The following is a 144,179-nucleotide window of genomic DNA, read 5'->3' as shown; positions in this document are numbered from 1 at the left end:
GAAATTGCTGCCACTGATCATAGCTATTGCCTGGAAGGAACAAGGAAGCTGAACAGAGGTGACACAGCCTTATGTCAGATCTTTGTCAGCTGGATGTTTGATGGCGTTTTTAACATGAATTTGCAGTCTGCACAATGATCAGTTCTCTGTGGGTAAGGGAAATGATAGCGATGAGAGACTTAATCATACAAAAACATCTCTCTTTGCATGATCTTAATTTAATGAAAAGAGTCGATCATTCATTTCCAGATACTTCTGCTACTACTGCTACTCTAAATGCACCTGGTTTTGGTGCAATCAGCAAAGCGAGAGTAATTATTTTATTCATTTTAAGTAATGAGACATCCTTTTCTCTGAAGCCGCATGTGAAGCAATGTCCGCCATCTCCTTCAAACGTGCCACATGTGCGGGCTTGAGTATTACGCTACCTAATGCTTTTCAGCTGAAAGTCTTCCAGGCAGGACGCTCTTGTGCAAGATGGCAGACCAGAACGACTTCCAGTTCACGTGAGGACTGAGTTGCAATAAGAGACTTGGGATGTACCCGGTGTCTGAATTAACTGTTTACCAGGGTTCAGTCCAAAAACTTTTTTGGCGGGGCTGCCGTACGTTATGTTTCCCATTTTTAAGAAGCGAGGACAATACGGTGAGAGATTTCGGTGAGCTAAGCTAGTAGCATCTAGTGTAGCTTTGAGTTGCTCGCTTCAAGCAGTGATGAGGAGCAGCGATAGTGGTCTGGTAAGCTGTGGTTTTTTTCAATTTTCAAACCTGTAGTATATTTTTTTCAAATTTCACGCAGCTCCATCTCATGACACACACGTCTTGAGAGACTCCCCCATACCTGAAGCTGAATTTATGAATGGTGCTCAACAGAAATTCAAGAGCCCTTGCGACAATTTTCCAAATGTATGATCCAGTGACAGGGTTCAGTCATCTGCATAGTAACCGGACGATATACCCCAGTTCCGCTTGTTAAGCTACATCGTGTCATCTGTATTTACATCATCAGAATATAACATCCAACTGACAGGTTAATTTTACCCATCACACTGCACAACGAAATGGGAGGGTGTCCAACACATGAATCAAGCTTGAAACAGACTTTGATTGAAAGTTCCCCTTGAGTATGTTGTTGGAAACATTCATTTTTACACCACCACCAAGTTGCACGTTAAAGCCAGCTAGGGTAAATTAACAATTGCAAATTCACAGCAAACATATTAAAGATGTTGCACATGTTTACATATTCTAACAGTTAATAGTAGTTTCACTTTTGGTTAAGATGTAGAATAAAGCGACAGTTGCAGCTGCTGTAGGACGGTGACAAATGATGTGTTCAAGTTCAGTCACTGAAGGTTTTCCCGCTCTTTTCACTCGTAAAAAAAAAAAAAACACAAAACCGCATATAGCCTTCCCACTTTTCTGAACAGCCCTCCCCCAGATAAATTTAGTACCGTTCCTTATCTGCGCAACAGTGAAAAGTGATGTCTCTATTGAGCTTCAGTCCAAACAGATAAGGAAAAAAAAGATACACACTTATCCTGTCAGCACACTCCAAAATCAATTCATCTGATCAGAGGGTAACAGACAGGGAGCGAATCCTGCAGCTGTAGTGATTCACACAAGCAGCAAAACGTCAAAACATGTCAAAATGTGCAAGCTGACAAACACTTGACTGCCTCCGAGTGGGAAACTTTGACTCAGTGGATGTATGCGAGTGTGCATATGCGGGGGCACGTGCATGTACGACTATCGCAGTGGGAATAACAGCCCAACAGGAGTTAATGAGGCGAGTGACTGACGGAGCAGCCTGCCTGTGTCAACAGAGTTATGGAAGACAGTCTGGTTGTGGGAGCTAACGCGTCTGAGAGAGCCCAGGTGAGGAGACAGAGCGAGCCGGGGAGCCGGCGTTGATGGGAAATGTCAAACGCCGCTCCGGAGGACGAGCCTGATTAGCACCCAGACGGCACTGCACCTTGGCGATGACCCCTGCCTCTCGCACCTCTTCCTCCACTGACACCCTGAATAACAAAAATCCACCTCCAGACGTCTTCATTCACTTCAGGAACTCCCAGAGAAAACTTCAAATAAATCAAGGACGAGTGGAATCCATTTATGGCATCTCATAAAATAGCTGCCAAACAATCAGCCGCGGGGTTCTGATACCTATTTTTATGATTTGTTTAGATGGCGTGGTTCTGGCTCTGGCTCCTGTTTGTGTCCCCGTGGGGCATTGACCTGCATTAAAACTGCTTTGATGTCTGATGACTAACAGACAGACAGACAGACAATAAAACGAGGCAAACCAATAGATGTGTCTATGTCTATGTCAGATAGATAGATAGATAGATAGATAGATAGATAGATAGATAGATAGATAGATAGATGCAACATCACAGACTTGTGCCATCACTCTTGGGTGTGTCTATTTACCAAACAGACACCTCTTACCACACCGCTTATAGTAACCACATGAAAGGGGATAACTGTCTTTCTCGACTTGGGTTGGGCATATGAAAATATATTCCTTTGGCTTGGTAGATTATGGCATGTGTTGGAGGATTTAACATACCTGGGAGACACCTGGGATGTTGTGTTAATCCGCGCCGGATGGTGTGAATTACTTGATCTATTTTGGATTGTGTAACTCATTTCCCCATTAAATGTGAGTTCTGAATCAAGGGTTTAAGGATAGACGGTGTTGTGTGCTGTGCAAGTTGTAAAAAAAAAACAAACAAAAAAAAACATCGCTTGAGGCAAATTGGGATTTGCAATGTAAGGCTATACAGATAAAACTGACTACGCCCATCACCAGCTAGCAAGAGGATGTTGGGTCTTGTGTGGTAAATCAAACCTGTTACCCCCAGGTTATGGATACAGAACATCATGGAAGATCCTCACATCAAACCTGCAACATTAGGGTCAACGAGTCCTCTCCAAACTGAACCACAGAACACTGATTGTCCACGCTCGCTTGAACAATGATGCCCACCACCATTTTTCTGTGTCTTCCGTGACAAAGTTAGGAAACGATGGCGGTCAAAAACCGTGTTGACTGTCGGTTGATAACAGGAAAGAAACAACATCGGTCTCAGCAAGAGGGTGAGAGGATGATGGCAGAATTTTTCATCTTTGGGTTTTACCTCTGTTTTGGTCTCCACCTCCTAACTCCTGGATTTTCTGGCTCTTGAGCAACTTTGACTGTGTGCCATTTGATTTCAGGCAGGTATCATACAGTGGGTTTATCGGACCTTTGTCTCCGCAAACATTTTGCCTGTTGTGGCTGGAAACAAAGCTGATAAGAGCAGTGAGAAAGAAACAAAACAGTACATTTGCAGGCTGTAAAACCAAAACAGTGAGCTGAAAGGTGCTAAAAAGCTCAAACTAGCTAAGACGAGTTATCCCTTTCACAGTTTTACACACTTGATTCATTGATTTGAAAATACTGTGACAAAGTGCAGCTTTAAGGTGTAGTGCGTTTCTTAGCCACAGTCGTATCCTGATACATAAGAAATGACATAATCGTCCTCTTTCTCCCTGTTTGTCCCGTCACACGTGTTCAAATGGGAGGCGGTTACATTCTTTCATGTTCCACCAGGGTTCACACAGTCCAAATAGCCGACTGCTTCTCTTTCTAGATGCGCCTGTGTACAGCTCGGTAAGCTGGGACTAATCCCGTCCTGCCACTGCAAATAAAACCCCCAAGAACTAAATACGTCTCAACAATACAAACAAGAACCTGGAACGGCTGCTTTAGGTGGGATACGTGGGGAAGAAGGGGCTGCGCGGGCATGTCGGAACAAGCCCCTAACGTCATATTTCTTTGTGCTATCAGAGAAGGTCAGACTTTATAGTGGGCCCAGCACTTGTCCCATCTGTTGATTTATATTCTAGAAAAGGTGTAAGAGGTGAAAGTACAAGCAGGTCTGTGTCTGGCAGCCCTCGGTTGTGAGTGAACTTCTCCCCACTTCCTGTCTGCAGGTGGGAAACTCCTCATCCTTTATCTTTACTGCCTCAGAGAAAGGCTCCTCCGTCAGAAGAACAGGGAGGAGTTTACGTTTTTTTTTTTTCTTTTTCCCCGACTGTGCTACTGCAGGGTGGAGAGGTTTATAAAAGGCTTAGATCACAGGTGAGGGGATCACAGAGGAGCCTGTGCAGGTGTTTGAGGAGTGCACTGAAGGCAGTTTTAGTACCGTGTACATATGAGCATAATATCATATCGTACATTATCTTGCAGCTTTGTGACGACGTGTTCTATCTGCAGATCAAAAGCACAGGAAACAGGACCTGCTCAGAGCGGGGATGATGGTTCCACCTCGCAGTCGAGCCAATCTCACAGAGATTATCTCACTCAAGGCTCTTATTATTTAATAGTGGCACAGATTGATTATTGTTTAGCGCTGCTCAAATTGATGTTTATGCTCTGTTCTTGCACAAAAGGTGTTTTCCCACCCGAGGTCTTCTTTTGTTTCCCGAATAACCTCACCTCATGCCATTTCTCGTCAGGAAGCTCCACGTTGCGCTCGTGTTTTAGGATATTTTTCAGTTGCTACGTGGATTCGTTGCTGTTTTTGCCTCGTTTTCAAGTGTCTTGGTTCAGTTTAGACCCTCTAATCTCACCAAACTATCAGAGGCCGACTTCCACCGCAGAGTTTTTTGGGAAGGTCGGGGCCGGTGTGAGACTTCGCCACATCGTCCGCTTGCGTAGCTCCCTGAAAAGTGACAGGGCGGTGTGTAAAAGCTCACCCACTCGCCACATTGTTGAGTACGCTGCCGAAAAGACTGGAGCTCGGCGCGCAAAAATGTGTTGAATTTACTGGCCTGGATGCTTTTTTTCTTCAAATACTGAAAGTCACAGAGAGAGAAGCCTTTGACTTGAGGGAGGTTTTCATGTGAGCGCTTGATCGTCGCTTTTCATAATCGCGAGAACAATTACCTGCATAAAAGAAGGAAAAACTCATTTGTATTCAGCTCGTCCGCTGGTCGTGTCCCTGCCTGGCTGGCTGTCTGGGTCGGGGAACACTGAAACAACGTGCATTGTGACGTATAGCGAGCAGATAAAGGAAGCAACACCGCAGACAGGCTGATCGAAGGTGTCTTGAAGCTAACTAGCCTTGCTTTGGTCGTGACCTTTCGGAGGTCTTTACGTCCTTTGATGTGGAACGAGAAGCACCTCATTTTCCTCCCGAAATCTCATAAAAATGACAAAGGTTTTACTCTAAATTCTTACCAACACGTCTGTTTTCCGTCTTATCTTGTTGTACTCTGTACCTTAAACTTTCAGCTGTGCAAGCCATAAAACATGATGTGTCCGTCTTCCACCAGGAATAATCATGGTCACACAACAAATGAATTAATGTTCTGTAAAAAATAATCCCCAAAATGTGAACTTCTTAGGCAATAGATTGCATTTTCAAAAGTTGCACAGGGTCACGCAAGTAATTTAAGTCAAAAAGTAGCAATTAAAACTGAAAATCACCTAAGCGGGCATTGTAAGGCTTTCACACGACAGCAATGAATAATAATAATGTGAAGATCAGCGTCGCTCTGATCCCTAAACTATGTTAAGAGCCTTATTTTGCATTGAAAAGACATTCAAGGCACTAATATAAAAGTAGGGAGTGAATAAAAGCGGAGGTAATGGAGGTGGATCGATCTGCAGAAAGAAGTTTGCATAAAATCATCTTCTGATAGTCCTGACATTGTTGAAAAGGTGGTTGTTAACAGCTCCGAGACAGACTTTTAGAGAGGCGACTGGCGCGGCGCTTAGAGCACTTAAAGAGCAGCGAGTGCATCAAAGAGGGAGAAAAGAAATAAGAGTGAAAAAGGAGAAAGTGAACAACTTTAATGAGGGTATGATCAGTGTGCTGCCGCCGTTCTTGTCGCGTAGAGCGCAAGGGAAGCTGGCAGGGCTGGAATATGGACTTCTCTCCCCTGCTGCTCACCATAATTTACTCCCATCAGAGCACCTTAGCTCGCTTCTGCACCTATACATCTATGAACCTGAAGGAGGGAAAGAGAAAAAGTGGAGGCAAGGTGGAAAAAAGACTCTTATAAAGGCAGAAGAATACATAAAGGCTTCATGTTTTATCACCTTGTCATATATAGAAATACCAAATGGAGTTAATGTTATGTTAATATGAACGTTAGATTTTTCTAGTTTCTCAGAGTGAGCTCTTGTTTTTCCTCCTCAGTGTGCAGATCAGCGTGTGTGAGAGGATCAACAGATGATTTGGGGGCCAATAGGGGGCACTGGGGGCCTAATCCACAACTTTTTAGAAGCAAGCAGTAGTTTCAAGCTGCACTCGCAGGCCTGTCCTTCTGCTTCCCTCCACTATCACACCCAGAACCTTTGTTAACTGGTAGTAAAAGTGAGAGGGGATGAAAACTTCACGACTCTTGTGTCATTTGCGGAGATTAATCTGGGGCGAGGCGGGCCTCGCGCAATCAATCTTCTGCGCTTGGTGAGACCGCGGACACGGCTGCCGCTGTCTGAACCATCATCAACGAGTCAGTGATGTCTAATCAGGGCTTGATTGGCACCCTGGGTAGAAACGGCCTGTAAATCAATCAGATGTGAAGTGCGCGTTTCAAGGGCTCAGTCGGCTCGCTGCTGTTTTGCTTCTATCATGCATTAACACTGTTCCCTTTCCCTGCATATTTATACATGTTTTAAAGGAATCTGCTCATTGTATTCCCCCCTTTTAAGCAACTTTGAGAAGCTTTCCCGCTAATTATAACTCCTCTGCTTGTGAATTATGATAAAGCGCATTGTTGTCACCAATTATCCTGCACAGAGAGACTGACCTGCTCTCCTCCTCTACCTCATGAGCTGCGGTTACCAATGGAAACAGTGCAAGGCTAACATTTACCTTCACTCCTTTGTGTGATGTATTGCAGTAAAAAAAGAAAAAAAAAAGAAAAAGATGAACAAAGCACAGTAGCATAATGTGTGTGTGTGTGTGTGTGTGTGTGTGTGTGTGTGTGTGTGTGTGTGTGTGAGCAAGAGACTGAACTTTCCCAACAAATGTACTTTGCGAGTCTGGCGGTGACAAAGATAAATTAGCCAAAGAAAGAGCGGGGGACGCTTCAACAGCAACCGACCCTCCGACACCAATTAGCAGATTGATTACGCGCCTGAGAGAAGCGGACGCTTGTCAATCAGCGCCACACAAGGGGAGCGACAGGAAGGAGCTGGCGTGGATGTACCTGGAATGTTAAAGGAACAAGAGGCTGTTCCAGGGGAGCTATACAGAGGCACTGATCCATAGGACTGTGTAGCGCTCAACACCGACACACTGAAACAGCAAAAGGTGCAAATACCACTATGCCACATGGAAGCTGGAATACCTTCACAGGCCTGCAAACTTAAATACCTGTATAACTGGAGGCACAGAGGCCTGCATCCTGCTTCCTGCACTGTGTGATCTGAGTGGATTACTGCAAACAGTTATTGTGCAAAAGGAGATTATTTGCACACATGTATGTTCTTGTTCTGCTCATGCACCACACACACACACACACACACACACACAGGCGTGTACATCCCCACGCTATCCATCAACTCCTGAGGGGCTGGGCAGCGCTGTCCTCTGGATGGTGACAGTCCTGTTCGCCTTCATTTAGCAAGGACACACCAGCAAGGACATAAAGTAAATAAACGGCAGTCTTCTAAATTTAGTGCTGCCTGACAGGACGCAGAAGCCCGAAGAAGAAGAGAGAGTTCGTTTAAACTCGGATGGAAGAAAATGACAAGTGATGCTGCTCTTGTCTTTTAGCGGAAATATCAAGTAACGTGGCGGCCCGATTTGATATATGACCTCTCATATGCAAAAACACACACAGGCAAGTCAACAGTTAAAGTCCAGACAGCTCAATCGTCTTCAATGGGGCAGTTAAACTTGGAGAAGATAAGGGCACAATTAGATTTGGCTGAAGGAGGAAAGACCATTAGGTCCTGATTCTCTGCCTCCCCCTCAGAATATATGGTCCACAGTCACTCTTAAAAGGATGAGACGATGACATCACCTCCATATTCAGAATACCTACTGCATGAAAGAATGAAAAAAAGGAGAGGAAACAGAAACCAATTTGTTAGATTAAACATTTCTCATGCAGCCGCATGATTTAGAAGGTCTGCTGACCGCAGTCGCACAAGGTTTTACCTCCCCTAAGACACAGCATTCTGTCAATCTGGCCCAGCCAGAATTTCTAATTATAGGCTGCAGACGCAAGAAGGTCAAAAGCTTATTAAAAGTCAAGATTAAAATTCCCAATGCATATTATAAGCTACCTCCTCCCCTGACTAGCAATTATTTGCTAACTCATGCCAGTACAGTGAGCAATATTTCTCAGGGGGAACGAGTTACGTGTGAGGTGAAAGTGTGTGTGTCTGCGGGGGGATGATAGTGTTATAAATTATAGCTGCTGACATCCGGTTGCACCTTTGTACCTCCTACTCTCTCCTGGTGAGAGAAATTACAGCGTATGTTAATCGTGTTATGAGTCAAGGGAAAACTGACAAAATCTTGAAAAATACTTCAAGTCTTGATTTGAAGTTTAAACATTCAAAGCACTTAAATCGACAAATTTTAACTGTTTTTCTAGGACTTTAAAATAAGAATGACTAATCACGCAACAATTGCTAAAAGGCTTCATCAGATCTGTGTGGGTGTAGTTTGACTGACATTGTTGGCAACATCCCTGCAACATTAATCATTCGCGATTGTTGCATGCAAATACACGACATCGCTGCTTGCCAATGAAGCCATGCCTTATTCAACCAATGAGGAAATGAAAAAAATCACAAATATAAGAATCTATGACATGAAAATAACAAAAATAAACATTTCTCACGTAGGATCCCATCGCTCACAGTGAGAGGCTGACTGACAATATTATGGGCCTTTAAATTATAATTCTGGTTTATTCAGTTTTTTTTAAGGGAAAAGTTTGTTATCTATTAATCTCACGCTGATGTCGGGTGAAAATTCGTCGTCTTTCTGGAGCTTCACGGCAAAGTAATAATTTCAACATTTTACCAAACAACTGAAGAAGATGAAGAATGTAAAACAAATCAACCAAAATAGAAAACATAAAATGGCTCCATACAGCTTGTCCGGCATAATCCAAGTCTCTGGAGGCCCTGTGACCTCCTTATGAAAGATGTTATTTAAACCCTCGACACGTGGTCCAGCTCCTGCACCCAGTTCAGACAGACTGGGCTAATGCTTTTAGCTTGGGCTAATGCCAATGTACTTCAGTTGTTTAGGAGGATTCTACAGTCTTGTTTTGCTGTGAAGCCTCAGAAATGTTTTGTGGACTAGTAACACATGACGGAATTTTCATTTTTGGTGAACTTTTCCTCTGACATGGTCTGTAAAAGGTTCAACACAGAATCAACATAAATAATTAAACTGTTGAAACTATAAAAAAAAGCGATCCAAGTTGTAATAAGCCTGAATTATCTTCATTTTCCAGTCCTACAAGGATCTGCGATATGACACAGCATGTACACCTGACAACAGCCGTGATGGAGAATATATTTTAGATGTATTTTGTTCTAAATCTTGAGCGTAAAGTTTGTGCGGCAAAACAAAACTTGAAGCAAGAGGCATTTTGATTCTAGGCAAAAGGAAAAGTCATATAAAAACCTTCTTACAAATACAAATCATGATAAATGAACGTTAAAATCAGGTGATCTTCTTCATGTCATGGCTGTGTTAACACAGTTTCAGTGGCCTTTGCTTGTAGATTGTCTGAAAGTGTAGCCCTGGAGTAGCATGTTTTCGCACCATGGAGGCAGCCTCGCTGTGTCAAGCGGGGTCATCACAATAAACATCTTTTTCTCCTTCTTACTCAGAGAGACTGCTTTACTCACCGTCTTTAAAGAACACCCCCAAAAGATGTGTGGACAGACGCCTCAGTGGACCAGCTAAGCTGTTGCTAGCAGACATGGTGTGTTATGAACCAAGGCCGTCTCAGTCAACAGGATCGATCTAGCTCAGGGGAAAAAAAAAAAGCCTCTCCCTCTTCTTTTTTTCCCCTTCTTCTCTGGAAAGCTTCCAGCGACGTCTAATCACCTCGCTGCTCCGGTATGGATCCGAGCTCACCTTCCATTACGGCGTTATGGAGCCTGAATCGTAATTGAAAAATTGATTACAGAATAATGACATGACACTTGTTTAATCAACTCACTCCGAGCCAAGCAAATAAACTTACACGTGCACATGCACACACTTTCTAGTGTGTGTGTGTGTGTGTGTGTGTGTGGATAATGAAAGCTGCTAGGTGAAAAGCACTTTATGAAATGAATGGCTGAAACACTGCAGACCATAGTTATTATCGGTCCAGGCTGGAGGCTGAGGCTCCTGTGAAGACCGGGATGCAGCTGAGAGTAATCTCTAACTGGATTTAATTGCAAGATGGAGAGAACGGGTGGGGGATGATTGGGGGGGATTGCCATATTTATGAAAGTAAACATGATACCTCGCTTCCATGCTGCCTCTTCACATGTGGTTTCCCAATCTCAGGTCATCTTCCCTGCATCTGCACCTCATGAAGGCAACTGCAGGGGAATAAAGTATTAATTATGGCTGTGTGGTTGAATGGTGTCTGGGGGTATCAGCGTGGCAGCACATTTTAAGTTTTGCCCTTCATAATTCCTGTATGTTGGAGCTCAGACGCAGGACCGGGCATGCTTACAGTGTGATGCATTCAGGGTCTAAAGAAAAAAAAACATGAAGCAAGCCATACATCTGTATTCATGTATTCACAATACAACAATGACCCTCTCTGTGGCTCTAAGAGGGAACAACACCGGCTATGTGACATCCACACGGTGATCAATTTACTCTGCCAGACAAACATGCTGCTGTCATCATCTCTGCATCATGTATTGGCCGTGCGCTGTGATGAAAAAAGGTCACTTGATATTTTTTCGCGGTCGTCCACCTGCAGAACTCCGAGGGGAAAAAACCCCTGCAGTGTTTCCATTATGGTAATTTTCAAGTCTCGGTTTTTGTTTTCAAAATTTCCGGAAAGAACTTATCATCTGCACACTTAACCATACATTGGATCACCTTGTTTTTATTTTTAATTCTAATCTCCTTTTGATGTGTTCGGAGACGGAGCTTAATGCACAGGTATCAGTAGGAATTACAGGAGGGCTCCTGCATACTGTCACCCACACTTTCTTGTGGCTTACTAAGTAGAGCTGGCTGCTGTCGAAGATGAAGGGCCACTGTGAAGTTTTACATAGATGATCATGCCTGATTTTTTTTTATGTTCTCTGCTCCAACCTTTGAACACAGGATATGTGTTTCCAAGTCGAGTAATTAACTCGGGGCACGGCCATTTTCATCCACAGTCTGTCTGAGCGCTTCGGCGGAAAGTTACCAAATAATGAAAATGAAGGATCAATACTTTGCAATATTACATTCCCGCTTGCATTATTCTAAATGTGTGTGTGTGTGTGTGTGTGTGACTCAGTTGCAGTGATTACTTAAATTGTGTAATGAGGTCATCGAAGCAAACTTAATTCCAGCCAAGTTCTAAAACCGTTTTTTTTTTCTTTCGCTCGGCTCATAATTCAGAAATGCCTCGGTTGAACCCGTTGCTCTGCCTTCGCCAAAGAGTAAAGTATATTAAGGATTATAAATTGCAGAAATAATAAATGACAAAGCACTTTTTGCAATGGAGTAAGTCTGAGTGTGAGACTGTGTGTGTGTGTGTGTGTGTGTGTGTGTGTGTGTGTGTGTGTGTGTGTGCGCGCGTGCGTGTGTGTGTGTTTGTTTGTGTGTGACATTTTGTCCTGAGAATCCACTTTTTGTTGTTATTTAATATCTTGTCTGCCTCGTAGCAGTAAAGTGATCTGAGTCAGGGCATTGTGTAGAGTCATGGGCTGGAAGATGTACTCAGATATTTTACTGAATTAAAAGCAATGATACCACAATATAAAAATACTCCATTACTAGTAAAAGCCTTGCATTTCAAAGCTTACTGACGTCAGTATATCAGGGAAATTTCATGTAAAAGTAATGTAATTCAGATAAAGCAACTCATATGTAGCATTGTAGATGCTATTTGTGGAGATAGTATTAAGTTTCTTGTTGAAGCAATGTGTAAAATATTCCCTGAATCTTAGTTTAAAACGTCCCAAAAATGTACTAACTATCACCAACAGTGTTGAGGATAAGCACACGTCCCTCGTAAAAAACACTCTTCATTCAAATTCAACATAAATGAAATAAAACTCTCCAAAAGTGTTGATTGAAATAATGTGATATTGTGTCCATGCTGCTTCATGATGATTACACCTCTCCTGTATGCATCTGCCGGTTCTTGTCCATGAAGTCATAGTCCTGGTTAGAGCTGTTGTAAATCACCTCTGTACTATTTCCCTCATCTAAAACTCTCACCATCAGTCTCAATCTCATCAATCTCTCTGTTCAGTTTCAGTCTGGTGTCCAGCCATGGATGGCCGGTTGACATCATTCACGGACTGTGTGGGTGGAATTCAACAGGCAAACTCCACTGCTAACTGAGCAACTTGTTAACGGTAGCTAGCACAGCAGCTAATTGCTGCAGCCAAAGATAGCTACAGCAAAGTATAGCTAGTCCAGTATAATGAGTAGCGGTAGCAGTAGCAGTGCTGTCCCATATATAGGAGCTACTTTCAATTCTTTACAAGTCTTATAAATGATACCTTTAAATACAGTTAGCTAACATGGCTCACTGCATCCTTACATTGAGGTTGGGCCCCATCAAAGGTTCGCAAGATGAATCTGAGAGGTTGTGAGAAGATCAATGAGGTAGGACTGGAGAAAAAAACAAAGTTCTGATATATAAAATGTACAATCTTGATCTGAAAATCAGTTACAGCTGTCAGACAAATGTAGTGTAGAGTAAAAAGTACAATATTTCCATCTGTAATGTAGTGTAGTACCACAAAGTTACATGTATGTAAAATATCTGCATATATCTCCTTGTCTGACACGCTATTAGATAAAACATACCCTTAACAATAACACAATGCTTAACGTTAGCCATAGCAGAAGTGGACTTACCCAAACACGTTGTCACACAGCACCTATATTAAATCTCCCAACATGAGCGCCTCAACTCAGAGAAATGGAGATACAGTATGAGCGCTCTGTTTCCACCAGTGTTGATCAAAGGCTTCGCTCTGCACTGTGCGCTTCACTTAAAAGTAATAAATTTGTCAGGAGGAGAAGCAGACGACATCACAGTCGGCGTCAATTTATCAGAGCGTGACGGATGAAGTTATGCCTCCGGTTGTGTGAGCTGTCAGGTGAGCTACAAACATGCATTAGCTGAAGCTTACCTGCTGCTATAATACGTACGTACGATATGGAATGAGATGTTCAGCTGTAAACGTAGTTGTCAGTTCCGCTGACGCTTACAGGACGTCAAGGACGAGACAAGACGTGGGCTTGTTAGCTGGTTGTTTGCTAGCTTGCTAACAACAAGAAATCAAGATTATGTTTGGAGAGATAGTTTTTATGATTTAGTGTACGCACTACACATTAGGAAACAAAATAGGTAAATTAAAGTTAAGAAAACATCAGACCAGTCATCAAGATGCCTTTATGATATTATGTATCTCCAAAAAAATTATTTTTTGGAGTATTTTAGTCTTAGTTTCTTGCCAACGTACAGCTAAAGTCTTTACAGTTGGTACAATGGCTGTTTTGAGAAAATAAACAGATAAGACCAACTGAGTTCAAAAACTAAAATCCATCAAGAAATTCCCTCAAACGTTTTAACTATGAAACCAACACATAAAATGTCCTTTTTTTGTTTGTTTGTTTTAATAAATAACGGGTAGGTTTCTGCTTCCTACAGATACGTTCATGACAAGGTAAGTTCAATATCAACATTTTCATCAACATCAATGCTTCTACATCATTTTGATAAGATGCGTTTCACATCAATAGTATACAACATACACAGTATAATTTGTGGGACAGAGGGTGCCTGTGCAGCTGCAGAGTCTCCGGCTGCCGTCGCTGTTTCAGCTCCAGCGTTGCCTTCAGCGTCGGTGCAGCCTGAGCATCTCTGCCTCGCTGGCAGCCAGAGGTATCAATGATGTAATGCTCATCCAGAAACGAATACAGATATATGATATTACATCATCGGTACTGAACCTGGGTAGAGAGCACACACACACACACACACAAGCACACACACACACACGTGCGTACTGTACACAACCGCACACACACCCACCCACACACACATTTAGGATAATTAAGCTTTTGCTGCTCAGCCTCCATTGTTGACATTCAGCAGCCTTTCAGAACTTTTGAATGTGGTGCTAATTTGGCAACGACGGTGCCTTTTTATCATTTAGCAGATGCTTTTCAATCATGTGTGATGCTGTGGGGGAAAATGACTATCTCAGGATAGTCTAGAGGGGTTTGGTAAGTTGGTGGAATTTTGGGGGGGGGGGATGAGGAAGCTTTCAATGTGTCTACACTCAGGGTGGGAATGACAAGACCAGGGTGCAGGAAGGAGCAATTATATCCCCTGAAGAGTTGTTTGACAGTTTTATAGTGCAACATCTATTTTCTCGATCCTCCATATCGACATCTGTCTGGGGAAAAGAGTGCCATTAGTTCCTCTAAAACACATCTCAATAATTAATGTTATGCTTTGGAAAATCAGTGAATATGGTGGATAGAAATGTTGTAGTTGGGCCATTGTTTTCACACTGGTCTGAAGAAAGTATCAACCTCTATTTTCATAACACGCTCACGGGTATTAGACGTCCTTGACATGTTCTCTCATGTTCAAAACGAGGCACTGACAAACATAAATGCTACTTATGACATGTGTAAATCATTTTAAACGCTCTCAGCGATCAGATATCAGAGTGAGCTTATAATTAGATATCCTGAAGTGTGTTATTTTAACCTGACAACAAACAGAGCAAGATCAATAACTGGAGGATAAGATTTCCCCAATTACAAGACATTTCAAGTATCGTATCTGCAATAAAATATTAACAAAGTTAACCATTTGAGGGCTCATGCGCGCATATATATTTTTGTGTGCGTATAAATCATGTTGTTTGCGAGGCGTGTTCTCTCCTCAGACGTAGGCCTGAGCTTCCTTCACGCTTATCTTTTTCTGGTCCACGGCTGGAGACGGAAATGAAGCACCTCAGCGCAGCCATATGTCGCTTGGTTACACAAGTGATAAGGATGAATTTTCCGGTTATTGGATCCAGGACAGCAAATATTTACCTCTGCCTGCTAAAGAGCCTGCCAAAGTACAATTACACTCCATAACTTCCAAGCAATTGCCTCTAACAATATATAGTGACTCACTGTCTGAGCATCATAAAGCTGTATGCTCTCAAGAAGATGGGATTAAAATCAATACCAATTTTCTTACTCCATTTTTTGAAACAGTAACAGTTGCCTGCATTTAAAATATATCGGTTTATGTATATATATGTGTTTATGGTGCAAGTTCTTCTTAAATTTAAGGAGTTTTTTTCTTATTCTGTCAGTTTGTCTATAAAGTTAAGTTGGCCGAAGTAGAGAGCTGCTGTCCATTTTAACTCAGGCAGTGAGTTCTAACATTTTAACTGCAGACACAAGCTGTAAATTAAGCTGTGATATCATCAGTCAGATCAGTGAGGCAGACGGCATCTCCTCGCCCTGTTCGAAGCGCCTCGGGTCACGCACTCTCCGCCAAGTAGCTTCACCGTAAGCTTAACCGTCTGTGGCAGTTGCATTCTGCTTGTAAATCACGACGTATAGCATGATGTGCCTACAGTTTATTTGAGGTGTAATTAATTAGCACATTGGGATTTTGGGATCGATAAGACATTCCTGTGAGATTTGTCAGAGCCTGCAACGTACAAGAGTTTAATTCCAGCATATTGTGGTGAGATTCTGTCAATCAGACGCTGGAAAGGAGGAGGAGGCAAAATTTCTTTCACCATAAAAACCTGTTAAACTCAATATGAAATGCAAAAATATAATGGATGTTGCTGTGTTGGCTATAAACAGCTTCTTGTTAGATATATGTATTTGTTTTCAACTTAACCAACATCACAGAAAATAAAACACATTTTAAAAGCTCACAGCAATGTCGCTTTCCAGAAATCATGACCCGGTTACTGAAGATAAGAAGGAAGCATGCATCACCACCAAGCTAGCTATTGTTATAACTTTGCCAAGGAGGACGCTGTTAGTGTTTACATCCAACACCGTCGTGAACATGAACCTTTCCTCCATGAGCAGATGCACGTTTATCTTCTGCTCCGTCGTACGATGTAGATCAGACCAGATGAGGAAAAAACATGTATTTTTGATTTGGGGGGAGTGGGCTGTCCCTTGAAGAGGTAATCACAAACTATAAGACCTGAATCTGTTTGTGGACCATTCACAGCAATAAGTGATCAAAACAAGGTTATCCCTAATTATAAAATCTTTTCTTTGTTGTACCCACAACTAAACTGCATTCTTTACTTACAGAAGTCGGCTTGTTGGCAGCTTAAATGTGCAATCAAGCTGAATTTTCACTACGTTGGCACGACATTTGCAGAGGGAATAACTTTGCTGTGTAATTTTGAATGCAGTTCAAGCTTCTAAAGATTGACTAGAGCTACTTTGTAGATGCACTGTTGTAGTATTGGATAAGAACGGCCTAATTTTATGGATTCAAGACGATGGAAATGTCGCCTGTGCCCAATTTATAACATGATGTTGAGCTGTGGGGATTTTTGACGAGTGAAAGTGCAGCCATTGTTTTGTTCCTCGCTGGATTCGTCGTGGATCAAGAACTTCCCACATGAAGCCAGTGGCAAAATTAATAAAATAAGGTTTTAATTATTACATTTTCATGACATCACCAGTAGCTGCCTGCATTGCGGGGACCGGATTCATGATGCTTAATCACAGTTACATCCTGGGTGTAAGTCATCAGCTACCCTGCCTCTTGCATCAAAGTTCGTCGAGTTGTGTGTCCTGACGCGGCCATTGTACTCAGAGTTCTCATAAATCCGTTTAATCCAAAAGTCGGCCACTAATTGGACGTTTATTGAACCAAAGTTGGCCAATTCTAGCCGCTGTGCTTAAAAATCCCCACAACCGCCGCTGCAAGCTGACATCATCAGCAATCATATCGTGTTCCGAGTTGCCTAAATCACACGTCTTGCCTGCTATCACATTTAGTAAAATAGAAAGTTACTGCTGAGTCACTGTCTGTAGGATCAAGTAGTATAAACAGGAAGATGTACTTAATAATGTGGCCACAGTGTATACATGCAAGTCTTTTATGACTCATTCATTTTCCCACGGTACGCATTTTTATACTACATTGTCCTGACGAATAAACGTCCCTATTTAAATAGGCATCGATGTATTGCGGCTTTTGTAACCAGTGAGAGTTGTTGTTGCCTCTCCCAATTACGTGTGAGTGTCATCGCTATTTAGCTGAATACCCTGTAATATTATTTCTTCTCACCGTGAATTAGGGACTACGAAAATTACAGGCTGGAGGTCTGCCTCACAGTTTTATGAACTTTAAGTGCTGATATTGATGGAAGGGTAATGGTAGTCCTCTGCCCCGAGTGTAAATAGTATCTAAGGTGATTACTCTTTTATCACGTGTGGAAAAGGTGGAGAAGCACTTAAACCGAGAGATAAAAACGTGACATCCAACACGGGAAGGCCTCAGACTGAGAAACGCTGGTTTTGTTTCGTTTTGATGGTTCAAGTTTTGGTTTATGATGTTGAAATATATATATATATATTTAATATCTAAAATCTGATTTAACAGAATGACACAACGTGACAATTGAGGTGCTGTTTTGTAGCACTTTAGACTTCTACTTAACCACATTTAAGAGGAAAATATCGTACTTTAAACAAACATATGACAGGTTCATCAAAAGTGGTGCATTATTTAAAGGTGCACTATGTGGTTTTGGGGAAGGACGAAGAGAATAATCTTAAATGAGTGAAAAAACTGAATAAACAAACTGACCGTGAGGGACGACACAACTTCGTACTGTTTTACTTTCTAGCTTCAAACTGAAGCCTCTGAAGCAACAAAATTGTTGGTTAAAAATGTATCAAATGTGAACCATTTTATTAACATATTTATGTGTAACGTGCACATCATGTGTAAAACTTATAATAACTAGATTTCTGTTACTCACTCACCTTCACTGGAAAGCCAATTTCCTTATATTTTGCCAAGCGACTGCAGATAAAAATAAGTCAATTTGGGCTCATTTTGGCACATTTACATTTTAATTGAATTTTGAATAATCATCTGTGTGTGCGTATGTGTGTGTGTGTGTGTGTGTGTGTGTGTGTGTGTGTGTGTGTAATAGAAAATAGAATGTGTCAAACTATATTTTGTTCAACTCTTCATCTGCAGGTGATATGTTTTGACTGGTGGCTGCAGAAGATGTTGAACATTTACATTTTAATTGCTGTTTATTGGAATACATTGAAAAAAAAAAATCCAATATATTCATGAGTCCTGGATGACAAACAACCTACAAAGTGTAACTCCGGTGTGGTGTTCTGTGTCCTCCTCTGAATGCTGCTCGGTTGAATGTGCGATCTAAAGATCTGGCAGAGGTCCACGATCTGTTCGGCATCGCTCCACAGCTGAGGACTCGCCGTCACACAGGAGCACAACACAATCTGAAAGTTGTTCTCCTTTGCTACATCTCCAATCAATCTGCCTGGCAGCTCCTCTGTTCACGGTTAAGCAGCTGTTAAATTATTTTGGTTAATTCGTATCTGGAGGCTGTCGTTACGCACAACTCCCTAAAAGGCTCTCTTGACACCCATGTCGAAGGGTTAAGATTTTTTTGATTCTCATCAGTGAGCCGTTCCCCCCCCCTCCTTCCCTCCTTCCCTCCTCCTCCTCCTCCTCCTCCCCCCAGCCTCCCTCTTGCATTCGGCCTGCTCTCTCTGGGAAGCTGAACATATAGCTGATATCTTTCAATCAAGAGCTCTCCTGTCCTTGCAATCACAGTGTCATTGTTCGACTCATGTTGTGGAAAGCTCTTTTGACAGAGCGCTGTGATGAATCACCTGGCTAAGGCTTTTGGAAAAGACGCCTTCAGATCCCATCGCCCTCTTTTTCATAGAGTTGGGGAAAAAAAACAACATTCAATTCATTTCTCCTGCTCTTTCATGTCTCCTGCCGTCTTTTCTCGCGTCGTACACACAGTGTTTTAAAAGTTATTCACTGCAAACCCTCCTCTTTTCTTCTCGCTGGGCTTCGCAAAGCAAATATCTGGCGGGTTTAGTTCATAAAGGAAGCGCTTTTACTTGCTTAAGGTGCTGACGGCAAGGCACACTCTGTTATGTTGGAGGCTTAGAAAAACAAAACTTCGCAGGGTAAGTCTCAGCCGCCAAATTAAGTGGCAGAGGCTTCTAATTCTTCCCCCCGTTCGCCCTGTGGAAAAACGAATCCCCTCACTCTTTTGTCCGGCAAGCTGAAGCAATGTGGAGAAACTTGTGCCCCCTTTTTCTAAGTTTGTCATGAAATTCTGCAGTTTCTTTTTCCCCTCCTCTTATATCAACTCCTAAAAGTGAAAAGAGGGACAAATATAAACTTGCAGGAGCAGCGTGTGCGCACATGATCGGGTCCGGGGTGAGTGTTTTTCAAAAGGCTGAACACATCATAGGAGAAACCGACTGTGGGAGAAGAGCAAATGACACTCCCTCAAACCAGGCAAAGAGAGTGATTTAGAGCACCTGTGTTTCACTACAGCAGAGCACAATGCGCTTTCAAAGCCTGTCAATGATCACTCATTCACCTACTATTAAAAAAATGCTGTCACGCTTAAATCATGACGGGCTATAGATTAGCATTTCCCCGTGATTAGAAAGCATCTCGCCAGGGTTTGTTACCTGTGTCAACTCTCTAACAAGAAGGGTTGGGTAAGAAAAGGTGAAGGATGCGATGCGTGGCAGCCAAAGGAAATTTATAGATCCAGACGTCTGCCAGCTGTGCAGCAATCACTCCGCCCAATCCTCCAAATGCAGACATAACAAGCTTCCTGAGTGATGGGATACAAACTGTTGGACTGGCCTCCAAAAGCTTAACCTTAACCAAACACTGCGAACTTCAATGACACACAGATCAAACCATATAAACACTGATGTATTTATACATCCAGAAATTCCTGACCGCACCAAACACTGAAGCGATCTGCCAAACACCTCGGGGCACGACTTTTTATGCGCTACAGAGCAATTAAAACACCTTATTGAAGCTGTATACAATGTGGGGAAATTTCAGCGTGGTCCATGATTAATGTTGTTGTTGTGAGAGTGCCGCTCGACACAATGCAAAAGTGGATATTAAACAAATGTCAGTTCGTGAGAGTTTTTTAAGGTCGGAAGTTTTCTTAAGACCGAGTTTACAAAACCTTTCTTAAGTGTTTTTGAAAGAGCCTCTTCCCATTTCTTGCAGCCTAAGATGCCTTCAATGCGGGGCGTGTTTCAACATTTCAGCGAGAGGCGCTGCTATTTTCCTCGCGATTATTTTTTAACTTCTTTCACGGCGATATTGAATGAGGGCGATCCGTACAATTATGAGCCACAGAGGCTTCAGCAATGTGAAGTTCCGAGACCTGGACAAACCCTTTTGCTGTCTGCAGCGGGGAGGCCTGACACCTGGGCAAACACAGCAGCCCGATGATCTGTCATCAGCTATGGAAACCAGCACCAACCTGGTCGCTTTTGTCAGCGCACAAAAGAAAATGCCTCAAATTAATTTAGCACTCGGCATTCATCTTCTGTTGGGGCTTAAGACCTCATCTAAGCTTGCGAAACAGCAAGGGGCTCATGGGGCTTCATGTAAGAATTTTGGCTCATAGGTGAAGCCAAACGCTGTTAAGACGTGACATGTTGACTGTTTCATGAAGTATGTGTATCCTGTTAATTCAGACAGTTGGTAATACCTGGGATCTACGAAGCCCTCAGATGTACTTCTGTGTGTACCCTCCTCCTCTGATCTCTTTTACTCAGCCTCTCCTCCACAATACCAGACCTCTTGAGGACGTACAAGATAATTGTCCCTCAGCCTCCTCTCTCGCAGAGACGACTTCAAACAGAGCAGCCTAAGATTATGTCGAGTTTTTCGCGGCGACGACTTCTGAGGCCCTCAGTGATGACGTGTTGAGTTTTGCGGCGGCCCTCCTGGTGACGCAGACCTGGAGTAAGTATTCGCAGTGTCTGGAATGCAAATGAGTAATATCGAAGGAAATATGTACGTCGCAACAAATGAAATGGTTGATTCACCTAATTTACAAGCCAAGTAAATTAGCTACAACCCAATCCCCCAGAAGTTTGTTTCCCACGGTTCAGTTTTCTATTTTATATTGTGAGAACGCTGTGCCTATGATCTGATTAGGTTTAGGCACAAACACCATTTGGTTAGGGTTAGTAAAACATCATGGTTTGGTTTAAAATATCTTCTTTTGAGTTGCCTCAAACACAACCGGAGATTAAGCATTAGTTAAATGTGTGTTAAAGGTACCATACTTTGTGAATAACAGCGAGTGGGCCGGTCAGTATTTCAGCATTCGATTGTAGCTAGAAAACACAGGATCAAAGTATCTGTTCAACCCCAAATCTTAGCAATTACTTTTATATATTACAATTTATATACAGCATATACAAAACCTTTAACTAATGGCTTTAACTAGGTTGTTTTGTTGCCTATACCTCACCACATGCAGGACACAGACTGTGTCAAAGTCCTGCATCCAGCTTGACCACCTCCGTATGACTCGCATAAAGTAAAAAAAAGACACACATGGGAGCCAATTAACATTTCCTACAAAACATATAAGGCAAAATATGGCCCTTTTGTCTTTTTGAATATGTTCACTGGAACACAATAAACAATGATGACAATAGAATTTCATCTGGAGTTACATTTCCGGCAGTTATTTGTTCTATTAAAAGACATTTTTGGAGACAAGCTCGAGTCTGTGAAAAAAGGACTTACTTGTGGCTGAAGAAATAATTCCTATGAAAGCTGTTGAGGGTATTTTTGGTGGATTATCCAGAGCGGCAGGGACACTTTTGCTATAAAAAAGATCCTGATGATGATTTCTTTAAATCTCATTTGTCAATACCATGAGCACCACAAATTCCAGAAATCTCAGAGGGCTGATATCTCAAAACCTCAGCAAATAGAGCCGTAACTGTAAGAATGGCTCGATCCTGCCGGGGGTAAGGGATAAAATATGGTGTGGTTTTTTTTTTTGCTGAATTAGGTGAACTGACAATAAACAGTGTCACGCCGAGTGTATCAATTAACATGTGCTGCATTCTCCTAATTTCATGCTTCGAGTATTTAGCTGCACATCAACCACAGCTATGAATACATACATTTATTGCAGGTATGACTGCTATAGATTGCCACAAAGCGCCGCACAAAAGGACTAACCTGAGTGCCATTTCCATGGTAACACCATGTGGCTTGGCTGCAATCAGTGCAGCGTAGCTACGGCTGTCACACAAAGCCATTCAGACAGTCAAAACGACGAGAGACCTTGAGAGTAAGACGGAAGGAGAGCCAGTGTGACAGGCCCTTTTCTTTCTGAGCGGTGCATTATAAGGCACACTGCTCAGACTTGATCACACACCAGAGGAACTCGTCTTAAGCTCTTTAAACTAGCCAGTAATCCACCAATATGTGCAATGTGACATGAATCTTTTGGCTGGAAAGGAGGGCATGCTACTGCATCGCATTCAGGTCACCTAATTCCTTGTCAGTATTATCCATCCCACATCCATGTTATTATTCTTAACAATACTTGCTTTCAGATCAAGCACTTAAAAGGGAGTTAGTGTATCATCTGGATTTACTTGAATGGCAGGAGAATTTGGCAAACACATCAACATGCAATGCCAGATACAACTGGAATAATATTTTCACAGTGACACATTTATCTTAATTTTTTTTTTTTAATGTTTGTTGCATAACACACTGCTGCCACTGAACTTAAAGATGAAATGTTGAGTCAGAATTGTCGGCCAGTGATCCGTGAACACTTAATCTTTGTGGAGCAACAGGCTGCTGTGCGCTGGACCTCCTCGTTTGCAACTGAACTCACAAAAATAGATTCTGATCCGCAGCTAAGCATTAAGTCCGAAGTGGTGAAAATATTTAAAAATTGAATTCCTTAACCCTAAAGTCATCTAAAAAACTAAAAAAAGGTCTAATAGAGCACATGTTAATTGTATTGACTGGTCGGGTTTGGCATCTTATTTGGTTATTTTACTTAGATAATGGCTTAACTCGGGATTAAATAGGAGATAAACATTAAAACTTGTGTTTCAGTCCTCTTAAAACGGGTCGTAAGGATTCACTTTACACTTTTGGTCACATGTGCTCCATTTAATTGGATTAAAACACACAGAGTGTAATAAAAGTATCGACGTCTGTCTAAAACAAGAAACAGACATCTCTAAAGACTGTGTGACACACAGTGACGTCTGTCGTACTAGCAACCATTTTACAGCCAAACTACCAAAAGTAACTTGATTAATGCTATGTTTGAAAGAAAATGGCCACTTACGATGAGCTTCAGCTAATCATATATAAATGTATACATACATTTCAATTAACATAGAATTTTTTACATCTTTCAGTTGTATGTATGGAATGAGATCTGCAAAAACATTAACATTTGCAGTTTCATTCCTGTTGTAAATGGTGATAAAGTATTCACATTACACTTGTGATTACATGCAGTCCATAGATGGTGTCAGCATCCGTCTGATACAAGAATCACAGTGAAATTATATAAAGTGTCGATTCACAGTGGGCATTGTAGTAATAGCCGCTGTTTTATACTCCCTAAAATCATTTGGTTACTGCAATATTTTAAAAAGTGGGCATATACTGTAAGCTTCAGCTGACTTTTGCTTGAATGTCGAATTGAATATATTATTTCTTTTCAAAAAAAAGGTATTGATTAGGATCTGACAAAAGAAGAAAAAAAAACTTCTCACTGACAATCAGCGTCCACAGTGAAAAGAGTTGTGGTATGTATCAATGTTAAATACAATTTAACTACCATTTTACTTTATTTTATTTGGAAAAAAAATGCTTTGATAAAGAGCTCAAAAATTCCCAGTTTACAAATCCTTCCCAGGTTTCACTGGATGTAGCAGGAGGATGAACAATATACTTTGTCAGCCCACCAGTCTCATGGCTGGCTTCCCTGCAGGTTTCCTTTCAGCGACAGGTTAGCCACCAGGGCAGATTAAGCCTTCTCCCCTCCCCAATCATCCAGTAATACCAGCAGGCTGTATAAAGCCCATGTTGGGTTTTGCCTGTTGAATGGTGGCTTATGGCAGCTAAAGACCTCTAGAGGGGGAATCCTGAGGGGATTACTCTCACGTTCTCCATGAAGTGGGAAATCAAAACAGTCTTGAGCGTCTGGGGATGATCTCAAACATCCAGCATTCCCCCACACGCACGCACACACTCAAAGCCACCACACACACACACGCACACACACATCCACGCTCATTTGCAAACATGCACACTTACACAGTCGCACAAACACACACGCACACGTAAACTTTAGGCATTTTAGACACTCCCATCCTTCTTACCCATTGACACCCAGGGTTTTTTTGATACCCAAGTAATAGACATCTAACAAGGGCCAACTCAACTCTGAGAGGATTAGTGTAAGTCGGACTGATAATGAAATCATGGGCTGAGTAGCTCTTGGGAGGATTTTATACAAAAGGGGCCTGAATTACTTTGTCTTTTCTTTTTCAGATCCTTTATTCTCTATGGTGAGAACATTAAGAACAGTATGAATTCTGCAATGCATGTCACCCTGTGGCCCCCCGTCCCTCTGTGCAGGGAACCCAAACATTTCCACCGTCCATAAAGAAACTGCTTAGCCCGCTCTCATCAGCAGCGGAACACATCGTCATGGCATTAATCTGCTGTAAGGCCTGCATCCTCTTTCAGCACAAGAATTTTGACTAGGATTACACAGACGATCAGCGCACTATCGCATAAATAGATTATTGCGCAAACTAGGTACAAAAAAGTGAGCCGTGCTATGGTGAGTAGTCAAGTGTCATCATGAATTTTCTAAATTATCATAGAAACATAATAATCCAGTCTGCGTTTCCCTTTTCAGTCCTTTGGTAGAGTTATCGCTCAGTAACTTTATGATCATAAAACACTTGAGCTGTTCGAGGTTTCCTGAATTGATTGTAGGATGACATTTCAGGGGCAACGAAACATTTGTTAAACAAGATTTCTGTCTTTATCAAATCATCTTTGGTACGACTATAAAAGGAATTCATCATTTTTGAATCAAAACAGATGTTTTTCTTAAACAGGAACTCATCAAAAAAGCTGAACTTTTCCTCTGGCATTAAAGAATCTAGAATATCTAGATAATTGATGTATATAAAGGATACAGTCATGGTATTCCTCATGTTGAAAAATACAAAAATGGTTTATCCTGCCATTATAAGTAAATAATAATAACTAAAAATCCAACCATACGAAAAAATAAGTTTTTTATTTTCAGAATTACAGTTACCTGTTTTTATGTTTTCCTTTCACTGCTTGTTTTACCCGACCTTGACTTTTCCTTCTACCTGCACTGATTTGTACAACAAAGAGGGAATATTGAAAGAATCAGTCTTTAATGTGCACTGTTTTATTTCTTAAGAACTTATGTTTGTTATATTCAGTCATACCATAGAAAATGTGTCATGTCATACTATATCACGTTATGTTCTGACATGATATATTATATTATATCATGTCACAATATGTCATGTGATAGCATGTTATGTCCATTATGTCCCGTCACTGAATGTCATGTTACACCGTAAAATGTCCCGTCATGGAACATAAGTTGTCAGTTTTATGTATTTTGTCTTGTCGTATGAAATTTCATGTCACATCGTGATGTGATGTTGTATTAAGTTACGTCACAGAATGTCGGGTTATTTCAATTAAGCGTTGACACGCTGTGCGTTGCGAGCTCTCACTATGTCATGTGGTGGACTGTTATGTAATCTCATTTTACTTTTTGTCACATCATGGAATGTCACATAACACTTGGAATACCGTGGAACGTCTTGTTTTGTCAACTCATGTCATGGTGTCTCGGAATATTCTGTCCAATTTATCATGTTATGTCATGTTATGATACATTAAGCTACACAACAATACGTGTTATTATGTCTCCTTGTATTGTTTTTACAGAATGTTGTGTCGTGTTAATGCATGTCATGTCATGCCATGTTATATTATCAGACACTGTCATTCTGTGTTGTGCGCAGAAGTAGAAGGAACATATGTATTCAGACACTTCATTAGACGCCAAACTTCCTACAGTGAAACGCCATTCAAGGACCTGTCCACCCACACCGTCACATCATCAAAGGAGGATTTTCAGTGTTAGGAAGTTATCTTTTAGCATTTACAATTGGAGTGAGTCATGCACAAACGCCCTCTCAATTCGCTTTGAGGCAACACAACCATAAACAGCTGTTACTTGTGAAAAGAAGGTTACATTTTTGTTTGGCAAACACCGTGAGACATTTGTCAGTGATGTGGGTTCTTTAGTTCTGGTCAAAGAATAAAGATTTCCTTGAAGTGTCGTGTCACAATCCCAGTGAAACTGACCTGTAGCTTATGCACAAAAAAGCTTGGGGAGAAATGTAGGTCAAAAGCTAATTATGTGGTCTGGCAAGTGGGGCTTATATCGAGATATTTCACAAGGACTACCACAGATCTGCCTGCACTTGCTTGCTCAAGACATGTACCATGTGATCAGTTAGGCTATTATTTGTTTGGGTATGGGATACAGTCACACCTTCACCTCATGAACTTAATGGTCTTCAAAAGCCAAAGTCCAAATGTCAGCACAAGCTGTCATGATGCTTTTGTCGACTTAAATCAAAGGGAGAATACAACGACGATCATATTTGTCAAACCCATCCCTCTTGGAGGGTCTCACAGAAGAGCAGTAATTTAGGGATCAGGAAGGGTGAGCCACCTGTTGAAAGACAGAGGGTAAAAAAGGTACAGGCCTTCCCAGCATGCCTCTGTTCACAGCCAGGAAGTACAGTTTCAGGACTTAAGGTTGCATTCCACAAGTTGCCTCGACTGTGATCTCACAGGAATGCTGCTCTCAAAGTGTGTGAGATTAATATTTAACACAACATCGGTTAAAATGCTGAACAGCGCCCGTGGTTTGTATGGCTGTGTTTTCCTAAGAGCTCTGCTGCCACCGTTATCAGGTTCTCGTTCATAACAAAGTATTTATGGGCTGTGTCAAGTGATTGATGCACAGGTGGGTGTGTTGTTGTTGTCCCAGAGTGCACGCTGACTCTTAAGGGCAGAGGGAATACTTTGCACTATGCAATCGCTGTATTTTTATCTGTTGTTTGACAGATAACAATATTGTAAAGAAATTCATGACACAATCAAAATGGCTTGAACAAAAACGAACAGAGAAGAATATTCTTATTATAAATATCATCAATGTAACCCAACATGTTTGTAGTTATCTTAAAATACAACTTTAGCACACTGGCAACTTAAAATGTATTCAACTAATGATACGTTCTACTTAACATGTCTATTATAGCTTCTGTCAAGATGCATGTTAATAAAGAAAGGTACCATGAGACATGTAAAAATATACATGTAAACATTCTAGACGGAGCTGAATGTCTTGAGTTGAGTGAGCTAATAATAGAGTTGTTAATGCACGCCACTTGAAACTTTGCCCACCAAAGAAACTGCAGTCCAAACAACAAAATGTAGCATTTTATTCAAGTAAAACTGAATAAGCATGTTTTCTTTGAGAGGCAAAATTTCATGCCTGGAAGGTCCACAGTCCTTCTATATGATTTTACTGGAATCTTTACTCATGCATGCACCAATATTGTTCATTCTACCATGACAGACAGTTTAAGACATCCACCACAAGGTGCCATTTACACAAATCAGAAGCAACCTGGGCCCTTGTCAGATCCAGCCTGGTCATTGAGATATGAACAATGTGACGGGGCAAATGGCGTAGGCTGAGACTGCAGACGTGGTAGAGAGAGAGGGGAAACTTCAGCTATAATGAAGACGCATGATGTGTCTCCTCTCGGTCTGCTGTAGGTCGGTCAGAGCGTCGTTCTTTGGTCCTCCTCAAAGTTGGTATGGTGTCCAAATATAGAGGGAATGATCTAGACTGGATACATCTCAACAAATTAGACCAAAAGCATATAACTTTTTATACAATTAATAATTTAGATAATAAGCCTGATGTAAAATGTAATAATATAGGAATTTAATGTGCCTAATAGAACACATACAGGTCAGATACGACACTTTGTACGTAGAAGAAGATGGTTGTTTTTTCTTTACAACCTGCCTAAAACAGTGATGTTGTCAGCCTGCAGTATATATCACAGTTCATATGCATCGACCATCCAAAAAATACCAAAAAATGTATACACTGTTGCAGCATTATTTAATGAAGAACCACACTGACTCTGTCATTGCAGGGTTTCAAGATGTGACATCTATCCTCTTCATCTTCAATCTCTCTGTGTTGATTATTTTGGTTGGGTATTTACGCACCGTATCTTCACATCCTCCGCTTGATTTCTGTTCAATATTCATGAGTGACACAAACAGGCCCTTAACAGGAAGCTGTGTCAGCTGCACAATAACATTAGACTGTACACATCCTGCTGTTAGAAGTGCGTCTCATCACAATGTCATGTAAAAAAAAAAAAAAAATACAAAACTCGTGTGACATAAAATAATCAATGAAAATATGTGTATTCAGTTTAACTCTAAAAAGAGGGAAGGAAACTAAAAAAGCAGCTTGTAGGTAAAGAATGTGGAGAGTCTCAAGAAATAGAAAAAAAAAACTGTTGGTCAAACATAACTCCCTCAGAGCGATCATTGCACTGATTGGGTGACAAAGATGAAAAAGGCCTTTTCAATAACTCGGACTAATGTTGTGCCTTTGCTCAGACCGGCTGTTGCCCTGGGTGCGTGTGAAATGCTTGGCGTGGACAAAGTAAACCACGGCCGGTGCCCATGCTCCATTGTCCTCAAAGCCTCCTAAAGAGGTCTCTTCACAGGTCCAGCAAACACACTCTCCAGACTCTTGGCATATCTCTGAAGATCCTCCTTTTGTGCGAGGAAACACATTACTCTCTCAAGGAGAGGAACAGGGGAAACAAGGCAGCACTAGTGAAAAGGCTTAAGTATCTCACCCCCCACCCAAGACCGCCTCTTCTCCTTGCCAGATGATAATTGGGACTGAAACACTTTTTTTGGTCCAAGCCTAATTCAGTGAGTAAATTGCAACATGGGAAAAACATGAATGGGGCCCAAGCTGTGTGGTGACTCAGCCACAGAGACGCTAAGAGTCGCTCTTTGTGGCCGTCTACAAAAGGGAAATGTTCTGTTAATCAGCATTGTTATATAAGTAAGTGTGCTTTCCTTCAAAACTATGTGATTGAATGCTCCGCCTGAGGGGGTGAATGAAAAATATTGATAGTGAGGGATGAGCGTGAGCACCGCAAATATTACACGAGCAGAGTGTTGGGAAAGTAAACTCACAGTTGTAACATCTGTCCGTCCGGTTCGTCCCTGTCGTTTTTTGTTTAGAGAGAAAGTCAACAGAAGGTTAGTTCGACTGCATCGATCGGTCACTTCTCACAGCGGTGTAATTCCTTGCAGTTGGCATGGAAAACAACCCACAATGCTGACCTGACCAGCTTATGCTGAATTGTTTCCCTCTGCCTGTATGAACAAAAAAATGCAAAGCAGATTAAAATTCAACGAGGAATGCAAAAAATGCCTCTCTGCAAGGATCAGCAACGGTCTAAACTATGCTTCACGAATGTTTACTTCACTGGCACCCAGACAGGGTCGGCTACCGAACGGATGCACTGCAGACACAGGACTGTAGGCACGAGTAGGTCACAATGAGCTGGACGGCAAGTTGTAGAATTAGTTTAGGCAGAGGTCTGACTTGCTCATAAACTGAAACACAAAAAGACTCAGCCTTGTGTTGAGAGCACAAACCAAAATCCCTGTCCAGAGAAAACATATTCATACAAGTCTCTGTTTGTAAAAGGATGCCATCACCTTTAAATATCTCTGGATACTAAACATGACTGATACACAAGTATTGGAGTTCTTGCCAACAGTTTATGATGTTCCTGAAATTATGATTTCCCACTGAACCTGCTGGAGGTTGATACAAATGGATTTTTAATGGCCGATGTAATTATGATGGTCTGGAGCAGGAAAAAGCCAATAATTAATTGGCCGATGTTTACCCACGTCCAACTCCCATGAAAGGAACATCAACACTGTTGGCTCAGAAACTGGATAATTCTTGAGCTGAACATCTAAGTCAAAGTGTATTCGTATACGTACATATATCTTGTGTTTGTATAAGTGTATATGTATGTAAAAGCTCTTTTTTTTCAATTTCTATTATTTGGTGAAAACATAACCTCTTTGACGGATGTAATAAACACATTTGAAGAAGCTGGATCACTGACATCAAATACCTGAATGAATATATATAAATCAGTGATTAACATCCACGTGTGACTAGCTGAGGCCACGCTAGAGCCAAATCCTGTCATGTTTGGTGTTTTAAACATCCTATCAATGCCTTTTAATGGCCATTAGTTGGTCAATTGCTCTATTCTACGTACATTTCAGTAAAATATAACTTAAGAAGACCAGATAAAATGTATGTTTGGAACACAATACAACACAGATATAGCTAATCTGAAGGTGCTATTAGCTGGTTAGCTCCATTAGCTGTGCAGCTCGTTTTCCAGACTGGGAGCTTGAGGCAACACCACCAGCACATGAGATCTGGACCGGGACCCGGGATATCACTGCAACACAGTACATACATTCATAATGTCTACATATGCAATGCACATACTGTTGATAATTACGTGGCTTTTTCAATAATTTCAACTAGAATTCCATTGTGTGTGTGTGTGGGTGTGTGTCTGTACAGTCTGCTGCTATGAAATGAGGCCAAATAAATATCACGCAGAGGAAATTATGAATGAAACAGCCTCCTTCCAGTAGCTGCTAACCCCCATAACATCGGGCAGGTCCTGCTCATACCAGGAAATGGGTGGAAAATAAGAACATGAATATACAAAAGTACAGCTTCAGGCAATCTCAAGTGATAATTTTCCAAATTGCTAGTCTCCTCTTGCTACTGTCTCACTGTACAAGTTCAAATCCCTCACTCAGACAGACGACTCTCTCATTACCGCTCTCCCCATACATATGATGTGAGCAGGTAAATAGCAGCAGTAGTAGTGGCGAGCTGAACGTGCGTCGGAGCTAAGCGGCGCTGTGTAAAAATAATGCAAAAAGAGGTGGTCTCGCAGCATGAAGAGGAGTCCGACTATTTGTTTGGGCAGGCTGCAGGGTGACTATGTGTGAAACATGGCTTCAAATCAGCAATTCAGCCAAGCCAAAACGCACATTATCCGATTAGAATCCTACCTGGAGAACTTCGCTATGCATTCGATTGCGTAAATTCGTGTTTATGTTTTGTAAGTTGCGTGACAGAGTACATTAGCAGAACACAATGTTCCTGCCGCTTCAGCACGGGGATCCTGGGAACGTGCTCTGCGTTTCCTGGTGTATTCTGTATATGCACCGCCCGCAATTGGTGGCAAACCCGGGGACATAAAGGATGATAATCTCCTTGGAATTCCACTGCATTTTCTTATAGAGACGAGGGGAGTGATGGACAGTGGGGTTGAAAGGTCAACGGGACCAGTTTGCTGAGGCCCATCTGTCGGCTCCTGCTCTGTTTACGCACCATCTCAGGAGTGAAAGGCGAGCGTCTCAAGAGCTATCCTGTTCTCATAACACCACGGCGCTTCATATTGGTGGAAGGAGACACAGAGGGGAGCTTGTGGTGGTCTGTGCCCGGCTACCCGCAGTGTTTCCCCCCCTTTCCTATTCATCGTCTGGTCGTCCGACGAGGCCTGCAGACAAAACCTAAGCGACAGAAGAGGCTGCGACTGAAAAGGAACCTTCACTTCGAGGGATTCAGTGTTTTTTTTCAGCTTTGATGCAGCAGATTTCAAGACAATTTTTAGCAGATGAATGCTGGAAATACATAAAAGTGTGTTTTCATGTCAAAACAGGGATATTTATAGACCCGCTTTAAGTGACACATCTATAGAAACCTGTGACAGAGCGATAAAAATAAAGATGAAACAACACAGACACCAAGAAACATGTTGGTGAGCGCGCTTCTCTTTCCAAAGGCGAATAGTGTCATTACAAATATCACTGTCAAAATGGGATTAACGCTGTAAAATCTAACGCGGCCGTTGCAATTAGAGAGCAGGCTTCCCATTAGCTTCATATCAACATGTTTATCAGTGTGTTTCTGTTTTTCTTTGCACCATATCAAAGTAAAGCTGCGTTCGTCTTTCCAACTCAGAAAAGAAAAAAGATTTCATGCCTTTAAAATGACACATTCACACCTGGAGGCTTGCCGGGGCTGAGATGCTCTAAGTGAGTGGTTCATACCTGCCATTTTGACTCGACACTGAGTCGTTTCATTCACAAAATCTATGATTATACGCTTTAATAACACCGTGCCGCGGGATGAGAGAAACGGCGGCTGACTGAATATCAAATGGTGATATATACAAAATGAGATGGTTATCCCAGCCATTTGAAACTACGATACTGTATTTAGAGTGCATTTTGCCTTAACTTGTAAAAATTACAGCCCTGGCTATGTATTTAAGGGGAGCTGACTACAGTCGGAAGGCAATATATGAACAGCGCATGACCACATTAAACAGCACTTTAATATTCTGACTTCAAAGTGGCAGAGTGAAAGCACCAGGAGCAACCACCGACAGCAAAAACAATAATTTCATACATCATTATAAATATTAGTTAAAATTCGAATCTGCTTTTTCAGTGGGATTTTATTGTGTTTACCTTGTGTAATGAGAGGTTTGGATGATGAATGTGTTAGGAACAGCCATTTTCCTGAAAGTGGTTGGATTAAGATATTTTTCTTCATATTGTAATAGGCAGAATGTAGGTCAAGTCAGTTTTGAAAGGGAATATTATGTTCATTACAATAAAGAGGTTTTTTCTGCTGTGCTGTTGTTAATTAGATGAGAAGACTGATGCCACAGTCATATCTGTCTATTTCATTTAAGACTACAGCTAGCTGCAAATTAGCTTAGCATAAAGTCAGGAAAACAGGGACACACCTCACTTTAATTGAATTTTTTTAAATTTTTAGACGGGCTGGTAGGTAGGGCTTTCTCCCTGTTACCACTCTTTCTGCTAAGCTAACCTCCGCGTGTCAATAGACTTATATACCAAACAAATTTGAGGGTGGTGTCAATCTTTGCATGTAACCCTCGCAGAGGAATAAACAATGAGCGTATCTCAATATTTTAACCATTTCCGTAAAGTTTGAAATCTGAAATCTGAGAAACCAGAATCTGAGTTTTCTTGATTTTAGGTAGTCATTGACAGAACCGCCCCATCGCAAGGATAAATGTTGGCGACATACAACGCTGCAAACCACCAAAATGATGGCATTTGACATCTGTGAAGTTATGATTATGCTCTTGTTTGGAGCACTCACCTGGGCCTGTTCAATGAAATTGTCTTGTGAAAAATACACGGTTCTCGGCTGCAGATTGTCTCTGCTGCTTGCAGAAAATACCTGTTTTGTGTTGCCCCTGGCTGGAAAATGTCTCATTGATAATATACAGTGGTTTCAAATTACATTATACCATGTACTCCTCCCCCTAACGTGAAAGTCAGCTCTTGTACATGTAATCTGAACATGATATGACACGTTTTGTAGAAATGTTGATATCAGATATACAAAATCTGCAATAGACATATCGCTGGTTTGCAGAAATGAACAATACCAACATTTTATTTTGGTGACCGGGCTGCAACTAGAAAAATGCTTTTTCACCGCCATACTTTCCCAGGGACGGCAATAAAAGTGCTAATTTTATAAAGACTGGATTGAAAGAGTTGACTGTTTTGCATTATGAGAAGACCATTCAAACGTGAAAATACATTGTCAAACAAAACAAGAAGGGAGCATTTTAAAAGATTGTTAGAGTCTAAGTGCTTCTATTAAGTCAATTATTTTGAAAATTAGGCTTACATGAGCCAAACCACACGTTTCAAATATTATTTTTAATATGGAAAAGGATGTAATTACAAAACAGCCCTGTGAGCAATGTTCATTACATTAATCACAGGAGATTAAACTGAGGTAACATCAGTCAAGCCGTTCAGTGGCATGAACCCTCCGAAAAGGAAACAATGAGGCTAAATCTTTAGAGGTAACTTTACTCTGTGTTAGAAGTGCGTAAGCTAGGGAAATTCCTATTGTTGGCAGATGTACCAGCAGGCCTCGAAAAAGTCCTTTAAGGCATCTACCTGTGCAAGTCTTGGCTACACGAGACACAGCCCCAGGAGCTCAGACAACAAACCAAATACACAGAAAAAGTCATTACACAGGTGAGAGAAGAGGCATTGCATGTGAAAAATATGCACCATTATGTCACCTTAATTTTATGCCATTCAGTAAGTAGCTAGTATGAAATAATGATGTGACAAATAGGAACATCAAAGTTCTTGTGAAACATTTTGACTTGCTTTGTGTAGGCAGACCGGAGCGTGCCCGCACAAGCCTGCGTGAACATTTAATAAATCTTACATTGAAGGAGGAAAACCCTTAACAGATTGATTTACTGCTGACAGCTTTATGACAAAATTACTATTGTTGCACTCGGAGCACTCATCATTAGTTAAATCAATGGTAAGGCATGATCATTTATGCTGTACCGCACTTCTAGTGTCTCTGTCAGCCCTTTCATTTGGTCCCAGTCCATCAGCAGTCCCCAGCAGTACAACACCAGGCTCTCCTAATAGCCAGAAGTTATGACAGTAGCTGTCATGTGACACCTTTTAGCCTTAAGTATCACTTTATGTCAAGTCAAGATCAAATTTGTAGGGGAATTGTCACATATTATATTTTTTTAAACTACCAATGTTTCACAAATCGGGTTCAGTTTTGTGTCTACTTCTGTTGGTTGTTTAAAATATTTCATTTCGCTGAAGCCCAAATTAGCCAAGCTGGTTTACAGTGACTTTAGCCCAAATGCTAGTTAGCTTACTGGCTAATCTTTGATGCATTTGACAGTGGTTTATTTGCTTGGATTTCAGAGCATTCTTTATGAATTATTATGTGCTGCAGGAAAAAGTCCTCGAAACCCGAATAAAAAACTTCCAGGTTCCTCGTCTCGAAGTTGGTTTTCCATTAAATGCCTTAACCATGGTTAAGAGATTTTCATATTTTGTTCTACCTAATGAAATATGCAACTAAAGTGTCAAATAAAAGGCAGTTGCTAAAAAGTAGCTAAATGATACTGCAGAAGTTTTAGCCATCCAACCTGGTAAATATTAGCATTTATTTTTTCTGTAATAAATTTCTCAAACAAAGTGAATTACTTAAATTACTCATTAGCTGCTAAAAGCTTCGCTACGTTCATCAGCTAGCTGCTGACTTTGTTGTTTGGTGCTGCCAGGTTAGCTTATGTTGGGTTCTTCAGAGCTTTCTCATGGAAAACAGACATCTGAACCCTGAACCACAACAGAAAAATAAACATTGATGAGCTGAAAGGTGCTAAAACGTTTATTACATCTGAGGGAAACTGTGGCGGCTGAATGATAATTGTTAGTGGGTTTGTTGCTACAAGCAAGGCCTCTGTCTCTCACATTACACAAAGTCATTTGATCTTTTTGCTAACAGAAAGAATAAAAGAAAGATTAATTACAACTTTAAAAATGTTGAATAAGGCTCTTTTGATATTACATTTTGAGCATAATGATAGCTGGCCAGGTGGAAATCCATTGTGCTGGTTTCCTGCCTTAAACTTCAGCACGTGTACCTGAAGTATACCGACGGCCTTTTGATGCAAATGAAGTGGAAAAACACCCCAAACAATACCAACTTGTCTGAGTGAAATGATTAGGCTAAATCACATTTGTTTGGCTAAAGCAGCTTAGGGCGAGAAGCATGCAACAGCATAATAACACGGTGACTGGTGAGGAGCTTAAGAAATACCAAAAGTCTGACAAAACAACAAACAGTTCAGGTCCAACGGCCTCATTATGTCTGTGTTTCAGTTCGTGCTCTTTATAATTCACGGAAAGTTCCAAATGTGAATGTTCGGCGGTGGCCATCACACTGTATTTGTTTTTTATAAGTGAATGCACCTGCACCATGCATCAGAAATGTGATTTTAATGAGATATCCCATAATGGCATGAAGGATTTTATATTTTTCCACCACTGTAATGACGCCCGAGGGCCCAGATGATAACTCTGAGTAAATCATAGAGGTAATTAGCACGCAGTCTTTCCTCCTCAACATGAGTTGACTCGATGTTTGGTGGGAGAAATCACCTTGCGCCTTTACATCTCTACTGCCACTGATGTAAAGTCTTATCGCCGACAATTCCTGAGTTTTGACTCCTTCTTGTGAGCGCTCGCTGCAGCTATGAATCTCACTCGACACATACCCCTGTCAAGCCGGGGCAATCTAATATGCCCTCAGCCTCGGGTCAGCCCCTTCCTTCAGCGGCAGCCGCGCAGCTCCAGCAGTTAGTAACTTCATCTCGTTCACGTCGTCTCTCACAAAAGGTGTGTCTGTTTACAAAACCCCGGCAAACGCGACACTTACCGTGTCGGCGGGTACAAAGCCTCAGTCGAGTGATCTGGGCTGGGCAGTGAAAGATGAAAGCTCAGACTGGAGCTGGTGCTCTGGAGCACGTGTCTGGATGATGCTCTCAGCGGCCTGCAGACGGACAGGTGGAGGAGGGAAGAGTGCAGGAGATGAGGACAGCGAGGATGGGGGGGGTTAAGCCCCGGCCAAGTTTGGGGCCAACTTCGTTTCTGTTTGATACACTTTGATATGTGCACTCCACCTGAGCCCAGACTGTGAGTGTGAGGGGCGATGAGCAGGGACTTGTCAGACGCTTTATGGGATGCGCCGTTTGTTTATTAATCACTAGGTTCTGTGATGTGTCTCTCATCACCCCAACAGGTATAATTAAGCTTTAAAGGGCATGGGAGGCTTGATGTGTCTGCAGTTCATTTTGTTTTATCTCCTTGTTCCTTTTGAAGTCACTGCCGCGTGGGTAAGGCGTGAGTGTACACTGCAGAGCTTGTGTGCGTGTGTGTGCGCGTATAGAGGGTGAGCGCGTGTGCGTAAATCTTTGTATGGTCAGAAAGCGCCTCAATAAAGAGTTTGGCTGTGGTTCCCATGTTGCATGACGTCCAAAATCCCTGCTTACACGCCAGCTTGTTTGGCCCGACATGTCTTGATTAGCCTCGGTGGATCCAGTCGTTCTGGCGGAGTGACAGTTCAAAGGTTGTCGGTTTCTGATGGCCAGGTATTGTGCTGCTTGTATGACATCTTGGGTTCCCAGCAAGGCAGCTGCGGCGGCCTGTTTTTCAGCACGAGGACGTGACAGATGTTCGAGGGGGAAATAAACACAGAGCCGCTGAGGAACATGACTGACGCGGCGCCATTGACCCTATCGAGAGGTCAAGCCAATTGGAATATACATAAGAGAAATGTTTGAATTTCACGAGTTCTTCCCCACTTCATCTCTCGTAAAATTGATCCGTGGTGTCATATGAGATATGTTGAGTGGGACTATACGTAGGAATGTAAACAAGGCTACCCTTGATCTTCAGTTTCAGCCCTCTCCTCTTCAGAAAGATCCTCTTCTTCCACATTCTAACAAAATAACTTTGTGAATTGTAACTGAAATATCCAGTTTGATGGGCCAACGAAGGCTTATCAAAACACCCTCTCTAACTGTAAGTAGGCCAAACCATTGTCCATGCCTTCTGCCTGATTCTGTTCCATGTGATTCTCTGTCAGGAGCAGGCAGAGGTGTGAAAAGACGAGAAGCTCACCTGTTGACTTTGGCAGTGCATGAGACTGAGCAGGCAAACCGCCAGTAGCCTGTCACTTCTCCCCTGCTGGATCCCTCCGGTTGTGTCCCCTCACATGCGAGTGAATCGATGCAAGTCACACAGAAATGTTACGTGGCACCGCACTTAACATGATGAGCGTGGGTCAGGGGAGCGTTTCTGGATCAGAGCCGACGTAAATGTATGTACTTCTCTGACATAAATGACATGTCATGGAAAAAACGATTGTGTCACTTGGGGAAGTTTTTATTTTGGTTTATCAACGGCTGAATAAACGGAATATTTATTCCAGCGCTCACATATCCAACATTCCCATCCCCCGCCAGCTTACAAGCTGTCTCTCAAAGTCTTCACCTGAGTGCACCACGGCAAATGCAATTAAGTGGTGACAGTCAAACTTCAAGCTTACAAGTTACAAATTCATTTTGGGCCTCAGGGAAAAACACTCATTAATGGAAGGAAATCTTAATAGATGGTTAGTTGATTGAGGTATGGGGTTTACATTATCAGTCGAGAGGTGTTTGATATTTCCTTTCAAATGGTTCCATTCATAAATAAACATTCATGAGATGACTGGAGGAATAGATTTCGACGAGACAAGACAATGGAAACAAAAACATCTGCGGCTGCACCTTTGGCACATTGAGTAACAGGTAAATAAGTGTTGCTACTTTACCTTTCAACACACACTAAAATTACAACAAGAAACCAAGAGACTGCGCTCGTTTGGCAGAATCTCACCGCGCTTTGAAGTATGCGAGCGATGGTGAATGACTTGCCCTCTGAATGGTGAAGCAACATGTGTCTTTTAGATGGCAGAGATTTGAAGTTTTCTCAATGATTGGCTTTGTTTTTGATGATCAAATGTTTGGGGTTGTTCCCCTGGAGCAGATGTTTCACGGCTTAATACTGAATGCTGTGCTTGAGATAGGCCGAATGAGATGTAGAGAAAGATCCCAATAAACAAGGGTTACAGTAAACAAACCACTGATGTTGTGATTACGTGGTCACCATCCCCAGAATGCCTTTATGTTTGATTATCCTTAAGTTACATAACATAGAAGTAAAGAAGTTTTTTCGCTTCAATTTCATCCTTTTCTGGTGCTGATCTTGAGTTACATTCATTCATACAAATACCTCCCACCATCTGGGTTGCTGTTGCTTAAATACACACAATGTAAAAATTGGCCTGTTGAACTGATACTCATAACAAACGGGGGCAGCATGTTACCAGAATAACCGCTAACTGCTGCTAATTGTAACTGCTGTTAACTAGTTAGCTTAGTTAGCCATGCAGCTAGGGGCCTGGAAGTGTTGGGTTTACATAGCTAGCACAGAAGTTTTGGACCAGGATGGGCTAAGGCTAGCTAGTTAGCATGCTAACTTCAATATGATAATTATTATTTTTTTTTAATCTAATAAATCTTACATGTTGTAGCTTTAAACCATCATTGCATGATTTATTGTTTTTCCGAAATGTTCCTGGAGTCGTGTCACAGCTGTCCATAACCTGGAGCACCTCATTGCTGTTTATTGTGAAACATCATACTCCATACTGACACTTTTAGATTGCATTGCACAACATATTAAGAACCCATACTGTACGATCATTATGTAGTCTGGGACACTTAACATGTCTCTTCAACATGATCCTGAAAATATGTCATATCATAATTTATGTGGAAGCAAAATGCAGAAAAATGTCAATATGAAGATTTTTTTCTTATTATTGTTGTTCTCTTGAAGCTGTCTTAAATTGTCTGCTTTGACGGGCTAAATATGGCCCTTGTCACCATGTTCCCGCCCCTCATCACCTAAATATGGACTCATCCGTTGTAGTACATGTAGGGTAGGAGGAGGAGACAGCGGGGTCCTGTGCAGACGCGGAAAGTCCCCAATTATGTGGTAATTCTAGAGAGTGGTTGTGATATTTTTTCTTATTGCCCAAAGAACTTGGCATTTATGAGACTCACCACAAACACATTCCCCACAGCAGAGGCAAACTTCAGCCCCTCTGCACTCGCTCAATCAGATGAAAAAGCAGCTGGTGCTGATTTATGGTGGAGTTTAGAAGCAAGTCTCCAGCAGCCCTGCTTATTTAATTCAGGTGCTCATTTTAAAAAAAAAGAAAAAAGAAAAAAAGAAAGAAATAAGTTAATTACGTTCACAGTAGCTCTTCTTTGAGGAGGCTGATGAATATGTGTGTAATTCTCCACACTCATGACAAACACTGCTCTGTGTTCTCAGTCCAAGGATGACTTTTTAATGTGTTGATCACAGAAACATCATCAAAAAGTGTTTTCTGGAAATTACATCAGACGTGTCTAACGTCAAGTTTTTCAATCAAGCGCCTGTTATTTAACAGAAATGCTGCCACACATCAAGCCCATAACACCCTACAAAGGTCAGTCGACTGCACTCTAAACTGACTGTGCTTAAAAGGTATGATTTGACTCGACTGGGAGTGCATTGTATGTAATCAGCATGGAGTCAAAATGTAAGGATGAAAGCGAATGTGTAGAAGTTGCAATGCCTCTCAGACGCAGCGGGGGTGGCTGGATTTTCAGTGCTCATGCCTTCGCAGGGCACAATTTATGGCCATTATGGTGGTCTATTTCTAGCTATAGTGATGGATTCTGCTCAATTATTGTCCATTATGGAGAAAGATGGCCGCACCACCATGCCAGAAGTTATTGGTTCCCGCTGCAGTGACATTACACTGAAATCATCGCTGCGAGCTCAGCTCAGCCAAAAGTAACCCAAACTGAAATTCTGTTGTTCTGTGACAGATTAATGCAGTCATTTAACCTTTCATGCTCATTATCCCTTAATATACTAGACTATACTCTATGAGCAGCTCCTTAAAGAGGTGATTTTCTCCATCTCTGATTCTTTCATTTGTACAGTTTTTAGAGGCCCTGTGTTATTTTATATATATTAAAAAAAACAAAAAAAAAACTACAATTCGGGATAAATCCAAAATAAGTGTAAATCGTAGCAACATTGTGTCCACTTGCATTAGTTGTAGGGATCTGAGATTTAGTCTGGGGTTGCCAAATGTAATACGACAGGCTTTCCTTTACCGTTCAAAGTGAACTGTCTGTATACTGTATATCTAACCTCTTTCATTGCTTGTCCAAGCGTGCAAGCTAAGAGCTAAGTTAGGAAAAGGTTTATTTCAGGATGAAATGATACACAAGTTTGAATTGAAGAAGTGCATATAAGAAATAAATGGTCGGCACATAACATTTGTAACAAGTATAAACCTTATATGTGGTCACCAATTAGTTCGAAGCCTCAAAATTTAATATTACAGCGTCGCCATCTTGTTTTTTTTGGTTGATTGGATCTGATTGAGAACTGGAGGACACAACATCGTAGCAACTTGTCAACGACTACCATAAGGCATACCCTGCTCTATTTTACTGTTAACATGACCATAATTTACCAAATGAACAACTTGCTGTATTGAAGAAGACTTGAAACTGGTGACCGAAACTGTAAACCATTTACTGAGGGAAGAACGAGTGAGAAGTAGGGTCATTTTCCAGTGCACCAGTTGGTTGCGGTCCTGTTACTGCTCAGACCACCGAGCCAAAAGGGTCGGACCTATTACTTCCAGAGCCACATCTGTGCAACCAGCACACATTTTCCTACAAGCTGGTGTTTGAATTATGTCGAAGGAATGAACAGTGTGGAAGAAGAGTGAGTTAAATACAAGGCTTTTAGAATTTAGAAGCTCCTATCTATTCGGCCACTCTGCCTCATACACACCAGTGTACGAATAAATCTAAAAATGTCTCAAATCTTCATGAAAATGTAACCTGTGATTGTGTAGAAAGTGTGATAAATATGAAAATGTTGAATCATCATGAGAAAGTTCAAGTTGTTGTGAACGTTTCAAAGTTCGAATGGAGTTTCTATGTGAATATATGAAGGAGTGGGAAGACTTTGTAGATGAGTCAGTTTGAAGTTAGATTGAGCTTCAAAGATTGGGATTTGAAAGTTGAATGATACTTTGCATGTAGACAAAATGGTAAATATTTCAAAGTTTGAATGGAGTTTAGTCTCCAGCATTCACAACCAATTTGGGACTCAGTGTTTCATAAATTACAGATAATTAAAAGTGGTGAATCTACCATTGTTGGCGTCATTAACTTCATTATGTGCTGCGTGACAGCAGAGGGTTGGTGTAGCAACATTAGCCAAGGGAGGTTTGGTTAGGCAAGTGTCTCGGCTTTAGATTCATTTTGTCGTAACTTTTGCTTCCCAAAAGAAGTGTATTTTTGGGCCATATGCTGTCTGCACAAAAATGCTAATTATCTAGCCATTTTCATACACTGGTGCTGACCCATACACTACACTGTATCCAATAAGTAAACCCTCCGTAGCCATTCTCCTACTTTTAATATGTTTATGTCTGAATAATGGAGAAGAATTGGGAAATAGAAGGTGAATTCCTATAAATCCTGGCATTGGGACGCTGCAGTGGCTGTCGTCTCGCCAGCGCTCAGGCTGGCAGTCAGCACAAACACGGGGTAATTGAGAGGGAGAAGTCCCAGCCAGTTGCACAGTGGGTCCTCCGTGGGCCTCTGAATGCCACCGTAGCCCCCAGCGGACATTAATCAAAATGCCCGATCAATAACTTCTCAAGTGCTAATAAGCACTGGCACATTTCGTGATATGTGAGCCCCTTCATCATTTCAACTACCCGGAGATTTATAGGAAATCCATTGTTAGGTCCAAAGTATGAGGTAATGTAGCACTTAGTAAATGAAGTAAAACCAAAAGCCTGAGGTGATTTGTATTTCATTTACAAAGGACATGTCTAATCATTAGGAGCTCCATCTCTCTGAAAAGCAACCAAACGGCTGTAATGATGGCTGTGTTCTTTTATAGCTTACTTACTCAGCAATGATGCAGGAGATAACAGCAAATAGTGGAGCCTCGCCGTCCTCCTCTCTCGACTGGTTCACTCCCAGATAGCCGTGGGGGACTCCTATCCACCATGGAGTGATTAAAGTCATGTTAGGGAAGCATTATGGGTCAAGTCATAAAATAATTTGATTTCTGTCCCCCTCCACTGTCTCCTATCAAAGTGATTGGTCTCCTGGTCATCTCACTGGCTGACATAATTGTTAATTAACCATTATGGGCTGCCCTCTCTCATCTATATCTCACAGCAATTACTCATTTGACAACAATGCAATATATCACAGCATATGATGTATGGTCACAGACCAGGTTTTATGAGTATGAACTGACTCAGTATCATGAAAGTGTTGCACATTTACCCATGGCCAGATGCCTTTTTCACTCGAGTATTGATTCCAGTCAGTTTTGTTTCACATGCAAACCAATCGCGAGAATAAACGTTGGCAGTGTAGCTGTCTGCAAACCACGGATATGTTCAAGTTCTACATTTCTTTATGTTGCAGCTTTGCATTTCTTTTGGTTCAGTTTTCTATTCTATTGTTTGACAACATTGTGCTTATGTTCTGGTCAGGTTAAGGCACAAAGACTTGGTTAGGGTTAGGAAAAGATCATGTTTTGCCTGAAAATACCTGTTTTGGTCAACACAAACACAGAGATGTCCCGAACTCTCAACAAAAATATCTTATTTTTGGCTGAAAAATGTCCTGTCCTTAAAAATATGGTGGTGTCACGCTTACAAATGTTTAAATGCAGTCTTGAATGGTAGTCACTGGCCCGACCATCTAGCCTATGTTTCTTTATGTTGAATCTTAATGTTTCTTGATCAATTTTCAATATACTATGATAACACTGTGCTTATGGTTTACTTAAGTTCAGGCTCAAAATACGCTCAATCAGTGTTTGGACAGACTTTTCTTTTCCACCACAAACACAACTGGAAATTGTCCCCACGTTCCCTAAAAGTTATCAGGTTGTCAGCAGCAAATTGTTGAAATGCAAGATTCATGTCACTAACACAGGTAGAAAATTTCCCGACATCCTATTAAAAATATCTTGTGTTTAATGTTGAAACACCGTCTCTAGCGGTGGTCTCTCTCTTGGCAGCTTGTCCCCTCCTCCTCCCCCGACTGAAGTCAGCTCATATGCCATACGTGTGATCTGAGTGTGATATGGCACGTAATGTTGTAAAAGTGTCTAAAATTCATCTTATCATCCATCATTTTATTTGGGTGACCGGGGCTGGATATATTTCTACAGGTGTTTCAGATTAATCAAAGCAGCAGCTCTATCTCGGTTTGCATCACAGCATGAGCACTGGAGATCTGACAGGTAAATTTTCCTTTTCAACCTGTTGTCGGTGCAAAATTTTTTCTTCCTTTTTTAACCGTTCACTTAAGTCATCAGCTCTTTGCACGTCAAGGTGAGTTGTCTTTTCAAGAAATACCACAGATCAGGTAAAGAGGTCCAGGGGGAAGAAAGTTAAATAAAAAGCTCTTTAAAATGGTATTCATAAAGAAAAAGACAAACAATGTACTTGTTGAAAATAAAAGCGCACACTGAAATCCATTCTGATGACAGTTGAGAATGCAGGCTTTACGGGGGACTTGAGCCCCATCTTTGCCATATCTTTTAAGCATGATTATTTACTTTAAAAAAACAAACCAAAGCCCCAAGTCTGCCATTGTGGACGACAGGCCTTTGATTGAGCTCTGAGCTTGAATTCTTAACTAATAAATTGTTCCACGCCTTTGTCTGGGGCATTAACAGCAGTGGTCTGCGTTTTTCTTGCCCTAATCTCAAGAATGCAGCAGCCTCTTGAGAAGCTCAGGGGTTTCCTCCTCTCCCAGAGCCAGGTCTTCACTTTGTTTTCTTAGAGGAGTCCCTGGATTGACAGGCCTCACCGTTAGCCCGCTCCTCGGCCATCTGTTTTCACCGAATCGCATTGAGCACATCAAAGTCAATCAAGGCTGCAAAGCATTTTAAAAGTCACACACCCCCACACCGTGTGTGAGAAATGAAGCAAACTTTTCATCGGGCTCACAAAAAGAGACAGGTTGGACTGTGTGTTTGTGTGCATGGTTTTCCATGTGAGGGTGACCTGGGAGGGATCCCTTAGCTCACAGCCCAGGTATGAGCAGCTTAGCTTTGTTCAGTGCCTACTCTGACGACAGCTCAGTGAGTCACCTAGACACATAGACTAACCTCCTTTGGTCAGGTTCCAGCTATTCACTGACAACTCCCTGACAATAAAATAATCATTAGTGAGATTGAGATGCAGCACACAGTTTTCAAAGAGCAACATTGTCTTTGCATGGTGATAGAAGGGGAAAGACATAGAAAACAGAAAAAGTATTTAGATCCTTTATTTACATGGGAAAAAGCAGTACAACAGTTTAAAAATACAATTAAAAGTCATACCCAAATAAAAATCCCTATTTTAGCTAAACGTATTTGCATATCAGAACCTAAACTTGTAAAATGAAAATGTACATTTTCATTAAATTGTACATTTCAGTTTGAATAATACCTCTGGCTCTTGCACTCTCTTGTAGGTACTTTTTACAACACTGTTGATCTACAACCATCCATAATGTCTTAATAACAAATGTACAATCTGATTTATGAATCCTCCAAGTAACTTATAATAGTACAGTATTCCTCTCTAGGTTTTGGAGTAGCAGTACAGAGTCACATAACTCCATTAAAATGTGTTTCAATTTCATTAAGAAAAACAGTTAAATATACCGCCCTCAAATATTATTTTAACATGATAAAAAATAATATGAAACATGATTTAACATATTTAACATATTATATAATTATCACATAAAAGACATCAAACATATCAAACTACTGAACTTGTGGTGTGTTTTTTTTTTAGTTTGAAGACAATAACCAATCAGCTAACGGAGGGGTCTCAGCCCAGCCAATGAGAGACAGCGATGAGTCTCTGGCATTGAGCGGGGGCGGGACATGGATTGGTTGCCTAGAAACCGCTCAAACACTGCGTTGATAGGATGGCAATGCGGAAGGTTTGGCTTGTAGTAGCACTTTGTTTGATTTGTTAAGACATTAAAATGTGCTAATTTGGATGAAAATGAAAGGCAGATATATAGTCAGAGTTTGTTGTTAGACATACATTTAGTCTTAATTCTTAGTTGGTGAGAAAATATCGGGTCGTTTGAACGACAGAGTGACTTTGTCCTGTTGTCCTGCTTCAGCACCTGCTAGCTTAATAGGGTCGTTAGCAAACAACTGGGAGAGCTCCTCACAGTTCAGCTTACATTGAAAGCAGTTGATGTGTTTTCTAATTTATGAGTAAAATGGAACTATATAAAGAAGTAATTTCACACTCTTTCTTACTGAAATTGTGAATTATCTTTGACAGATTTAACGTTATTCATTTAACCATGCAGTTATTTTTTCCTCCATTTTGCTGCTACTACTCTGACAGGGATATAAAGTTTTGTTGTGCCTCATGCATCCCTGTATGTAAATGCAGTGATGAGGATTTATATCCAATTTCACAGGGTTCGACATCTAAAGCCAGCAACAAGTTGGTGATCAACTCAGTTGCCTTTTATGACCACATCACACACAGCCTGCTGCAGCAAGGTGTCTCACTCTCTGACCCGCTGCTGGGACTGAAAAGGAAAGCGCCCAGAAATCCACAGGCGAGAGGAAGAGTGGAAGAAAGGCTTCTGCAGAGAGAAGAGGATGAAGAATACGTGCTAGATGCAGCTCCACCTCCTTTAACACTGGGTAAAAGTAATATTTAGAGAGACTTTAATTATGCAACCCATGAATATATAACCAGAATTTTTCTCATTGTCTTTCAGCCCAGAAGCTGGGTTTGGTGGCCTCCCCTGCAGGGCGACTCACAGAGGACGAATGGACTCAGGTCAAGGCGAGGTCTATTCAGCAGGGGGAATCATCTCAGCCCTGTGCAGTATGCAGGGAGGAGTTTCTCCTTCAGCCTCAGGTATTCCCCCAACACAGCAGCTACTGTTAATACTCTGTGAGAGACCGCTTTCTTACATGTTTCCAATCCTCTGTCTGTCCTCAGGGAAACCTGTATTTCCGTATACACACATGGACACACACTAACACATACACAAAGCCCCCCCCCCGCAGTTCCTGTATGTTCTAATCTGTGTAGACAACTGTACAAATTTGCCCATACTGCCTTGGAACTCAACTGTGACGTGATGATGTAGCAATCAGTGTGTTACTGTGAGGGTCATTCAGTCTTTTACACCTTTCCGATCCCCTTTTAAGATGCCAATCTCCTCAAGAATGCGGGACTAGAATAGGCCGCCTCACAAAGCACAGTTGCCATAGATGCACGTGTAAATATTAGTTTGACTCAGGAGGAGAAAAAAGTTAATTAGAGCCTGCTAACAAGGGAAAGTGACAAGAGGGAATCTTTGTTGATTTGGCGTTTTCCTGCAAGCCTTCATATTGTAACAATGCATTTGTGTGCTCCAGTCTTGTGTCACATTCAAGCATTAATATGACAATTAAAAATGCTTACAGCAGCAGTTGTGTGGACAGAAGTATTCTCTATCCAGCTCGTACTATTTCACCACCGACCATGAATTTAGAAAATAAAATGTCCTTCTGCTTTCTATGACATTTTCTTCCCATTTATCTTTTGTATGGCTGTCCATAAACTGTAGCTTGTAGCCTCAAAGCGCTGTGAGAAGAAGTGAAATTTCTCTGTGGTCTAATGGCTTGTCGAGCTCCTGGAAATTGTACACTGCAGGGGGCCCTTTCACTGGTGATGGAGTGTGTTGGTCAGGCCAAAAACAATGGGAAATCAATATGCCTCCCCCCTGCCCTCTAGAGATCTGAGTAAACTGGTTTGTGTGCCAAGCCCCATAGCTGTGGCTGTCTCCTTTCAGACGATAAAAGAGTCCCTCTCACAGGTAGAGGAGACTATAGTCCGGGTCCCAGCCGGCACACTGGGGGTCATGCTGACTCCCTCTGTCCTCTCAGCAAATAACACTTAAGAGCAGATAGACACATTCACATATGTGCATGAGTTCACACAGATTTAGCAGGGCTTAAGGTTCACACCACATGTGCACAGACTGTATACTGTGTTAGAGCCTTCCTGAGCACTTAAAGAAAACCTGAAAACCAATACACGTCTAGCAGCATCCTGTGGAGACAAGCGAAATCTAAACTCTTAAAACTGGAGTGGATGCTGGAGATGCACCGATTGCAAATTTCTTGGCCAATATTAATTTCTGATTTTTGTCTGACGTGCTTTATTCCAGTTTCAGCTGATTCTGATTCTTTCTTTCTTTTTTAATAGACAATTGACTATTCAATAACTGATTAAAAAAAAAAAACATGTGGTAAGATATTTTAATTGCCTGTTACTAAATGTCAAGTGAATTTAGCTCACCCTTATAAGCTCTTTTATTTACTCAGTGTATACTGGTATATCTCAGACTCTTATTGTGAAAGGTTAAAACAGAAGAAGTCTGTCTGTAATGTGCTAAAATTGACGTGAGCAGTAAAGACTTTCACACTGAGCTGAAAGGAGTGCACATATTTTGGGTAAATAACATAAAATATTTAGATTCTTTCTTGCAGTTCGGGCCCATTGGGGACGATAAATGCATAAATGTGACCGGAAGAATCGGACATATCTGACACTGACCGGCCAATTCCTGTCCCTAACCAGTCAGTCGACTGATAACTTATGTCACTGTTTCTTTTTAGGTGTTGCTGTCTTGTTCTCACGTGTTCCACAGAGCATGTGTGCAGGCTTTTGAGAGGTTTTCTGGGAGGAGGTGCTGCCCGATGTGCAGAAAGGAGCAGTACGAGACACGAGTGATCCACGATGCAGCTCAACTCTTCAGACACCAGAGTGCCACCAGGTACAGGCACTAGATCGAAGAAAAGCATAATACAAACACATCCATACATGTACACATTATACATACAGACAATTCGATCCACAGTCTAACCTTGTGAAGGTGCAAAACATCATCTTTTTATTTTTCATTTCAAGGAACAAACATCCTCAAATATTTGAACATGTTTTATACTGTATATGATAATGGAGATGCACTATATGTAGATAATCACTGGTCTGAGAATGGAAAATTTAAATTATCGAGTATCAGCCAAAAATGAAATTAAAACCGATAAATAGGGCCCATGATAGAAAAATTGCCAAATTGCTTTAATTGACTTAACAAGCGTAGACGTGCAGCATACAGTTGTGACGCTCATGTCGTCAAATTGCTGCACCTGGGCAGATCCACGCAGTTTAGATAAGAGAGACGGATTAAAGTTACTTAATATGAGTTAAATCATTCTGCTCGCTTCTTGCTCTCAGTTGGGATCATTGGCCTAAACTGGGCCACACTTGCCATTCTAGTTTTAGTGAAAAATAATGCCGTATGATTTAAATTAAATGAAGTTAGCTCTACCAAGTAGCTAATGGCAATCAATAGATACAATATATTCTTCAAATATCTCTTAAGCCTTACTCTCGCCACATTTTTGTGAACTTTTCACCCTAAATTTTTAACAGTTTTGAGAGCATGGTCTCATCATTGTTTCTTTGTTCTTTTTGCATGTATTTTGTGTGTGTTTGTGTAGGATTCAAGCGTGTTGGAGAGGCTATGTTGCTCGAAAAAGATACAAAAAATTGAGAAGATCGATATGCCCAAAAGACAAACAGCTGCGACGTAAATTCTTCGAAGAAAAGGTGAGTCTTGACTTTAAATCTGTAATGATCACATCTGAGTCTTATAGATCAGTCATGCTTCTTTAAATCCCCCTGAGTGTAAATGAGTTTACGTTGGTCTTTTTTCGGCATTTCGCTCAATTCACAATTTTGTCGACTGTTTAGTCGGTCGAATAAAGCCTGTGACAAACATCACATCTTTAGGGTTGAGACATGGGTTTCAGAGACTCACTGACCCCACTGCTAACCTACCCACACACACACACACACACACACACACACACACACACACACCTTCTTCACCTGCTCTCACCCTCTCAAGCTCCTTTGATGCTTTGTGAATCATACACTGTTTGTCCACTAATGTGGAGAGAGTTTTGTGTTTGAGTCAAACAGTCTGGACATTCCAGGGCCAACACAAAAGCATGATGTCTCTTGTGCATGTTTGGGTCTGGTCTTCCTTCATCTATCTATGTATGTCTGCTATGTGTGTGTGTGTGTTGCGTGTGTGTGTGTGTGTGTGTGGCTCTGTTTCTAGGTCGGATGGTAAAGGTTGACGAGGTGAGGTTGACCAGGTTGTTTGGATACCTGACGCAGGTTGTCATTTCAGGCTTTGTTCTCTAGTTCAAAGCTATTAATCATGCAATGACTGGACTCGACGGAAGGATTATTCAAAAGTGGCCTCAAGAGGAGCCGGTGGATGGGTTTGTTTGACTCGGAGGCTGTGTTGCCTCCATGGCGGCTCTCAGTAAAAGGGAACATTGCCACCTAGTGAACCTCCCCCAACCGAGGCCCTGGATGACCAAAGATGAGACTGGACACTGTTTCTCCACACCAAACATCCGTTTTTTCAGAGTCGTCGAAAATACTCGTAGCTCCATCACATGTTCTGTGTGCCCGATGTCTTAAAGAACAGGCCCTGTTTATTTCTGTGTAGGGTGTTCTAATCATGCAGAGTGCTCCTTCGCTACAAGGAGGCTGATTAAGCAAAAGTGACAAACGCACGAGGGCCACGCTTATAATGTGTTGCAAGGGTCGGAGTGTCCTACCCATCCCCCTGTCAGTCTCTATCATCTCGCCTGTAAACCGTGCCTTTAACACGTCACGTAAACAAAGACAGCATTTACTGAGCCAATTAACTGTGTTCTAACACATTAGGCCGTGTCCGGGTCTAACACGCTCAGGATGGAGTCATAGATGCTGTCAGCCACTTTACATTCAAGTTGTGTGATTCAGTGGTTGTGGGTGGTCATGAGATTGTCTCATGTCTTTTGTCACACTGAGGATGATCTTCAAGAGCTTTGAGCTGCGCAACACAGCGCTGACAGGTCTGATTGACTTGATTTTCAAGGGGAAGACTTATTTGCTTAGCTGACTGTAATGCAAACAGGCATGTTAGTGCCGGGCTGGGACCTGTGTGAGACGGAGCAACCTATTCTTTCAGTTTTGCCCGTGATAGCAGGAGGCAATAAAGCATCTTTGTACCACGAAGCCACAGGTGTTCCCTGAAGAGAAGGGAAAAAGAAAAAAAAACCCTCCCACATATCAGGTCATTTTCAGAAATCTTATCAGCTGATCCCGATGCCCAGCTTTCAATTTTTACTCGTTCCTGAGGTCCGACCCTCAGTCAACACATTAAGGGGGACACTACCGACATCTAGATGGATTGCTGTGAGATAACACCTCCGCGCTCCACCTCCTCTTCCCCCGTCTGTGTCCTCTCTCCCATCTGCATCTCCTGCCGAGCAAGGCAAAGTTCACCAGAGGCTGTACTGTTTGCCTTGACTGTCGAAAAGTCAGCCAGGCTCATAAAACCCTCCATCCCAATGGTCAACAGTTGTTTAATTAGTGATAAAAGCCTAGCAGTAAAGCAATTCTGCCACTGTGACAGGTGAAGGGATGGGGTTTGTATTTGTGTGTGTGCGTGTGTGGGTGAGTCATAGATGCAGAAAACATGTACATGTGTGCAAACAGGTGTTGAGAATAATGCTATTCTTAGTGACATTTTGCAGTACCTTTCCCAGATGCAATGCAACACATTAATGTAGAGATCATTATTAAGTTATCGCCAACTAATGAATTCAGGTAATTTTTCCACACAAAAGTCAAATAATCCATAGTTTCAGCTTCTCGGTTGTGAAGATTTTGCTGATTTTTTTCTGTCTTACGTGCTTAGTGTGATAAAAAGGAGGACTTTTATAGACCAAACAATCAGTTTAGAAAAATCAGCAGATTGATTCAACAAACTTACTGTTTTATGTTATCACTTAAATCATTGAACTACTGAAGATGTTTAGTTTCACTTACTCGTTCGTTTTCTCTGGACCTTTCACCCAGATCTCACGGTCTTCCATCGGTGAAGGCAGTTTGCTCGGTTGTCATGGAGACCGCTCAGTTGTCATCATTTTACTGCAAATGCTGTGCTGCTCGCTTTAATTGGTCAAATGCATAGTGCTGTTTAACTTATGCATATATAAATAGCCTCTTCATTGACTGTTGAGCATGTTTTGGATCTAAACGCGCATATGCAGGCGTTAATTGTTGCCTAGCAACAGCTGCTGTAAATGGGAAGAAGACAGATGAGTTCTTGGAGGACAGACACCGGAGAGAAAGTCTTTTAAAAAATCGGTCAGTTTGAGTGTGGAAGATATGACTGGATGGAGGAAAATTGGTTGTTGAAAGACTGAGGTCAAAACCAGAAAATCAATCAAAACCAAAAATGTCATTAATTTTATTCATTCAGTTAGCAGTTGCATTATATTTTCTGCTTCTTTTCCAACATGAATATCTAAACGCTGTTTCTGTCCCTTCTTCACTCTGCCTGGAATATCATTACATTTATTTATCGCTCTAAAAGTAGTCCAGTTTGAACATCCTACGTCTGGAATCAATCTATAAAATACCCAGACAGAAAAAGTGTCAGAGATGCGTGTGTTTCCATGTTTCCCAGCACTATCTTCCTCTTTTTACTGGTTTCCATTAATTCTCCATGTTAGTGGGAGACGTGACTGTATCGATCTGGCTGTTTAACAACTGCACCCTGTCAGCATGCCTCAGCCATTACAATACACACACACACAATTAGTCTTCGCCGACAACACGACTCCATTGTGTATCTGAATGAAACATGCCTCCTTTGTGCCACTAAAATGGTTTTTCTAATTAGTTGCAGGAGTTGAATGACAGCTTTGTCCGATACTGTCACACCGACACGGAGGCTTTTCTGAGTGATATCAACCGCTCGCTGTCATCAAGCAGACGAGTGTTCCAGCAGCTGGAGAGAAAGCACGTCTCCGAACCTCGGGAGAACGACTGGGAGCGAATACAGAGCCAGGTCAGGAACACGATGCACTCTGCTGAACCCGAAGCCACCTCAATCATTAAACAAGGCCCCTTAAAAATATCTAATCCTAGTCTGATTCTTCCTCTCCCTGCCTTGCCTATCCCTTGACATGTTAATGCTTGCATGGGGACGACAGCATCACAGCTGCTGGATAGAAAGTACACGTCTCTCCAGAGGTGATCATTCACTTTACCAAGTGAATGGCAGTGGGTAGGCTAATAATCCCCCGTGTTTACAAAAAACATGAGCCAGTCTGATAATGCACGGCAGGCTTTTCATCGCCTGGACTGCCGTGGAGGAATTGAAAAGACATTAAGATTTGCTGTTCCATAAGGCTCCATTGTTGGCTTTCATTGCAACCAGTACCGTTTTCCATGGAGGGGGTGGGGTGTGTGCAAAGAAGATGTCTTTTTTTTTTTTTTCTTCCTTGTTCTTCTTTATCTGGTGTGAAAAGGTTGAGCACAAGGCAGGAGTGGCTCAGCCTTGACATGGAGCATCAAACAGTGAATGTGCTTTCAACACATACCTTGCACCTTTTTCACGGGTGCAAACTCTATAAAGCGGAGGAGTGCAGCTCGTTATGAAACATTTAACGGCGGGGGCAGATTGGCCCCTAAATACAGGAAGCCGTCTTAGGTTAATCACAGACAGCGCTGTTGCGTGTGTTGCTTTGTTTTTATTAGGATCACTGATAAACATGTTATCACCTCGGGTCTGATCAAACCTGTCAGTTACTTGCCAACAAGTTTGGTTCTATAAAATGGAATGGTTGTGGATAAAGTCACTGTTATAAATCAACTAGCAAAAATAAACTTGGCAGTTGTTGGTATAAATATTCTACTTTTATTCCCTGTTTCGTACTCTGACAGGTGATCCAGAGAGGCGTCTGGGACTGCCCCATCTGCCTAATTGCTTTGAGCAGCCCAAGCCTCCGAACCGAGGGGGACACATCCAGCCATCGACCACATAGACCCACCGTTCTTCTGTCCTGTTCCCACGTCTTCCACCAGCTCTGTCTGGAGGCTTTTGAGGCCTTTACTACAGAAAGCAGACCTTCATGTCCTGTGTGCAGATCTGTCTACCACAAAAAACTCATCTGACCAGGTACAAAGTAATATTTGTGACCCTTCATTGTAAGTAATATTATTAAGACCATCTTACAGTGATCACAAGGTTAAAGGAATAGTTCCGACATTTTGGGAAATAGGCTTATTTTGCTCAGAGTCAGATGAGGGAATCTCATGTCTGTGCATTTAATATGAAGCTGGAGCCAAGAGCTAAGGTGGCGAAAGTAGACTGTTCATATTGCCCGTGTCTCAGCCAGAAAGTTACCGTTAAGCACACCACAAAGGCAACAGCTTGTTTGTTCTGAGCTTGTATGAGAGGATCTGGCTCTCCATACCAACAAGTGGTGATAGTCAGTATTTGTTGTTCAAAAGGGGAAACCAGATGACTGTGGATTCACAAAACACAGTAAAGCTGCATTTGCCCCCCCGTTTTCACACTTTCGTTCATATAGCCACTTCTAATCGGAAATATGTCTGGTGAAGAGGCAAAGGTGAGAAATAAGTACAAACCACACAATATGGGTCAATTCATGGAAACCAAAGTGACCACAGCTTTTGTTTTTTTTTGTTTTCTAACCGACAGGCTCCACTGTCAGTCAACCGAAAAGCCACCAGCGAGGGCCAAGTAGTGCCAACCGCCTGACAGCTGACCATCGACCTGGTGTGTCAGAGCTCTTAGCTCAGCATTAAGATTGGAAGCCAGGGGAAATGACTAGCCCGCCTCACTCCAAAGTTAAAAAAATCCTGTCAACAGGCCCTCTGAAGCTCACTCATGGATAACACATTGTATTTAAATTGTTTAATATGCACATGAAAATAAAAGCAAACATGACATGTTTCTGGTTTTATGAGGAGCAGCAACTTCCTGCAGTGTTGTTACAGTAAAGTTGTCAGGCAGAACGTTACTGCATCGTACTTTTGGGGCCCAAAAAAATAGCTTCAGCGTATACCTCCCTCTGAAATTGCAAACTGTTATATCTACATTGTTATAGACAAGTGGATTTTTTTGGCTTTTGGCAGCGACTGACAAGTTATTCCCCCCGTTTATAGTATTAATGCTAAGCTATGCTGGGTCTCGGCAAGCTCCATATTCCATACAAGCACAGACATCAGAGTGGGGACAATCCTTTCATCTCACTCTTGATAGGAAATTGAATAGGCACATTTCTGAAATGCCAAACTACTTTTTTAACTTATTAACTATCAATTGATTTTGATGGCCAGAATGCCACAGTAGCCATGTATCCACCACAGGAACTTTCTTTGAGCGCTAAAAGTATACCCAAACTATCTTTTTCTGTAAAATTTGGTCTTTCATATAATGGCAAACTAATTTGTCTGATCTTTGCGAGTCTTTATACCGCTGTGGAGACATTGAACCATTCATATTCCTAAAAGGTAGTTCCTGGGACTGAAAGTTCTAGATACTTTGGGTGGAAACAGAGCAAATGATGAAATTAAAAGATGTTCACAAAGCATTTTTCTACTTTTATTTGCAAACACACAAACATCAAAATAACAAAACATACATTTAGCAAACTGAGAAATCGTAAAAAATACATTCACGAAACATGTACCAAAAATTACATGCAGAGACCGACTGACACAGACAGAAAAAAAAGCTGCTTCACTTACAGTACAAGCCAACTCTCAACTTTTGAAACCCCCACACAACACAGAGATGTACTGTAAAGGCAACCAGAAAAGCTTGCTTGAATAGAAAATGGCCCTGCGAGCTGTATGATTGTTTTCTTATGGGTTCAACACTTCCCTCCAAAGTATCACAGAGCCCAGTGTTACCAGTCTGTGATGGAGCTGCTAAAACAAATCCACCTGGAGCCATTTTGGATAAAGTCGTCCATCCAGATCAAGTCATAGATTTATTTTTATTGTCACTAATTCACCCAGCGGTTAAAATTCTATTTTGCTGATATACAGTATCATCCCTTTCACTTTGGACTATTTTAGATTTTTCACAGTATTCAATGATCAGCATGGTCAATAAGATAGCTGTAAAAACATGTTAAATGGTACCTAATGTACCTGAAAAGCTACCAAATGTTTCTCGCCAGTAAAGTATGCACAATCAGAAACATGGTTATATTTTGGGTTCAGGGCGCTAACAACTGTATACATGTAGTTCATTCTTCACAAAACATTCTCAGGCCCAATTTGCTAATTTGAGCGGTGGCGTCAACATTTGTGATTGAGAGTTGTAAAAAATGTTCTTCAGATCCAGTCTTTGTAATGTAGCAACAACCAATGGCAGACAGCTTTGATGTAAAACATTCCCTGTCCTAAGAAATAAAAGCTTTAAATGCATATATAAATCAAAATGACCATTCTTCCGTTTCTTTTGTCATCATCATGGATACACATGACATCTATAACATCGTAAAAACAACACCATTCGACCAATCAATCAACCCCATCTTAACAAGTGCTCAAGTTTCATGGGTAATGTCAAAATGGAGCCTCTCGCTAATTAAGAGCTACCGTGACGACATTCATAGCAGAAGCAATGTGTATGTTATATCTAGCTGGCTTTAGACTAAAAACTCGGTGGCGTACAGGGGGTCACAGTGGAACTGTCTACGGACAAACAATGTGCATGTACACGTGTGTGCATGCACATCAACAAACAGCACAGAACAAGAAACAACCTTAACACTAAGCCTGCGAGACGCTTGTCGTATAAGGCATTAAGGTGGTTCTGGAGACAAAGAACATCACAGTTCAGAAGATTATGCAGCAATACAACAACATGTAAATGGGGCCTGAGTCACTAAGTTTTTCCTTCTACTGGCTGCACATCTTTTTCCACTCAAGCATTCTGTTTGTGAAGACTGGTACAGGTTTGCATTAGATGTAGGCGTTTATTAAAAAAGTATGTACAACAAAATACAGATTGCTAAGTGAGTCAGACCCTCTGTGGGTTAGATGAGAGCCCAGTATTTACATCCAAACAATGCAAAAAGAGTTATGAAACACAATAGAATATGTACATGTAAATACAACATTTACAAAAATGACAAAAGAAACTGACAAATCTTTCTGTGCCCAGTGAATTTAAAGATTTTTTTTGGGATGAGCAAAAACATTTTCTGACCATGTGCATAATAAAAGTTTCAGCTCCAGATTCAGTAAAGCACTCTTCTCGATAGAGCTGAAGCAGATAAAGCTCCTATATAGATTCCCATTTGTAGAATAGCTCAAGTCTAATCTAGAGCACCTAAAAAAAGTTCTTAACCTACTTCATACAAACTACTGACATCATCGATAAGTTAAAGCACACTTCTTTAAAGCAAAGTAAAAATAACAAATGACAGCAGGAGTGTTAAAATCTGAGGTGCCGATGCATATAATGTGATTGTATTGCCGTGCAGGTTCATGTTCTGGTTGTGATCAGTGTGAATGAATGACTTTCTTTAATGCTTCACAATATTTTCACATTTTGAGCTTAAATCAAAAATGACAAATGGACACCTTATCATGCCTGTATCAGTCCACATAACGCTCAAAGACCAATGTTAAGAGACTGTAAACTGCAAATGCTTCATCACCAACACCATTTACCGCAGACATACTGACATTAAAAATGAATCTAACAGGATTGTGGGGGTCTATTTACTATACTGAGTACAGAGGAGGAGCAGAGTGATGGAAGAGAACCCACTGCCTTTTAGTTAGACTTACTAAGACTTTGAGAAAAGACAGAAGGTGCAGTGTTTCACCTGCTCTTGTCTAGTGCAGTGGTTGTAGAGGGACAACAAGAGCGATGCTAGGGGGGAGAAGGAAGAGTACCCCTGAAGCAAGAGATGTGTGGTTTTAAAGTCACAGTCGCAGTTGAGGTCAACGTCAAGGTCACTGCAGTGATGCCAGTCTATTTCACTCCTCAGTCTCATCCCTGGCTCTGTCCCAGCTTCCATCTGAGACGCAGAGGATGGAATGTCACGAAGCTAAATTGCTCTCAGCCTCCATTTGCAGCATCCGTCAGACACTGCCTGGGTTTATTAAGTTCCTTCCAATCCCTTTCACCTTTCAGCAGTCAGGCAGCACTGTCGAAATCTCCCTTTGGCTGTGCTAAGGTGTGTGTGTGTGTGGGTGTGTGTGTGCATGTGTGTTGATCCATCGTCCTTTTCACAGAGTTTTCTGATGCCCGTTGGCCGAGAGCTTCCCAGATTCAGGGTCTGTGGGGCTGTTTGACAGTTGCAATTTATCCAGACCTGGGCAGGGGGAGATAAGGGAGAGAAATCTCATTAAAAAGCCTCAGACTTTCACTTAGACAGAGGTATTGATGTGCTTTTTCTTCCCTCAGTGCCTCTGTCTGACATTTTCTAACCCTATCCCATCCTGTGTATCAAACATCCCGGGCCTGTCACCACAAGCCTTTGAGACTAGCCCCATCCTCTGTCACATGTCAGTCCCGCAGCACATTGGATCTCGCTGCAATTTCTTCCATTTTGTCACTCGGGGTTGTGCTGTCTGAGAGGAATAAACATTATCTCCCACCAAAGCCACAGAGTAGGATGGTGCTGTCAATGTTTCAGACCCAGCCTTTGTGGATATAGAATTGGGAGGAAATTGAGCAGTCAAAGTCTTATTACGGAATAGATTGCTTTATATTCTACAGCACGTAAAACATTGCAGGACACTGAAAGACTAAGCAATTATTTTGTTGTTGTATATTAACAGGCGCTGATTAGTGAAAAAACAAACAGGTTAATTTACCCAAGGCCTTCAGAAGCTCTTCCCGGACCGCTGAGGTGAATTTTCGCACAAGACAGAGCGTTGTCACAACCGCAAACAGCAGGTTGTATGAAAGGACAATGTAAAAGTTTCCCAGCCAATTAAACCGCCCGAAGTCTCCCAAGAGATCAAACCTGGTGATACCTGTGAGGGGAGCAGAGATACAAGTCAAATTACTGGGTTAGAAAAGCAAGTTGACACTCACACACTCGGACAACATAATTACTATTTCGGTCTGACATTCTGTCTGCTGTTAAAGCACTTTGAGAAGAGTCTCTCTCTCCAGTGGTCCAATAAGTAAAAAAGGCTGAATCAGAGAACGATTTCATGTGTATGACAGATATAATCTCAGCATGGAAAAACAAATATTAAAAACTGTGTGACTGTAATTCATAGACACTTGTGTTACACATCAGGTCCAGGAACAGTATTACTTGCATCATGTCCATTTATCTTTGTTTTACTGTTTGAGGTCTCATTTGTCCAAAATAAGGTGGTGCAACAAAAGAAAGCCACTCCCATTTCTTCCATAGAATCACAGTCACCTGTACACACATCCACCTGAGTCAACCACTGTCTCTTTCAGGAAACATGCGCCTGCTTTTTTTTTTTCCAGTGTCTTTAATATCTATGTTCCTGATAATGCTGTCAAGATTTATGTCTCTTACTTGTAACTAAAACAAATCTGCACCAGCTTAAACAAACAACCACTGATCCACACCGCACTGCAAAGTTTCTGCTTATTTTCATCCCTTGACTGTCTTAGTCTGCAGTATTGTAAGGGCCGTCCCCTGTGGAATATGAAAGGATGGGTGACTAAGTATAGCAGCAAAGGTTGGTATGCAGGTGGACTTCATCTCTCTCCAAGGACCTTCAGACAGATATAAAGGAGCAGTTTCTCCTGCAGGCTCCTCTTAGCGCCACACTGCTACAGCATTTTCAGACCATCTGTCACAGCTGCATCAAAAGCCATCAACCCCACAGTTTTTACTGCTCAATATAATCTGGGTGTTTGTGCCAATTAATTCAGGTATACAATCAAGCTTTTAAAACACCCTATGTGCACAATTACATTCAATGTAACTAATTATATTATCTTTTTTCAGATGCAAATTCGCACTTTGCAATGCATCAATATGTACAATTTAAGAAACACAGCAATCTGTCTGTGGAAATTCTGTTCAGCTGTAGCACACAGGAAGAGCACAAGTCTATATACGTTCTACTTCCCCTGTAACATCTTCACAACCTCTGTCGTCAATTAGATTGGGCAATCGATTCAGTGTCTGGAGAGATGTATTTACAGCCGCAGTAAGCAGTTTGCAAGCATCAAGGACCTTTAACAAAATTGCCTGTGAAGACACAGGGAGAGAGATGATGGAGACCCCAGTCGATACAGCTCGTCACTGTGGTCTGGCTACATCCATTTCTAATGCCAAAGGTTTTGATCCTGGTTCGGTAATTTGAGAAAATCTAATTGGGGGTAAAAAGATGCTTGGCATTTGAAATGTCAGTAGCAGGGTCGGAGACATTAGCATGCATTCAGGAATCATATACCGGATTCATCACTGTTGTACCACACAGTGAGATTATGTTCTTTTGTGAGTAGGAAGAAAAATTTTTTTCTCAATTTTAAATGCATCACTAGCTTCTCTTTATGTTTTGGTTCAGAAAAGTATGTGATTGGAAATCAACATTAAATATCAACATTATGATCACTGTAACAATTTTAAAATCAGGCTTTATATTCTTTATGACTGAATCGACTGGATGGTGAAACGTAACTGATGTGAACATGTGCATCTTTACATTCAATGCATACTTCCCAAAACAACTCTCTCTTAAGTACAAGTTTTACTCTTTTAGCTATTTTTTTCGGTCTCTATTGATTTCTGAGGGAAATATGAGGTACTTAAGCTGCTAAATGTTCCACTATGTTTACTGTTTTCTGAGTGTTATTCTCGCTTTTAGACTAGTCGACTAATCCAAGCTTAAACTTGTGTTTACACATCAAGGAAATCAGATGATAGAAACATCCGTACTTGAGACAGAAAGAAACAAGAGTGAGTTTCTTAATTTATTTCGTGAGTTTAAATCAAACTCACTGGTTTCCAAAGAGCCTGAACTATGTGATAAAGTTCAACCACTGAACATAAAAACAGCTTTTCCACCTGTAGTTACCAAATAACAACTATTCCCTTTGTACAGACTCTTTGCATTTGATGTTAACACACATGTTGTCACTACATTATTAAAAGAGACAGACTTTAGCCTACTTTCTGTGCTGTGGTACAGTTCCCCATTCTCGTGTACAGTGCGCGTTTCCCACACTGACACACACACAAAAAACACCTTACATCTACACACAAAACCCTTTGTTATCTTTAACATCTCACTTTGTCACACTCAACTCTCCGCATGTTTTATTTCTTCACTGGGAGGCCGTTTCCCTTCAACTCTATCTCATGCATTTATTCCTTTTAATCTATTCAGCGTCACAAAGCAGAACCTGTTGATATTTTGTAAAGCTCCCAATGAGTCACTGTATGCTCACTCCGTCCCATTTTCCCCACTCTGTTGGTCTCTCTCACACACACTCAAATACACACACACAGAGTAGAGCTATTTGAACAGCTGTGCTCTGCACTCTGCATGTTTATTAGTGCCATTGTGATGGTGCTACTCCTGTCATTTTTACCCCTTCACCCTGCACTCGTTTCTAATGCCACTATGGGAAACTATAGGAGAATTCATTTTGCTAACGTTAATGATCTACTGTCAGTGGCAGCACGGCAAGCTGTTGGTGGGGAGAGGCCTTCAATCTCTCTGCTTGGTTGTGCTAAAGTCGCTCTGACATCTCTGAAAATTCAACCTAGATTTGTCTACAAGAAATAGTTTTGGGAAATATCTTTGTTTTCTTTTTTGCCAAGAGTTAGATAAGAAAATCAATGCTACTCGTGTCGTTACGCTAAATACGAAGCTACAGCCAACAGACGGTTAGCTTATCTTGGCATACAAACTTAAATAAAGGGAAAACAAATAGCCTGGCCCTGTCTAAAGAAGCACGTTCTTAGAAATGTCTTAAATTCATTTCATAAATAGTATGCCTTAATAGCCATTAGTACTCTTAAATTTCCTAGAGCTGCTTGATCATCAGTTCATGTTTTTTCGTTCTTCTTAATTTTTTGAACAAAAACATCAGTCATTTGCTGGTTGTTGTAAGAATTTGCTGATTTTCTTTGTCATTTATCATGGTAAGTGAAGAAGTTTTAAATTGTTGGTTGGACAAAAGAAGCAATTTAAAGATGTCACTTTAAATGCAGGCCGGGTCTGTACTCACCCAGAGTTCTGGACATCACTGGCAAGGCAGAACTCAGGACCAAGATGGATACGCAGCAACCAATGATCTACAAATCAGAACACATCAAACTTCAGATCTCTTAGCATGTACTGTACAGTTTTTAAAGGGAGGAAACTTGCAAAACGTGATGTGCCCACACATACGCACACACCACTTGATGTTAAATTGGTTCTACATATTGTACAATTAGTACGTCTGAAGTTGCTCATTACCAGGTTCCCTCTGTTGTCCTTTCAAGCCCTTTCACTGGGGCGTCATGGCTAGTTAACAAGCCTCACCACTCCCAAACTCATTACCAAGTGAATAGGTGCCACTATGGGCCAAACAGAGCACACATCCTCCACCCCCAAAATACCCCACTCTCTCTCTGATGTACAAGAAAGGAGCTTGCACTTTGCCAGTGTTTGCGCAACCCACAAACAAATATTGGACAGATCAACTAAAGCCATTGAGGGGCCCTGAGGAAAACATTAGTGAGCAGTAGGAGTTCTCTCTAGAGAGGAAGGCGGGAGAGAGGAGAGGAAACAGATGAAACACAGGGGGTCTCAAACACATCAGCACCTTAGGAGCAATCTCAGCACCCTTGCCCCCACTTCACCTCGCACCCTGTCCTGCCATCCCATCCTTACCGTTGTCATGGTTGTGTCATCCTTCCTGGGAGTGAGAACCTTAAAGCCTCGCAGGCTGTAGAAGCCAACGACAGACGACACCATCAAGTAGCTGTTCAGCAAATCAATCAAGGACCAAAAACACTTCTGAGCTGGTAGCAAATCTGCTTCAGTCATCTTCTTAAGCATCTCAACTCTGCACCTTTTCAGCTAAAATAAAAAGGTGATGAAACAGCACAACGTGTTTTCCGGAAGATGTCCGGCTGAACTATGTCCTGGGTAAATAAAGCTGGCTTGACAATGTTGCTCTTGGCCATGGAGCATGCCACTTCGGCCACAGACAAAAAGTGGGTGGCGGTGGGGGTGGGGGGTCACTGAAAGGATACAACATGAGGATGATCTCCAGCGCCGCCTGAGCCACGCCAAATGTGGACAGGGAGGTGTTCCCAATTCCTCGGTCCTGGAAGACGGAAGACACAGACAGAAAACTGGGTTATTCAATGTCATCACACACCAATCTTACATAAACACATCCCAAATATAAAAAAAGAGGGGGAAACGACAGCACTGCAGGCAGTTGCACACATATGCAATTACAGAAATCCTGCAAAGTAAGTACGCGGTGCATGAAGAATTTCCCCACTTGAGAAAGACAGAATCAAATTGGCTAAGTAATGAATGGAACAAGATGAAAGAGGCTCTATTCAAATCACTGTCGATCATACAATATGTGAACAGGTGTTCAAACAAAAACGGCACATTGCTTACGGTAAGAAGAGTGTACTGGCTGAAAGCGCGCCAAAAACATAAAAACAACAAAACAAATACTTCAGCAAACACACTAGGCGTACGCCCCCGCCCACCCTCCCCCCCAACCCTGAAGGCCTTTTGAAACTGGAGCAGAAGAAAGACATACATCTACATACGCTGCACATACCAAGCATCTGTTTTTTTCCAAATGGTAAATATTTGCTTTTCTCGTACTTGGATTCAGGGTTTAATCCTCCAAAGGATCAGTGTGCTGTATAGGGCACCTACAGTACTATACATTATGTCCAAATGTTATACGTGACCAGAGACGGCTCACTTTTAACTTCTACATTTAAAAAAAACACACTTTTTTTTCAGTTTGAAGTTGCTGTATATTAAGATCTTTCGATATATGAAGTATATGTAAATAAAAATGTACAGTATTTTCCTTATGGCTATACAGTATGGTCTACAATGTTCCTATCCCTGTATTAAGTGTACATAGCTCAACAGATTCAATACAAAATATATTTGTACAGCAGTGCAATTTAAATACATGCCATACCAATGCATGACATCATTGTACATAGCGGTGCATACATATACAGTATGTACTATTCTTGCCCTAACAATATATACATTTACACAGTATATACATAGAGTGGTCCAAGTTTTAACTTTATTATTTATGTCTTTATATTCTTTTTTATCCCTTTCTTACCCACCTCCAGTGTCCCCGTCTTGATTTGTTTTGTTAAAATGCCTGAAGAAAAAAGGAAAGCCTGGCAGGTTGTTTCATGCCTTTTTATGCAACTGTCATCCCTGCGAGAGCTTACTGCAGAGCCATGGTGCAGTGCTCTTTCTCTCTTACACGGGGAATTAGCAGACAGCATCTGATGTAATTTATTAATGGAGGGAGGGCGGGCATGCATTAAGATCGTGTGTGTGTGCACTTGCAATATGAGTGTATGTGCGCGTGCACGCTCAGGACAGCTAGCTTTCACAGTACGCCTCCTTTCAACTCTTACTTCTTTTCATTCCAGTAGCAGGAAGGGTGATGTAGTGTGTGCTTGTGTGTGTCAAAGGAGAGGGAGGGGTCGACGGAGGGGGGGCTGGTAGATTCGTCTGTGCTGCCTGCCACAGCTCTTTCAGCAGACACATGCATTTGTTGCTTGTAAGATTAACACCTCGCAATACCTGCGCTGGCAAGGTCGTCAGCGTTGCTGTCGCCCTGACCATTTGACCTCAAGCAGGTCCCTTAAAGGAATAATATGTAACATTTCTGTCTTAAAATGTGGAAAAAGTACTAGACTTTCGATGTATTGCCAACAATGTTCAAACCCAGACAAATGCATAATCTTACTCTAGGTAACTTTGCATTTTCTTTGTTTGCCTGTTGCTTCAGAGAGAGTGAGGAGGGAAGTTGGCAAATGTCACTAAACATAATGTGAATAAAACTTAAAAACATGACCATACCTGTGAACATTTCACCGGGAACGGCTACACAGCATGTGTTCTAAAATTACTTTGTATTACTCACTGAGTTGTAGGCTATGGTTTAGACTAAGAGACTGGGATTACTTGACACGGAGAGTACCACACTAGTGTTGTAAAACCTTTCTGCAGTATCGGAACATCCATAATGTCTGTACTTTCTCGCTCTCTGTCCCCCTTCTCTCTGACAACAGGCTGACACGCACATACTTTTAAAAGGCCTAATCCAATGGGGGGGGGGGCACTGTTTCTAAAACAGTGTGATATTTAATGTTTACTACAGTCATTCTTCTGTTCTCTGCTATGAGCCAGGAAAAGGTTTTCCTCATTGTCACGCAAGAGCCATGTTATATTTATCTTTAAATAAAGATGTAACATTTTATGCCCTAACCACAACCACAAACACCCCGCCAGCATACACTAAATGTTCCCCTAGTGAGAATTTGAACCCCCAAGATATTGAAAGCAGTATATTGTCTTTGACTGTAAATACCCTGCTACGTTGATCCCATGGATGTATTACCAAAACCGGACAGCACTTTCTACGATGGGTCTCCATCAATAAGTTTCTCATGACCCGTAGATTATGCACACTCAAGTCTTTTACGTACATTTGATACCTCCTCTGGCTGAGTTGACTAAATGCTTGCTGGCTCTGTGCACACATGAACATGAATAAAATACTTTACAGATATGGCTCTACTGGACCAGATTTTATTGAACCAAATCAAATTATGATGCTACAAAGTTTTTTGGGGGCTGTTTGTGAAGCTACCAAAAAAGTATTCTGTTTGACAGCCGTTCCTTTTGGTGTGATTTAGTTTGGGAAAATTACTGTTTGGGTGTCTGCTATGACAAATATCCCCATAGCTCAGCGTTGTTTCTCAGGACACAGTTCACACCCCGTCTTTTGACTAACAAACAACAGACCCATTTTTCAAGAAGCAACTGTCACCAAGACCATCAGTGCATTTGCCCGAAGAGGTTCATCCTGATCCTGTGATTAAAAGACTGTACAGTGTTTTTGTACATATTGTTTGCTCAAAAATCTCACCTATTGTTACTATATATTATATACGTTTACTTACTACAAATTCTCCATTCTGGATGGATTTGAGTATACCGGCTTCCTCCCACAATCAAAAGACATTTAGGTTATTTTAATTGTTTACTCTAAATTGCCTCTAGGTGTGAACGGGAGTTTGTTTGTCTCTATACATCAGCCCTGTGGTGAACTGGCAACCTGTCCAAGGTGTAATTCAACTTTCGCCCAACGTCAGCTTGGACCCCACTCAGGATAAGCAGTTACAGATAAAGGATGGATTAATGGGAGTAATTAAAGTGATGAGTTGTGCTATCTATTCTTTTTAGCCATAAAAGTTTCATGTATTTCATTCCACTTCATCTTGCCATAAAAACGTCAACATCATTTATCCAATTTTTTAACAGTACAGCTACAGACATTTATGGCTAAGAAGTGGAACAACAGTAGTCCCAGAGGTACACTCACTCTTAGAGCAAGACCATCTTGTCAAATTGTTCCTTATTTCAGGAATCAGTTTCCAGTAATTATTTTAAAATAATAAACTAGAGGCATGATGACAACGTTGAAATATTTCAACTGAAGTGGAATTAAGAAGGCGCTAACCTTACAGCATCACAGGTATAGATTAAGATTAATTCACATTGTTTATCATGGTCAGCATGGACATTTCTCACATTAATATTCACTCAAAAATAAAAGTTTAAAGGTCAGAGCAAAGGGGAAAGTATGAAGGTGCTATTACGTAAGTCTGTGATTTGCATTTAGAGTAGGGCAACTTTAGTGGGGTGAAAATTGTGGTCCAGTTGCAGCTAATTGTCCATTTCACAAAATACAGTGTCAAGTGTGGTTGCTACCAAAGAGGAGGGCCTGCAGTAACAATTTTATTGGTCCCTCTTAGTACGTGTTCATCAAGCTGTAAAACACCGTGTCCTTTGACAGAGGCAGCTCAAGTTCCCCTCCTCCTCCACCCTTCTACAGTATCCCCTCATCTCCATCCACCTGCTTCTCCTCCCTGCTCTTTCTCTTCCTCTCTCCTTGCTCCTCATCATCCCTCTCCACCTCCATCCTCTGTTATGTGAAGGCAATGGGGGCACTGCTCAGTATGCTAAGGACTACGACGGGATGCTTAGTAAGAAGGGAAGACAAACATTGACAGGGCACTTCCATTGTGCTCACCCCCCCCACAACAATCACCACATCGGGGCCTCATTTGACTTTCCCACAGTCTGAGTCTCTTCGCTCTGGCTGTACCTCCTTCAAACCTCATACCAGTCACTCTTTCTCAACTTCTTTATATCACTTTTTCTTCCCTGTGCTTATCCCCTTCCAGACTGTGTGCAGGTAACTGTGAGGGAATTTTCATGTCAGAGAGTTCTACAGCTGGAGGTTAAGGTTAACAGGGTGGACAGATGGATATCATATCAGTATCGATTGTTTTGGAGGACGAGACCCCCTCCCCCCCCTCCCCTCGTAGTGCTGTGAGATCAGAGGTGTGGCATCCATCCAGCTTAAGAAACGCGTAAACCATTTAGTGGGGCCATGCTGTCAGGAAGGACAGCTTCAAGCTGCATGACAAGTGTAATTTGGGGGGATTTTCTGCGATGCGTCATGCCAAAGAAAACATCTCTGCTCAATAAAATAATTGGAATGTCGAGGGCAGCTCTGTCAGTTGCCCGCGAGATGCAAAATGAAATGAGAGAGAAATAGGATACATAATGTTGCCCCCTCTCAGACAAGAATGCAACCGCAAACGCACATGCATATGCGAGCACGCGCACACACGCACCTCTGTCACTGCAGATGAGATGAGATAAGGGGAGCTTAAAACACATTGCATGTTAGACGGAGATGAGAATCTCTGAGAGCCATTCCACACTCTGTTGGGCTGCCGCACAGTAAGAGCCCTTCACCTGGCCCTGACTGCATTTGCAGGGAGGGAGGAAAAGCAGCTTATTCACACAATGTGGACTTGAGACACGTAGCGAGCTCATTGAATCTGCACACTGCTGTGAAATGACTTTCAATGAGCTTCCAAAACAAAACCAGAGGCACAACGCTGGGGTCTGATTAACATCTGGTCGGGCCTTTTCTTCCAACATGCATCTGAGCACATCCGGAATTTGATTTATGTCTCCGCCAGGAACATGGCAGGTCTGATAGGCAAGCTCTTCTGCAGTTTACATTCTGGGCGTGTGTGTGTGTGTGTGTGTGTGTGTGTGTGTGTGTGTGTGTGTGTGTGTGTGTGTGTGTGTGTGGTAGAAATGTACTTCAGTTAGACGGTAGGCTTACTGTGGATCCCTTGGGCATGGCAGTCTCATCCACTAGAAGGTAGAGGATATTCAATGCCACCATAAGAACTGAGATTGTCTGCAGACAGAGAGGAAGATAAAGATTTGTTTACACATGGTATAGTTATAAAAAGATTGACCAAATCCTTAAAATATCCGGCATCATGATATAATTGAATTGTGGGAGCCTTGCTGATCCGTAAGTATGGAAATGCATAATAACCATCTTGTGATTGTAAACTGTTCCCACATTAAGCTTCTCAAAGCCTGAACAATGTGGGGTTGTTTGATGCACGTGCCATGCCTCTCACATGGCCTTTCTTGCTTTATCCAACAATATCAGACAGCATAAATAGTATTCCTGCACTATAATCTGTTGAAAATCACAGTTGTTGCAGGTGGCTATTCAGAATGGTCTTAAACAGCTATTAAACAAAAGTAGTTTCCACACCCAGACTCTGTGGGGAAACTGTGAGAGGATGGGGTTTGATGTACAGGGTGTTAGTCCTGATGGCCACCAGCCAGGCTGTGTACGCCATGAGTAAACAGTTTGGGCTTAATGATAGGTCAGTCTCAGCAGCACTCACCGTTCCTGTGAGCAGGATCAGCATCACTATGGGATACAGCAAGTTCTTCTCCCAACCTGATGCTTTCTTTCTTCTCTCTGAAAAGATATGAGAGAAAATATGAGCTTAGTCTGAAGAAATATATGCATAAGCAACTTTTTAATATCCAGAAATGAGCTAAAGCCTTCCATTACAAACCACTTTCCACCCCTTGTTAATTACTGTTCATCAAAGACAGCTACTGAAACCTCAAGCCCTCCAGCTTTATTTACAGGGTTTGTACAGCTTGGTTTGGTAAAACATATCATGAGTGTGTGTATCAGACACAATCTCACCTCTCATCACAACCATCCCCCCCTCCAGGTAATATACACTTCATAACCTTCAAAAAAAAAAGAGTTCTTCCTCTTTAATTAGCCACACTCATCATTGCCTTAATTAGTGGAAACAATAATAAATCTTTGATAAAAAGAAATGCAACAAAATTAATTTGGTGATTTATATTTTGGTCAGAACAGGTGCGTGTGCGCATGATGAAAAATAATGTGCCTCGTTATTCCAAGCCAGATGAAACATACAGTTTGTATCTTCCATCTTCCTCCTATTTCAACAGCTTATCAGTCATGTTTGTAGACACTGCTGACAGCTTTTAGACCACATGGCACTATATCTTCTGTTATGGACATCTACAGTCCCCTTATAGTGTGTATCTGACTGCCCTCTAGTCCTTGCCATATTGACTTTCTTTCTCCATTTCCAACCTTGTTAGTCCTCCTTATTTTCAAAGTGCACCCACCCTGCCTGCCCGAGAAGTTTGCCAAGTGCACTTTATATGCACCATCCTTCTAAATTAATGACATCACTAAAAGGCTTGCTACAATATAAAGTTTGCATCTTGTCCAATATCCTAAGTGCCTTTGTGCTCTCCTCCCTCCCACCCTGCTCCCCAAAAGGCTTGGGGCTCATTTATAATATCCTAAAATGGATGGAAAATTATCAGGCAGTTCTGGTCCAAGTCCAAATTAAGAAATTAAGGCAGACGGGGAGAAAGCGGCTGCCTGTCAGCAATATGTAAAAAGCAAACTTCTTGGCATATATTTCCATGGTAATTCAAGGTCTTAAGACAAAATATATCAAACCTGTCACACAATACAAATACTTACCCAATTTATTTCTCTGATTCCTGACATTGTCCAGTTCTTTGTTGAGCTGATGAGTAACGCTCCCTCGAGTATAAGCATGAGTGGATGATCCTGTGGAAACAGAAACCACTGAAATTAATGAATAACGTAAGTAACAATAGTTTTTTCATAATCAATAAATCTGCAGATATTTTTTCAATGACTGGATTAATAATCAAAGAGGCTCTGAGGACCTTCTGCATTGTGACTTTTATGTTAGCGGGCTCCTTTTCTAAGCTAACGCTAACTACTGTTGCTCTCTGTTAGCGGAGCAGAAACGAGGCACACGGGAAAGTATATTAAGTCACAGAAAATCAGATCCAAGTCCCTCACAATGAAATCCACAGTCCAGTAGCATTAACCAACCTAATCAAATCATTCACAGGCTTGTACAGGCAACTGAGAGAGACGGACAAGTTCTCATTTTTCATGTCGCATTACAATCCGCTCACATATGGCCAATAAAAAGTGATACATGTAAGTTGCTACAAATTGTTCCAAAGAGCCCCTTTAAGTCTAGGAAATGTCACAAAATGATAAAAATGCCCATCACAAGTTGTAAGGGTCTTATTTTGTCTTTCCAACATCCCAAAATCCAAAGCTATTCAGTTCAAATTGTTTAGACAAAGAAAAGAAGAGCATTGTCGTATCTGATAAAATGTTCAACTTGCTTAATTAAACAGATTAATCGATCCTTAAAACAGCGGATTCAGTTTTTGTCGATCAACTGAGTGTTTCAGCCACAATGTTTAAGCAAATCCCAACTAAAGCACCACTTTTCTGATATGTGATATGCACACAGCATCTGACAGTCCACTTAAACTCTTCACTCAGTTGAAAAACAACAGTATTTCTTTTGACATTTCTCACACACCAAATGCATCAAATCAGAAAAAATAGAAGATGAAGTCCTAATTAAGAGGATGTTAACTTCTCACAGTACTTGTCTTACCTGAGGATAATAATATTTGACTTATCTTTATTAAGAAAGCCCATCAAAACAAGTAATCCCTCTCAGAACACAACAATGTGATCTCAAACAAGTAAAAATAATCTCTTGTGTCAGGAGCTGTCTAGCACATGCCGCAACTGGTTGAGTGTGCTGAAGAAGACAGCAAGGGATTCTCCAGGAAAACCACAAGGCCGGCTCATTTAAGGCTAATTTATCTATTTTACTCTGTTTTCCTTCCAGCTCGACGCACTAACGTAGAGGCCCCTCAGAGCCAAAGTGGAAGAGTATCCATTTGCATCCCCTGGGGTGATTGGCAGATCAAGACCAATTAGTTCAGTGTTACACCGTTACTGGCGTGCAATAAAAATACCATCTTTCATCTTTGTTACAGGAGTGAAAGACCAATCACTTTGATCAAACCTTTTTCTTCCCTCTGTTATTACGACACGCCCTGTCTGGATGGCTTTAAGTAGGCAGGAGAGGTGAGATAGGCGGGGGAGAGAGAGTGAGCAGTCTTGTCTGTGCCCTCGCAGATACCTGTCCCAGGATCTAAGCAGGGGAAAGTTTGAACCCTCCGAGCAAATGCAGTCACAACACAACAGGAAATGTCAGGGACAGTTCAGCAGCTCTTTTTCTCCAGATACGAACTGAAAACTCTGCCTCAGGGTAGCCAAATCTTCTCAGCCGCAAGTGAACTAATCTATCACCTTTGTGCATAACATATCCCAACATGGCCTTACCCGTCACACAGGACAGATAAATCATTCATCAAATGAACAGTAAGTCCTTTAAAAAAAAAAAAAGCTGATGTAACTAAATACAAAGAAAACACTATCGTCACTTGTTCAGGGCTGTAGAAGAAAATGGTGAGAATTTCAACTGCAGTATCCTCAATGACATCACTCCGACTGAAGTTAAATATATCCTTCTTCTCCTGCTGGCAGCATCAAGTAAAAGGCTGAGTTACAGCGAGGCAGAGATGCTGAGTGAGGCTTCTGGCAGCCAGGAAAGGCCCAGAGTAATTCAACGTATCCTCTCCAACCTTCACTACAGTCGAAAAATTACGTCATCCACACATATGCTAAACACCATGCTGAGACAACAGAGGCACTGGCCAAGGTCATTGTGCCGCATAGCATCTGGACAGGCACTCTGTTGCTCTGCTATCAGCAGATCAGGGTCTTGAGAGGGCAGGGTGGACAAGTTTCTATGTCACATTGCCTGTACTGCAGTATATATGTGTGCTCTGGGTCCTAGATTGTACTTTTGCAAGATTTTCTCAGATATTAATCCAATGAAATCAAAAACAGAATGGGTACAATGTGCAGAAATTAGGCGGAATCCCCCTTTTGCCTGAATTCTTAGCCAATGTATGTACTACTGTGTGCATGTTTGGCTGCCTGTCAGAGGTCACTTCAGCATAATAGGGGGCAACATATCAGCAAAGGAACCACTGACTGCTGTTAGCTGTACTAGTTTCTGTAGCAGTCTATGGCTTTTTGGCTGGTTGAGCGAGTTAGCATTATTAACCGTTTCAGCTTGTGGCCCTAAGCTACCACGAGAGTCCTCTGACCAGTGGAGCAATGGGGTAGTCTTGGTGTAACACCACTAGCACAACTGGAGTCAACAGGTCAGCATGAAATAATCAATGTAATTTTCAAAATTACTAATTTTGTCTGGGATAGGGATAGACCAAAATGTCCCGCTCACAACACTATACGATTGGTCACAAGTAATAACCCATCAACACTGAATAATTTAATCTGAAGAGGAACTTCAAATAAATGTAGAGGAGTAAAATGTGCAATACTTGCATCTGAAATATGAGAGAATAACCTTCCAGTATAATGTAGCACAAACTGAGTTCATACTTCAGTGTCTTACTTGCGTACATTAGATTAAAATGGGGGTTATTCCAAATTTAGATTTTTTTCTTCTGTAAACTTAAGCCTGACAAAAAAACAGTGAAGAAACAATTAACTTGTACTACACTGTACGAGTACAATTTTCAAATTGTTTCTCGTAAGTCATGTTTCATAAGCTTATCTGACATTTCCCATATCCATCTTCGTGTTCATCATACCCATTGACAAGGAAAACAGACACACATATCCAGTGAACCAATTTAAGCCAAAACCTTCTGATCTGCAAGATTTAAAACATCAACAATGTCATTACAAATGAGCAATTACATGTAGAGGAAGGAGAACAAAGGGCCAGATGTGTAAATAAACACTGATGTGGCTCAACAGTCCAAATCTACAAACACAAAGTGGTAAGAAGATAATCTTTTGGAGGAGCTGGATGCAGAGAGGACACAGGTGAAGCAAGAAGACAACATTGGTCGCCTCTGGAGTGTGTCCTGTGAACTGTTCCTGAACTGCCGTCTGCTCAGCGCTCTCAGCAGATCAAAGGAACGCCGCTCTGGCCTGAGTGTGAGCGTGAACGCTGAGTGGGTGCACGAACCTACAGTATGCGCATAAAAAACATTCACGCCAACATCCTCCCTCGCCTGTATCTCCCACCATTTAACAGGTTAAAGCAGATTGCAGCTCGGCCTGTGTGCAAACATTAAGATGTTGACCACAGCTGTTTTTTTTTTTTTAATTTCCCCTCACAGAGATTTGTAAAGATCAAACACTGTAGGAGATGATAAGGAACAGATTACAGTTATTCTGTCAGTTACTTCAAAGCAGGGCAGTGTGGAATGAGCCCTAAGGAACCATACGCATTGGTGACAGTCAATGGAGGTGGCCGGCGTAGCATTCAAAAACATGCATTATCAAGGAGCGATCTCCCTTACCACCCTGGTTTGAAAAGACGCTCGTCCTCTTCATTTACTCGCATCTGTACACTTGACTGCGTGCTTGAGTTAATATTAAAGTAGGTTTTGGAATTTGGCCCAAATACTTCCTGTTTTGGAGATTATTCAACGTCAAACAAGGAATTTGGGAAAACAAAGGGCAGGAACATGAAAAGGAAATGCAGGTTGAAAAAAGAAAAACACTGTCACCATCTTTTAACTCTTTAAACTTTCCCTTTGAGTCCAGAGGACAAGGCTCCTGGTCTCCTTTCAGAAGTCACAGAAAAGTCACTTTAATGTTAACAGGATCTAGCCAAAAGTTCTTGTGAAAGATTTAATTTCCATCCTATTACCCAGGCTACAATTCTTGTCCTGACATTAAATGAGGCAATCATTTCGCCAGCAGTGTCAGTGACACTGGAGTGTCTGAAATGGATCCTTAAAAACTTCCTAAACATAAAATATGGTCCTTGCCATGGTGGCTGCTTTGCCCTTTAGCAGAAAGTTATGAGGGTAAGACAGTGGTCGGGAAAGTGCCGGTGTCAAGTGTGTGTGGATTTTTAGCCTTTGTCTGTTTGGTGTGTAAGCGTGTGTGTGTGTGCGTGTGTGTGTCTGGCTGAATTTTCAATGCTAATTGATTCCAGTGTGGTGCGCTCCATCACACCCAATAGGGCAGTCAACCCCTCCCCTCCCCTATAATGTGCCAACACGTCTCCCGCAGACATACCGTTTAATCTCCTCTGAAGGGCTTCCTCCTGCAAATGGATGCAGTAAATCTGCTCATCCAGGTCCTCCAGGATCTGAAGGGGAGGGAGCAGAGGAGGAAGAGATGAAATGGGTTATAATTAGGCCCAAAGTGGGACTGGAGAGATGGCAGATGGGAGGATGAGTTGGTGATGTATTTGTAGTCCTCTGTTGCGAATGTAAATGGCCGAATGAGACAGACATCTTTCAGAATGGAGGAGCAAAGTAGCTTCAAGTGTGAGCTGAACTGATGGAGTTCAGAGAAAACTTCTATTGTTAAATTTCTACTGAACAAACCATATACAGAACAAACATAAAAACTGATCACTTACTGTTGGCTTTACTAGTAACTGGCCCATGACCGTGAACATCCTTGACAATCCCACAGGAGTACACACTACATATGAGACGGAAAACAGCACAATTAGCTTGACTTTTATATACAGTAACGTGAATTAATTTAGCTATAGTAAACTGATGGTATTTCTACACCCCATCATCAATAGTATTTTGTATTTTTCCAGTGTGTACTAAAAGCAATTAAACGGCTTACTGAGTAAAAGCAGTCCTCCCATCAGAGATATACAGGAGTAGAGGTATGGCAGGTAAAATTCCCAAAGATCTACAGAAAGAAAAGCAGTAATGAAATTCAATATAGACTGAAAAGGAATAGTTAAACATTTTGGAAAATACACAAGAGATTCCTTATAAATCCATATGAATGACATGCATCTATGTCACAGAATTCCTTAAAAATGTACCATAGAGTGATTCCATGCTAGCTGCATCATTGTCAATGAGCGCTGATGCGACCCACACAATGCCCAGGATGAGCAATGCCAGCAGGAAGAGCATCACAAAGGTCTCTAGAATACGTGCCTTAATGCCCTGACAGAAGAAGTGCACAGAAGAGAAAGAGTTAGACATAGGTAACACAGTGGAAATCAATATAATAAAATACTGTATCTTAGGAGTTTATAAAATGCGTCAAAAACACATAAATCAAACTGATGTTCATTGCTCTGAGCTGGGAGCTGATATTTCCTGTATTTGTTACCAGATTTTGAAACACAAAACAAAATTAATTTCACAAGACGTCTGCATTCTGCTTTGCTCACATTAAACAGCATCATTTCGCACACAAACATGACATAAACACTTCCACAGATTCATGTGTAAAACAACTCTTTTATACACATATTTTCTGGTCTATAAAGTGGGTCTAACGGGGGCTGGTGGTGGCAAAGGTGACATTAAGAAAAGACTTAAGCTGGGAGGGAGGGTGCTGTAAGGAGCATGAATCCTGGCTGGGTCAGCTACTGTCTGCGATCAAGAGCAGGCCTCCCATCTGGGGCCGATTATGAGCTCCCTTAGCACCATGGTTGTGTCCCGGGCCGCACAGACGAAGGGGTTTTGGGGTAATTTGGGTTTTCCGGGTCACAAACTGCTGAGTGGTTAATAAAGTCCTCCTCTACCTGTTCACACAGTTTCCATTTTCCCCCCTGCTGGAGAGCCGAGCTGTCTAGCACTGTAAGATAGATAGGCGTTCTCGTACACATGTCAGCTAGGCTTCCAGGCACGGGATAACAAGGGCTCTCTGCTTTTGGAGCGCTGCTTAAATTGGCCACATATGAGCAATTTGTTACCAGCTAACATAATGGCTGTGCGGTTGCTGTTCAGTATTTGCCAACAGGTACCTGAAGGGGGTCTCTCTTTGAAAGTCCCCATCTGTTAATCAAGTTGCTTTATAGAATGGAAATGGTTTCAATTCTGCTGATTAAATCAGACACGGCTTGTTTTGTTTTTTTTCCCCAACACAGTTCATGCCTGTCATCCAAACCACCTGTACATTAGCATTACAATTAGGGTCACTTATTAACAGCTGTCTTCTCTCCTAACTCACTCTTGCACTTTTTCTTAAGTAAGCACATTTCTTGCATATAAGCATTGATGGGTCATACACATATTTCTCTACACATTATAACTGACCTATTCAACCCATACTTGGAATTATGATGTAAAGATTATTCTCTTATTCTACACATTGTGAGTTGTAAAAATCCCACGTAGCATCCTTTCGCTATCACTTGCCTCTTGCCTCCTCTTACGGTCATATTCTGAAAAAGCTTGAGCAAGGGAGTGCAGAATTTTCTAGCACAACAGGGAGGAAAGTGGGCAGGGTCTGGAGTGCCCCAGTGTGGCCGAGGTGGACACTGCAGCCACTCGACAGGTAATGTTAGATGGGCTAAGTGGGCCTTACAGTTTTTAGTCTGCATGAAATAAGCCTAAAAAAACTGTAGTGATGGCATGAATAAACATATAACATCAATAGATACATCACAAGTATCTCAAGGGAAACATGTCAGCATATTTGCCACTATGTGACAATCTAACAATAAATCCGACACCACAGTGCAGATCAATACATTAAAAATATAGCCTCAAATCTGACATCAACATTCAATAATGCTGACTGACTCGTGCTCTTCTGCACACACTCGGAGTTCACTAGATGGATTCTGCAATCAAGCATCACACAGCCCAACTGGGTAGTGGGGAAAACACTCAAGACCTGAGAAATAAAATTTTTTTTTTAAAAAATAATAAAAAGGGGTGGCAAAAGGAAGAGATGGAGAGCAAAAGAGAGACATAAAGACAGAGAGCAACAGAGATATAGAGAGAGACTGGTGGAGGAGAGGAGTCAACGTCTGAGCGCATCTCATTCCCTGGAGGTAGGAGAGGTGAGAGAGGAATGCTTTCAGGGACTACAGCCACGTCCCACACGCGCTCTCTTAAGGATGCATCGGGACGAGCAGAAGCCGCAGGCAGGACGTGCGTCCGCTGAAGCGCACCAGTCCACCTTAACAAGCTGCCCATGCCATGCTGAAGGTGTATTCCCTTTAGATAGCTCTCTCAATCATTTATAAGACTCAAATCATTACCCATTCAGATCATTTAGGGCAAAGGCAATGCTTGTCACCTCCCTTACTATCATCCCCGGTTACTGCCTCGCTGAAAGAACAATCCACTGTGTCAGACATGATTTGAGTGTGCAGGAGAAAGAGGACACTGAACTGTGAGCCCAGATTGGTTTCATGTATCCATCCACATGAATTACATTGCACAGTTAAAGTTACATCTATCCTTGCAATGGCAGAACTAAGTCCTTTGTTTCTCATTGCAAAGGTAAATAAGGGTAAAAATGTGGTACAAAAATAGGAAAATTCAACTCAGCTATCATCACTGATCAAAGACTTAACTGTCAACTGGTGAAGGAGGGGAGAAAAAAAGAAAAAGACCTGCGCCTTGGCATTCAGAGCGCCCGCTGAAAGTTTCTATTCTTGCCATTCTAAATGTGTAACTACCTCTAAATATAGCAGCTCTGAAATATTCAGCATCCCCTGATCCTCACACCGACATCGAGTGAGGGGCTGGCTAACTGCAGCTATGCTTGAACAAGACTGGAGACTTCCAAGAAATGCGTGGAGTGGCCAGAGAGGGGAAAGTAACTGCCTCATATGCAGGAGCAAACAAACATGCATGAATTCATCATGTACGCACACAAAGCAACACACACACACACACACACACACACACACACACACACACACACACACACACACACACACACACACACACACACACACACACACACACACACACACACACACACGACCGGCCAAGTAAATCAACCTCCAAATCCACCCAATTACGCAAAGCCGCAGAGGGCCTGGAAACAGTTCACAAGCTTTTTTGCCCTAGCTCGTGCTGCAGACAAACTAAAGCACAGTCTGCCACGGTCTTTGATGTAGTGCTTCGGCTGATGAATCCAGCAGAGAGTTCACCTCTGGAAGTTGAATGCCACTGTGCAATAGGGGACAAGTGTGAAACACAGTAAGAGTTGATACTTGGGAAGGTGAGGGGCTGTATGGGATGTTGGGGGAAGAGGAAGAGAGAAAGAGAGAGAGCAGGGGAGAAAGAAATCAGACAAAGGGAGAGAGTTAGGTGGTGCATGAGCTTCCTAGTTGCTGCCATCAATCCTTAGCAGGTCAGCAGGCGGTGGCAGAGATCATCCCGCAGACCATCCTTCTGCTCACTGTCAGGGGCGTGTGGAACAAGGGCCAAGAGTGTAATAAGTGAGGGAGGGGGCAGGGTCCTTTTTTTGCCCTCTTTGCTAAAGACATGCCAGATGCCCAGGGACCTTATTAGTGTATCCTTCAACCAGTCGGCCACAGCGCAGTGACCGTGTCAGAGACAGAAAGCAGAGGAGAGGGACACTCCCCTGTAAAGCTGCACAATGAACTTCTAAAGACTCTTAATAAGACTTCTTAATAAAGCACCGATGACACAAGAGCATGGAAAATGATCAGCATCACATCGTTTCATTCAAACTGAGGCGGGAGTGGAGGGGGGTTGGCAAGAAAAAGAAAACATTGTTGTAAAAGTTCAGTAGTATCTTGGTTGTTGGGATGTGAATTAAAACTTCTGCTTCCCTGCTGGTCTTATGACTGATTCACCAGATGAGTCAGAAGTTAAATGACGGAAGCAGCTTCAGAACTTTCTGACGTCTGCCATGTTTTATTTGACATCCTACAGTGACGACAGCTTGTTTCGATTACACTAAGGTGTCAGACTGATGAGCCTCCAAAGAATAAATGACTGTATCCTGAGTCTATCATCAAGAAAACAGCTAGAACCAAGACATCAACATAATACTCTAGTTTACGCGAATTAGTTGTAGTATTTGCACGTATTATAGACAAGATCTTTGAAATCAGGAAAGACTGCAAAAAATCTGCTCCAGAATCACCCAAGCTTCAGAACTTATCACTTAGGTTAGAAAAACTGAGTCACGAGAGGAGGGGGGAAAAAAATCCTGAGCAACTCGCTTGTTCCTTTTTAAATTCCCAGCTCGAACTAATATGTTACCATGGTAACGAACATTGTAACAGGCAGCTTTAGGGAGACATTGTGACCTTAAAGGAAGGTATGTAAACACCACTTTATATTCTCCGGCTGGCCCTGCCCGAAAGAAGGCCTGGGAAAAATGTCTGCATGTGCAGGAGATTTGAAATAAATATCCAGGCCCCCATTGTGGAGCTCCAACAAAGACGAGTATCTTAGTAACACCACGCGGGGTTTGCTCGGCGAGACGTTTTCGCTCCCCCTCCTCCTCCCTCCTCTCCCTCCACAATAAACACACTTCTCATCATTGGCGGGTTAGGGCTTAGGATGAGATTGATGAGGAGTTTCTTTAACTACCAGATGAAACCTGTTGGCCCTTTGCTGGGTCAGTCGGGGGGTCAGACTCGTTCCAACTCGTTTCAGGATCAAACGCATTTCAATACTGTGGGTTAGACCAAAAGGCTATTCAGTGCGACGCATACTTTCTTCAATTTATATAGTTTCTTGAAGCAAAAACCAGCATGCAGAAATATTCAACTTTCCATCCATGCTAAATTTATAATAATTAAAAGACTGTGCCACTGAATACTTTTTTTTTCAGCTGGAGATAATAAACATCTGAGAATTAGCCCTGGTGCAGGAAGGTGTAATTCTCAAAACTTTTTTATTTTTACTCTTATCTGATTGTTTTTTGAGTAAATACAGCTTTGAAAAATCATACTTGTTATGCATAATAATTAAGCTAACTTGATATTAAAGGAAGTCTAATCAAAGGCTGGTGCTGACATCTTCCAGTCTTTGTCAGAATGAGCTGATCGTGTCAAAAAGGATGACAGGGATGGCTCTCATCATTATAATGCCATCTACTGGTGGTGTAGAAATAACTATGACAGATAATTGTTGTATTTGGGCTTTATAAAGCCTCAAAATAGGAGATTTATATCTTGTGCACTAAAACTATTTAGAACTTCATTATTGGATAATACTTCACCACACAAATACACCACGATATAGAGGTTTTACAAACATGATCAGACCCACCAGAACTAAACAACAACCGTTTTGGCCTCTGTGATGCAGCTCTTATCCAAATATTTGAGAACACAGCAGTAAAGTGGGAGACATTTTACAGCAGCAAATAAAGTCAGATCATAACATCTGACATCAAGAGCCTAAGTCACTCTGATTCATCCACAATTTGGACAATTTGCTAAACTATTAATCACTAAGGTGACAGAGCCTCTAAAGAGCTGAACAGTTAACATTTCTGAAAAAAATTCACATTTCCATCTTTATTCTGGTGGCGTCTTTTAGTACATCGTCAAAAGTAAACACAGCCACATGAAAAGGCTGACTTACAGCGTTAGTAGTGAAATTCATCATTCACTTCATTTCCGCAGTCAAAAGGACCTCGCAGTGCCATAACATTAGCCCAGGAGGTTAAAATGCCACATAAAACCTTATGACATCGTGGTCTAATGCTGTTATTGGGGAAAGGGATAATATCACATTATAAAAACTCGGATCTGTGTTTTACATTCCTCTTGCTGTCGCCCGCATGATTGACTCTGCAGGCCCCCAACAGTTTTCTTTTTTTTCTAGGTGGAACAGGAGTGTCACCTCCACCCCTTCCATAGCAAACACACAATATAGACCTGGAAGTGCAGCTCAACACTGAACAGTGCTTCCTCTAAGCAAATTTATGGATGATCAGTAGCAAGAAACAGTCTTGCTGAAATGAAAAAGAACAAAAAGGAGGAACGTGAAAGAGGCCCTCGTCCTGCTTCCTACACATCAGGGCCTGCCCTCTGCTGAAGAAATCCAACCGAAACAAATTAGTGGGCTGAGGAAGAAAAGAACGGGCTATACACTACAGTACAGACTAATTTTTATGTGCTTTTGCCAGGAGGGACATAAACCAGAGAGGTTTCAAACTGTGACACAGGATAGAGGTGTATTAAAAGTAAATCTTTCCCCCTCCATTTTGCGAGGCTCTATTGTGCTGTCATGTTGCTGCGACTTTATGGACTTTTGGAACACGAGCCCCCAGCCTCTTTTTTTTGGGGGTAATCAATTAAACGAGGAAGTTCGCTGAGCCTTACAACTCGATTATTAGCCTGTCCTTTTGAAGTTTTATTTTAGGGGGCTGGGGAGGGGGTGACAAGGAATCAGGCTCTAAATCAGTGGGGCCGATGCAGCAGTGTTGAAGCGTTTGCAGCCTATGGCCTTATTGGAAGGGTTTGTCAGGATGTGGCGCTGGGCGAAGTCCAGATTCAGACTTTCATGGTTAATGAGCTTTCTGTGGTGGCAGTTACAGTCAGTGGCGTGAGTCAGGGAGAGGGCAAGGACTAGGCACCTGCTGCTGCTGCTGCTGCTGTTTTGGCTTTTAAGAGGGAACCCCTTGCATGGATAGCAAAGTATACAACCACATCAAGACCAAAGAAGAAAAATAAACAGGATTCCGCATTTTATAATTAAAAATGTAAAAAAAAAAAAAAAAAAAAATTATTGTAGTTGTAACCTTGCATAACACACGATGAAAATACACAAACATGTACCTTTTTCGATCCTGCAAATCCCTCAGACTCCAAGAAGAAATAGGCAAAGGGCATCAGGACAAAGAGACAAAGGTTGGAGAACAGTGACACCAGGTTCCACAGACCTGCAGAAACAAAACATATTTAAGCATACACATAAATGTATAATTGTGTGCAAAAACTATATATCATAAATCGATAGTCACAGGAGGACTATTTTTTCAGGGCTTGGTCAGGTTCCACTAACAGTTTGCTCCAGAGTTTAGAGTGCTTTTCCGATGAACGTTATGATGCAGTAAATGTGAGGTGTGTTCGCATACTTTCTTCTTTATAACTTTTAGTATGTAATGCAGCTGCCCTTACACAGTACATACCTGTAACATGGAGCATGCATACAATTTGGACTTGAACTACTCTCTTACCCCTATATCTGTCCTAGCCTTAGCAAAAAAAATTTGGAGTAAAAAGAACACAGTTCTCCCATGTTAATGTATTTCATCTGTCATTCTGTGAAATGTTTGTGGTCTCTTAGCTTAGCTGTTTATATTTGTGTGACACTCTGTGACATATGTGATGTATCTTCCGCGGCACAGAGGATTGTGAGTCAGAACAAGCAGAAAAGTATGCTGGCCTAAATAGTGCAAAATGCAACCGGATGTTGAAGGACATCCTGGTATTTTAAGCATATTGCATTTCACATACGTCGTAATGGGAGAAAGCATATTTTTTTCTGGCACACTAATAGTATTGTAGTGTGGAAACTGGAACTCTGGGAGGGTTTTATCTGGCAAGTGTCTTCCAGCCATGTCTAACTCATGGACTCTAATGCCCCCTGGTGGCTGTTAGAGAATCCAACACCCTTATTTACAGAGTTGGTGCTTAACACTGAATGTGAAGATGTAAACTGATCTGATATGTGGTGATGTGGCAGATGAAACAGAGATGACTTTTTTTCAAATCTCACATGGTTAGATTTTGAATAGAAGGAAAGAAATATTCCATCTACTAGCTGCTTGCTACACATTTCTCCACTTTCAAAAGTATCACAAAATCCAGACAGAATTCTACAGTATTATCTACAGTCTGATACAAGTATAGTTTGTCCTCAGAAGAACAAATTTGGCTCAAAAATATGCCAATCAGGCTTTTTAAACAAAGTCTCTATTTCAACATTTGACCATAAACAGTAGGAGCAAACTGATAGGTGAAAAAAGATGCTGCATTGAACCAAGAAATAAATGAGCTGGGATGCTTTCAACTGAGATCAAAGTAAAGCAAGTCTAAAAATATTCTCATAATCCACTTTGTGCTTTAAGTAAAACCAAAATCTTGCAACTACGACAATAACTCTATACTACTTATGTTATAGTGTTACAGCACAATGGAGCAAGAAAGAAATTATAACTGACTCGAGTGGTGTTGATATTGTTAAAGACCTGAACAAAATCATACTGTATTGAAGTGAATTTCAAAGTTGTGGACAAAACCATACTACATATTGCTATATAATGTAATTAAGTTGTCTAGTTCAGATAAATCTCTGACTGAAGTGACCAACATTAAAAATGAACCTATGCAGGCATTAGTCTACTGCATGTTAATCAACACATCTATTGACTCCAACATTAATGTGATAAGTTATCTGATTCTAATCAATGTTAATCCATATATGTTAGAAGATACTGTCTTTTTATGAGGAGCAAGAAGGGAGAGAAAACAAGCTAATCAAACAGAAAGACACATGAAGTGTTTGTGTGCTCTACTGACCGTGAATGAGGGAGCCATTGAGCCACTGAATGTAATAGTTTTTGGGGAAGGAGAGGAGGATCTCGTTACTAATGATTGAGAAAGGCAGTAGGAAGACGGCACCACCTGACACTGCCAGGGTGAAGGTGCACAAGTACAATCTGCAAATGGAATCAAATACACACACAGACAGAAAGACACACACACGGGAAGTGTTAGGGCTAGTCGAGACAGAAACTAACACGTGCAGAATCACAAGGTATTACACATTTCGTTTTTCTTATTGATGGATTCATTTTGGATTACAGCATAAACATAAAAGTGTCACTTGGTTCACAGTGTGAAAAGAATTAATAACCAAAAGCAGGTGAAGAATTAACTTATTTTGTCAAAAGTGACCACCTGTCAATCTACACTTCCAATCATCCATCTACTCCTCAATTTAATCCACTCCTGCCCCACTCCTAGAACAAAAGACATGGATTGGCTATACTGATTCAAAAGCTGTGGGTCTCTGGATTGTGCCCAGGGGAGTGACCATCTGCTCAGTAGGGTGATGCAAGGTCCCCCCCATTGACCATATCTCTAAAGGAACTCATTAACTGAAACGCTCTACATTATTTATGCTGGACTCCTAGGTACCATTTTGGTAAACTGGACCTGAACACATAGGACACATGTGGTTACAACAGACACCCCAGAGTGTGATGTCCTGTAACTCTAAACTTACTGATACGTGATCCTTGTCAACACAGTTCTAGCTCATGACACAATCTGGGACACATTCAGAGTGGTAGTGGTTGTCAGTAGATTAGTGAAATGTTTTCTCAATTTATGTATAAAGTTAGTAGAATTAGGGCAACTAATGTTTGCTTTACTATCTGTTAATTAGCAGATTATTTTCTTGATTAATACATATATTGTTGTGGTCTACTCTATGGAATGGTAGAAAACAGTTAAAAATGTCCAAGATGTCTTTTTTTTCGTTCACCCAAACTTAAAAAACTCAAGTACTGTTGATCAACTAATTATATAACTAGACAACATTTCCTTAACTTCTTTTTGTTTCCTTGCGCCCATCTGCGGAAAAAACACTCGATGACTACTTCCTTTGAAAATATACCTTACTCAACAATGCTTGCTACAATTTCTAGAAAAAAAAATTACAAAAATGAACTGGAATCAGCTTTACTCACGATATTCTGTTGACAACAGCATCTTCATCTTCATGGTCATCTATAAAGAAAACAAAACTACTCAGTCACAAGGTTTTCAGAGTGTAACCATTTGAGCTTAATAAGGTCCACATTTAATACATCACATCTTACTTCAAACATTACTTAGTAGAACACAGCATTGTTTACATTATTCAGGACATACTGAACATACATTATTTCAGGCACTTCAGAATCATGCCTTTCATTACCCCTGATAAAGCCATGATGCCAAAATATGTCACACTAATATGCTGTGACAATACAGGCATTTTAATAACTTAAAAGTGAGCTCCTTGGAGCTTTCTTGTGATTTTTATGTCTACATGCATCGCTATCCAAAGCACATCTTTAAAAAAACTAAATCTAAGTCCAGGAAGTGCTTCTTTTCATTTTTTCAGTGTAAGTGTTTTCAAATATCCTGTACAAAATAGTGCACATAATGCCACTTTCCATTTCACAATGCCTGAGTAATGTAAGTGTAAAGATTAGGCTGGCAAAGCACGAGGTGTGAGGAAAGGAGCAGCCTAGATTTCTACTGTACAAAACTCCAAAAGGGATTTCTGGTGCAAAGTGGTCTACTTTCAAAATGAGACAAGGGAAGCCTAGGTGACCCGAACATACTAAATTTGTCCTGGGAAAATGGGATACAGTTCATAATGTCTGCCTGGGCTTCTCGTCTCCGTTTTCTCCTTTACAACTCGGTCAGATTTTCATCTGTCATGTCTGCCTGCTGTAGCTCAAACGCTGTGTCAGAGATCTTACAGAAGAAAAAAAAAATCACATCCTTTTGTCAATTCAATTCATTGTTTGAATACCATTTCACACAACAGCTTATGTCATTAACCTGACCTTATTATAAAAAGGTTATAATGTGACCAATTGTATTCATTTTGCCACAGCCCAGAAAGCTATTTGGGGTGGATACAGTTTACTTTGAGCTGACTGTGAGAGATTACTCTCAAGGCATGGGTGCGGTCTCTCAAGCATACACCTAAAGCCTTCTTGGCCATGACTTCCTTTCAGTCTAAACAATGAAGGGCTCTCTCTGTGAGCAAACACAGCGTAACCAGACTAACTTCTACAATGTTTGCTGTGAAAATAGGTCCACCATGGGCACATTTCTGCTGTGTGAGTGTTACAGATGCTTTAAATTGTGTCCCATGCCAAATTCTGTTCCCACGGAGGGAGCGTTCATATTTTGTACTTACCACTCTTCCTCTTGTATCTGGTTATGATGAAGTAGGAGACAATGTATAGGACTGCAAACAGGAGGAAGCAAATCTGAAATGACAACATATGAATCTTAGTCAAGGATTTACAATGGCTGAAGATGAATCAGCACATTGGCATTTTAGCAAGGAGTTATTAACAGTAGACTTAAGATTTCTCCACTTCCTGTTGCTGTACATCTATCACATTACAGGAATGTACTTTTTATACTATGTTTAAAATGTAGTTGGATTACACTTAAATTAGGTAGAGCTGCAACAATAAATTAATTAACCGATCAGTTGTCACCCACTGAATTAATGGCTAACTATTTTTATAATAAATTCATCAGTTTTGAGTGCTGTCAGACTACTCTGGTTCCAGCTCCTTAATCCTTAAATGAAAAAAAACATAAAAAATTTCAATCTGTGACAGTAAACAGAATGTCTTTGGGTTGTGGACAAAACCAGACATTAGTGGATATAATCTTGGGTTTGGGAAACACCAATGGACACTGAAATTCATGTTGATATACAAAAATCTAGTTCTCTTCCTTACAATAGTCCAAAACCAAAAACTATTCAGACTACTTTCACAGAAGACAGAACATACTCACATTTCAGGGAGTCTAACCAATTTTTTTTTTACATGTTTACTCAAAAAGTGCACTTAAACAAAACTGATTGACAATGAAAGTGAAAAAAAAACAATAATCTAAACAAATAATCATAAAATCGTTGGTTTCAGCTCTAATCGCTTTAACTGTAACAGTGGATGATTTGAGTGTTTGAATATCTAGTCCAGGCAGGGCAGAGTGCACACAGACTTGCCTACACAAATCTGTCAATTTCCTCCTACACTTTAATATGGTGGAATACTGGAATATACTTGCTCATTTAGCACTTGCGCAGTATAAACATACATTTTTGTTCTCCACAAATAAATGCACATTTGGTTTAGGTCTGTTAGTTAGTGTGTGTGTGTGTTAGTGTGCAGATTAAGGTTAAATAAAAAAAAATGGTTCCATTATTGCACAAATCATCAGCTATTACGTAGCATAGTTCAACATGACCCATTTAGTTGATTATAAAGGACAAAAGTGAGTAATGCATCATTGTTTTCCACCATCTGACAATACTAATTAGGCCAACACTGCATACAAAGTGTTCCAGAAATTACCTATGTGTGGAGTTTGTTAGGTAACCGCAGTCTTAAAACAAGCCTGATGGTCTTACAGAAAGATCACATTCCACATTCCCCCTTCTACTGTGACAGTGACTGGGACGTAACTAATGTTAGAAGCTCCCACTTCAGCACTTTGCCCCCTGTCAACATTGCACAGCTCATCACAGCCAAGCTGGGATCATGAAATGACTCAGCCAGACACCACTAGGCAGGTCGTGCACATTTCAGACAGACAAACTTACATAAAAAGAAATTTCAAACCTCCACAGTCAATCTGGGGAGTACATGGTGTTACATAACAGCTGTACCAAACACTGTTTTTCTTATCGCCTGCAGTTCCCTTCCAAATGAAAGACAGCTGATATATTTACAAGCTACAAAAACCTATAATGACTGTGGCTCAAGCAAAACCATGTGCACGAGGGGGAAAACCCAAAATAAGACATAATCAGGTGCACAGAGCTGATAAAGCGGCACAGACCCAAAGACACATCAATTTGGGAAGAGATAACTACAAGCAAGCAGACCAGTCTGCACCACCACCACAAGCTAGGTTATTGCTCTGTTTTCCCCTCAAAAAATATGAACAAACACTGTAAGCAATATAAAGGGAGCAGGTAATAAACTAGTCTGGCTTCTCGCAAGTTTGCAAGCATCCACAACCAATTTAGAAACAGTATTTCACACTTTTATGATATATGAACTCAAGCTGGAGTTGAGGGCAGTAATTGCACTGTTACAGACAGAGGGCCCTGCAATTTCTCCAACTGGCTGGCCACTATATTTTCATGCACTGTAGTAACTTCATTATTGGGGGTCATGATTTTAAATGGTAAGTCTCCTTAGAGACAAATACAGAATTCAACAGAAGAACAGACATGAGTATGAAAGAGACCTTGGACAGGGTGATGTGTTGCTGCAAAGTCTGTTGGAAGTACAAGTTATATTTTCCCCTAATTAAGGTGAAAGATAGATGGTTCAGTTTGGGACGTCAATACAAAATTCAGTTTGTTACACACATAGTGCATCCTTGTTTACAAAAGCATGTGGAAGCATGAGAATGATGTTACAGCCTTGCTTGGAGGTAGTAGTAGTGGAAAATAGAATTACTGACCAAACCGCATGCAAGATAGTGACACATTCCTATGTTAACCTGATTGCAAGCAGTAACATATTTTCTTCAGTGATTCTTCACAGTAGTGGGAATCTACAGAAGAAACTGTTTCCCACACTTCAGGTCTAATATTAGCATACCATCATGTCACCGACTCAAGTTCATGAACTCAAAAAAATAATTTAAGAGTGCAAAATAAGCTGCAAATGAAGAGCATATCATCTTGTCAGCAAGTCATGTTTATGAACTTGAAACTTAGCCCAGAGTGCAAAATAAGCTGCAAAATAAGCACACACAACAAGAAAAATCATTTAACACCTGTAGAAATCAATCCATAAGCTAACTCACCACAGACATTAAGGCTAAATGATGCAGTATCAACACAGCAACATGCAAACGGATCCTTAGAACAGAATGTTGATATGAGATACTGAGCAGACACTTAGTACAAAATGTGAATGCTTAAGCTGAGCTATTGAGCTTGCCTGCTGGTTAGACATACGATAGTTTCTATCTTCCAGCAGTGTTGCCAGAAGACCTACTCCAGACAAAGTGTCCCCTCTTCATCTTTCTCAAAATGTCTGGTAAGACATCATCTAAAAAGAAAAAAAACCCTTGTTAACCTGTCAAAATGATCCTTTATCTAACTCAAATCTGTGCAAGTCAGAATCTATGGTCCCGACAATATATCTGAAACTAAAACATCCGAAACAGTCAGTTGCTGTTGAAAATGAAAAGGTCACCAACTGCTTATAAGACACCAAAAGCATCAGCAGAGAAACAAGACAAGAACATATTTTAGATATGTCATACTGATAACAAAGGTCTCCTGTGCCAAGCTCTACATGTAATATTTGTCACAAAAAGATGCTCTCTTCCTAAAGCACAAACTCAAGTTTAACAATCATTCAACCAGAAGGATGCTTACTAAAAATCTATACACTTTAATCCGTCGTGAAAACATGAAATATACTTTTAATAACTAAAGCTGGTTTTCATGATGAAACAAAATATGAGTTTACATTAGGTCTGCTCCCAACATTAACATGGCATCTTTACTTACACATGTCAGACTATCTACGCTGAGCACCATGACCACTCTAACATATTTTGGTAAATATAAGGTACATAAATCATAACAAATTAACGATTTCATCTCACTATTCAGGAACACTGAATCAGTGAGGCTGGGACATTCTGTCCATGTCGCAGTCGAGCCGAGTGAACCGCAAGCACATTTTATACAAATCTATTCTAATGTTATCAACCAGTACATTAACGTTAGCTCTTACGACTGCAATCAACTACTTAATGTTAGCAAACATAAGCTAACTTTAATTCGCGGGTTCACTCCTTATTTTTTTAACATACACAAGATGTGACTGTTAAATTCAGTGGGCATGAAATGAAATATTTTTTGTGTGTGCAGCATATATTGAAATGTTATGGTCGAGCTGAATAAATCCTGCCGAGTCAAACTGACAGATGGAGCTAACGTTAGCCCCCGTTAACGTCACTGTGCAGTAGAGGACGTTGTTAGCCTGCTAGCCTCCGCTAGCAGCTTCGTACGTTACTTACGATGTACTCTCGAACTTGGCTGTGGAAATTCTGCTCTCTGATAGTAACGTCGTCTTCGTCCATTCTTCATATTGCAAATGCAAAAAAAGCTACAGACTCACTACATGCTAGCTCGCACAACTGGCAACGGCAGGCACAACTCCGGCGACTTCCCTTCTCTACAAAAACAATCGCTCAGTCTGGTTCGGAGACAGTTTACAACGGACGAGAACCGCTTCACAAAAAACGCCCCAAAATAAAGTGCGTCATCAGCGTGCGTCAGGTCTCCTGTGCGCCCTGGAAGCAGATGGTCACGTGCTCGTGGGTCATAGCAACAGTATTGTCCTCATGGAGATACATGTGCAATTCCGAGGTTTTTAAGTGTGCTTGTGAGTTTGTTGATGTATTTAAAATAAGCACACACTAGTGCTCTACGTCGGTTTATTGTTTAAATGTTGGACTAATGTTCGGTGGCCCAACAACGTTAGCTAGTTTGTTAGATAAACCGGGCATTTAAGACGGTTAGCCGCATGAAGTTAACGTTATCCAGCTCATAGTCGAAATCTTGGGTTGACTTTGTCGAGATGAAGGGGAAACTGAAGCAGAAGAGCAAAAAGAAGAAGGGGAGTGAGCTGTTGCAGAAGTACATGGTGTCCGTGGATGAGTTTATTAAAAGCAAGAGTGGTGCTGAAGAAGTGGAGGATGGCCATGACCATGGCTTGAGATTTGTGAAAAAGAAAAGCAGAAAGGAGCTTCGCAAAGAAAAGCGAAAAATGAAAAAAGCCAAAATGAAAAGTCATTATGAGGGTAAAAAGATCCTCAGTTCACCCCTGGGTGAGGGTGAAAGCTCGGGAGTGACAGCTGATAAACAGCAGCAGAAAAAGAAGAAGAAGAAAATGGAAAAAGCAAAGAAAGAGATGTCAAGTAAGCCCAGTAGTGCTCCTACAGAGAAATCAGACAACTCTAAAACACCAGCACCCTCTAAGAAAGGCAAGAAAATCAGTAAGCTACAAGAGTCAAGAAAAAAGGCACTTCTGGAAGCAAATGAAGACGAGGACCGAGAGATAAAGAAACTGGAGCGGTACTTGGGATTAAACAAGAGAAAAAACAAGAAAAGTCTCCCTCAGTCGTTCGTGGCAGATGGACTCGATTACATCCTTGGTATGCTTGACTCTGGCTCCTCGGCCGTGGGGATGTATGATGATGATGATGACATGGAAATGGCCAAGGAGAACTTTGAAAAGCTCGATGACTCTCAGCTGTCAGATGAGAACGAAGAACAAGGAGATGAGAAGGCGAGTGAGGGCAGTGAGGAAGATATGGGTTCATCTGATGATGAAAATGAATTGGACGAGGAGGAGGCAGAGGATGATGATGATAAAATGGTTGATGATGAGGAGGAGGAGGCAGAGGAGGATGATGATGAAATGGTTGATGATGATGATGAGGAGGAGGCAGAGGAGGATGATGATGAAATGGTTGAGGAGGAGGAAGCAGAGGAGGAGGAAATGGAGGGTGAGAGTGATGCTGCTGAGTCAAATGATGAAAATGAAGAGGAAGCAGAGGAAGATGCAACGACATCAGACGCAAAGTCAGAAACTGTAAGTGCAGAAATATGTGTCCATCATTGACATATCTTTGACATGTTGTATGCTGTGTAATGAATCTAATTGTAATGTTTTAATTAACCAGGTCAACACGACAGGTAAGTATGTGCCACCTCACTTGCGAGGCACTGGAGATGATAAACGCAAAGCAGAGCTCGAAAAGCTGAAGAGGAACGTGAAAGGTCTGATAAACAGGTAACTGTCTGCGCACGGCACAGAAATAACACCTTGAATTAATTTACAAAAGATTTTTTTCAAAGGGAATTAGTTGCCAGCTATTTTGACAATTATAAGCGTTTAAGTAATTTTTCGTGCAAAAATGTTAAAACAGTCAGTGGTTCGGTCTTGTTAAATGTAAGGATTTGCTGCTTTTCTTTGTCATTTATGGGAGTATATGAAGAGTCTTGTGTTTGTGGACTGTTGGTTGAACAAAAGAAGACATTGTGGGCTCGGGGAAATTGTGATGAGCATTTTGCTCATTGTTATTTTGACATATTACTGCTCTGATATGGCTAATGGCTTAAGATGGCCAATCTTAACTAAAGTCAACAAACATTAAATAGATATTGCTTTCAAACCAACAGTCCAAAACCCAGCAGTCTTTTTACATGAAGCAAGCACAGGAAATGTTTCACTTTTGCTTGATCCAAAAAGTTGATTTTATTATCAAAATAGTTATCATTAAGCTCTTTTGATTGAATAACCAACTAATCTGACCGAAAGAAAGATCGAAAGAAAAATCGTATTCTTTTAAACATGATAATTCATCCTTCTTCTTGTTCAGGCTGAGTGAGCCCAACATGGCATCCATCAGTGGTCAGCTGGAGGAGCTGTACATGAGCTGCAGCAGGAAGGACATGAATGACACCCTGACAGACGTGCTGCTAGCAGCCTGCGTCACCCCGGCCCTGATGCCAGACAGACTACTGATGGAGCACGTCCTGCTCGTCAGCATCCTCCATAATGCCGTCGGCTTAGAGGTGAATACACCCCATTCATTACTGGCTTTAGAATTTTAAAACCTGTGATAGATGCACACAATGTAGTGGGTGATGTCTGGAAAATTGATCCTTATTAAACAGATTTGTATTTCTGGAGGCATTTCCACCTGTAGACCTTCAGTTTACTGTCTCATCCGCTCATAAGCTTGTGTTTTTCCTGTCTTAGTGAGAAGTCGTAACGACTCACCTGAGAATCGTCACCGTCAGGTCTTGGATTATTCATTAGAGTCTTTTTTTTCAAAGGGATTAGCTGCTGGAATTAGCACAGCTCCACTGTTAGCTAATGCTCTTTTAATGAATTGGAAAGTGATATCCAGCACCTCGGTTTCCGTTGCTTAAGGTGTAATAGGATTGTTACCTCTCTGTTGTATCGACTCTCCATCCTGTAAGTGACCTAAAACAGGATCATTGCATACAGTTGACTGAACATGTTTTGAAGAATCCTTGACATTATTTGAGCAACATTTTGTAACTAATTTTATTGTAGAAATCTGTGGATATATCAACAATCCAAGAACATCCATTATATTCAGCTTTGACTTTTGCATTTCAGTCTCTTATGGAGTCATGTTTTGGACTCGAACTGTGGCAACCTGTGTAATGCTGTTATATTGAACCATTTCATCGGATGTTCATACATTGTCTGAAAATGCTCTTTTAATCATTTTCTAGGTCGGAGCCCATTTTCTGGAAACAGTTGTGCGTCAGTTTGACGCTGTATACAAGAACCCGACTGAAGGAAAGGAGTGTGACAACCTGGTCGCCATCGTCGGTCACCTCTATAACTTCCAGGTGGTACATTCTGTCCTCATCTTCGACATCCTGAAACTTTTGATCGGAGCCTTCACAGAGAAGGACGTGGAGCTGGTTTTGTTCATGCTGAGGAATGTCGGCTTCGCCCTGAGGAAGGACGACCCTCTGGCACTCAAGGAGCTCATCGCTGAAGGCCAGCGCAAGGCCAACGACATGGGGTTGAAGTTTCAGGATCAGACCAGGGTAAGGCAGCAGAGAATACATTTTTACTTAAATTATTTTGTTTACTCAACATTTTTAATTCACTACAACCTTTGTAAAATTTCTAGCATTAATTTATATACACACGTGTTCTCAGGTGCGCTTCATGCTGGAAACCATGCTGGCTCTGAAGAACAATGACATGCGGAAGATCCCAGGCTACGATCCTGAACCTGTGGAGAGACTGAGGAAGTTGCAGAGGACTCTGGTAGGTGATTTTCACAACATGGCCATATTACGTTTAAAATGTGCTACTTCTAGGCACTCATTTTTTTTTCGTAATACTGAACATAGACGTGTCTTTGAAGTGGTTGTTTTTGTTGTAGCCCACACTTGTGCCACCAGGTGGCGCCAGAGCACCACCTTTACAGAATTGTTGTTAATGCTGCAGCTGTTATGACCATCTCCCTGGCTGTTTTAACTGTTTTGCTCTTCAGGATCACTATCTTGATATGCTTTAATATTCTGCAACTGGTATTCACCTCCCAAATTAATTTGTGGTTAAATCTATGTAAAATGTGGTGCTCAGATTCAGCGGGTTGCAGGAGGCAGTGACATGAAGCTGAGGGTTTCTCTGGACAACCTCCTGGCAGCAGAACAAGTGGGCCGCTGGTGGATCGTCGGCTCCTCGTGGAGCGGGGCGCCCATGATCAACAAAGAAGGGACCGAAACCTCGAAACATAGTACTGCAGAGGGACAGGTAGTCAGAGTTTTTTTTTTATATATATGTATATTTTGTTGTTGTTGTTGGTGGGTTTGCTTGTTTCAGTTAAGTATTTGATGTGCATCCTCACCCTTAGCGGCCTTTCTAACTTAACTGTGGTTTTGTTTATTTTAGTTTAGTGCCAAGGTCTTGGATCTGGCCAGGAAACAGAGGATGAACACAGAAGTCAGACGAAACATCTTCTGTGTGATTATGACCAGCGAAGATTATTTGGATGCATTTGAGAAACTGCTCAGGTTTGTCGTCTCTCACCTCTGCAGTGTGACAGAAAGAAGAAAATGATACATAGATTATTTTGGCATCTCACAGGAGTCCAGCTGTAAGGTTGATATTAACAAGCCTTTTATTTGCTATGTGTGAAGGATGGGCCTGAAGGACAAGCAGGAGAGGGAGATCGTTCATGTCCTGATGGACTGCTGTCTGCAGGAGAAAACCTTTAATGCCTATTACGCCGTGCTGGGAGAGAAATTCTGCTCCCAGGATCGCCGCTTCCAGGTAAAGCCTACACCTTTATGACTGAGACATACAGCTACAGTCAGATTAGGAATGGTTATATGTAAATACTTGAAATTCTTATCTCGAGAACAGGAAATGATTAAAACAACTGTATGCTGTAAACACGTGATTGTAACAATAGCTGATGTAAGTAAGATAGAGCTGAAAACCATTAATAGATTAGTTGATTGAAACAAAACAAACCAGCAAACCTGTCAGAATTGTTATTTTATTATTATTTTACATACTATTATTATTTGATTCTAGCTTCTTAATTGTGAGGATTTGTTGCTTTTCTTTGTCATTTATGATAATATATCAAGAGTTCTGGGGTTTTGTACTGACAATTTTGCAATTCTCATATTTCATAGACTAAACAATTAATGAGGTAATTGTGAAAATAATCGGCAGAGTAATCAATAAATGCAAATAATCATTACTTGGAGCCCTTCCATCATCTCAATACTTCTTCCTCACTAAATTTCAGAATCAGTACTAATAATTAGTTTATCTTTATATAAACTCACTGTATTTTACTTGTGTGTTTGATATGCTTTAATTAATGGTTTAGTGTATAAAAGTGAAAAAATCATGAAAAAATAACCAATAGAATTTCCTAGAGCCAGGGATGATGATGATGATATTGTTTTGGTTGTTTTTTTTTTTTTGTTCGAAAAACATTCCAAAATGTAAGAAAAGCAACCAGTCATCCCAATTTAGTGGCCGGGAGAAGGTAACATTTGATATTTTTGCAAGAAAAATGACTTTAACAAATAAAGCCAACCAAAAAAACACGCGAATGGCTGAAAATGATTGCAATTAATCGACTGGCTTGTCGCAACTTTTCTAGTCATTTTATTGCTGAATGTAAACAAATAATAATTTGTTTTCACCTGTACACATCTCAGTACTCAAATCAAATAATTATCATAATCAAATCTGTAATGTCTTGTAGAAATGTTGCACATTCAGTATATGATAATTATATCATTAAGCCTTTGTACCTTGTCGTCATTTAAAAAAATTGATGACTTATGTAAGAGAAAATTAGAGGAGTTACCTGCTAGGTGTGTGTGTGTGTGTGTGTGTGTGTGTGTGTGTGTGTGTGTGTGTGTGTGTGTGTGTGTGTGTGTGTGTGTGTGTGTGTGTGTGACCACCCAGTCTCTTCAACTGTGTGTGACCCGGCCTGTAGTTCACCTCTGCAGTGTGGGATCCTCTCACACCTCTCACGTCTCAAATGATTTCACTCAAACTGTGACTGCAAACAATGGGCGCGAGACCACACTTCCTACCCGGCTGCCATGTAGGCCGCGGGTCCATATCAGAAACTGATGAACCATTGTCCTCATCAAAGAGCTCGAAGTGGAGCTGGCGGGAATGTTTGTTTTTCACATGTAAACTGGATCTGGATGAGGGGATTACCTGTGCGGAGAAGCTGGTTTCTGTTGTTTGTGGTTCCTGCTTTTGTATTTTGGGATTTGTGTATCATTCAGTGCAAATGTACAATCTTTTATCTTGTATTCTCGAAGATGACTTTCCAGTTCAACCTATGGGACAAGTTCAGGGAGCTGTCCAACCTTCCCAGCAGCACCTTTAACAACCTGGTCCAGCTGGTTACCCGCTTCCTTCAGAGGAAGTGCCTCTCACTCTCTATACTCAAAGTAAGTGACATGTCATGCTTAGATTGAGGCTTTCACTGCGTTACATTGATATATTTGATGCTGTGATTTGAGTTAAATCTTTAAAAGAAATATTGATTCGTTGTTTCTGTGTTTTTTCTCTGTAGGCTATTGAGTTTGGGGAACTAGATAAGCCCACAGTGCGTTTCTTGCGTCAGGTTATGACCAAACTGCTTAAAGAAACAGATCCTGACGACCTCGCCAGCATATTTGGAAGGTGAGCTTCATAGTGCATACACTGAGATGTTAGAGGGCTGGAGATTTAAACATGGGAAATAATGAAAAATAAAACTGCAAGGCTGCACAGCAGGGATTTTAGTTTAATGCTAACAATAGGTAATGCTGTGTAATTGCTGTACTTGTGCATTCTAATGATGTAATGTACATCTGTTCGGGCCAAAATGGACCAAATATTTTGTATTAACTTAATCATCAGTACATGAAACAAGATTGTGTAACAAAATTGCCGTCCATGGAGCCATCCTGCTAGCATTGCTTAAAATCCTATTGTAACATTTCAGCGATGTCAGCCAACATCTTGTAAAACCATCCGTCTTTACTCCTTCACACCATGTGAACATCTCAAATCAATGTCCCTCATTGTTTCCCATCGGCCAGGATTTCAGGAATTCCCAAGCTAGGAATGCTACGGGAGGGCTTGAAGCTTTTCATCAGCCACTTCCTGCTGAAGAATGCCCAGTCACAGGGACCAGCTGAGCAAGCAGCGCTGCTGTCAGAGCGCGCTCGGGTCGCCACCAAAGCCATGGAGGCCAAAGAGGCCAAGCTCAAACTGTAAAACACACACAGCCACTCACACCAGGAACGTGACAGACGAACGCAACACAACTGTGGAACAGAAGATGGATTGTTAGTGGGAATTTTCTCTTCATACAACGAACTGAACCTACAGCATTCTTCAGAGAAAAATAAATGTTTTCTGATATTGAATCAGTGTTTTCGATTGTACATAATTTACACTCTGAAGATTTTTTAATCTGGATGATGCAGAACCCTGGAGAGAGAACAGCCTCAAGTGGCAATCTGTATATTCTTTTTACTGCAGTGTTTATTGGTTAGGTTTTATTGTCCTGCAGAAAATAGCAACAGAATGACCAATGCTTTGGATATTTTAAGTATTTTACTTTCCAAATACATTGTACATGATGATACTTGTATATTTGTTAATAAAAGAAAAGGGGGAAAAACTCAACTCAATAAATAACATTTTTGGAGAACCCATTATTTATTACAACGGCTCTCATTTCTTCTTCCTCTTCGCCTTAATGATTCCTCTGAGACGCCATCATAGAGGCAGCAGACATTAGAGTAAGAGTTAATATTGTGGAGCTCAGACACCACCTGGAACCATTCTTCTTGGCTTTACTGAGTCTATTTACACTCTTGCACAAAATAAAGCGCGTTGTAGTAACGTCTTTCTGCCTTAAACACAGCTGATTAGTGAATATTTGAGTGTTGTTTCTTTTCTGTTGATATTTCCATAGAAGTGGTGGTGTGTGTTCGTTCATTCAGTGTTTACACATCCTGATGCACTGACCCCGAAGCCTCCAGACTAGCCTATTCTGTTTGCTCGCTGACACCAGTATCTGCCTGCGTGGTTAACATAGCAGAGTCATTCTGTTACATTTGATACTTGCTCTTATTAATTAGCTCCATCAGTGCTGCCGGTATCAATCTGAGGCTGGAGGTCAGGAATGGGCCACCAAGGTCAGCCGGAGGAAATGTTGTACACCAGCCCGCATATCACACTGCTGAGGGAAGAATGGTTGTTTTAATGACACGAAACACTGAAGATGCTGGGTTTTGACGACAAAGAGCACCCAAAAAAGGACAAATACACTTCAGGCTTGAGTAGTGGTGTTTTTTATGGATAAGAGACGGAGACTGCCGGGAGGAAAACTGGAGAATTTGTCACTTAAAAGTCAGAGATAGTGGGATCAATAGACTCAGTGTGCAGTCCATACACTGGCCATTGTCTGCAGCCGTGCGTCACAGAGCTGCCATCAGCTTCACCTGGTGTGCTCTGGCTGGGCTTGACCCTCTGCTGAACTTTGATTTAGTCTGCTAGAGCAAACAGCTGGAGATAACCAACAGATCCCCCAGTAATCCTGCTACAAATGAGACATTATCAGTCAACGTCGGCTACAGTTTAACACAGATGAGTGTGAACGATGTTTTCTGTAAAGTAACTGATGCATAATGTCGACTCCTGAGTTATGAAAAGGGCATCGATGGAGTTTTAAAGAACTCTGAATGTTCATATTAGAATGATATTAATGAGGTAATAATACAAACTCAGAAATATGTATTTGTTCCATAACTGAATAAACAAGCTGTTCTCAGAGGAAAATAAGGTCCTGAACACTGTTTGAAGCTTGAAAGGCGGCAGGGTCCGCCACATATAAACGAAGTAAAACGTCATGAATGTGTTGTCCTTTAATGTCAGTTTTTATTCAGTTAATCTTGTTATTCCGTTTCTTCTTTTAGTACATTTAGGCATAACAAAAAAAAAAAAAGTCAATAAAGATCTTTCTCTTTCTTACCCAAAATGACACAGTGCACCTTTAAACTGGCCCTATGGCTAAAATTTAAATCAAAATATAAAAATGATTATATAAAAATGATATAAAAAAATTAGGCAGATTGGATGTTTTGGATGCGTTTGAGGAAGTTCACTCTTATTTTTTCTGTAATACACAGAACTCATAACACAATTTACACATGTGTAATGTGTACAGAGCTCTGCAGTATGGACAAAATCAAATATCACTTTTTTTTAATTTACTAAATATGTTATTATTGAAATTGTGACAACACTGCATGGAAGACTATTGATACTTTCACAACATATTAACACAATGAGATTTTTGATAAATGATAATCAGTAATTTGGAGATAGAACAGTCTGGTAAGTTCAGAAAATTAAATTATATTATATTATATTTTATTATTATATTAAAGGTGCACCATATAGCTTTACAGGAAAACAGAAATGTTTTACATTTACAATATTCATAATATAATAATACATGGTAAATATTTATTTGATATATTTCCATTATAAACAAGCAGTCCTCAGAGGAGTTAGGTCTAGTTGAAGCCATCCTGCAGATATAAACAAAGTAAAACACCAGTGTGTGACACTGTGTCGCCCTTTGAGAACAGTTTGTTTATTCTGCTTATTCAGCCTCAAAAAATTTTTCTTTTCATTCTCTGTCTCATATAGTGCACTTTTCACAGATTTTTATTTAAAGGAGTACCATGTAGTTTTGAGGAAGACTTTTTAATCAGAGGAGAAATGTCTTCATTGACAGATATATTTTGTTTATGCCTAAAGAAACTAAAAAACAAGCTTTCGTTGTTTTCATGGCCAAATAAACTGAATAGACAAACTGACCTTAAAGGACACAATTTCATACTGTTTTACTTTGTCCATGGCGGACCCTGCCACCTTTCCAGCTTCAAACCCTTTTTCCATGAGTGAAAAGCTTGTTTATTCAATTATGGAAATAATAACTACTTCTGAGTTTGTATTGTCGGCATCAATATTGTAAATACAAAAACTCAGGGTTTGAATTTCTTCTCTTAAACTACACAGTGCCCCTTTAAATCAGATTTTCTCAATTAGATATGCCCTCAGTAAAAAAAAAATTAAAAAAATTTAGATGTCTTTCAGCTGAATTAATTTAAAAATGACTCCAGACCTGGAAATAGTGCCTGAGCAGGCGGACTTGTCGCTCAAGGAGCCGTTTAAAGGGCTTTATTAATGCGAGCCCATTGCTAGTGTGGTGTGAAATGTTTCCTCCGTCTGCCTGCCTGCTCGCTGTTTGCTCTCGCTGCACGTTTGCACAGATCCGACAGCGCTATTAACAGTAATTCCCATGACCCGACCTGTCAGAGCAGGGGAGGGAAACACACCAGCCTCCATCCGTCCGCGTCCGCGCTGCGAAGGAATCGTAAATCAAGGGGACTATTTTCTTTTTTTACTTTTTAAAAATGAAAAACAAAACTCAAGACTTGCGCCAAGATCGACTTTTCTACAAAACATTTTATTCCACATAGTTTGAGACGCTAAACAATAATTTAGCATGCACTGGCATTATGACCATTTTTATAAATACGGTATAGAAAAATAAACATAACATTTATTTCCAGCGTGATATGACTCACTTACACAAGGGATAAAATCAGGCCAACGTGAGAGAGATGGCGGCAGAGTTATCTACTGTGGCGGGCGCTGTTACTGCTGACAAACTAACCAACACAGCAGGAGGGAAAAAGACTGCAGAGAACCTGAGCCAGTTTACAGCGTTTGCATAGAAACCATGCGTTATGTCACAGTTCACCTGCGGCCGACTGAGTGATGCTCCTACTGTATTAAACATAAATCTCCTTGCTTTATTGCTCGAGATCATCTGACCTAAATGTTATTCTTTTCATGACAACAAAATGAATTCCGTAGAGGTGATTTTAGAGGTCGGATTACATGCAACTGCAACTTTTTTTTTTATAGCGAAAATCCGCCCACAGTCTTTATAATTGAAGTTCTGCGCCTTTTTTTCTTTTCTTTTCTTTTTTCTTCGAGATTCAAGGCTGCGGACTTATGTCGCTGGTGTGATTCCTCTCGTCGTCCGAGGAGCAGTCCGACGAGTTGTACAGGAAATTGTCGCCCTCGTCGTCGTCACTGTCCCTGAAGTCTCTTATTCTGCCGTTTTTTGAGTCTGTCTTGCTGTTATAGTCCGACTGTTCGAGTCCGTCAGATTTCTCCTGGCCGCCCTTGCTGCCTTTATTCTTCTCGGCCTCCTGGGCGGCCTGCTCTTTGGCCTTCTTACTCCTCTTCCACTTCATGCGTCTGTTCTGGAACCAGATTTTAACCTGGAAGAGGGGGAAAGTGATCGAGCTTTGATGAGTTGAAACGTGAAGAGAAGGAGGCTTTATCTGTGCGTAACTGTGCGTAAAGATTGCGTAAAGGTTACCAGTCCACCTGACATTGACCTCTGCGGCGTTACAGCTATCACACACTGAGCACATGTCTAGAAAGTTATGCACTCTGCTAAATATTTCTTCAAATCACTTTAATGAAATGAAGACACGCTATCGTATCTTTATTTGAGCGAAAAAGGAAAACTGCCTCTGGACAGACATAACCCATCGGGGTCAAGAAGAAGGAGATTTCATCACTTTCAGAAAATGAAAACAAGAAAAAAAACAAAACAAAAGCACGTATTTTAAGCCTTTAAACAGGAGATGCAAAAAAATTCTTCAAGGTTTATGACCGTACCTGAGTTTCTGTCAGCATGAGGGACGTGGCCACTTCAAAGCGCTTCGGTCGTGACAGGTACTTATTCAGTTTGAACTGATGCTCCAGTTCCAGCAGCTGCTGACTTGTGAATGCAGTTCTTGGTCTTCTGCACTTGCCAAGCAAGTTGGACTGCGCCTGAGCTGCAAGAATGAGAGGACATAAATTCAACCTTAAAACCACAGACGTTGAATAGACTTTTTTTTTTGTTTGTTTTTAAATCAATGCGAATATGAAGTATATCTACTTGAGGAGATTTAAGCCTGCAACTTGACAGCAAAATAATTCAAATTAGCGCAAAATTGAAACAAATCTCTTGTTATGTTGCAATAAATTATACATTTGCTCCCTCGCACAAGCACCAAGGTCGTCCACATATGAATATTTCCACAGAGGAGCTATTTGCCACCGCGTTTTGAACAAATCTGTTAAAACGAGCTGAGACAAAAAAGGCAGTATCTGGTGAGCAAATAGCATGTCGACTGTGGGTTTCACATTCCTCTGCTACTTTCCCACTGTCCATTATCTGTCCATTTTAGTTCCTCTTAGAAAAAACATCACTCTGTGACAGCCTCTTCGTCCAGACATCATAATATCTGAAGAAAACTGGTCCTTTTTTTTTTTTTTTTAAAGTAAATTAAGGATTTCTGCTAATCTTGACGCAGCATCGTTAAACTTGTAAAATTAGGTAAGAAAAATATAACAAGTAAAGTTTCATCAGCCATTTTAGATCAGCCTCTTGTCATTTATAACCAGAAAGGTTTAATATTTTTTTTGATATATCTACAGTATAAATTACAGTATATTCTGTGATGAAACAGCTACTTACAATTAAAGTCAGACATTTTGGGCAGCATCATCCCGGCTGTGGAGACCCGCAGCCAGTGGTCCAGCTGGAAGGTGCTGGCTGACAGTTTGATGGGATCGCTGGTGTGGTGGTGATGGGAGCCGTGTGGGTAGGAGTAGGACAGGGCAGGGTGTTGGCTTGCGAGCGCGGCTGCGGAGTAGGTGTACATGGGATGGCCGTAGAGAGCCTGTGCGGGGATCCCTGCGGTGCTCTGCGGATGTAATCCAACCATGCTGTGCGGACTGTTGAGGAAACCCGGTTTAGGAATCAAGCCGCAGGTGGAAATCCTCGGCGGAGACGGCGTCTCGGTGCGTAAAGCGTCGGCGCTGGAGGTCAGCTCGCCTCCCGACGACGGGATGGAGGAGGAGGACAGGGAAGTCACAAGCGCCAGCGGAGAGGTCTGCGCCTTGGGTGTATCGACTGCCAAAAGCGCGTCGATGCGAAAGTTTTTGGATTTCTCCATCGGGCCGCCGTTGCGCGTCCTTGTCACTTCTGCTGCCGTTAAACGAAGGAGAAGAAGTCGGTGGCGTTTTCCCACCTCTCAAAAGTTATGATGTGGTCCGGAGTGTGAGAGAGGAGCTCGGCTTGACACTTAATCCCTGTCAGGAGGAGGCGATTGGTGCAGCCGTCAGGAGGGGGCTGGCTCAGCGTCACAGACCCAACAACGCCTCTCCGCTCTAATCACCGCACAGCACGCTGTTGGCTGCCTTATTGCTTTCATAAAATATCGCTATTATAAGGACATGACGCACACCTTTGAAATAAAACTTAAGTTTTTCGCTCGATTACAACTGAGTGTTATTTTTGTACATATATATATATATATATATATATATATATATATATATATATATATATATATATATATATATATATATATATATATATATATATATATATATATATATATATATATATACATAACTCATTCACAGAGGCTTTATGGAGCAGACGTGTCCAAGAGAGCTCAAAATGGACTTTATTCTCATTATGATCAGCAGTGTGGCCCTGTTTTGAGGGGGGACTGGCTTTCTGTGTACATCAGCAATTTGACCAAGGTCACAGGAGCAGGTGTGGTGACGTTTTAGTAAACACCTGCAGCCACAGACCCTGCAGAATAAATTCATAAAAGCACATTTGATGAATACATTTTTGAAAATTTTGATCATTCTTGATGAGAAAAACGAATTTCCTTTCATTGTTTGTGCTGTAACTAGACTGGATGTTCTGAGGAAAGTGTTTGTTCAGTTTTAACCTGAAATTAAAAACAAAATGTGACGTTGTGACAAAAAGATAGGAAATCCATTTATTACTACTCCAATTCTAAATATTTTGCTGTCTCTGCCTCTTTTATAGAGGCCTATATTTGAGATATAAGCATATACGTAAAATAACGTCTTTAACTTTATAACAGCAAATCTAAAAAAAAATCAAATAATAACAAGAATCAAATTACTGCAGGCCAAACCGTGTCATGTGAGTGTTAATCCCCTGGCTTACACCTCTAGATTAAGTCCTAAACGACGTGAAGTGATGTGAAAGGTTATCAGGCTCATCCTCACCCATTGAATTTAGATGGCAAATAACACAACACACACTCTGCTTTTTTTTTTTAAAGAAAGAGAAGGAGAACAGCGTGCGCAGGAGTGAACATCTTGAGGCGGATCACCCTGCAGAGGCCAACTGGGAAATTTCAGTAAAAGCCCTCCTTCTGTCGCTCCGGACCTGAAGGTGACAGCCGCACTCTGGCCTGTTATAATGGAGCTGTGCAGCCAAATTAATCAACCCCTCGCTGCTTCTAACAAAGACGTCCGCACACCACGTTTTGTCGGTTTGGAGTTTTTTTTTTACATTCTCTAAAATAAATCATCACGTTTTTGTTTGTTTGTTTGTTTGTTTGTTTTGCTCTTGTGCTACTGAATAATTGCTATTATTCCTTTAAAATCAAACGCACCACAAAAAGTAAAGCAACCGGATGTTTATACCGCCGAGAAAAGCTTTGCGCAGCGGACACAAATGAGTCAAATTCGGGCGCAATCCGTGCGCAAAGGGCCGCACAGAGATTTTTTTATTTTTTTTTTGTAATTGAAAAGCTCCGAAAGTGTGATGAGGAGAGAGCTGCAGCTAATAGGCCCGTGGCTCCGGGTGACTTCGGTCTAATAAGCCACTTAAAGTTAATGGAAGAGGAGGTCAAAATGAGAATTATTGACACCCAGTTGCCCTTAACCTGTCTACCAATAAAGCTGATTAGTTTTTTGTCAATTCATCAGCTAACCGCGCTCCGGGGACGTTTATTTGCTCGGGGGAAATCAACAAGTCACCGGGTGGTTTTCGAGTAAAGGATCGCCATTTAATTGTGGACCTTGATGATCATGACCAATTACAGAATGATAACGGGGAGATTGATGTGGGGGGCTGCGTGGAAACGTGGAGGAGGAAGAGAGAAAAAAATAGAAAGAGAGGAGGGAGAGGGGGGAGGATAATATGCTGCTGCCAACTTATTTTTTGAAGGAGGGGGAGAAACGGTGCACATGCTGATGTTAAAGAGCGTAAAATATTAGACAGTTATCGTGCGTTGACACATTGTCCCAAATGTTCCTGGAATGAGCTTTTTCTTCCATATAAATGTGTTTCTGCTCGTTTTTATTTGACCTTTACTCTCAATTTATGATGAGAGAAAAATCCAGCTTTGGAGCCACAGGAGAGGATGTGGAAGCTTTTTGTAAAAATGTATCCTGAGTGGCTGAATAAACATCCTCACCTCTCCACAACAGAAGATCCTGTTTTGCGGCTCTCTCGTCAATTAAACAGCGTTTTTTATCAACCCCTCCTGTGATTATTATAACAGCAGAGTCTCGATGGCCGCGCGTCCGAGCTGCGCCTCATCCCCACCGCGGGTTTAATTTCATTAAGGGCCCCCGCATGAATATTTCTATTAAAGCGGCGGTGAAATATGGAGCCATTTAGTATTGGCCTTCACCGATCACCCAGATTTATCGCTCCTTTTCATCACATCTAGAGGGGAGAAAATTAATAAGGCACCCAGGATGGAACCGAACCCTAAAACCCTGCTCTTTCCTGAAAGCTGTTAATTTGCTCTGTAATTACTTTCACAATTAACTAAAATACAAATCAAAGTGACAAATCGGGATGGTTTATATATTAATTACCTCCGGTAAATGCGTTCATTATGAAAAGGCAATCTGAGGGGACCTGCGCTGTGTCTCTTTTAACGCAATAAATACGTTCGGATAGATTGGCACAAGTGGCCAATTTCATGAAATGTGTGGACATCTAGTGAGCTAATTTCTCTCAGGAAAAAAAAATATATATATAATAATAATTATATATATATATATATATATATATATATATATATATATATATATATATATATATATATATATATATATATATATATATATATATATATATATATATATATCAGTATCAATATGTGAGATAATTACAGCAGACCTTATTTCTCTAAATGAAACGTCTAAAAATCAGATTGGAAGGTAATTCGTCTCACACTTGTTATCAACACACTGTGAATGGAGAGACTAGGAGCCCACAGTATTATATATAGGCCCGGTCACATCTTATCGATGAAACCATTTGCCTCTGTCTCGTGCTCGCGCTTTAAAAGCCTTTATTCGTTCAGCCAATAAAAAGCCGGATGATATCAGTCATCGGTTTGTTGACAAAAAGTGTAAATAATATCAATAGAAACAACATATATCACATAAATATCTGCATATGGCCAGGAAATCTGAGTGTCAAATCAAATGTGATTAATTAATTTGTGAGCTTATGGCCTTTATCAAAAAAATTGCCAATGGCCAATCAAAACCTATAAACAACATAAATAAACAACATGAATGAATAATAAATAAATAAATAAATAAATAAATAGCTTTAAATTATATTTCTTAAATGGCACATTTTTCTGTAAATGTGGAAGCTCCTGTCATTTGGGTTCTTGGCTAATGTACATTCACTTTTTAAGTTACTATGAACTGGAGGTGTTATTTTTTTGTGATTCCACCTAACTGGAAAATGTCAACAGTTGTTACATATGTTCAGGAAATACATTTAAATATTTAGAAAATATCACAAAGCTACTGGATCTAATGCTCAAGGAGGGTTTTTCACCTATAATGTTTGTGTTATGTCTCTTAAGAGAGGCATTGATTTGAGCAGGATTGGAAAATGTGTTGTTAAATTAAAAAATATATATATTTTGACCATCCCATGAGGGGTTCAACTGAGCAAATATTAGGCTGTCTTGTGAGGCAACCATAAGAGATTTCATCTTATTATTCCCGAAAACCTAATTTTTTTATTATTATTATATAAACTGATGAATACATTATGCAAAGTCAGATTTTGAGGTAACAGCAATGACAATAAAAAAAACAGAAATATATCTAGTTATATCAATTATAATCACCATACCTCTCATGTATACTGTCTTTATAAACAAAGACAAAGAATAAAGAATCATAAACACATTATATATGTATACATATATTGTGTTATTGTAATGTTTTGTGTGAAATATTAGAAAATGTTATGTATATTTATATTTATATTAATATGATGTGTGAGAAACTGTAATAAAGAGCCATCACACAGTTATGTCTTCATATTATAATATAATAATATCCATTTACACATCACAATACAGCATAGCAATAAATAGGAAGGAATTGATACATCTGATGAGAAAATAGGAATGTAAATATATAAAAATGTAAAAATTCAAAAGACCGTATAGTAACGATGCTGACTGATCCATGCACAGTTGCTCAGGCAGGTCTGTCCGCCTGCATCTGAGACCTCCAGCTATGTGCAGACTCACATAGGGGATCAAAAGTTCATGAAGATAAAAAGCTAAAGTCAATTCTGAAATGAAGATAGAGCCGGTGAAGAGAAAGGTAAACAAAGCTTAAGCCTTGTCCCATTATACCAGAGCTGACTCATGAAACGGGCATTGTAAAACAGTTATGCAGAGAATCCAACTTGGCAAAACTCTGTGTGACCAACGTAACAACGGCCGGAGATCTTATTCCCTCTCATGTATGAGTTAGACGGTAACCGGTCCAATGAGGGAGCCTTGAGGTACACCGCATGTAATGAAGGGCTGTAAGGAGACGAGCATATGGCCACACGAATCACAATAGAACAAATGATTCTGGCCTCAGGTTGGTAGTTTGTTCTTGTTGGTGCTGTATTTGACTGTTTTTTATTGAGTAATAATGAAGAAAATGCTGGTAAGGTCATCTACAGTCTGCACTAAGAGTCTGCACTAACAACAGCTGGAACTATAGAGTCCTTTCAGATTTACAGTGAAATGTGGTAAATCGAAGCTCTTGGCAGTGAAATGGATTGAACTTTTTCCAGACATTGAGGGAATGAAAATATGATGAGATTTTCTAAGCACTTCAAGGCGTTGTTGGCGATGTTTAACACCACATTCAAGCATTTAAATAGTGGCTGTTTCTAAGATCAAGAAAGAACTTTCAATCTCAGAGGTGAAGTCCTTGAAATACTCATCAACATCTCCAGTTACAGGCAAACTCCATCTAATGTGTGATTCTGTATGTTTTTAGAGCTACTAACTAGGACCTGGCTGATACTGATGTTATGGAATAAAGAAGTTCTGATACTAATATTCCAGCCTACATTTCTTATAAACATACACAGAAACACACCCTCTGTTTCAGTGATTCCTGAAGAGTGGTTATTAAACACCTGTGACAAACATACATATGTGATGGAGGCAGGATACTTTACAGTTTAACAATAAACTTGTTCGACATCAGTGCACTGACACTAAACTTCACCGGGAGTTTAATAACTATAAATGACCCCAAACATCCTTTCTGCATTATTTTCTGTCAAAAGAAAATCAGCACATATCAGACAACATATGCTGATACTGATCTGTGACAGGCCAATATCAGCTGATTCTATCAGTCAACCAATCTATGTTTTTTGTTTGTTTTTTGTTTAACTGAGGGTCCTATGAAGCAGTTTCTTGTGTCAAAAAAAGATGATTTGGTAAACTGCATCACTGAGGTAGAGTACAGAGGAAAGCAGGTATTTCACCTCAAATGCGTCCATCCATTATTTTTCTATGCCTTTGCCCAGCAGCAAAAGTTATAGAATGTTAGAATGTTACTAAGTACATTAACCCGAGTACATTACTAAACTACAATTTTTAGTCATCTGTACTTTACTTGAATATTTCCATTTTCTGCTACTTTATACTTCGAATAGACATTTTGGATTCAAATATTTTTTCATATATTATTTCTCCACACTACTTTTATGTGGTAACTTTAGTTACAAGTTACTTTGCAGATTGCATGCTGCATCAAAGACAAAGTACCACATTTGGAAATTAATCAAAGATTCCAATAATTAGAGAAATCCCGAATATCAACCCTGGTATAATGTATACACATACATATATGCATACAACCATGTATCATTTACTTTTACCTGTACTTTTGATACTTAAGAGCCTCTATTACTAGGAAATTATTTTTGGTACTTAAGTTCATTTGACTTTCACTCTTAAGAAGTTATATTTTACTCAAATATGACTTGTGGGTACTTTTTACAACGCTGACAACAGAATAACAAGCACCTGTGTGATTATGTGTACAATTAAAATAACACTAAAATAAACCAGTAGCTTAATGTAAAGTTCCTCTTTCATTTTAAAATGTACAATAGACTATAAAAATATAAAGAAAACAAGGAAAACAGAGAAAAGAAAGAAAAGACAGAGGAACACGCGTCACAGAACCTTCTCAATGCATCTAGAAGAAGGCGGGCTTAAGCTGCTCGAATGTTACTGACAGAAATTCTGTCCAATCAGCTCCCTGATCTCGTAGGAACCGGATGCAGTTAAGTTAGCTTTTCCCTGTGTTGTGTTGATTTCTAGAGAGAGAAGGAAAAGAAGACTTGACGTTGGGATTAACCTTAACTGCCTACACAGAGTTATTGTGTCTGTCTCATTCCTTAAATCAAAAGTCAAAGGTAAACGGTTCTATTTCTCAGACGAGTATCCTGCAATATGAGCGACGTCAAAAAGAACATGCGGATAGGAAGACACCCCCCGTAAAGTTAGCCTGCCTGAGTGCTTAGCTCCTCTGCTAGCTAGCTGCAGTGCTAACGTCAACAGTATCAAGTTACTCACAAACGTACGAATCAGTATTGCGACATGTCAACAATAAATATTTTGTGATTTGGTGTCTTCGTTGCTACTTGGAGTCACATAACGTAAACGGCAGTGCATAGTACCTGACAGCTGCTGAGTCATTAGCTAGCTAAGTAACCGGCTTGCTAACTATTGTTGCAAACCAAACTGAAGCTGTCAGCCGGACAATTAGCTAAAGTTAACCTTCGGTCTCGTCCATGTTGACTTCCATGCCTGTTTTATTTGGTCATGTATATTACAATCAGCAAACGCAAGAGCCTGCTCTTTTGGTTGAAGAATCGATTAGCCTGAGTTAATTGTGTGTAAGTTGTTGCCAAGTCACGAGTCGCCAGGTCATTTTGGTTTCACTTCATCACCTGTTTTAGTTTTGGTTCTACCACTGGTGTTACAGAAAGACCCTGAATTTGTTTTCCTTTCGATTTCTGTTTCAGGAATCAGTGTCAACTTCTCAACTAGTCAATGGGAAAAATCTAACAATGTTTAGCTTTGAGGGAGATTTCAAGACAAGACCCAAGGTATCACTTGGAGGAGCGAGTAAGAAGGTAAGTGTAATCTGGGAAGATGGAGCTGAATGAATCTTATCAAACACATTGTCAATTATCTTACACATCTGTGAATAGCAAAACTCGCAAATCTAAAGGTGATTTTATGTTGTTTTTCAGGAGGAGAAGGCATCTCTGCTGCATCGCACTCAAGAAGAAAGAAGAAAAAGAGAGGTGACAATCTTTGTGCAATGCTTTGTTTTCAAACAGCTCATGAAACACTTCAGTCTTTAACATCACTCCAAGGTTATGTGTTATAAACACACAATTTTCCTGTAGAGATCAATTACTGAGTCATACTATTTTGCACAACCAATTCAGTTTAAAAGTATTGCAGCGTAAATACTAAAGATAAAAAGCATTAATACCAAACATTAATTATAAGTGCCATTTAGGAGGCAACTGGACTTTAAGTTTCTTGTGACCTGTATGATTGAGAATCTTCACCTGCCAAACACCATGTATTCATCACTTCTAAACTGTGCTTTATTATTACTCAGGATGAAAGGAAACGACTGAAGAATGCCATTATCATTCAGTCCTACATACGTGGGTACCAGGACTTGAAACGACAGGTGAGGCTGCAAGCGGCATAAATCCCCTTTTTTATCATTTTATTTATGTTGCATTAAGAATCAAATGTTTGGTTCGCCATCAGAAATGTGAACTGTGTCATTAGAATCTTATTTTTGAGTCAAAAAACGTAAAAGAAAAGTAGGATCAAGGTGAGCCTACTGTAAGGTACCATCGTTACATTTCAATGACGGTGTGTGTCAGCACTCACACATAAAACCCAGTAACATGCAGATGGCTCATGAATGGTGTTGCCTATCTTATGATCTTGTAGTTATAGTTTGGTGAGTCTGCGGTTGCAGTCAGTGGGTTAGTGCGTCAACCTTCAGAAATTTCAATCGGGTCCATGTATGACTGTAGCTGGGGTTTTTGGCATAGGTTTCTCAAGTATCAATTGAGAATATCTGTTGATGAACAATTACTTCCTGTGTGGTTGATTTTCTTTGTCTTAGTTTTGCTATGTGTCTTACAGTTTGATTGACAGTAAGAATTTGCACTGTAAGGGGTGGTGCAAGTTAATTCATCAGTTGTCCAGAAAGTTGTGTGTATGATTTTTTGTTTTTAATTGGTTACATTTAGTTTTGACTGTTGTGCTTTTTTGTTATTAGTCATTTAGTGATGACTCGTCGTGAACATGGTGAAGCTTGCTTGAGATATCTTTCAAGAAATGAAAAGATCTGTGTCACTTGTGAAAGTGACAGTTTGGTAAAAGATAAAAGATAAATGAATCTTTTCCACTTTGTCAGCAAAGGGTTTATAAGAACACTGATAGTTATCTTAGACATGCATACAGTGCATATGACAGGACATACACAGGCTGTGTGTTGTGAGAGCAGATAAGTGACAAGCGTCATCATGACTGATTATTGTCACAGCTTGTCAATTTGTCATTTGACTCATTTGCGTAATCACAGATAGAGCCTTCATAGTCTGCACAAACAGTGCTTTCAATATGTGACATTTTTCTTCAGTATGCCACCCAGAGGGCCAGTTTTGACGAGTCTGTCAGCCAGACGCTGGCGGGTGGAGCTCAGCATGTCTTGGATGGTCCTCGCCTCTGCCTCTTATCAAGACAACTCATATTTTTCTACAGACAGGGTGTGGATGCACAGAGATTGGTGAGATTTTTAAATATCTTCAAATAATCTTCAGTTACAATTATGCTATTTGTTCCACAGAAGCTATTACAGCCAGAGGACTCATATGCATTGTACAAATTGTGTCTGTTTGTGTTTTCTTAAAGATATGGTTGTGCCAGAACCTGGTTAAACTCAACAGTCAGTTTGTGAAGCTGTTGGTGGGCCCACAGAGACAAACATGTATGTTTCAGATCAAGAGGATCTTAGGCTTCTGCTGCAGGTACAGTTCTAAAATCAAACTAAATAGATGCCTATTTTTAGCTACTGGATGCTTAAACACGTGGTAGGGTGATAGCTGGGGAAGATGCAGTGGTTGTCACTATCTCACTTGCTCCTCTTTTTGTCTCCGCAGACTCCTACAGAACTGCACGGATGACAGTTTAAATGTGGCAGTTCCCATGCGGATGCTAGAAATCTTTTCTTCAGAGAAAACCTATCTTCCTGTTATTCCAGATGCTAACTATGTAGCTTCATTACTCGAGCAGATTTTGCACTATATGGTACAGAAAGGTAAGCTCACAGGGATCTTATTCCAGCGTGTACAGTAGCACAGACATAAATAAACCTCTAAAGGCCTAATCGTCAAACATTAAGGCTTATGTAGAGATTGTTAATGCATGTCAGTACCAATTGGTGTCAAGTGTGTTTGACTACTTTTATCTGAACCAGGGTAGTTCCTACTCTGACTGGCACCTGAGTGTATACAGTACTGTGCACAGGTCAAGTGCATCTCATAGTGTTTACATTTTCCAAGTGGTATGAGTCACTTCCAACAGCACTGTTTAAAATAAATTTTCCCGTCAACACAAAGCATCTTGTTTAATTTTCGGCACTATGTCAACCGCACTCAGATGTCTTGAAGCCCAATTAAGCAGGCAAGCTGGCAAGCCCTACTTTTATAGCTAAAAATATTACACAGAGGAGAGCTCCCATCTTCAGCTGATGTTGCAGGTTATCCTTGCTGCTCCTTTTACATTCTTATTGTTAAAATTAGTATAGTTGTGTAATGGGTGCAAATATATTCTTATATGTTTTTTTCTTTTTATATAATGAATTCCTAATCTTCTTAATGTCCTTTTTTAATTTTAATTTCTCTCCATCTCCTTTTCAGGATACTACAGGTCGCTGTATATTCTTGTGAATCACAGGCTCCCTTCCAGTCTGGAGTACAGTGATGCTCCGTCTGTCCCTCTTGCAAGCACACTGTTGGAGCACATTCTCAAACCTCTGCACTTTACTTACTCCTCCTGCACAACAGGCGCAAGGTACAGCACAGAGACTGAAGCCACAAGTAGATCAGGGCCTTCACACAGATGGTGGCAGGATTTTGTTGCATTGCAGGGTGGAATTTCTGCTCCAAAGTTTATCTGTGTTTTATATGTATGTTTAGTTATCATAAGCATCCAGGCTTTGAAGAAATTGCACATACTCTAACCAGCAATATCCTCACATCTGTCCTCTTTCAGTATGTAGTCAGTGTGTATGATATTTAGGGGATATTTATGTGATATTTCGTTTATGGAGTAGGGTCTCAAAATGCTAACTGGCTAAAGGAGCTCAAGGAAATAAGCATTTACAGTATATCAGACACGACAAACTCCAGTGATAAATAATGCAATGACATCGTCACTGATTGTGGATTGCAAATTGTATTCTGTGATAATCAGCAAAGACAAGCTTAACAGACTTTAGGTTAGTGCCTTATATAGAGCTGACTTTGTCTGGTGAAGACTGAAAAGCCCTATCCACACTTAATAAAGTATCAGGATGAAAATCATGATAAGATCAGAAGGATTTACTGATAAAGTGGTCGCTGTCTGCAGACCTTCACAATTGCCGTGTTTTTTTGAGCACAGAGAGAGGATGACTACATTATAGCTGGAAGGGGAAAGTCTTTGTCCCGAGGGAATTCTTTAAAAATCATCCATTAAACTGATCAGACAAACTGCAGCAGTTTTTTGTCCCCTCTAGTCAGTAGTGAAGCAGTAATTGCTTCTGAGACCAATTTACAACAAGCCATAAAAGGCCCCCAGACTCGCTCGCTCGCCAGAGTGCAGAATATCAGGCTGTTTGCCCTCAGTTTCAGACATTCTTAATAACAAACGACAGGGCACTTCTTTTCTTCTTTGAAGAAAAGCAAGGCGGGAGTGAGAGAAACTTGTGTACACGCGGACAGTAACAGCTAATTATCTGACTTGGCCCACCAGATGTGTGTGACTGGGTCACACAAAGCAGCTCTGTTTGGAGATTCAATATTGGAGCAACAGAATGAGCAGAGTGGTGTTAGAACAAGACTCCCTTTTAGCTGAATTCTGTAGTTGAATCACAGTCATTTAGTTTAAATAATGTTACCCTTCTCATGCTGTGCGTTAACATGACTTATGTCTGTTTCTTTGTCGTCTTACAGGCAGTTTGTATTTGCCGCCTTTACCGAGGAGTTTATCTCTGCACCTTTCACCGAGCAGATCTTTCACTTCTTTATCCCGGCACTGTCCGACGTTCGTCTCTCATTCCCGTTCGAGGCCTTCCTGAGCACCCTGCAGGCCACCATCGGCTCCTCCTCGTCACCGCAGAGCCAGGCGCCTTGGGTATTTTACTTTGTCCTCTGTGCAGGGGAGAACTGCTTAGGTGGGTGGAACAGTTTAGAGCGCACACCACACACTGAAGCATAAACACTTTATGACTAACTTAAAGAGATGAAGTTATGATGGTGTGCACAGTGATGGCTATGGGTGTGTGTTGGCAGGCTCGCTATCAGAGGAGGGTCTCCTGCTGTACCTCCGGGCTCTGCAGACGCTGCTGCCGCTGCTGCCAGTGTCGGAGAGCAGCACCAGGCCTGAAGTCAGCAGCGACTCGGAGGACGACGACGATAACACTGGCATCCATCACCCTCCCATGCAGGTAGGATACATACACAGACACATATACGTACTCATGAAATCTTAATGGGATTACCCCACGATTTTGTTTTGTTGACAAGTAGCCTCATGAATATATAAAATATATATACTCATGAAGCAGACCAGAACTATATGTGAATATCCTTACGAGTTTTGATATCGGACTCAGAATCAGGAAAGAAAAACTCTAAATCTGATGTATGTATATTACATTTGAATTTCCTAAGCCATGACAAATACCCATTACAGAATACTCAAGTAATTAAGACGCTAATTTCAGGTAACGGACATGCAGCCCATCTCAGTTTGGCGCAGCGTAGCATATGCACCACCACCTTTTTATCCCCCCAGTCTTCCAACCAGTGTGTGTTTCCCTCTCTTATCAGGATGACAGCAGAATCTCAGTGCAGCTGATCACAGAGGAGTGTGTGCACAAGCTGGACACGAAGCATCAGACTAACGCCCTGCTGAACCTGGTCTGGAGGGATTCGGCCAGCGAGGAGGTCTTCACCATGATGGCATCCATCTGTCACACACTCATGGTCCAGCATCGCCTCATGGTGCCGAAAGTCAGGTACGAATACACAGAATTGTTTGTTTCAGGATAACCTGCAGGGCTTTGAAAAACAATGCACAAGGTTTTTCATTGTATAACTGTACTGCATCATGTAAATAACAATAAACTAAATCTATATATATATCAATCAGAACTAGCAAGGATTGTAGGTATCCTTCTTTTATCTTAATAAAATACTTTTGGTACTTTGAATATATTAATTTTACAGTGCCGCAGGTGTTTATATATCAAAACAAAACATAAAAATACATTTTTATTTGATATCATAACATTTTACACATCCTGTCAACATCAGCCCTTGCATTCAGAGAGCCTGTTTACACACCTACCTGATTGAGAGGAAAACTGTGTCTTTACGTGTTTCCGCGCTGTAAGCAGTAATGTAAATAACGGTGAAGCGAGGCAGGCAGTTATCAGTGGTCCGCACCCACTGGCATTTACAACCGGCAAAGGAAGCAGGGATGTCAGGGAAGCTGTCAGTTCTGGACGAGGGCAATTACCCCTTCTCAGGTTGATTACATTAGGGCCAGGATGTCAGAGGTGGTGGTGGTGGAGGGGGTGGATGGTGCATTGACTGACGGGAGGTGATCCAAACTGAGCTTCATGGATGGTCAACCTGCTCTAGTTAATTATTAGTGGAGCCACTTGCTGCCGGTTGATTTAAACATGTGGGTGGTGATGTTGATGTATCAGGAGTCCAATCACGTTTATATCTTACGGTGCATCTGTTACCAAAAATTAGCTCCCCCATTGACACATGCATCTCGAGTCTGATGGTCAATTAGCAATTTTGCAGGATTGCTTACAAGTGATTGACCAGAGTTTAGAAGAATTTCCCTGCCTATCCCCCGTCCCCCTTAATTTTTACAGCTTCCTCCTACTCTTCGCTTTTACCATAAATCCTGCCCCTTCGTCTTCCATCATTATTGGATATCTGTACAAAATAATTAGCTCACTGAGAAAGATTAATCACTGCAGGAGTGGACGGGATAGCTTTACAAGAGGCTAAGGGGAGCAAATTGCATCCCGGCCTTGATTTACTGCTCTTACTGCAAAAAGAAGAGAGAGAGGCTGGCCAGTGGTCCAGCCGGCCCGGCATGCTGCCTTTTTAATAAATATGTAAAATGTCTCATGAAAGGACCTCTTTTTTTTCCAGAGGAGTTGAGACCAGAATTAGTTTTTGATTGGTTTTCTAATGGTTTTCAGCCCAGGTTTGTTCTAGAGTGTTTGGTGTAATTTCACTTTAATTGTTTACCGTTGGATATTTGGTGTAATTTCACTTTGATAGTTTGGTTTAACCCAACGTAACACTCTGTCGCTAACGGGGCTCGCTCTGATGAACTTTGTTCCTTCATTTACTTTTGAATGCTTGCTGTGATTTTCGTGTTGTCATGAGATAACAATCACGTTTAAACAAATTTGAGGTTGAAATTTGCTCGTTTGATCTTTTATGGTATCAAATCTGACCTGGCCCTGCTGTTTTTTATGTTTTTTGCTGAACAGAGCTTCTTCCATCACCACAAAATGAAATGATCCGGCTGTTATTCATCAAGCTGCTTTTCACACACCCACACACACACACACACACAAACACACCCCTTCTGATGTCTTGACTTTGTTTATTAGCGGTTCATTCCATGATTGAAATGGGGGTTTGGGTTCTCTCGGGCCGTAAATCAGCATGTCAGCTGGCATTTAGTGCTTTGTTTCCCATTTCAATCAAACACTTGCATCACTTGTTATGAGCCCACAGCACCACTCCCTGCTTCTCTCCTGAGCCTTGTACCACTGACAGATGGTGTGCGCTCGGCACAAACCATTTTTCAAGCCGTACTGAGGATCGTGTGACACCCTGCTCCTAATGCTCATTTCCATTTTGGGAGTTCTGAATGGGTTTTGGTAGATTGATTGGCGGAATGGGAATTTGAGCATTGACATTGAGATGAGAATATTCAGCCAATGTTGGATTCTCTTTTTCTTGCTCTACTTTCTTGACCTTTGCTCCTCTGCTCGGCTGAGAATACATGATGCTGCCCCATTAAATGCAAGCATCCTTATAGGTGTCAGCACTGTCACTCTTAAACAAGGGCCTATTATATGCAGGGGCCTTTTATTTTACCTTTTAGCTTACTTAGAACATTATTGTCACCTGTACTTACCCTGTGTGTGAAAAGCCATGCAATTTAGGAGCGCACACAAACACTCGAACAAAGAGCAGCTTCACACCTCGGTGCCACAGCCCGTTGAGTGCAGAGCGACTATAGCAAGGTATGTGGGCCCTCTGCGGGGTTATCATGTAATTCGGCGTGAGTGTGGAAGCATGCTGGCGCTGCGGGGTCACAGCGAGGACCAGGCTTCCCCTCCTCCTCTGTCCTCCATTGTCTTGCTCCCCCTGGCCATTAAGTTAAATGGGGCTCCAGCAGGAAGCCAGAGGGGCTGTTTATGACCCGAGCTGGGCACCCTCGCCAGCAACTAGTTTACTAATGGAAGGTGCCTCGCCTAAATAAAGCTTAATGGCTCATTTAATCTCTTTTCGGCCCTTACAGGGTATAAAAGGGGAGAGAAAGGCCAAGAAAATTCTATGAGGGAAAATGTTGGTTAACAGTGTCATTTATTTTCTCCCCCCCTTTACTTGTGTCCTCTGGTTAACAGGGCAAAGTTAACAATCTCAACGCAGCAGACAGATTGACGGAAAGTCATTTTACAGTTCTTTCGCACCGATTGTGTCATCTGATTGAAATAGCCCTCTAACTCATGTCGTCTTGTTGATGAGAGCCGCATACTTTATCAAAACAAGTGTTTTAAACTGAACGTGTCTCTCTGCTTCTCTGTTCCCTGCAGACTTCTGTACAGTTTAGCTTTCAATGCACGTTTCCTGAGGCATCTCTGGTACCTGATAACTTCCATGACGACAAAAATGATCACTGGGTGAGCTGATTGATATTGGATTACTTACAAACTTACATCTGTGTGTGTGTGTGTGTGTGTGTGTGTGTGTGTGTACACTCTTATATTCATATTTCGGCCTGTCTGTCTGTCCCCTCAGCTCCATGGTGCCGCTCTTACAGCTGATCTCGCGAGGGTCTCCGATGTCGTTTGAGGACTCCAACCGCATCATTCCCCTCTTCTATCTCTTCAGCTCTCTCTTCAGCCACTCGCTTATCTCTGTGCATGACAGCGAGTTTTTCGGTCACGAAATGGAAGGTAATAAGCTACCCACCCTTTTTTTTATTGGATTTATACTCAACTTATACTCATCTTTATTTATATAGCACCTTTGAAAACATTGTTACAATATTATAATAATATGAAAAAGCAGAGTAACAGAGTACTGTTAGATATAAGAGTAGAAGGAGGAGGCAAAAGGCAAACTAGGCACGTTTATGCAAAAGTATATTAGTGATATAAACAAAAACATTTATTTAAACTATAAAAAGGCTTTTATATAAGGAGGAATGCTGCTGAGGATCTGACGTTGAGTTCAAGACGTAGGGAACCATCTTGGCCCAAACCCTGCAGAGCTTAAAAAGTTAACAGAAACATTGTCATCGTTTTTTTTTTAAATCAATTAAAAGTGATTAAAAATGGCTTAATTATTTAAAAGGTCCTCAGCTGAGGAAAGAGCAACTTTTGTTATTTATTTCTCAAAAAAGGGCAGTTCATAAGTTTTTTGTTTTTCTTGTTTGAGGATCTGTATAAACTCATATATCATCATATGAGAAATATGATTGAATTTGATAAGGTTTTAGGATTTTAGGTTGCATATTTGTTTGTTGTCTCTGGGCATCAGCTTTAGCTAGAATTAAATAATCATGATTTAAACATCCAAACAAAGTTAACATGAAGAGGTACTAAAATTAAGTGATAATATGCATTGATTGCTGCTGATATAAATGAATTCTGTACATTTAATTTTTCACATCTGTGTTTATAGTCACAATTTAGATGCAATGATAAAAGCTTTAAGAATGACTTTGGTTTAGGTACCTAAAAGTGCATACATTTGTTTGAGGGAAAATCTGATCCTGATGAACCCCCCCCACCTTATCTACTTCTTGACTTTGGTGGCAATCACATCGTCTGTTGTTTTCAGCAGCTGCTCTTCGTCCTGCCGCCATATAAATGTAAAAATCAATATCTGTAAAAGAAATAGAATCCACTCTGCCTCTCACCAGGTCAGACGCAGTCCTCCATGATGCCCTTCACCCTGGCAGAGCTGGTGACTCTGTCTCGCTGTCTGAGGGACGCGTGTCTGGGAATCATCAAGCTGGCCTACCCCGAGACCAAAACGGAGCACCGCGAGGAGTATATGGCTGCCTTCCGCAGTGTGGGTGTGAAGACCAACACTGAGGTGCAGCAGCGTATCCAGGCTGAGCAGAAACGCTGGGTACAGCTCTTCAAGGTAAGCCAAATACAACCACCTGCACATAACTGCTGAAAGTTTCATTCATATTTGGCAAATAACTCCTGTCTTGTATTCTTGTCTGACATGTAGCTGAATTTGATTTGAAACTTGATGCAGTGTCTTGTTTGCTGTTTCTCTCACTTTCCCACCGTCCTTAAACTCAGTGTGGGGAAATAAAGTGAGAGGGGTCAGGAGGCTGCACTGCCACTGTGTGTGCGCCAAACATACTCACAAGCTTTATTAACTCAAACACACACACAGGCCTGAGTTCATGGAAGACTTTTTTAAAAAAAATATTTACACGAATATTGAAAGAACACAAGTACCATATAGTTCACACAATATTAGTTCATTTGCTATTCCATTAATTAATTTATTTGGGATATTTCCCACTGGATATACCTGACAATTACATGCGATAATGGCAAAAAACTGGCATATCCCAGGTAACTTTGACTCTGACGCACACACTTTAACTCAGACACAGACACATAGACACACACACACACACACACACACACACACACACACACACACACACACACACACACACACACACACACACACACACACACACACACACACACACACACAGAGGCCAGCAAAAAACTGAAAACTGAAGTTGAAAGTCTTTCTTAGAGAGATGTGATAAGGGCTCTTTTAACATAGATATAAACAGTATAATTCAGACAACAAATGTTTTATTTATAATAGTAAACAGTATTGGCCCCAGAAGGAGAGACACATAACAATTCGAAACTTCCTTTTAGTCAACCCCACAGTGTTGCATGACCGGGATGAATACTGCTTCAAACATTTCTACCCAGAAATACTCTTTATTATAAAGGTATTTTCCCATCCAGAGAAGCGTTCCAACGTTTTCAACACATCTTCTGGCCAGTTTTTGAGTACTGTAAATATTTTTCATGACGATAATTTGAAATTCGTTTCTGTTTTGATTGTTGACATCTCGGCAGGGAAACGATGATATGTGGCACATTCACATTAGGGTTACGTCTATTGTAGCCTCTTCGTGCATCGGAGCATAGTGGCCTAATGCTCGCCTGTGTTTGTGGAAATCAAGCATGTATGCATGAGCAGGCAAAGACAAGGTGGAACGCTGCCCTGGAGGTCATCCATTGGTTATTTACCAAGAGGAAATGAGGCAGAAAACAGCATTAACTTCATTCTCCTCGGCTCTTTTTCTCATTCTGCGTCTCTCCTTTCATTCAGCCTCTTCCCTTTCCTTAGCTCTCCATCAAGGAAACGGTAATTAAGCGACTTTGTTCTTGGCTGTTAGTCTTCGACAGAAGAAACACTGGAGTTCTGTGAAAGGTGGCAAATACGCGAAGAGCACATCGCGAATTTTCATAAAAGATCTGCTCAAAGGCCTCTTGTCAGCTAAAACGACCCATTAAAGAAGTGGGGAGCAGGGGAAATGCATTTTCCAAATTGAACGGTGGGATTTACAGTCGGTTTAACGCCGCTGACCCCTAACACGCTAATGTTTGGTTCGTGTCATCAGCCGTCCCTCCCCATCTTTTATCACCTCCATTGTCGAGCTATCTATTTAATTGAAAGAAGTTAATTGAATGAAAATGATCAACTAAGCTTGTATTAATATTGCTAATGGAACTTTCTTCTTGGCCATGTTTGGAGAACGATGTCACGCTGGAGTTTGGGAAAGGCCCATTAAGGCTTGCACTTAACCCGATGGGCTAATTAAGGAATGCTTATTCATTCCCAGAGTCAGGGGGTAGGCCTGCTCCAAACCCATCGCCACGCGCCTTTTACAGCATTTTGCACTTGCCATTATTGTGGACTCTGGTTGCCTCTTGGTGATTGGCCGAGATTGATTGTCGTTCTATGAAAATGACGTGCTTTAGAATAGAGCATTTCGATTGAAATATTCTAGGCCGGGTATTATATGGAAATGGACTGGCTGTAACTGTTATTGGAAGACGTAACAGCTCCCTTAACGAATCTCCATGCAATGACATGCATGAGGTTATCCAGCGGATGTCTGACAGCGACTCGCCATGGCAACAGCAGCCTGGTTTGTCCAGTCGAAGGAGACAGAAACCCAAAAGTTACCCATAAGATGTGCTATTACATCGTCTTCAGTCCTGATTCTGGACCTCGAGATATGAAAAATTTATATTGATCTTTAAAATCTTTTAAATGATTTTAGTTATAAAGTTAATAGAAGTGAACAGAAAAGACCACTGACCACTTCAGAGTTCAGATTGTAATTGTGGCTAATGTTACAAAGTCACAACCTTACATCAGAGTGAAATATCTTTGAGCCTTCTGCGGGCCGGTAGAGAGACTCACTGGTACTTGCCCTGTCTCTCTTTTTGCATTCTCTGTCCGATGGCTGATGTCAGCAGACCTCGCCGGTAATTAACAAGGCTGGACATTGAGCGACAGCACAGGTCGTTTTTCTTTTATACTCCCCATAAATGGCGCACTAATGGCTGAATTCTCAAATTGCTTTTTTTTTCTCTTTCTAAGTGAAGGCACCTCATCCTATTGAACAGCATATACACCGAAAACCTTCTTTTTATCAGTGTGTTTCTTTATCTTACAATGAAGTGGATTAGAGATGTTAATGTGTGGGTGTGTGCCTGTCTGTGTGTTTGATCTACTACCCAGGTCATCACTAACTTGGTGAAGATGGTGAAAGCTCGCGACATTAGACGACCCTTCTGTCCAGGAGGTCACTGGCTCTCTGAGGAGGTCAACATCCGAGCAGATAAGGTGCTGGGCTGTCACCACAGCTGTTTAAATTTTGTTTTTGTTCATTGCTAGTTGTTATATTATGCTAAATTTTAGCTTAATTGTGAAATACAGTGTCTGTGTCTGCTTGTGAATAAAAAACTTGATAATCCGGAGCTGTATTCACAAAAGCTTTCTGCTATAAATTGATTGTAGTGGATAAAGTAGGTGATTGTATATAGAATTCTGCCTATTTCTATTTATGGTTTGCATACATTGCCTGTACTATATCTTTTAGTCTTGTTAATATGGAGCCATTTTATTTGAACAAAAAATAACACAACAGTAAAAGTAACCACATATCCTAAATCAACAACTAAAACAGGGAAAAGTTTATGAAAATACATTTTTAGGGGTTATTTGTATGTTGCTGGACGGTGTTTGAATTTCTCAAAGATACCATTCTTTGTAGCTGTGTTTGTCTTAATGACTTAAGACAAACAGCTATTAAGAATGGTACCTTTGAATTTCTCAAAGGTACCATGCTGTGTTAGTCTGAAATCAGGACTAAAGGCACTGGCAGGAGCTTTATATTTTTCGAGACTCAAACAAATTACTGGCTAAACGTTAGCAAAATGTACAAAATTAAATAGTAAAAAGTATTTTTCATGACCGGCCTCTTTTCTCTCCAGGTTACCCAGTTGTACGTCCCGTCTGCGAGACATGTATGGCGAACAAGAAGGATGGGCCGCATCGGGCCACTTCAGTCCACACTTGATGGTACCCTCATAATTTCACAGTTTTTTCTGTTGTTACAAAAAACGCTTTGATCAGTTAGCTGAAAAAAGTGTGTTAACTTCATGAAAATATTGGTCCTTAAAAAGAAACATTTTTAACATACGATTGCCAGAAAAACATTGAAATCATTTTCAGCTCTCCTGCGATTATGTATGCCAAAAAATAGTCAATGAAATCTTTGTGAGCTAGAACAACAGGACTCGCAGACTGTCATCTGAAATGCAGCACAGAGCTACTCTATTGGCAATAAATGAAAATGTAGAATGCTTTATAGTAATGCTGGCGTCAGCTTGATGCATAGCCCAGGAAATCACCCTAATTGCTACCCAAAGTCACCTTCTCTGTGTTTGCTCTTCGTATTCCATTGAGCTGTGCATTGAGATTATTTCCCATAAATAGAGTTTGGAGTCATTGTTCTGGTTTCTGTCTCTAGCGTGCAAATTGCTTTTTCCTTCGGTGTAGAGCTAGAAAATGGTTCTTCCTAAACAACCCATCATTGATATTTTTGTCGCTGGGAAAATGCTTCATAATTTAAAGGTGTCTTTCACGGCACTCTTCATGGCAAAAATCTCATTAACCTTCCCCAGTACATTACCACATTTTCTCTTCATTGGCTCAGTTAGGTGCTCAGAGGAAAATACACTGACACAGGCTGAGCCTCATCTGGCTCCCTCTGAGCAATCCCAGGTTTCTTTGGTGTGAAAACAAGCTGATAACTATGTGTGTATGATCTAACTAATCCCACTCAGACGCTGTATGGGATAAATTCAATTAGCGTGAAAGTACCTGATGAACTCAGCCACATCTGGTCGGTGTGTTTGTCTGGCCTTTTCTCATTTCCTTAAATGGACGGGCCCGCGGCTGATGAATGAGCAACGTATTGACCACTCGGAGGCCATATTTCTCCTCAAAGATGGAAACCTGATGGGAAAATGCAGATCAGATTGACTAATTGAGCAGAATAATTGAGCTGCGGTGTGCGCAAATAGAGGAGGGTGAAGAGCGGTTTAGCTATTGTGGCAATTTTTTTTGTGGGCTAAACAGTCTAAACCCCGACTTTAATACAAAACAAACATCAGCTTAATGGATAAAGGCCGGCAGGTGGATGGGCAGCTCACAGTTGGGTTAATTAAAAGGGTGTAATTAAAAGGGTGTAGGGTGGAAATGTCTTTAATGGATCGCCTGTAAATGGTGCACTAGGCCTTACTTACAGAGCGCTGCAGTGAGGGAAGTAATGATACTGTTAGAGTAGTGTTACACACAGATGACACCTGATGTCAGGAAGTAATTCTCCAGATGAAGTTTCCTTGAACAAGGCTGTTCAACCATGTTGGATGCTGTCCTCTCCACCTGTAGTTGACTCTGACATCTGAATCCCTCTGGAGGAGAAAAATAATCTTCCAACAATGCTAAAAATGTAATTTAATCATGATGAACTCCCAGTTGCTAAGAAAAATACATGTTCCTGTTAAATAAACATTTTATTTATGATAGCTAGAAGGACAGGAATGTATATGGTAATTACTGATCAGCCTGAGATGCTTGAACTTGAATTTGCAGAAAGATGATCTGCAAGTCTTTTAGGGTCTCTGTTTTGTCTAGAGAAAGTAAATTGCACATTAAATACATTTTGTTATTTTTCATAATTTGTGAAGTAATCCGCAGATAATAATTTAAGGTTAACATAAAATACCAGTTATATTTATGTTATATCTAGGAATAAAATGTTGTCTGTCACTGCGAACACAAAATATTTATGTAGTGAACACAAAGAGACAAGGATGACTGATGGTCTAAAATCTGGAAACACTCTAACATGTTAAGTTTTGTCTGTGTGTCTGCAGTTGGTTTAGAGCCTCCACAGCTCTCTGTGTCTGAAGAGAGACATCTGGCCATCCTCACAGAGCTCCCTTTTGTGGTTCCCTTCGAGGAGCGAGTCAAGGTACTGCACTGTTGTCCAACAAACAAAAAGTGTCAATACATCTCATTTATCTTCTTTGTTTCACCCCATCAAGCTAGCAAAGAATCACAGTACATGAAATAAACACAGCAGAAATGTCAGATAAGTTGGACAACTTTAAAGGTTACAGTTATGGCTGGAAATGACCAATAAAATGTCAAATGTTTGCCAGTTTTCACATATCTGCCTGATATGAATAAACCACCAGTTGTCCATCAAGAATTGAAAGGTTGTGGGGCTATTGCAGTGGTGCATGTGCCAACTTGTCGTCTGAGTAAACAGAAAATAAAGCAGCTAGCTCTGGGTTTTTGATTCTGTAAAAAAATGTGTATTGAAACTATCATTTTGTGTAGATATTGTGATATTTTTGACAATACTACAGAGTATTGATAGACACTTAGTCTTAATATGAAATATTGTGTTTGGAAGTATTATTAAGTATCATGATTGCTATTTATAGATTAGGCAGGCCACTGAGGCAACAATTATCAGTTCAGGATTTGCCACAGGAAGTTGGCAAAAATCCAACTTATGTCGGATGTGTTACTACATCTATCATTTTACAGTAGTACTTTAATACTGCGGGTCAAGTTTACAGATAGTAGAATATCCTTGTCAATTTGTTTTTCTGTCTGAATTAAATCTCAGATAGCTGCCTTAATTGTACTTGATATAACTTCTGTTGATTGTAGCCTATACACGGAGCTACCCATAAAGGTATAATATGCCAGAAAAGAACTATTTTAATAATACATAGCAGAAGCTATACTTGGAATGAAACATTTGTATAACAGAAGATGTGTCACTGACCCCGCCTCTGTCCCCACACCTGTCCTGTAGATCTTCCAGAGGTTAATCTATGCTGACAAACGGGACGTGCAGGGGGACGGGCCATTCCCCGATGGCATCAATGTCACCATCAGACGCAACTACATCTATGAAGACGCCTACGATAAACTTTCTCCAGAAAACGGTACGGCTTCCAGCATGCCAGCTTAAACAAAAGAGGGATTTTTACACATACGTTAAAGGTTGTGTTAAATATGTGTGTTTATTTTCAAGATGACAAGTAAAAGATGGAGACGAAGTACGATGTGGTAAATGTTGACGCTGTACTGGAAACTCCTGTTATTCTCTATAAAATCTTAGTTTTGAGGATCAAGCTCAGGTTCATTTTAAAGATGAAGGTTAGCGCTCTCCTCGTGCAGATTATTGAATTTCGGTAAAGCATAATTGTGGTTCCGATTATTATAATGCATCACATAAAAGCAGAATCAATTATTTTAAGTCACCTCTTTTGTGTTTGAATTTGAGAGGGCACTTCGGTGGGGGCAATCTGATTAAAAAGAGTAGTAGGCGACCTGGGCTGAAGACATGATCTATATCATTTATGTGTCTATAACTTATAGCTGCCCTGATTTATCACTATACATTAATTATTCTGAAAGATGACCTTTTTATAGAATTTGATTTGAATATTTGCCGGGTCAAGAAATTGCTTTCTTGCAAAATGTGTTTGTTGAGAAAAACAACAGGACACACAAGATGTAAATAGTAATATAGTATATATTTACATTTTTCATCCATTTTCTGACTTTACAGGAGTATTTAGGTCATTAGTTGAAAGGTTCGCTTGTTTTTATGTTGTATTTCGCTGCAAATACAGCTCGTAAATCATATGGGCGAGACCTTGGAATTGAACCCTCCCCAAAGACGTTAATACAATAGAGTAAAAAAGTCAAATGCATTAAAATACAATCAATCAAATGGATAACCTTGAGACATTTGACTAATAAAAAATAAAGGTAGACAATACAGGAAAGAAGATATTAGCACATTATTCTAAATGATGTAGATATTGTAAATGCATGGAGACGAGTAAAATGCTGACCTTAACCTTGATTGATTTTAGAAAGAGCAATCTGAAGGTTATAAGTCAGAGTACTCGACCAATTGTAACCAACTCCACTTACTGAAGAGTTTGAAGCTTTTGTAAAAGATACGGCAGCATGTTATTTAACGGGTCTCACTGCTTCTCTATACTGCCTTACATTTTCTTGTGTCATCTTGAATACGTCAAGCACTTTAACTCATTGTTTTATTGTATGTTTCAGTTGTGTTTTCTTGCATTAATTGTTGGTTTGTGAAATACTGTTTATGAGCCATCTGGGACAAATCTCACCCTCAAGATAGATTCTCTATCTAAAGGTTGAGGACCAGTGTCCTGCTTACAATGAAGTATAGAGTATGAAAAAGGCTACTACTTTTCATAATTGTGGATAATTAGAATAGTCTATTCTACTATCCATAGTATATTTATTCTAATTATCTTTATTCATATAGTATTTTACTTAACAAGGTTACAAAGTCCTTTCCATGAAAGTAACGGCAGATGAAACTCATTCATGACAATTTGTCAGCTTTCTTCTGTTACTACATTAAAACACTTGTGAATAAAAAAGAAAGGTGTTCAAGGAAAAGGTTAAAAGGAAATTAATCTCACTAATTGGATGAATTTACTTGAAAAAAGGAATAATAATTTTATATGTGATGAGATCAGTTGTATGATTGCATATATGGGGAGATTATTTAAGTGTTTTGTCCAAATCCTGTAAAATCTCCAGACGAAGATGCGATTGGAACCATTTCAGACCAGAAATGTAAAAGCCACTATTAGAAATTGAAGACATGTTCAACTGTTTGACTCCATTTCCCTGCTGAAAATTGCTGTTAAATTAATGTAAAGAATAATAATGACTGATGTCTCCGCCACATTTGTCAGCTGTTTGTTCATCTCTCATTTCTTTTTGTATCTTTATAAATTCCTCCTCGTGCTCTCTGTCCTTACTTTAGAGCCGGACCTGAAGAAACGGATTCGAGTCCATCTTTTAAACGCTCACGGTCTGGATGAGGCCGGCATCGACGGCGGTGGCATCTTTCGTGAGTTCCTCAATGAGCTCCTCAAGTCGGGCTTCAATCCCAACCAGGGCTTCTTCAAGACGACCAACGAGGGCCTGCTGTATCCCAACCCCGCCGCCGAGATGCTGATCGGCGACTCCTTCACGAGGCATTACTACTTTCTAGGCAGGATCCTCGGAAAGGTGATGTTAGATATTCTCATGTCCTTTCTAGTAACCTTAAAATCCCTAAAGCAAGGAAGGATGTGTGTTGATATTTAAGTTAAGTGAAAGATTTAGTCACAGACTGCTTTCATTTTATGGTCCAATACGTCGATTAAGATCAATTGCAGTCAGTGTCAAGGCTGCACTCCCTCCATACTTAAATTTAAATGTTGTTTTGGTTTGTTCTGGATGCTGACAGTGCTCAGAGAAATTGCCGTCGTTTCTTTCCAAAGCAGATTGCAGGGTCGGGGTTAGAACTCGAACTATCGTGCAAGCTTCAGCTTTGTTAATTAGCCCTGTGCATAATCTGTTGACGGCATTGTTTTTCTGTCCCTTCCTTCCTGTGATGGCACTATTTATTAGAGTCTAATGTTGCTAAATCATCCTTAATGCATGTGCTAGTGATTGTTTATCAAGATGCCTTCCTCCTGGGGGGTGTGGGGGGGCTATCATCTCAACCCGGAGAAGAATTACCTCATGACAAGCGGTCGCCTCTCAATTAGGGCTTCCATTAGCCGATGATTCCTACCTCTTGTTTGTGTAGTGATTGCATTTGGCTGGCACTAAATCAGTGAGCCCACACAGACAGGACATAAATAAGCGTTCAAAGCATGTGGTAATAGCATTTTGATCTGTTTTACAGTCAGGAACATCCAGGTCTCTTCTCTCTTACTCAGCCCGAGATGGTCCGGTCCACTTATCAGAGCATCGTAACTCCTCCTCCTGCTCTTCCTCTTCTTCTTCTTCTGTATTCCCTGGAAGTGATCAATCAGCAGGCACGAGCTCTCCGCCCCCCTTACCCCCTCAATATTGTGCTCTCAATAGCTAATGGTTCAGGCAATTAGGCGAGGGGAAATTAATTTGAATTTGACTTTCAATTAACCCTTCCTTAAGTTCCTCTTTCTCCATAAAAATGGACGTTTGAGTGGCCATTTGAGAGGTGTATTGATATTTGTTTAGTGCCGTTATTGCCTGGATAAAAGGCAACCGTTTATAAAGATTGGGATTGCATCACCGCTGCGTGCACAGTGCACAGTGCGGCTCAAAGGACACGGGAGATTAATATTGTTAATTAATGTCCGAGGCGTGCCATTGTTGTGGAGGTGATGTATTACAGGCAGGAGTGCCTTGTCTGGGGTACTCACTGAAATGGGATTGAACATCAGAATAGAGGCCGGTCATCATCGCTCTTCCTCACTTGTCCACCCAGCTGACAGGCTGAGAGATTTAGGCCACAAATGGTGAAAACGTTTGCTTTTGTGGTTCCATCCTTCCAGACTTTGGAGTAAAAAGTTCATCTTGATCGGATCGTTTAGAGACGTGGTTTTGTCAAAATCTAATTTCTCATTATGTAGTACGACCTGTCGGAGGTTCTCTTTGTGCCTCGTTCGTCTCTCATTAGTACAAAACCTCCAACCTCATCAGCTTTAGAGCCTCTCCGCTCTGTGGAGGGCGAGGAAAGTTTCACCCTCCTCCTCCTGCGCCCACCAGTCTCCTCTCACTGATCTCCAGCGACTGATACTTCCCTTTAGAGGTGTGCTAGGTTGGTGCCCCTGATTGATAGAGATGCGTTTGAAAGGCATTATAATTTTATTGATTCTTAATGTTGTAAATTAAGGATTGTATTTGGCAGCTAACAGAATGCACCTGCAACGTTGCTGGCATTTATTCCACCTGATGGTGCCGCGATCTGCTTTAATTGCGTTGCCACTGCACTCACTTATATTAAAAGGCCTGGGCCATAATAATTAATTCTTTCCAGCCCAAGTCATTTTGGCACAATTTCTGGCAATAAACACTCATAAATAAAGGAAGTGGCATTGAAAAAATAAGGCCACAGGTTTTTTTCCATATACTTACTGCTGCCTCTTCCCGGCATAAGTGTTATTGATAGGTTTCAAGGGGCCACGCGGCGCATATGGTCTGAAACGAGCACTGGCCACGAGAGAAATACTAAGTGGATTATTTTGCATAAAAAATAGACAATGTTTGAAGTTGCGCAATTAACCTGTGTTTAGAAAATAGCCGTGATTTATGCGCGCCTGTGTGTTTAAGATGCATGCATTATGGAAATCCACTAGATTTATAATCCATTTAGCTGATGCGGTCAGGGTTTTTAGCGCTATCATTTATAAAGACCTGTATATTTTAATGCCTCCAACGGGCTCTTTTTCGGACTATTCCAGTACATTAGCTTTGGGTTTTATGAGTCACCTGCCCGGCTGTGGTTCTTAATGGCATTTAAGGTCAAGGTGAGAATTGGCATTTATAAAGTTTGAGGCGGGCGAAACTGAAGCCTGTGTGTTTTAGATAGATTGTGTTCTGTCAGATGTGACTCGATCTTATCACTCGAATCTTTTGATATAAGAGAAGTAGGCAAATTAAATGTTGTGTAATGTTTGTTGTATTTAGATCTTTGGATATGCACTCAGTAGTATTATGTTCGGTACTTGATGCAGTCCATTTAGTTTATCTCGGTTATCTAATCATCATGTTTTATTCAGTGACACCCAAGCAATAAACAATCGCTGTGTTTAACGCTACGAGCATTTTCTCATTTGTACTGATTGACTGATGTTTGTGGGGGGATTTACAAGAAACGGCCTGTATCTTTGTCCTGCACGTGTCCTCCAACTAAACAGCTACATTTTGCTCCAGGCGCTGTATGAAAACATGCTGGTGGAGCTGCCCTTTGCCAGTTTCTTCCTGTCCAAACTTCTGGGAACCAGCGCGGACGTGGACATCCACCATCTGGCGTCATTGGACCCAGAGATGTACCGCAACCTCCTCTTCCTCAAGAGCTACGAGGGTGACGTGGAGGAGCTTGGCCTCAACTTCACGGTGGTCAACAACGATCTGGGAGAAGCTCAGGTGACTGGAGTCTGATAAATGATTCACTTTTTCTTTCCATCTCCCTCTCATTCAGCCGTCCTTCCTTCCTCCTGTTTGGTCCCTCTTTGTGGCGTTAATAATTCATTTCCCTCATGATGTACCACTTTTCAGCTCTGAGTGAGATAAAGCACGTCGCCGCTGTCGCCCTAAGCTCTGCCGCGGCACAGGGAACACAGCGGCTCTGTTGACCGTTCCACCTGCCTTTCCTTCAGAAATTATCTCAGAACACGCCTGACAGAAGCAACTCGCTGCTCTTAAGCACGTCCCCCCCAAAGCTCAAGGCTGCGAAGACGAGTTGTCGACCAGCACTCTCAGTCACCTGTACCCAGACCTGCACTCTTACCCGGAGCCCCTGTTTGCTCAGGGCCTTAACGCGTCTTATTAGCTCTTCTCAAACAACACCTGAAATGGTCGAGTTACAATGTAGCCCTCCTGGTCACAAATAGGGCAATCACAAACACGATAAGGAAAACAATTTGTGAAAGATTAGGCACACACCCGGGAGCAGTCTGCCCTGCATTTGCCCTCATGAGATAGCCAAAGCAAGCAAGATAAGGACAGTAATTCTCTTACATTAGCACATAATCACAATCCACTGTTGGGGAGAGAAAAAAAGGCAAAAAAATATATATATTACCTGTCAGTGAACCACATGCTGTAGGCAGCATTCAGGGGATGGACAAAAAAAGAGGAACACACTTCACACTTACTTACTTATAATGCAATCTAGCTCAGTATCGCTGCACTGTATACCATTATGAAGCTTATCAATTAGTTTTTGTTAAGACTGCGTCAGAGAGCTGCTGATTCATTTCTGTTGTTAAACAAATATCCTGTTAAGTGTCTCTCAGTCAGTTTTTGTGACAGTCTGCGTGTGGCAATGCTTAGTCATTGCTGATCAAAATTACACAAAGGTAGTTGTGATAATAACCACATCCGCATACTGGATTAAAACTCCCCAAGATTTACGGGACTGAAAAACAATACACCGCTTCATTAGGCTTGAAACAGATCTCAGATTCCAAAAGAGTTGGGATGCTGTGTAAAATGTACATAAAAACAGAATGCAATGATTTGCAAATCCTTTTTCCACCTGCATTTAATTGAACACAGTACTAAGAAAAGATATTTATCGTTCATGATGATAATCCTTTTTTTTTGTGTAAATTAAGAGTCATTACAAAGTCGAGTGCCAGTATTTCCCCTGAATTTATTGTTTTGGATGCTTCCATTCTTTATTCAGCGTGTTAATCCTGCCATGTCTCTGAGTGTACTCAGGCTTATTTTGACTAAATAAGTAGAAAAAACAAAAACATAAAGACAACTGCAGTGCAAGGCAACATTTAAAAAATAACGAAGACAATCTGTTGTACAACATTGTAATATTTGCAGATAATGTGTCAGGAATCTGTTCAGTAGTCGTTTTGCAATCCTGCTGACAAACCAACCAGGGAGAAAAAATAACTTAATTGGTGGAGGTAAAAAAAAAATTAAGATGTCAGATTTCCATGTTTTTAAATGGAACATGAAGAGTGAATTTTACTGTTAAGTCACTCTATCAGTTGTGGAAGTCATCGGTTTCTGAAAACATGTATACCAAATGCAGGAAAACGGCACTGAAAGAGGATGAACATTACATTTCATCCCTCTGTAGCCGCTGTGATGTCGTCATATGCCGAGCTTTATGAACAGAGATGAGCACATCCTATCAAGTGCTAACTGCTCTATAGCTAATGAAAAGAGAACTTGAGGCCAAATTGCATTGGACCAGATGTTCATTGGATGTGCTATATTTAGAAATGCACTTTAACCACACACACACACACACACACACACATACACACACTCACATTGAGCCATACCTTTAATCAGAGTGCTGTTGGAAAATATCTTAATTACCTCGCTGTGATTGAATTAAATGCACCTGGCACTTACATTGTTTGTTGGTCATCTGGCGCCCAAAGCTGCCTCGGTGATATGCATAATTAAACATAACACTATGGCTGCTTGACTGTAATATTACTCAGCTACTGTCAGGACCAAGACATGAAAAAAACCCCTCTGTAAATAAAACAGTAAAAAATGTGTAAATACAAATGTCTTTTTGAAAAAGGTGGTCGAGCTGAAGCTTGGAGGAAAAGACATCCCGGTGACCACGGCCAACCGGATAGCCTACATCCACCTGGTGGCTGACTACAGACTGAACAAGCAGATCAGGCCTCACTGCCTGGCCTTCAGACAGGGTCTGGCCAACGTGGTCAACCTGGAGTGGCTGCGCATGTTTGATCAGCAGGAGATCCAGGTACGCTGTGCACAACAAGCAAAACTGTCCATCAGACTGCAACGTATTTATAACTCACAGACACTTCCAATGTATGCCTTCTACTAGGTGCTGATATCTGGGGCTCATGTGCCAATTTGTCTTGATGACCTGAAGAAGTTCACAAACTACTCAGGTAGGTGCCGATTTTATTTTTTTTTGTGGGTCCATAAAAGGTCTTAGATAATCTGCATTTTAAGTCTTCTATGTCTTAAATATCTGAAATATGATTTTGAGTTTAAAACTTGTTGAAAAGGGTTGAATTTGAAGCTGCTGCAAATGGTGTAAGAAAATGATTAAATTAGTCTATAAAGGCATGAGAGTCGCATGGGAAGTCAGAAGTACATAAAGCGCCACAAATCAGCAAACGCCTGCCGAGTGGAAGCGAATGGGAAAGACAGCAACCCAGCCATGAAGTGGTAGGCCATGTAAAATGATGAAGCGGGGTCAGCAGATGCTGAGCCGCATAGTGTGCAGATGTTGCCAACTTTCTGCAGAGTCAATCGCTACAGACCTCCAAACTTCATGTGGCCTTCAGATTAGCTCAAGAACAAAGTGTAGAGATCTTCATGGAATGGGTTTCCATGGCTGAGCAGCTGCATCCAAGCCATACATCAGCAAGTGCAATGCAAAGCGTCAGATGCAGTGGTGTAAAGCACACCGCCACTGGACTCTAGAGCAGTGGAGACACGTTCTCTTGAGTGACGAACTACGCTTCTCCATCTGGCAATCTGATGGAGGAGTCTGGGTTTGGCGGTTGCCAGGGGAACGCTACTTGGCTGAGTGCATTGTGCCAAGTGTAAAGTTTGGTGGAGGGGGGATTATGGTATGGGGTTGTTTTTCAGGAGCTGGGCTTGGCCCCTTAGTTCCAGTGAAAGGAACCATGAATGCTTCAGCATACCAAGAGATGTTGGACAATTCCATGCTCCCAACTTTGTGGGAGTAATTTGGGGATGGCCCCTTCCTGTTCCAACATGACTGTGCACCAGTCCATACAGACATGGATGAGAGAGTTTGGTGTGGATGAACTTGACTGGCCTGCACAGAGTCCTGACCTCGACCCAACTGAACACCTTTGGGATGAGTTAGAGCGGAGACTGAGAGCCAGGCCCTCCCGTCACACATCATTGTGTGACCTCATGAATGCGGTTCTGGAAGAATGGTCAAAAATTCTCATAAACACTCCTAAACCTTGTAGAAAGCCTTCCCAAAAGAGTTGAAGCTGTTATAGCTGCAAAAGGTGGACCAACGTCATATTAAACACCTATGGATTAAGAATGGGATGTCACTTAAGTTCATATACGAGTCAAGGCAGGTGAGCGAATACTTTTGGCAATATAGTGTATGTGTAATTGTTGGTTATAATTATAAACAGACATATACATACTATAATTTTCTCTTTCAGGTGGGTACTCGGCCACTCACCCAGTCATTCAGATCTTTTGGGAGGTGGTCGAAGGCTTCACAGACGAAGAGAAGCGCAAGCTGCTGAAGTTCGTCACCAGCTGCTCCAGACCTCCACTGCTGGGCTTCAAGGTGAGAGTTAAGCAGACTTTCCTCCTTTGCTTCATCAGACTGCGTGGTACCTCTATAATCTTCTATTATTGGCAGGTTTTCTAAGCTCAACAGAAAGGCGTGTTCCCTCTTAATGGACTTGTAATGAAAATACAGAGACTGATAACAGCCCTCAAAATGATCATTTTCAAATTAGACGGCGATAAGACCGGCGTGGTGTGGTCTTATCTCCATGCCCGCTGTTGTTTTATAGTTCATGACCTTCCTCTGTTAAAGAACTCTGTCTGCAGCTCTGTTTGTGTGGGCTGGGTCGGAGATCCTGGCTGGACAAATATTGTCATTCAGAGCTTGTAGCAGGTTGAACTTTTGAACGTTTGCCTTCTGTGTGACATGGCACAACGCAGCAATTTCCTGTTAATGAACACACAGGGAAACTATATCTCCCCGTAATTCTAAACATTATTTCAGCAGTGCTGAATCATTATTGCTAACCTATTTCTGAAATGATCTCCTAATTGGAAGTCGTTTCAATTTCTCGCTGACTTGATTTGTGGGACACTTGGGGTAGCTTGAGATAGGAGGAAAAAGCAGAAAGTGTTGCTCGGGGCCATTAAAGAGTTTTTATGTGTCTTACTTCGTCTAACCAGAAGCTGTAATCATCATATGATTGGTTTTAGTACTCTTTATGGCTGTCATTAGTTAAGAAAACCTAATTGCACTACTGCAGTAGAGTTGGGGAACAAAATTCTCCTTAAAAATCCTTCTCAGTGCCTCCTCTCGGGGTTTGAGACTTTGCCTTCCCTCCTCATTTAATCAATTTGACTTTGGCCAGTGTGAGGATCCACCCCATCCTCCTCGTCTCTTCTCCGGGCCGGAACAGGGCGGTAATTCGTGGGGGGAGCGGCCCCTGACCCGGCCCTCAGCCTGAGCCAGCTAAGCCTTAATTAGCTGTCGTGAAACGGCCCAGGATTCATTAGAGGAGAAATAGCTCTGTCAGGAGAAGCCATTTAAAAAAGATGATGGAAACTCTCTTTTTTTCCAAAATGATAGCCATGGTAATGGCACTTTCTCAATAAGCAACGATAGTTTAATACGGTAATTGTCAGAAAAATGGGGTCATTACGGCTAAGCCCCTGAAGAGCCATTTAATCGGGCAAGTATGGCCACTGAAGCGTATACACTAACTTTAAATAGCAGGATGAAATCAGGGCGGAGGAACGTGTTCGACCGGCCGGGCTTGTGATGGACACGGTCGGTGTCACAGTCTGCAGATGAGGTGGCCTCATCGCAGGAAGGCTTGATTTAAAAAATGCCAGATAGACAACATGAAATGACCATTCCTCCCGTGTCTCATCCAAGGGTCAAACTGTGGGCCAGCTTCTCTCTCAGTACCTTTCAAGCATTAACCTGATTTCTTAAATTTATACTTCCACAGTATTAGCTTAACGCTTAATGTCTCTCTTTTAACATTTATCCCCTTGTGGAATTTGACATTTATTGCTTAATCATGATTGCTTTGGACATTGCGATCACCAACACGAGTTGATGCATGTCTCTTTTTTTTTTTTGTCTTTGAATGTTCCAAAATGTTCCACTATCTCTGCAAATGCAGCTAAAGTGTCTGGCAATCATTAAAGGAGCAGTTCACCTAAAAAATGTATATAAACTCATTATCTGCTCTCCCCCATGCTGACAGAAAGTCGGGTGAAGTTTCGAAGTCAACAGACCATTTCTGGAGTTTCACAGCAAAGCAGTGGTTGCAATGTTCCCTGACACAGCTATAGTAGATGGCGATTTGTTTTAAAACGTAAAGAAATAACCACAAAAATAACCATAAAATGGCTCAGTATAGAGCCCAAAACGATCTTTGCCACCCACTTCAGACATGATGCTGAAGATTTCCACAAAAAAAACAATGTATAAGTGATTTTTTCATTTTTATTATTATATTAATAAAAACAAAGCATTTAGTCATCATGGGGATGAGTAGCTAATGACTAAATTAAAGTTTTTGGTTGATCTGTTCCTTTAATGACAACATACTGATTGGAAGATTCTATAACATTCAAAGACAAGAGGAAAAGATTGACGATGATGAGCGCAAAGCAATCCCGATAAATGTCAATTTATAAAATAATAACATAAATAAATGACATCAATAATTATAAATAATAAATAAATATTAAAAAAGGGACATTAGCCATTAAAATAATACGGTGGAAGTATAATTTTAGGATATCAGGTTAGTGTTTGAAAAGGTGCTGAGAACGGAATCTGAATTTACATTTTTGGGTGCACTGCTCCTTTAACACTTTACTTATGCACACAGGAACTTTACCCGGTCTTCTGCATCCACAACGGCGGCAACGACCTGGAGCGCCTGCCCACGGCCAGCACCTGCATGAATCTGCTCAAGCTGCCGGAGTTCTGCGACCAGCACCTGATGAGGAACAAGCTGCTGTACGCCATCGAGTCATCTGCCGGATTCGAGCTGAGCTGAGGAGGGCAAAGGCTTCTCTGTCCCTGCGTCCGTTGGAGAGAAAGACTTGGGGAACGCAAACGATGCACTGACCTGTCTTGATTTACTGTGTTTGTGTGTATGTGTGTGTATGAGTGTGTGCGTGCCAAGCCGTGGGTTTTTCCACAGACTGAGGAATAAAGGGGGTGCAAGGATGAAGCGGGGTAGGAAGCCTTTTTTTTTTTTTTTTTTTAAGCCTTGTTGCTTTTAAGTAATTTAATTGTTAAATCTTGTGTCAGAACTTCAGAAGAAAGCCGCGAAACAGTCGAATTTCATGCAAGAGTAAAAAAAAACATGAGGTGCTGCTGCTCTCTTGTGTAATCTAACATGAACACGCAGTTATTTTTCACCAAAGATAAAGTGGCATCATATAAAAAAAGGCAATATAACAGACAGACAGACAGACAGACAGGGACGGACTGTAGGACTTGAAAGCTGCCTCGCGGTGTGCCAAGGGCTGCAGAGGAAGGGAAGCTTTCCTGTACAGCCATCAAGTATTTTCACATCAAGGTCATCGAAACTTTTTTGTGATTTCTCTAATGATTATCAACAGTAATAACCGTCATGTCTGACAACCATACGCAAGTGTGCACACACCATCCGAAGTGTGTAAACAGCTTATATTTGCTAGATTTGGGGGAGAGTATTATATGATAATGGATTTGTGAATATGTATATGTTTACTCTTGTATTATTCATTTACTCAGTATTTGTACAGGTTTGTTTTTCTTTCCTTTGGTGTGATGAGTGGAGGCCTCATGTATTCACACATGCTCGCTAAGGTGAACTATCCTCTTCCCTGGTCAGTGCCCTGAAGTTTTTGCTCTCTGGGAGCGTGTCATAAGGCTTCAAGTGATCAGTGTACCAACAGGGTGATTAAAAACAAAAACAAGACAGTATGGAAATGAATAAACCCACTTTTCTTTTTGCATTTTTCCTTCCATAAGTCTCCTTCTTTGTTGCTTTGTAATTTACAGTAATGACCGAGACATAAAACAGTGCTTTGTGGGAAAATCTCCTCCTGAGTTTTATGGCCTCTGACATATAATTAAAGAAACATCCAGTTAAGAAACACTGAGCAGAACTATTCTGGCCTTGAGATGCATTATCGGGCTGAGCACAAATTAAGATTGTGTGCGTTTGTCATAAATCTACCTGCTCTCCGACGCAGCACAGCCCCAGGAAGAGATCCATCCCCCTTTGGACCGAGTCCATCTCCCCATCCTCTCCTCCGTGCTGCTGAAACAGCCAACTTTCTGCCCTCTCTTCTCCTCCTCTCAGAGCCCGAACCCCACGCATCTGCTGGGCCAGGGAACTCAAAGTGATAATTGGGTCTTAAAAACCAGACTTGTCATTGAAATGAGGGATTCATCTCAATTACTATGAGATTTATTTAAGACTATTACCTCGTGATGGATTATAACTGACAAAGTTAATGCAGGATGTTATGAATCATCTTCACTGCGTAATATACTTTAGCTTGCTCAGAGGCCTTTTAAGGGCTAATTGAAGCTTTTAGTCTTGTTTATCTTGCTGCAGTGCAAGGAAACATCAAAAAATCACTTTAAGGGGGTTGTGGATCGGAGCTTACTTTGCAGATGATTATTGCAAAAGTGCCATCGACTGCATGCCTGTAAAAAAAAAAAAAAAAAGTGAGCATTAAACCAGATGTGAGTGGCCAACATGAAAGCATATCTGACAAGTTAATCATGAGACAGAATGACATTCATAGCTGCAGGTAGTGCATCAGAGGGAGAAAGTCTCTCAAGGCTCCCGGGTATGTTTTGTTATAACAGAGTGCCATCTGGTGGTCAAACTGTGGCACCGCATGAGGAACATTTTGAACATTAATGGGCCTTTATTTTATATGCCTCAGGTGAAATGGGGCCTTCTTCTGCCAGATACAGCTTTGAATAAATGAAATGGGTTGAACTACAGCTCGCTGGAGACATTTCCATGATTAATCATTACACTTTGGCTGCCTGGTTTGCAGCAGTAAAGACCAAAAAAAGTTGCCTTTTCTGTCAGCTTAAGCTAAATATAAATATAAAGTTTACTCTTCAGGCATTAATTTGGTGTTACAGCAAATTAGGGCAGTATAATGTGTGAGAGTGCAGCCTCATGGGTGCACTCTCTGCCTGTCCAGACACGAAAAGGGAGTAACCCAACCTTATTTCTGGGTTTCAAAAGTCTGCATGTGAGCAGCAGCAGCTTTGGGCAACTTTCTCAGTGAAGGATTTTCATTCACTGTCTCCTAACCTTCTACATCTGTCGCTTTACTGAAGTACATTACAGCCTTCAGTCATAACAATCAAAGAAAAGCATATAAAAATCTATGTGAGTACGTTTATAGAAAGCTATCGACTGTATGATTAAAAAATGACCTGTATCTATTGCGGTGATTCCTCCTGCTCAATGAGTCTAATTAGATACTGACTGCCCATAATGTCCAGTGTAATTAATACCCATCTGTCATTTTCATTGGGTCTTCCTTAGCTGGCAAGAGCTCCGGCCGGCTTTAACTGCAAGAACGACCTTCATTTTCCATTTAAAATCAATGCGAGTCTGTAATTTCAGCCTCAATTCGGTTCAGAACGGCAATAACCTGCACTGCTTCATTCTGTTCCTCTGGGTTACGATGAGGTCAGCCCTCTGGTTTTCTTTCTTGTGTTTTTTTTAATCAGAGTTGTGGCCTGAAAATAGTCTATGGAAGCCCAGTCAAGCCAAGAAAAGTCAACTCATGATCAAGTGGTGTTTTGGTGGTGTATTTATAAATATGAACTGGCTAATAGGCCTCTTCTCTGTGGGCAAGTACATCATGACTTCACCCTGACTGTCCTGATGTATTAGTAATATATAACAATAATTAAATGTATGTAACACTAAACAAAATCTGCACTTTCAAAAGTCAAACATATAAGAAAGGATCAGAGAAGCCTTCTGTGCAAACAATGAAGTGAATTTTGAAAAGTGAAATGAAATAGCACAACGAAAATGACAAATTACCTATAAAATACTTAATTTGTTAAATAAAAACTAATAAAATAACATATATACATGTAAATTGATGTGATGGCAAGTTCAGTTATTTTATAAAAGCATATAAAAGTCTGGTTACTTTTCTTAGAGTTTGCCTTTTTCACCATTAAGGGTAACACTTTATTTCACAGGTCCACAAATGTCATAGAAGTTGGTAATAACTAAGTAACATATTTGAAATGCCTTTATTTTACCCCCAAATAACCACAATAACTGCCTCAAAACTTAATGAAAACCACCCCAACATGACTTGATAACGATATTCTGCTTATTTCCAATAAGCAGTTAGATTTCTTTAATACATTTCCAGGTATCTTCCAACAGGTTTCTGCTCGGCAGGACACTAAACTGAGCTTCTGTGTTGCAGTTTAACTTCAGTAAGCTGATTTTCTTAAACATTTTCGCCAATTTTTACTGTTTCGGGAGGTCAGTCCAACTTTGGAACAACTTTCTGAAATGCCAGTTTTTTTTATATATATATAGTTAACTACAATAAATAAAATCACCCCAAATTGAAATGAAATTGGTGAAAATGTCACTGAAAAAAAAATAGTTGCAAATTAAGTTGCAACAACTTGCTTCAGTTTAATGGCCTGCTGAGGCCATTCAATCGGTTCTGCTCTGTGGTTTCTTCAGTTAAAAGGCAATTTTTCTCCTGCCACTGTCGCCAAGTGCTTGCTCGTGGGAGGAAATGTTAGGGTTTCCGTAAATAAATGAATCGAATGAGTCTGGTCTTGACCTGCTCAAGATGACTGAATCGTTTACATGAGACAAAAACTAGTTGGAAATCAGAATGACATAATCAGCAGAAGTTAAGCAGAAACAAGTCGAAAGTTTCCTGGGAATGTGTTTAAAAAAAAAAAAAGGTCAGCTTTTTATTAACTGCTTGTTAGAAAGAAATAGCAGAATAGTGTTAAATGATATTGGTGTAATTCTCATCACATTTGGAGGGAGTTATCATGGTAATTTGGGGGTCATTCAAAAGAAAACCCAAATATGTTGCTTGGTAATTACCACCTTGCTAGTCCAGATGCCATTGTATAAAAGCTCAGGTGTTATGTAACATTCATTCTGGCTCTTCCCCATTTAAGTGTCCTAGTAAACTCTGCCAGTAAGAATATAAGATTAGGGCCCGGGGCGCTGCGGCTGTTATTAATACTTCTGACTATTAATACTTGTGCTTTTATAACTAAGAATTGCCAGAGGATCTTCTGTGTAGCTTCCCCCCTTTTCTCAGTCGCAGCGCTGGACCTCAACAACAGTGCTTGAAGGCAGAAGCTGATCATTGCAGTCATAGGTCACCTGTTTCCCACACTACACGACAGATGGCGCAGAAAGCGGTTTGTCAGGTCTTCTCGATACCTGTTCGTCACCTGACGGATAATTAACCCAGTTTCCTGTCTAAATGACTCGTGTCTCTGATCTTCATGCACTGTGCACATGTCTCACAGCAGAGACAGCCCTCTCTGTCCTCTGTCCTCGCAGGTTCTGCTCTGTGTCATCATGGATGTGTGAGCAGGTCAGTGAACAGCGCTGCTGTCGGCACTCAAAGGCATGCTGCGTTCAGGGACCCCTCGTACAAAAAAGCATCCATTGGTCATGAATGCAGCTTGACAAGCATTATCTTCTCAAAATCCAAGATGTGACCGCAGACGCTTTATATTCCACTTTAAAATAAAATTTTAAGGCTTTATGCTTTCAGTCCTCTTGTGTATGTTTATTTGAAATATTGATGTTTTTTATAAAAGCATATAAAAGTCTGGTTACTTTTCCTACCCTTACCCTTTTTCGCCCAGAAAGGGTAACAGTTAATTTTAGATGTCCACAAATGTCATAGTAGGTGGTAATTACCAAGTAACATATTAGAATTTATTTTGGAATTATACCAAAATAACCACAATAACTGCCCCAAAACTTAATGGAAACCACCCAAACATGATTTGATAATGATATTCTGTAACAACACACGGTTTAAGTTCCACCTTTAAATGGATTTTTAAGGTTTTATGCTTTCAGTCCTCTTGTTTATGTTTATTTAAGAGATTAAGATTCTGTTGGATTGTGAAACAGTTCTGCAATGACAAGAAAAATGAGTGTCCCATGGTGCTCTCTAGTCAGAACACAGTAGCAACAAAATACAGGAAATGTCATATCTGAAAGATTACAGTAGATTGGAAATAAACTCTAGCTCAAATTAATATAAACAAATTTAACAAAATATTATTTGCAGCTATCTCATTGTACAAGTTTTCACAGAGGACTGTTCCCATGAGCCTTGTTAAGTGAAGCCAGAACTAACAATATTGTTCCAACAAAAGCAACAGAGTTTGAAACATTTATGTTTATGTTCACTTGGGAAACAGTGTTATCAATGTGTTGATTGGATGACCTTTCTCCAGATTTTCTGTTCAGTATGCTGGTTTGTGATAACTTCTCCAACACAGATTTGTTACCATATCATCCTAAATATTAAAGGTATTTAAAACAGAATTCGACACAGGGCCTCTCAACATGAGATGACCTCGAGGTTGGGTAAAAATAAAGAAGCCATCTTAAGTTCTTGGACTCTCACTCCTTACATCTATGTGTGGCCAGTAATCCACATATAGATGCAAATAGCGGAAGACTAAGGCATTTTATTTCAGAACACTTTATTATATTTTATGGTCTATGGCTGCCAGATCTGTACCGGAGACCTGATCTGTTTTTATGTATGTGCGATAGGTTGGGGATTAGACACGGTGTTAGGGTTAGAATAACTCATCGGTCAGGCATTAGCAGCTGGCATGGCTCGGGTAATGAAAGGACCATCCTCAGGGGCACCAGAGTGTAATGAGATCCTGGGTATGAACCACCAACCCTGCATCTGATGTTCTAAATGTATCTGCTAATTATGACTTTTTAAAATCTCAATATTTATTCCCATAACTGTGACTTGTTGTCTATAATTTGATAATTTGGCTTCAAGGATCAAGGACAATCTGTATTATTATTATTATTATTATTATTATTATTATTATTATTATTATTATTATTATTATTATTATTCAGACTACACACCAGGCAGGTCCATGGG

General features: G+C 40.9%; 5 protein-coding genes across 10 annotated transcripts; 3 read left to right on the top strand and 2 right to left on the bottom strand.

Moving 5' to 3' along the window:
• Window positions 1-45,950: 45,950 nt before the first annotated feature.
• rnf32 (ring finger protein 32) lies at window positions 45,951-55,004 on the top strand. Of its 4 annotated transcripts, XM_037078490.1 has the most exons (9): window positions 46,078-46,378; window positions 46,568-46,805; window positions 46,877-47,019; window positions 48,771-48,928; window positions 49,659-49,767; window positions 52,913-53,080; window positions 53,959-54,193; window positions 54,609-54,647; window positions 54,740-55,004. In XM_037078490.1, the coding sequence occupies exons 1-7, from the start codon at window positions 46,352-46,354 to the stop codon at window positions 54,187-54,189; spliced, it is 1,074 nt and encodes a 357-aa protein (XP_036934385.1). In that variant the 5' UTR covers window positions 46,078-46,351; the 3' UTR covers window positions 54,190-54,193; window positions 54,609-54,647; window positions 54,740-55,004. The 4 variants fall into 4 exon arrangements, with proteins under 4 accessions (XP_036934387.1, XP_036934385.1, XP_036934384.1 ...); XM_037078492.1 differs by lacking the exons at window positions 46,078-46,378; window positions 54,609-54,647 and adding an exon at window positions 45,951-46,069; XM_037078489.1 differs by lacking the exon at window positions 54,609-54,647 and having other exon boundaries at window positions 46,079-46,378.
• A 628-nt stretch (window positions 55,005-55,632) lies between these two features.
• lmbr1 (limb development membrane protein 1) lies at window positions 55,633-90,396 on the bottom strand. Its single transcript, XM_037078488.1, has 17 exons — window positions 90,189-90,396; window positions 86,311-86,383; window positions 85,082-85,121; window positions 83,907-84,046; window positions 82,161-82,264; window positions 75,459-75,585; window positions 75,251-75,319; window positions 75,030-75,094; window positions 74,681-74,753; window positions 70,181-70,270; window positions 69,039-69,115; window positions 68,453-68,530; window positions 63,261-63,334; window positions 62,896-62,986; window positions 62,246-62,312; window positions 58,888-59,049; window positions 55,633-58,382 (listed from the first exon to the last, which is right to left on the bottom strand). The coding sequence occupies exons 1-17, from the start codon at window positions 90,249-90,251 to the stop codon at window positions 58,297-58,299; spliced, it is 1,479 nt and encodes a 492-aa protein (XP_036934383.1). The 5' UTR covers window positions 90,252-90,396; the 3' UTR covers window positions 55,633-58,296.
• A 92-nt stretch (window positions 90,397-90,488) lies between these two features.
• On the top strand, window positions 90,489-97,929 carry nom1 (nucleolar protein with MIF4G domain 1). Its single transcript, XM_037078486.1, has 11 exons — window positions 90,489-91,768; window positions 91,860-91,969; window positions 92,559-92,754; window positions 93,448-93,771; window positions 93,887-93,997; window positions 94,319-94,489; window positions 94,628-94,749; window positions 94,876-95,008; window positions 96,538-96,669; window positions 96,795-96,904; window positions 97,306-97,929. The coding sequence occupies exons 1-11, from the start codon at window positions 90,752-90,754 to the stop codon at window positions 97,481-97,483; spliced, it is 2,604 nt and encodes an 867-aa protein (XP_036934381.1). The 5' UTR covers window positions 90,489-90,751; the 3' UTR covers window positions 97,484-97,929.
• Window positions 97,930-100,845: 2,916 nt separating this feature from the next.
• Window positions 100,846-103,523, bottom strand: mnx1 (motor neuron and pancreas homeobox 1). Its single transcript, XM_037079381.1, has 3 exons — window positions 102,834-103,523; window positions 101,987-102,147; window positions 100,846-101,580 (listed from the first exon to the last, which is right to left on the bottom strand). The coding sequence occupies exons 1-3, from the start codon at window positions 103,312-103,314 to the stop codon at window positions 101,293-101,295; spliced, it is 930 nt and encodes a 309-aa protein (XP_036935276.1). The 5' UTR covers window positions 103,315-103,523; the 3' UTR covers window positions 100,846-101,292.
• Window positions 103,524-109,759: 6,236 nt separating this feature from the next.
• ube3c (ubiquitin protein ligase E3C) lies at window positions 109,760-138,995 on the top strand. 3 transcript variants are annotated; one of them, XM_037078627.1, is made up of 24 exons: window positions 109,760-109,904; window positions 110,517-110,627; window positions 110,748-110,801; window positions 111,128-111,202; window positions 112,172-112,318; window positions 112,444-112,559; window positions 112,692-112,849; window positions 113,451-113,604; window positions 114,747-114,967; window positions 115,086-115,240; window positions 115,626-115,813; window positions 118,658-118,744; window positions 118,863-119,020; window positions 119,992-120,218; window positions 122,877-122,981; window positions 123,632-123,719; window positions 125,582-125,679; window positions 126,538-126,670; window positions 128,551-128,798; window positions 131,478-131,690; window positions 133,825-134,013; window positions 134,101-134,167; window positions 135,437-135,567; window positions 137,876-138,995. In XM_037078627.1, the coding sequence occupies exons 2-24, from the start codon at window positions 110,562-110,564 to the stop codon at window positions 138,044-138,046; spliced, it is 3,249 nt and encodes a 1,082-aa protein (XP_036934522.1). In that variant the 5' UTR covers window positions 109,760-109,904; window positions 110,517-110,561; the 3' UTR covers window positions 138,047-138,995. The 3 variants fall into 3 exon arrangements, with proteins under 3 accessions (XP_036934522.1, XP_036934523.1, XP_036934524.1); XM_037078628.1 differs by lacking the exon at window positions 109,760-109,904 and adding an exon at window positions 109,952-110,068; XM_037078629.1 differs by lacking the exon at window positions 109,760-109,904 and adding an exon at window positions 110,369-110,387.
• The last annotated feature ends 5,184 nt before the right edge of the window (window positions 138,996-144,179 follow it).

This window comes from Acanthopagrus latus, chromosome 19 (assembly GCF_904848185.1).
Source record: "Acanthopagrus latus isolate v.2019 chromosome 19, fAcaLat1.1, whole genome shotgun sequence".
Taxonomy (NCBI): Eukaryota; Metazoa; Chordata; class Actinopteri; order Spariformes; family Sparidae; genus Acanthopagrus; species Acanthopagrus latus.
The sequence above is the reverse complement of the archived record's forward strand: the minus strand, read 5'-3'. Positions and strand labels throughout refer to the sequence as shown.

Coding starts and splice junctions, on each gene's coding strand:
- mnx1 (XM_037079381.1), bottom strand. CDS start 103,314: ATGGAGAAATCCAAAAACTTTCGCATCGACGCGCTTTTGGCAGTCGAT. Junction 102,148..102,833: donor CAAAATGTCTGACTTTAATT/GTAAGTAGCTGT, acceptor TCATTCTTGCAG/CTCAGGCGCAGTCCAACTTG. Junction 101,581..101,986: donor TCATGCTGACAGAAACTCAG/GTACGGTCATAA, acceptor CCCCTCTTCCAG/GTTAAAATCTGGTTCCAGAA.
- ube3c (XM_037078627.1), top strand. CDS start 110,562: ATGTTTAGCTTTGAGGGAGATTTCAAGACAAGACCCAAGGTATCACTT. Junction 112,560..112,691: donor ATCTTAGGCTTCTGCTGCAG/GTACAGTTCTAA, acceptor TTGTCTCCGCAG/ACTCCTACAGAACTGCACGG. Junction 114,968..115,085: donor TGCAGGGGAGAACTGCTTAG/GTGGGTGGAACA, acceptor GTGTGTTGGCAG/GCTCGCTATCAGAGGAGGGT.
- nom1 (XM_037078486.1), top strand. CDS start 90,752: ATGAAGGGGAAACTGAAGCAGAAGAGCAAAAAGAAGAAGGGGAGTGAG. Junction 95,009..96,537: donor CCCAGGATCGCCGCTTCCAG/GTAAAGCCTACA, acceptor GTATTCTCGAAG/ATGACTTTCCAGTTCAACCT. Junction 96,670..96,794: donor TCTCACTCTCTATACTCAAA/GTAAGTGACATG, acceptor TTTTCTCTGTAG/GCTATTGAGTTTGGGGAACT.
- lmbr1 (XM_037078488.1), bottom strand. CDS start 90,251: ATGGACGAAGACGACGTTACTATCAGAGAGCAGAATTTCCACAGCCAA. Junction 84,047..85,081: donor GCTGTTGTCAACAGAATATC/GTGAGTAAAGCT, acceptor TTCCATTTGCAG/ATTGTACTTGTGCACCTTCA. Junction 69,116..70,180: donor GAATCAGAGAAATAAATTGG/GTAAGTATTTGT, acceptor ATATCTTTTCAG/AGAGAAGAAAGAAAGCATCA.
- rnf32 (XM_037078490.1), top strand. CDS start 46,352: ATGAGTAAAATGGAACTATATAAAGAA. Junction 46,379..46,567: donor AAATGGAACTATATAAAGAA/GTAATTTCACAC, acceptor CCAATTTCACAG/GGTTCGACATCTAAAGCCAG. Junction 48,929..49,658: donor AGACACCAGAGTGCCACCAG/GTACAGGCACTA, acceptor GTGTTTGTGTAG/GATTCAAGCGTGTTGGAGAG.